The following is a 102,500-nucleotide window of genomic DNA, read 5'->3' on the forward strand; positions in this document are numbered from 1 at the left end:
CTTGGTCCTAGCTTGGGTGGAGAGGGGCTTGAGCGCTGATCATATGTATATATGGTCAGTCTTTATGGCATTGTCCCGCTTGATAGGATAATGTCACTGTCCCTTGTCTCTGTCATTCATGATTGGCCTTTAAACCATTTAACAATAGTATTAACATTATATAAATACATATTTTTCTTCGCGAATTTCTCATTTTGAACTAGGATCATCTACCCAGTCAAAACAAAAGCTTATACAATAGATCTATGATATAATACTCATGCAAGTAAGAAATTTTAATTATAATTTTCATAAATCTCTAATCATGAAACGCAGTGAAATAAGTAACAGGCAGTTGAAAACGTGACTCACATCAATAAAGTATATATTAAGGTTACAAAAAAAGTAAATTTTTTGCTCAAAAATAAATTAATGAACTTTTGATCAAAATTGAAATTAAAGGAATATAAAACAACCCCTTTTTTTCATTCAAGATTACAAATATATTTACAATTTCACGAGACGGACATGTGCATGTTGATATAACCCTATTAAGACACTGTCAACCTTGATTGTTTGATGGCTTATCACAGATAGGCTATGCATTGTTTTAAGGAAGCAGGAATGTATTTTTTAGAAAGAGGATATATTTCGAGTATTCGTTACATGGATATTTTTTTCCAACTTTACATTAAGATCCTCCAAACAAGCAATGCATAGGCCTACGCATGATATAAAATGTTACCTAGAATAGGTACTGTACATTCACGAACAATTACGGGGTGAAAGTCCTTTAGTAAAAACACGTACTATAGCCTTATCGCTAAACCTTTTTTTACGCACTGACTTCCTACCCTTAATATTGATCTGAATTCTCTTGTGCGGGAACACCCCGTCGCCAATTTGGCAGGCGCCAGAATGGGCTTGGCCGCCAACCACCAATGCCAAGTGCGCAGCGCCCAAACGGCTGCGCCGAAACTTTCCCCGCCCTCCGTCTGGATGTGCCAAGAGTTAACGTTAGTTAGAGTTCTGGTGACGGTGTGCGTACGAGACAAATTGTTTCGTTCTTTGGGTGTTTTTATATATGAGCACGATGGGTGATGAAATATTAACGGAACGCGGTAAAGAAAAATTTGCTCATAATGGATTCCTCTACATTTTCGACCGAATGAGCAAAGCTGACAGCGAGATGAAATTTTGGCGTTGCGAGAAGAAAAGCCGTTGCAAAGCCAGACTTCACACCAAAGCCGGGGAAGTGGTGGCGGAAATAAACACCCATTCACATGAGGCTTCTGCAGTACAACTTGAGATCGCAGTTTTCAAAACCAATATCAAGAAGAGAGCATCGACGGTTTTGGAGTCGCCAACCGCAGTCGTCAACGAATTCCTGACAAACATGTCACAAGCGAGTTTAGCTTCCATTCCCGATATGTCCGCTTTGAGAAAAACAATTGGTCGAAAGCGCAATTCGGTTAACAACGCCCCCACAACCACAACCGATTTACAACAAATGGTTTTCCCAGAAAACTACAAAATATACGTCCCTCAACCTGGAACAAACGAGAATTTCTTACTTTGCGATAGTGGACCTGGGCCCGATCGAATTCTAATCTTTGGAAGAGAAACTTGGTTACAACATTTAGTGGAATCCGATATGTGGTTTATCGATGGTACTCTCAGCATCGCCCCAAGCATATTTTCTCAGGCTTATGTAATTATGGCTAGAAAACATGAAGGAGTTCATCCCATTTTGTACGCTCTTCTTCCCGACAAGACTAGTATATCATGCGTGAAAATGTTCGAATTACTGAAAGATAAAGAACCCAATTTAAAACCCACTTATATTGTTTGTGATTATGAGCAAGTAGTGCACAGTGCTGTGAAGAAATCGTTTCCTGAGGCTGAAATAAAAGGATATTTTTTCCATTTAACAAAAAGTATGCATAAACATCTAGCTAGTACAGGTCTAACTCTCCAGTATAACACTGACCCGGATTTCGCTTTAAAAGCCAAGATGATTATATCCCTCGCCTTCGTACCCTGGACAAAAATTGACGAATACCTGGATTCTTTAGCAGGAGAAATACCACAGGAACTCCAAGGATTACTCAACTGGTTTGAAGATACGTACGTCGGTCGTCAAAACAGAAGAGAGGAGGGCAGGCGAGAGCCGTTGTACCTCCCCGAGATTTGGAATCTGTATCAACGAACTTTGAACGGGGAAAATCGCGCGAGTAATCACTACGAGGACACCCACGTTCGATTGCAATGCGAGCTTAGCATGCAATGTTCCAGCATTTGGAAATTGATTGATAGACTGCGTAGAATACAGAAAGGCAGTGATACATTCTATGAAAATTCACTGGCGGGACGCGAGTCACCGCAAAAATTAAAGAAACATCGAGATGCCGATAAACATATTCTTGAGACTGTTCGTAAATTTGATGATATGAAAGCTAATGACTACCTTAGAAGCCTCGCGCATTATCATCAGATGAAGAACTGATTAAAAATACTTTATTTGTAATTGTTTACAACCATTTTCTATTAGAGTGAACCTGGTGTTTCATAATCTAGAAATTAGATATCAACAAAAGTTTAGTTTTTTTTTATATCCTACCTTTCCATAGGCAAATAAATTGAAATTACATATACAATAGTGAGTTACTTTTACATATTAAGTATCCTCATATATTTTCATATATAATTAAAGTGCCTTTTCACATAAACTAAAAAAGCACTCTGAAAGGGTAGACCTCCGCCACGGAAGCTTATTTCACGAAACCAGCTTGCCTTTCCCAGAATCAATTTAGACCATATGCGTAATTGAAGTCTTTGTGACAATCATGTGCGAACTTGGGGTTAAGGTTAGGGGTAATTCGGTCGACCTTTTGTTTGACCTTGACCTTTGACCTAGGACTTTTAAAATTGAATCACTTCCACGTCTCAACATAACAATTAATCCCTGAAAGTTTCTCTATGAGTAAAATTGTGGCCAGGAGGTTGTTCACAAACTAACGGACAAACAAGAGCGAAAACATAACCCCCTCCCAATTTAGTTGGCAGCGATGAAAATAGTGATAGTGGTAGAATATTGTACTACACCTACTTAGTGTATGTTTCCTTGGTAATTGTTTACAACACCACGCTCTCCATTTACTCCAAAATAATGCAATCCTGCAGTTTTCATCTTCTTGCACAGTAATTAGGTGGTTATTTAAATTCTGGGAAAGCAATAATTAGCAAGATATGTTGAGGAAGGGGGAAGGGGTTGTAAAAAGAAAATAGCTCGGTTTCCTCACTAAACGACACGTCAACATAGTCAACCAAACAGAATTCGTGATGCCAGCGTACATTTGATATACTGTATATTCAAAATATACTTAATAAAAATGGAGTGATTACTCAAAAGTGTCACTATTTGTAAATTGCATATTTTATGGACACTTTTGAGTAATTAATCCATTTTTAATTAAGTATATTTTGAATATACAGTATATCAAATGTACGCTGGCATCACGAACTTCTGTTTATGTACGCTGGCATCACGCATTCTGTTTGGTTGACTATGTTGACGTGTCAGTTTAGTGAGGAAATCGAGCTATTTTCTTTTTATAACCCCTTCCCCTTCCTCAACATATCTTGCTAATTATTGCTTTCCCAGAATTTAAATAACCCCCTAATTACTGTGCAAGAAGATGAAAACTGCAGGATTGCATTATTTTGGATTAATGGAGAGCTGGTGTTGTAAACAATTACCGTTTCCTTTATCACTCCTTAGTGCCAAATGCCCGGTGCCCAAAAGTCTCGAGACAAAAATAATGTTTGGCGCCCAGACATTCTCATCCGAGGAGAACCGCACAGAATGAGCCGAGGACAGAAAAAAGGACACCTTTGTGTTTGTGCATGATATAGCTATGAGGCTGTGGAAGTTTCTTGCACAAAGGGTTCTTCCTTAATTGGCTATTTAGAGAATGAATCAACTGATTACTGTTTTCTCGTTTTCACCAAAAATATACTTTTCCGAAGTCAATAAAATAAATTATGTAGTGTCATCAAGAAACCTCACTCATTTACGTGAAAGGAAAACATGAAATAACGAGAAAAAGCAATATTGAAATTCTAAGCAAATGGATAAGCAATAAAGAGAGAGAGAGAGAGAGAGAGAGAGAGAGAGAGAGAGAGAGAGAGAGAGAGAGAGAGAGAGAGAGAGAGAGAGAGAGAGAAATTTGTTGAGTGCAGGTGTGATGTTTTGATAATTATTATTATTATTATTATTATTATTATTATTATTATTATTATTATTGTTGTTGTTGTTCTTATTATTATTACTAAATAAGCTATAACTCTGGTTGGAAAAGCAGGACGCTCTAACCCCAAAGGCTCCAACATGGAAATTAGTCCAGTTGGGGAAAGGAAATAAGGAAATAAAGTATATGAGAAGTAATGAACAGTTAAAATAAAATTTTTTAAGAACAGTAATAACTTTAAAACAGACCTTTCAAACATGAGCTAAAAAAAGACTCATGTCAGCCTGTTTAACATAAAAACATATGAATGATTTAATTATCTAACTGAACTTGAAAAGAGTAAATTGAAGTAAAAAGGTTGAAAGAACTGTGATGAACTAGAGGGGCACTCAGTTGAGTGCAAACCTCCACCGCGGCAGCTTATTTCTCGTCTTTTTGCTCAACCTTGACCTTGACCTTTGACCTTAACATGTATTGATTGGCGTGGATTTTCATACATTCAAATACGAACTTAGTCTGAAGTCTCTGTGACAACGATGTCTAAACTTATGGCTGATTACGGGAATTAAACATTTGGATTGACCATGACCTTGACCTTTGATCTTGACCTTTCCCATTTTAATCGTTTCCTGCTTTTTACATAAAAGTTAATCGCTGAAAGTTACGTTACTCTAATATTAAAATTGTGATCAGGAAGTTGTTCACAAGCAAACAAACCCACAAACAGGGGCGAAAACATAACCTCCTTCCAACTTCGTTACCGGGGGTAATGACTGGCTAATTTGGCTTCGTAAAGGCGATGCCCGTTTTCTATGTAACAGAGTTAAATACAATCAAATTGGACGAAGAACAAGTGCAATGCTGTGTCGTTTTCTGGAGCGAGGAATCAGACAAAACAATCTATGTGCTTGGCAAGTGTTTACTAAACAAAGCTGATAAACTGCAAGTCAAACATTACAATTTCTTTCTCTTCTTTAGCCTTAGAATATTTTATCTCAGAGTATATATCTTGCCGTTACCATAAAGCTAAAATAAAACGTAAATATATATAGGAAACAAAACAATTGAAAATAAACGTGATGTTACAAAATGCTTCAAAACACTAACAGAGCTTAACATGTGAAATATAAGAGGCTAAGCTTTCTTTAAAAAATATTTAGTGTTGGAGCGAAATAAAATGCCCAACTTAGATGCAACTAAGGTGTTTTATCTTGTAGGTAGTAGGTTGGCCATGGCACCAGCCACCCGTTGAGATACTACTGGTAGAGAATCTTTGGGTCCTTTGACTGGCCAGACAGTATTATTATTATTATTATTATTATTATTATTATTATTATTATTACTTGCTAAGCTACAACCCTAGTTGGAAAAGCAGGACTCTAGAAGCCCAGGGCCACCAACAGGGAAATTAGCCCAGTGAGGAAAGGAAACAAAGAAAAATTAAATACAGTGGATCCTTCTCTCTGGTTACTGTTCATTTTCCCTTTGCTTACACGTACTGTACACCGAATAGTCTGGCCTATTCTTTACATATTCTCTTATATTCTCCTCTGTCCTCATACACTTGACAACACTGAGATTACCAACCCATTCATCTTCTCTCAAGGGGTTAACTACTGCACTATAATTGTTCAGTGGCCACATTCCTCTTGGTAAGGGTAGAAGAGACTCTTTAGCTATGGTAAGCAGCTCTTCTAGGAGAAGGACACTCCAAAATCAAGCCATTGTTCTCTAGTCTTGGGTAGTGCCATAGCCTCTGTACATTGGCCTTCCGCTGTCTTGAGGTAGAGTTCTCTTGCTTGGGGATACACTCGGTCACACTATTCTATCTTATTTCTCGACCCCTTGTTATTTGGAAGTTTTTATAGTTTATATAGGAAAGATTCATTTCTAATGTTGTTATTGTTCTTAAACTACTCTTCTAGTTTATTTTTTTATTTCCTTTCCTCACTGGGCTATTTTCCCTAGTGGAGCCCTTGGCATAGAGCATCCTCCTTTTCCAACTGTAGATGAAGCTTTGAAAGTAATAATAATAATAATAATAATAATTTGAGAGAAAAGGACAAAGTTCCTGAAGACAAAATCGTAGTGAAACGCTTTAAGCAAAGTTGCAGATAAATAGATGAAGAATTTTGTCCAAAAAAAAAAAAAAAAAAAAAACTTAAACATTAATTATGAAATACTTGAGTTATGCGTTAATCGACCAAATGTTGGGGAGTGCATCTTCAACGTCAGCATTCTTCAACTTCTTCTGTATATAATTAGACCATGTCTTGGCAGTTGGGACCTCCAGCTGCTTCTCTCGTTCTTTGCGCTAGTTTTCCTTTGCTAGGCCTTACTATGCATCTATTTGTTGAGTATTTCAATTCCATCGGTTTTATACGTTTCTAGTTTGAATGTTTGTTTTAGAATAATGTTTTTTTTTATAGTTATATAGGAAATGTTTAATTTATTGCTGTTACTTTTCTTAAAATATTTAATCTTTCCTTGTTTCCTTTCCTCACAAGGCTATTTTCCCTATTGGATCCCCTGGGTTTATAGCATGTTGCTTTTCCAACTAGGGTTGTATCTAAGCAAGGAATAATAATAATAATAATAATAATAATAATAATAATAATATAACTTCTACATAAACAATGGAAATTGTTTGTGAATATTCTAATATTTTTTGCTAATAATGTTTCATGAAACTCTGTGCTGAAAGTAAAAGCATTATTAAACTAGAAGGGCACTCAATAGAGCGCAGACCTCCGCCGCTGCAGCGTATTTCTCGACCTTTTGCTCGACTTTATCTTGACCTTTGACCCTAACATGTATTAACTAGTGTGGATTTTCATACACTCAAATATGAACCAATTTTGAAGTCTCTGTGACAACGATGTCCAAACTTGTGGCTGATTACGTGAATTGAACATTTTCTTTGACCTTTAACCTTGAACTTCCAAATTTTAAGAATTTCCAGTTTTTTACATAACAGTTAATCCCTACAATTTTCATTAATCTACGATTAAAACTGTGACCAGGAAGCTGTTCACAAACAAACAAACTCACACACAAACAAAGGGTAAAACATAACCTCCTTCCAACTTCGTTGGCGGAGGTAACAAGTAACAATTTGAGAGGGTAGAAAGCAAGAGAAAAGAAGAGAAGTCAGAACCCGGGGCACAGCAACAAGATAAGTATTCCGTCAGCTTCCTATCAGTAAATTATAAAAGGAAATTCTTGTCTTTTCTAACTCAGATGACTCATTTATGATATTCCAAACTCATTCTTCTTCTTCTTCTTCCCAGCTGGTTCCCATTTTTATATGGGGTCGCCGTTGCGGATGAGCCGTTTCCATCTTTTTCTGTTCTGCGCTTCTGCCTCATCAATCCCCTTCTCCTGTAAGTCTCCTCTCACACAGTCCCTCCATCTCTTTCTTGGTCTCCCTCTTCTTCTTCTTCCTTGAACCTCCATCTCCATAGTATGTCTCCCAACGTGGTCCTCATCTCTCCTCATCAGGTGTCCATACCATCTCAGCCTCCCTTCCTGCACTTTCTTTGATATTTCCACCACCTCATTACTTCTGTTAAAATAATATTTGCGGTGTTTTCGAATTAATTGTTGACACATAGAGGACGTGGTTGATCTCAACTGCGTAATTATCGAGACATTTCAAACGTTGGTACAACAACTACATTTTCCACGACAGCAGAATACATTACTGCGTACATTTCATTTCTATGATGTTCATCGTGTATTAAATATCATAAATCTATAGTTTCTTCCGCCAACGAAGTTGGAAGGAAGTTATGTTTCACCACCTGTGTGTGTTTGTTTGTGTGTATTTGTTTGTGAACAGCTTCCTAGTCACAGTTTTAATCGTTGAGTGATGAAATTAGCAGGGATTAACTGTTATGTAAAAAGCTGGTAATGATTAAATTTTGGAAGGGCAAGGTCAAAGGTCAAGGTCACGGTCAAGCAAGATGTCTAATTCACGTAATCAACCATAAGTTTGGACATCGTTGTCACAGAGACTTCAAACTTAGTTAACATTTGAGTGTATAAAAATCCACGCCATTTAATACATGTTAAGGTCAAAGGTCAAGGTCGAGCAAAAGGTCGAGAAATAAGCTGCTGCGGCGGAGGTCTGTGCTCTACTGAGTGCCCCTCTAGTTTATTCTTTGCTTTTCCGTACTGGGATTTTTCCTGTTGGAACACTTACGCTTGTAACAATACGATTTTGCAGCAAGGATCGCAACTTGGATAATGATAATATTAACAGCACTTCATTATATATATATATATATATATATATATATATATATATATATATATATATATATATATATATATATATATTACCTCCTTATTGGATCAATTGTATATATCCAGTTAAAAAGTGGGTAGTTTTGCGCTACATTGGACAAAATTATCTTTCATTAAATTTATAGTTAATAGTTTATATAGGACATATCTCTTTTGACGTTGTTACTGTTTTTAGAATGATTTATTGCTAATTTATTCTCATCATTTATTTATTTAATTATTTCATTTCCTCACTGGGCTATTTTTCCCTGTTGGAGCCCTTGGGCTTATAGCATCTTGCTTTTCCAACTAGGGTTGTAGCTTGGCTAGTAATAATAATAATAATAATAATAATAATAATAATAATAATAATAATAATTCGTAAGCCCCTCCAATATGGATCATCTTCTTTGAACCTTATTAGTCCTACTGTATTGCAGGATCGGCCAGCTTGAATCAACTTTTTCCATCTACTTTTCGCAGCTTCTTTTCCCAGTTCCACCTCACCACTTCCATCCTCCCTATCTTGATTGGTTCCATCTCCTCTCTTTTCATTATATGGTCATAGTATCTCAAACAAGCTTACCTAACCTTCTCATTTACATTACACAAACCCTATTTTATTCTTATAACTTGACTCTCCTTCCTTTCCAATAGTGACATTCCAGCAATCCATATTACCATCCTCATCTCTGTTCTTACAAACAGTCCCTTCTCTTCCTCTTCAAGTGTCCAAGATTCTGTCCCATATACTAGTAGTGGCCTAAAAAGTCTTCGAAAACTTTATTTTCAGCCTTAATTGAATTTTCTTATCTAAAATAACTCCAGTTATCTCTCTCCATTTGTGACATGCTTCTTTCACTTTTTATCACTGTTTTCTCATTACCTCCCTCCTCTGTTATCATTGATCCCCAGTAGTTAAACTCGTTCTGATTTAGCACTGTTCCATCTTCCCCTTGAATATTAAATTCTTCGTGTCTTTCTCTACTATAAATTATTAGCTCTGTCTTAACAATGTTTACCTCATCATCATTAGTTCCCATAATTCATCGTTGTTCCTTAATTCTGATGACAAAGCGTCCATAACGACTAGGAACAGGAATGGACTTAGAGATCCCTGGAGTCTATCCTCCACAAGGAATACCTCTGTCCTCCTATATTTTACCCATATAGTGGCTCTTAGCCCCTCATACATCATCATCACCAACCTTACCAACTTCTCCAGTAAAGTACTCCTCTCTTTCTCAAATACAAAGAGACTAACCTTCGTTGAACATTACCATGTGCCTTTTCAAGATCTAAAACACATGTAGACTTTCCCGTTTCCTTCTAAATACTTCTCTTAGACTTGTCTTGCTTTAAAGATAGCATCCACTGTGCTATTTCCATTCATAAACTCAAGCCAATGCCCATGTGTATCTGCCAACTCTCCCAACCTTCCTTCAACTATTCTTTCTAGTCTCTTTAATACAGGCTCCGAAAACATTATTCCTCTGGAGATCCCAAAGTTTAACATGTCTCCTTTTTATTTATACAGCTTGATCATCCGACTATCTTTCCAGTCCCTTGGCATTTCCTCTACATCCCAGATCTTTTCCACCAGTGTGCGCACCACCTTTTACTTAGATTTCCAAGTGCCTTAAACATTTGCATATTCAGCCATTGATAACTACTCTTATGTGTTTATCATTTCCTTGTTGCCACATCTTCCACTTTGCAATCTAACTTTCTTTCATATAACAGAGGTAACTCAGTCATTCATACTCATAACATTTCTTGTGAAACCCCTAGTCAAAAGCAGGATTAATCCTGGTCAAAAGTAGATATACGTGGCTGATAATTAACATTCCATAAATATTTAGACAAATTTATCTACCTGTGCTCCAGTTTATCCTGGCATTGGAAACGCAATAGCCGTGTATATACAGTTATATATATATATATATATATATATATATATATATATATATATATATATATATATATATATATATATATATATATGAAAATTATTAGTTTTCTGTTTACTCTTTTCACATTCATTTTACGGTGTAGAGTCCAAAACTTTACAACTATTAATTTGTATCTTACCATTTTTGTTGACCACAAGGACCGACCTTTTTAATAACCTGAACAAAATATCCAAGAATCCCAAAACTTTCCCCCTTTCCATCGTCTTTACATACAGCAATGAAACTGACTTCATCATGCCTAACAATACGAATTATCAGGTTTTAGGACCACAATTCATAACTCTGACTCTCAACATTCATTACTATGGCTCTAGGCTGAATATAATTAATATAACAAAGGCCATTCTTTTTAACTGACTTTCTCTTCTGGAGAAGTGTTCAAACTATTATGCTATTCATTAAGCCCCGCCCCCTGATGACGTCATAGCCAATCATATTGTCTCCCGCGTTAAACTCCCTTAAAACACCCCCCTTAAAGTGCGTATTAGTTAGTATAGTTTGAAATTTGTAAGGGGGTGTATTGTGACCACTGCTAACGTAGAAGACAACGTGATTGGCTATGACGTCGTCAGGGGGTGTGGCTTATTTCTCCCGGAATCTCTACAACATAGAGCTTCAGATCGGAAAAGATTAGAAAGTTTTGAACTATGGTGTAACAGAAGAGTCCTTAAGATAAGCTGGATTGAGAAAAAGACTAACGTGGAAGTTCTACAAAAGATCAATATCGAAAAAAGATTACTTGACATTTTGGATGAAAGAAAACTAACTTTTATTGGACACCAGGTTCGGAATCACAATATTCTGGAAAGAACGCTACTAATTGGATCAGTCTATGGTACAAGAACGAGAGGAAGGCCTAAAACTAGATTGAGTGACAATATCAAGATGTGCGGGCTAACGATGGTGGAGTTCGAAAAGGAAGGCTCAAGACCGGAATGAATGGAGAAGCTTTGTGCAGAGGGCCACGGCCGTTCGACATCGAACACTCCGTACTTGATGATGACACAACTGCATTAACAATTTAACACACATTTTGTAGAGAAATCGACACTTCCAAAAACCTTAATCAAACACTTCAAATCTACCCTGTGAAAAAACTTAACCAGTTCAAATATATCAAATTTGCTATTGTGTACTTAATCATTGATGAAACTAATTTTATATCTAATAGTTATATTTTCATTAATTTTGTTACTGTTTGTTTCTGGAACTATTCGTAATAATTTCTATCGACATTTTACAATGCGATGGGTCTTAAATTTTAGTGCAATCGAAGAATGCACTGATTGCATGTTCTAAAACGCAAACTTGCAGTCAAGCATCACATCTGGAATTTTGGACGAGTTGTGTATACTTAAAGAAACATTTTCAATGCAAATGTCAATATGCCGAGGAGCCACTGGCTTTGACCTATTTAAAATCTAATATGATGGGTGGAAACACCGATGGTACCCCTCTTGCACCAGTTATATATATATATATATATATATATATATATATATATATATATATATATATATGTGTGTGTGTGTGTGTGTGTGTGTGTGTGTGTTTGTGTGTGTGTGTACTACCGTTTAAAAGCCTCTCCTAAATAGCAGAGGCAAGAGCAGTGACAATGCCCAAGAGACTCTCATTTATACATATAAGCAGCGCCCAAGTACCCTCTCCACCGTAACTAGGACCGGGGAGGGCCAGGCAATGGCTGCTGATGACTCAGCAGGTAGACCTACAGGCAAAGTCCCAATCCTTAGCTCACAAGGATGGTGAAACTGCAGACACTACAAAAACCTAGCGAGTTTGAGCGGGACTCGAACCCCAAGTCCGGCACATCACCAGGCAGGGACGTTTCCAATAGGCCAAATAATTCTCCCTCTCCTGAGAGTCGTTATGCCCCAATTTTGCTTTATATACACATATAACAAATAGTCTGGTCTATTATTTACACATTCTCCTCTTTCCTCATACACCTGTCAATACTGAGATAACAGAAAAATTCTTCTTCATTCAAATGGTTGTAGCTTAGCTATATATATATATATATATATATATATATATATATATATATATATATATATATATATATATGTGTGTGTGTGTGTGTGTGTGTGTGTATATATATATATATATATATATATATATATATATATATATATATATATATATGTGTGTGTGTGTGTGTGTGTGTGTGTTTTTATCATCACGTTATCTATATAGTAATATGGTAGTTAGTACTAAGAAAAAATAAACGAAAAAAAAATGATAATTCGTGCGTTGTGTAGGAAGGCTACTTGTTACCAACAAGATCTGCTATGGTACATGTGGGTCGTTACCTAATAAACCTTGCCCCTAGCCATTACGTAACGGAGCACCCAACTTGGACCGAGCAACAAGAAAGATATGTATTTTCATATCGGTTTATTTCGCGTTCAACAACAGCAACAAAAAACCGACCGTTATAAACGTGTATAGAAAACATTGCCGTGAAAGTCATACTCAATGGTTAAATGCTGTTGTTCAGCCATGTAAGACAGAATACTAATGCAGACTGTATTTATTATCATGCTGTCTGGTGTGAATGTGATGCTACGTGTTGCTAAGCGAGGACAAGAGCACTATTGTTTTCTTTCTCTTTTCCATATTTATGCGAAGACATGTTATTTCACACTATGGATAATTTTCATTTATATTAAATAGCATTAAAATCTCCAATCGTGCTTCTGTTAATTATTTGTATTATCCATTACATTTATGTACTGTGCAATAGGAAAACTCGCTGATTTGTAACTGGTGCAATCCGGTTACTGCTCGCTGTCTCGTCTCATGAGTTGGCCGCTGAAGAATATTTTAAGAAAGATATATTTGTATGAATGTATTTCTTAAACATCTCTCGTTTGTTCACATCGTACCTGAAAATGTTATTCAATATTAAATTCCAAATACAAAGTGTATTCTAAAGAACGTTACCTGTCACTGCACAGATTAATTTCAAGTTTAAAAGCGCAACACGTCACCTGATTTATTTCTTTTTACATTTCTTGCAATTATTATTCTTTTTTTACCAGAGAAGTTCATTTCTATATTCGGGATTGTTCTTCCTACATCTTTGTAAAAACTATCACACAACGATCAATTCCAATTCATTACATCCTTGAGATATCTATCTATCTATCTATCCTTGAGATATCTACGTTGCTGAACCACAACTTAAACAATGTGTGAAGTCTCTGAAGGCGTCAACACATTCGGTAAGATTTTTATCAGTTGCCAATAAACATTGAATTCATATCAATATCCTTAGATTTATTAGGATATACTGTAGTAGAGTAATGTGCTGTATAACGCAAAGATGTTGTAAAATTGTAAAATACTTCAGATGATAGATTGTAAAGTTTATCATGTAATAAGATGATGTATAAACATTTCAAATACTGCAAACAAAGAAAAGAAAAAGTTGAGCAAAGACTAACATCTGGTGTTTATGGCAAATGATAATTAATCTCTCTCTCTCTCTCTCTCTCTCTCTCTCTCTCTCTCTCTCTCTCTCTCTCTCTCTCTTCTTCTTCTTCTTCTTCTTCATCTTCTTCTTCTTAAGCCTAATCTATATTATCTGTGGTCTGTGAGTCAAACAGCTATTCACTTTTTTGTTATCAGAGTTGAAATTGTTGTGTGCGTTCAATTTAACGGAGTTCGTCTCGATTGCCTATGTACAGGTAATTGAATACTTGTAAAACATTATTTTGTTCTTAAACCTTTATTGATTTCATTGAATTCAGTCTGCCCGTTAGCTCTAGATTAATTTATTATAAATATATTCTCTATCACTATTTAATAGTTTTTATTTTTACAAATGGAATGATAATTTCAAAATGAAATATCTTAACGTGGTTTTTACTTTAGCATTTAATAGACATATTTCAATGCAACACAACTGTACGTCTCGGGAAAAAGTACATTATTATTATTATTATTATTATTATTATTATTATTATTATTATTATTATTATTATTATTATTATTATTATTATTATTATTATTCACAGCGAGGAAATAAATAAATGAATAAACTAATTTATATATGAGAAATGATGAAAATAAAATTTCCTAAGATCAGTAACAACATTAAAATAGATCGATCATATATATATATATATATATATATATATATATATATATATATATATATATATATATAAATATGTATGTGTGTGTATATATAAATAATATATGTGCATATATATATATATATATATATATATATATATATATATATAGAAATATATATATATATATATATATATATATATATATATATATATATATATATATATATATATATATAGACTATGAAGGGAGACTTATGTCAACCTGTTCAACATAAAAAAAAAGCATTCGCTGCAATTTTGAACTTCTGAAGTTCCACCGATTCAACTGCCTGATTAGGAAGATCATTCCATAATCTGATCACAACTGGAATTAAACTTTTTGAAAATTGTGTAGTGTTGAGCCTTATAATAGAGAAGGCATTACTGTTATAATTAATCAGATAAGAAAATAATACTCTATACAGTACAGAATAAATGCATTAGAACAATTCCTAAGGATAGACTGCTCAACGGAAATCTTCAGAACTTTTTTTTTTTTTTTTTTTTGCAATTGAAGAAGAAATAGACCAAATGTGTTTCTAAAAAGTAAATTTGCTATTAGGACTCGCACCCAAAATCGTAAAATTGTATATATAGTTATAGAAACATGATCAATGCAGATTATTATTATTATTATTATTATTGTTATTATTATTATTATTATTATTATTAGCTAAGCTACAGCTTCAGATGGAAAAGCAAGATGCTATAAGCCCAAGGGCTCCAACAGGGAAAAAATAGCCCAGTGAGGAAAGCAAATAAATAAACGATGAGAAAAAATTAACAATAAAGAGTTACAACGTCAAAACAGATATGTCATATATAAATATAAAAAGACTTATGTCAGTCTGTTCAACATAAAAACATTTGCTACAAGTTTGAACTTTTGAAGTTCTACTGATTCAACTACCCGATTAGGAAGATCATTCCACAACTTGGTCACAGCTGGAATAAAACTTCTAGAATACTGTGTAGTATTGAGTATCATGATGGAGAAGTCCTGGCTATTAGAATTAACTGCATGCCTAGTTAATGGATGCTGAAGAGCCACTGTCCTCGTCTTACTTACAATCATATTTGGAGTTTTGTTAGGGTTCAACTGAATGCCCTTCAATTTGCACCCATCTCCTAGTTTTAGTTAGATCTCTATTAAGGGATTCAGCAATCCCAGATACATCCGGGAGATGGAATTAGTGCAAAGAGAGTAGCACCATCTGTATATTCAAACCACACATGTATATATATAGTATGAAAAGTAATGGGCAAAGAACACTACCCTGAAGAACACCCAAATATCCCTATAATCACAATGGTGCCTATCATATATATATATATATATATATATATATATATATATATATATATATATATATGTGTGTGTGTGTGTGTGTGTGGATATATATATTTGTGTATATATATATATATATATATATATATATATATATATATTGGCATAAATTTTAAAATCTAAAAGTAAATAAAACACATTCTCTGTAAGACCAGAGAAGAATATGTCACTTTCATACATGAACTGAAATGCTTACATAGATTTTTGCATTCCATTTTCTTGTGAAGTGATTATCATCTATCGATTATTAAAGTTTTCACTTCAAGAAACTATCAGTGTAGGTGAACAAACTAATGTTATTGTCATTGCTAACTGTCGCAATTCTCGGACTAAAATGCAATTAAAGGGTAGAAAAGATTTTTTTTTAGCTACGGTAAGCAACTCTTCTAGAAGGACACTCCAAAATAAAACCATTGTTCTCTAGTCTTGGGTAGTGCCATAGCCTCTGTACCATGGTCTTCCATTGTCTTGGGTTAGAGTTCTCTTGCTTGAAGGTACACTCAGGCACACTATTCTATCTTATTTCTCTTCCACGTATTTTGTTAAACTTTTTATAGTTTAAATAAGAAATATTTATCTTTATGTTGTCACTATTTTTAAAATAGGTTACTTTTTCCTTGTTTCCTTTGCTCACTAGGCTATTTTCCCAATTGGGTCCCTGGGCTTATAGCATTCTGCTTTTCTAACTAAGGTTTTAGCTTAATAATAATAATAATAATAATAATAATAATAATAATAATAATACCTACCTGTGAACGTCTCAGATGAACAGGACTGTGGGATTTTACAGGTTTTATGAACACTCGTAAGTAGCAGAACGGGTTCTACAACTGGTTCTAAGTTTCTTCAACAATGGTACAAGTTCCACCCAATCTTGCAGATGGTCGATCAGTGGGAAAGTGATAACTATCAAAAATATCCTATTCCTAATGACGTAGCCTTTGTTGCTATTCAACTTTTTTTTCGCTTTCGGGATAGTGCCTTAGCCTCTGTACCATAACCATCGATTGTCATGGGTTAGAGTTCTCTTGTTTGAGGGTACACTCGGGAACACTATTCTATCTTATTTCTTTTCCTCTTGTTACTTTTTAAAGTTTGTATAATTTATATATGGTAGATTTATTTTAAATTTGTTGAAATAACTTCTCTTGTAGTTTCCTCATTTCCTTTCCTCGCTGGCTTATCGCATTCTGCTTTTTCAACTAGGGTTGTGATACGATATTCCTAACCGAGAGGCAACAGTAATTCAATTCAAATCTTACAGAATGCTTCACTGTTATTCTTACAGCTTATCTGAATACGTGTTCATAACACAAATATCCCACCTTCGTTGTATAAAAGAACTAACCGCCAACTTTCAATTAATACGTAGTTACGATGTTTGGAATGGGTCTAATCAACAAAGCAGTCAAACTGGTTATGGATAGATCCTTACGGGTTAAAGTAACACCCATCTTCTGGGAGCTTCATTCTATTCACATTTAAGCAAAACCTGAATATAGAATTTGTGTTTGACGTTCGTCACCACATACAGATAAACAATGAATGCCGTGAAAGCATAAATATATACTGTTTAAAAACCCGGTAATCATAATCGGAAATTCTCTGTAAAAATATACTGTTCTCAACCGTATTTCACTAACATACAGGTGAGCGTAATTTTACCTTACTTTGTTATTATCTTTTACGGGTTGGTGACCGTAATATCACTCTTTTACGGCAATATATCCGTTTTTAAAACGGTAAAAATCCTGGGATAAATGTTGCCAAATATTTACCGTTTTTTAATGCAAACTTTCAACAGTGTACGTTTGATTGTGGACTTATGAAGATTACAATGAGGCCAAATACACTAGATAAATTGAAAAAAAAAATATAGAAAAATCAAATACACGGGGCTCAGAATATTCAATTACTTGTCTCTAAACTAGAGAATAAAAATATGGAGCCTTAAGAATAAACTAAAGACATATTTTCAAGAAAAAAATATCATAATTTTGTACCCTAATATGGGGCTTCACAGTGTGGCAGTTAGACCGCCGCAATACGTCTAAACTTTGGTCTAGAGTTGGTTTCGGTAATAAGTTATTCTTTTCTAACACTCAACTTGTGACAAAAAGAACTGAATTAAATTTACAAGAAATTTCAAAGGATGCAGCAAAGCACACTGATACTAACGAATCAAATAGAAGAAAACACAAAATCATGTAATCAATAGTCACTCCCATATTTGCATGAGTAGTTTAATGTAACCGGGTACACACACACGCGCACACGCGCGCGCGCGCACACACACATACATATATATGTATATATATATATATATATATATATATATATATATATATATATATATATATATATATATATATATATATATATCATCATCATCATCGTGTCCTCCTACGCCTATTGACGAAAAGGGCCTCCATTAGATTTCGCCAGTCGTCTCTATCTTGAGCTTTTAATTAAATATTTCTCCATTCATCATCTACTTCGCGCTTCATATTCCTCAGCCATGTAGGCCTGGACCATCCAACTCTTCTAGTGCCTTCTGGAGCCCAGCTGAACGTATATATATATATATATATATATATATATATATATATATATATATATATATATATATATATATATATATATACACTTTAATGGATGCTCTCTTGGTCCTATCACTACCAGGATTAATAGAATACTCTATCAATCCTTCTCACTACCTGATCAACTTGTTATGTTTAAAGTGTCACACTGCGTTTATGTGTAGGCCCCTATTGTCCAATCCGCATTATCGAAACATTTGGGAAACAAGAAAGTCTTCAGTTTCTTCTTGAAATCCTTATTAGCTTCAGTCTTTCGTATCTCTAGTGGCCGCATAATTAAAACCTCAGTCTAGGTTTTAACCCATTAATGTAAATCTTGGCAATAATAGTTTGAAACCATTTGTGACTATTCTTGTGTTTACACGATTTGTTGGCTGTACGATATGTAACAATTCTCTTAGATTGTTTGGACGCCTTGTTCTGTTAACTCGATGGATTATTGTACATATCTTAACCTCTATTCTAGCTTTGACATGTAGCCTGGTTCCTGGTTCAAAATTTTCCACTCTGCAAAATAAGTTTGCGAGCACTCTATCGCCTTATATATGGATACAAAGCTTCTAAGCTTATTCTTAATATTGTAATTAAGCGTATTTTACCTGTATTATAAACAAATTAGTAATGAGAGTTTCAATCTATGCTTTTATCCCATTCTATCTTGAAATCAGTTGGGATAACACCTTGTTATTGTGGTCAGTTTTGACTTTTTAAATTCTTCTTTCATATGCATTGCCCTAATTATAAATGCAACCAGATCCCTGCTAGGATTTTGCGACATACCTACACTTATGTCTACTTTCATAAACTGTCCTAATTTTGGGAATGAAAATTAATGTTTTGTTGTATCTTCTTCATCTTTGCACAGGTCATACAAATTATCTGCATATTTTCCCCTGAAATTTGCTTTTAGATTGAGCATATTTAATCTTGTCTTCATTACAAAGGTTGCCTTATCCAGACCCATTTCTCAGATATATTTCTGTTGCCAGTGCAATTCAATTAGTATAGGAGTAATCCTTTCTCCGGGTGGGACTCCTTTTATCAGTTTAGTTCCTTTGTTTATTATGGTTTGTAATTTCCCAAGTTACATTTTGGAGTTGCAGTAGTTAATCCTACTAATAGCATAGTTTATTTCAAGATTCCTTACAAAATTTTCATCCAATTAGGCTACTTCTATAAAAACAATTTTTAAAATCTAGCGATTTTACTACATTATTTATTTGAGCAATGAGAGACAAGTCACTGTTCTTGTAATTGTTATTCTTGTAAATTATTGCAACTCGTAAATATATCTGAATATCTGGTGTAGCACTAATCTGATATTAAGTATCAGTAAATGAACCAATTATATTTTGTATGTTGATTTTAAAGAATTCTAGAAGTTAATTAGCCAGTTCTTGGTCGCTCTACCGCTTGGGTAATTTTTTTTCCTATTATACCATATAGGAGACGATATAACGTATTCATATCTGTTGTTGCTTCGCAGATTTTTCTCTCATGGTATTAATTTTATTTCCTTCCTTCATAGGTAATTATATTAGCACATGGCAGTTTTGTATTCTAGGCCTACCTATGTACTATAGTCTTTTCCATCATTGGACACATGGTATCATATTCAATTGTCCAACAAATATTCGAGGAATGTTGATAGCATCGTTTACTTTCTTTGGAACTTCATTAATAAATACACAAGGAGAGAAATTTTATTTATATCAAAAACTAATTTGCTTTGGCACTACGTGTTTCTATAAATTTATTCTAAAAGTAATAAGATTGTGCACTAGTTGGAGGTATATAGGCCTAGTGCATTTCTCCCACATTTATATATATATATATATATATATATATATATATATATATATATATATATATATATATATATATATATATATATATAGCCTATATATATATATATATATATATATATATATATATGTATATATATATATATATATATATATATATATATATATATATATATATATATATATATATATATATATATATATATATATACTGTGCGAGCTGTTTTTAGAGAGAGAGAGAGAGAGAGAGAGAGAGAGAGAGAGAGAGAGAGAGAGAGAGAGAGAGAGAGAGAGAGAGAGAGAGAGAGAGAGAGAGAATCAATAATTTCTCAAATAATTTACAAATAAATATGGAGTATAGTAAAGCACTCATGGATATTCTGTTATTATTAGATTTCAAGCAGAGATTGCATTCAGTGTCAGTCCTTGACATGAATACCTTTATGATTTATCACAAACTTCCAGTCTTATTTTCTTTAAATAATTTTAACGCAAAACTTTTATGAAAAAAATATTTAACGGTCATGGATTCACGAAATCTCACTTTCCCTTAATATTAGTTTATTATGCTTTAATTATCCTCAAGCAAGAAAGATAGTTATCTACGAATAACTTTTAATAATAACATCAAGTCAACAATTTAAGCCAAACGACCTTAAGGGTAGAGAGGCTAGAGTGGCTGGGTTTGTTCAGAACTATTCAAATAAGATCACATTATCTTAATGGAATGATTAAGTTTAAACTCGTTCGAGAAATATTACCTTTTATTATCATTATTTTTAGGAATCTATTTCTTTTGTTAAAGAAGAAAATGAAATTGGATAATATATAATCTAACGGACTCATGACATCAATTGATGTATTTGTAAGCCGTTTCTCTTTCGCATAGTTGAAACGTAGAGAACGAACTTGCGTTGTGCTTAGCCTTCTCTGCGCGTCAGTCTTAGTAGCGTTGCCATTCCAGTGCCTTTCGCGCTAGAAGTGGCCTGTTTCTGGAGAATTTAGCGAATTTTTCCTAGCTGGCACGGTTGCACTATTGCCTATTTGACGCCTTTCAGACAAATCCAGCACAACATACAGTGTTTTTAAATCTAAGCCTTTCTTCAAAACTTCAATATATTCAAACAATTTCTGCTTTGTTATTTTTATATCTTAAGAAAGGATTTAGCGTTTTTTTCTGGCGTGATTTTAGAAGCTCATGCAGCGCGTATACAAATGTAGAAATGGCAACGCTGTTTCTCAGTTTCTAGGTTGTACGCTGAGTTGTTAGAATTGCTTGTTGAAGCTCCTCACAACCTGCGTGTTTTTAGGTTGAAAATAGTGTTTTCGAAGATATTAACATCTCGGGTAACTATTCGAGGTTTCCTAAGTTTAATTTTAAAGGTAAATAATGACGTTTATAATAAAAAACAGAGTTATGTAATTGGTGTATACTCGTATTCGGTGTGGTGTTGTCTCAATGTTTACCGGGTTGCTAACCCTCCAATTTAAGGCGTGAATCATTAAACATAGCATTTAGATTCTTCCATATAACAAAATCACTCTCTTATAATTCCAGTCATATGTCTTGAGTTGCGTTAAAGCTAGTGATAGCCATATCTAGAGTCTGTGAGCCCCGGATCCTGCTGTGGGAGTCCTCATTTCGGTTTGATTTTACTATCGTATTTTCCATAAATTGTCACATAAACACAGGCGAAAGACATTTAACAGTTGAACCTCTTATACTGAATTAAACAATTTGTCAAATCCTTATTATCTTCATCAGAAAATGAAGTTTTTGATTGCATTAAGAATTGGTGTCCTAAAATATTCACAACATGTCTAGAAGACTTTTTTTAAAGTTTATATTGGGAAAATGGAATTAATATTAATGAGCAATATCCTAACAACTTAAGATTTGTAGATGACATAGTTGTGTTTAGTGAATCGTGGGAGGAACTATATATGATAGAAGTTTAATAGAAATACAGAATGTTGGACTGAAAAGGAATATGAGTAAAATTAAGATAATGTTCAATAAAAATGCAGATAGACAACAAATAAGAGTCAGGGACAAACTTCTAGACATTGTTAATGAATATACGTACTTGGGAGAGACAGTAAGTGTTTTCCCAGGACACGAGACCTAAATTAAAAGAAGGGTAAGTATGGGATGGAGAGCTTTTGGTAAACAAAATAAGATTATGGAAAGTAAAATGCCACATTCTCTAAAAAAGGAAAGTATTTAATCAGATGATCCTACAAGCATTTACGGTAAATGTATGATACTTTAATTTCTAACCAAATACTGGCTGTCTTGTGTTTTATGCATTTCTGACCATGGTTATTGGGGCAAACCACTCGTTCGTGAGTTTTTGGACCCCCTTATGATAAGATAATTATGGGGGACCCCAGTGGGAAACCAGGGTTTTTGGGTTGGGAAATATTAACGAATGATTTGCAGCAATGAAAATGGTCAGAAATGTAAAATAAACAAGATTACCAGTTGGAAAACTATATGGTTCATGTAAATGGCTGAAAATAGGACGAAATGGGATTTTTTAGCTCCTGAGATTTGTAAAAGGGCACAGAACCTAGCTAACCCACCTAACCTAATCTAGTAGTTCCCAGGTCACAATCCCTAGGCGGGGGCTAAACAAAAGTAAATTACAATCTTTACAGAAGCATTGTATTAGTAAAGTTTGTCCTGTGTATTTCTATAATAATACCAAATTTTGAAATAGATTGAACTTCCCTCTTGGAGATGTCTATGTGATGGTGGCGGAAACTGAAGGGGCGTGTCAGTCTCTCAGGAGGCATGGGTTTATTACATAATAATAGGATAAGAGGTGGTGAATTAGACGATTTTTACATCGAAAGAAGATTTATTGTCTAAGTTAATTTTCACAAAAATATGAACTTAAATCTTCTTCAAATCGAGTGAAATAGAACTTTAAATCTTGGAAATTCATAACAGAAGAAATCCAAGTTTCCCGCTTACTTTCAAATGATTTGATCAGTTCATTACAGTGGTAATTAATTCATAAATAATAGACATACACTGGGAGAGCGTACTCAGAGCCAGTTACTATTAATCTTCCATCTGTAGAAGAGCAATTTATATCTAAGTCTCAAATCTGACTTATTAACTAAACATTACAGTCTTAATTTCTATCCAAGTCAAGTAAGAGGGAGGGGCACACACACAATACTTGTCTCACATTGTATGTCTAAGGCAAAGGTTAATACTACGATCGCAACCTAGTGGAGTGTCTTTTGAGCGTAATGGTCGCCCAGCGGCGACAAGGGCACGCGACCGTCTCCCATGCCCGACTCCCCTCACTCTACTGTACTTTTAAGGGTGAATTTTTATGGCACCCGTCTCTATGAGGGCCAGGAGCTTCCGCTTGGGAGATAGGTGGTATCCTTTTGCTATGTGACAGCTGTGATCCAGGTTGCCCCCGTGCTTTTCCAATCTACCTCATGCTTTGACCTGGGAACTAAAAGAATGACAACAGTTTATATTCAACAAAAATGGTGCCACTCTTTCTTTAGGCCCTTTGGCTTGTGACATAATTTAAGTTGAACTGATTTACACAATACCCATTTAACTCTATGAATATTTTTTGTCTTGTGACAGGAGTGTGAAAAAAAGGCTGTTGTAGTACAACATCTGGGAACTTGTGTATAAATATTTGGAAGCTAGTCATTGGTTAAAAAAGCCAGGTAATAATCATGTCATACAAAAAACAGAACTGCTGGCAAACACGAAGGTAAGCATCGCATGCGCAATAACTCACCATCAGTCTCCAAAATGTAAATGATGGAGTTAAGAGTGAGAAATACGGTAGACTTCATATTTTGATTCATCAATACGCAAGTTATTATACCCCAGCCTTATCGTTGTTATTATTATTATTATTAGAAGCAAGATGTCCAATTCGCATAATCAGCCATAAGTTTGGACATCGTTGTCCCAGACTTCAAACTTGGTTCATATTTGAGTGTATGAAAATCTATGCCAATTCATACATGTTAAATTCATAGGTGAAGGTCAACAAAAGGTCAAATTCTGGTCATCAACCATACGGCCATAATTTTAATCATAAAGTAATGAAACTTGTAGGGATTTTAAACTTATTTAAAGAGCTGGAATTGACTACATTTTTTGATATCAAGATCACAGACGAGCAAAATGTCCATATCACGCAATCAGCCATAAGTTTGAACATTGTTGTCTCAGAGACTTCAAACTTTGTCCATATTTGAACAGCAATTAATACATGTAAGTTGTCGCGACAGAGGTCTGCGCTCTACTGAGTACCCCTCTAGTTTGGTTTGGTCTATTTTTACCTTAAGTTTTGGGTTTTATGTATTCCTGACCATTTTTATCTTGCCCAGCATCCTTTTATTAACACTTGAAATACTCCAGTAAGAAGAAAATATTTTTATGGTAAAGAAAAAAAAGAGTAAAATGGGAGAAATACAGGGTTTCTCTGTCCATGATCTGTACAATTTACAAAACCCACAATTCTACAAGAAAGAAAGATGTCCTGATGACAATGGTTTGTGAACGCACCTGCTGAGAGCTCACTCGCTTTGTTTCTTAAAGTAGGTAACGGCTACAGTACTTCCTAATGATATTAGTTATGATGTTCAATTAAACCTAACTGTAAAATTTAGAATCATCTATTAAATTTCAATATGGATATAGAAAATAGAGGCATTTACTGTATTAGTCTACTATGTCAATTTGTAAATGTAAAGACTAGATAGGATGATGTCATGGCAAATGGTATCTTGAAAAAGGCATCCATTATGACATTAGGGAAGAAGATTGACATGGCTTATTTTAAATATATAGCGTAATTAAAGTACAGTGAACAAAGAATGTAAAAAAAATAACTTTGTACGCTATTACTCACTGCTCGTAAATATGGTAAAATATAGTCTTCCAGATGTATTTTCCTAGGGTATTTTTAGTGAGGGCATTAATTTTTGGTAAGAAAAGTAAAAACATTATCAAAACATTCCGGAAAAGCATGTTTCACTAGGGAAACTAATAGCCGGGTAAGTCCTAACCTAAGGCCCCAACGTAACCTAACCAATTAGGGTGCCGTATTCTTACATATGAGCTGAGGGGTGTTTCTCTGTCCTGAAAGCCAAGTGTCTTGCCTCATTGTTTGGAGATGCTGAGTACGGACTCCGTGTAGGAACAACTTCATGTGTTTGTCTTTGGAATACAGTACTATAAGATTTATTGTGCCACCTACAAAAACGTGTTCTTCTGTAACATACAATAACTATCACATTTTGGGCATTTAAGACAATTGAAATGTTCACAGTTGAACTACAGAGGCATCCCAATGAAAAGAGCTTTGTAAGAACAGCTTGAAGATGCCAAAACATTATCTCATTCGAAATGAATGTAGGCGATTGGACTTTGGGAAGTTAATCGCTTAAAATTATTTCCATAAGGGAAAACTTCATTTCTAAAGAAATTTGCATACCTGTACTGTATATGATTGTGATTTGGCAAAAACATTTTTTCCTACGCGAATACAAACCCTGTCATTTAATAGGAGTATGATTTCAGCTTGGCTAGAATTCAGCTGTTAGCATTTTTAAATATTTAACTTAGCCGGTGAATATATAATAGCTGCAACTCTGCGGCTCGACAGACAACATACTTAAAAAACTCGCGAGCGATCGCTATGCAGGTTGCGGGTGTGCCCACCAGCGCCAACTGTCGGCCAGATACCACTCTCGAATGTAAACAAAACCTTCAATTCTTCTCTGTCGACGTTGACGACAAGACATACTTTTACTCGCTGTAGAACCTGGAGTTTTCCCATCATATTTGGTGAAGTACTTTAATTTGGTTTGAGCTTTCGCAGTACAGGTGTTTTTCTTCAACATAAACTCTTGAACTCTTTTTTGAATCGGATTATTTGTTGATGACTTAGATCGTTTTTGGAATTTTCTTTGACTAATTCAAAATGGCTGACCCTTCTCAAGTTCCTAAGTTTCAAAAGTGTAATGCTAGGGACTGTAATAGGCGTCTTCCAAAGGCTTCTCTCGACCCTCATACTGTTTGTTCCAATTGTCGGGGTAAAACCTGTCAATTGGGAGTTCGGTGTGAGGAATGCGTGGGCCTTTCGGAATTCGATTGGATCGAATTTGATAAATATACACGCAGACTAGAGAGAGATAGGGTAAGGAGAAGTTCATCTAGGTCCGTAGATTTTTCCTCTCCACATGCCCCTGAACCTAATCCTTCCCCTGTAGTGGTTGTTCCTAACCCCCCTCCTAGCACTCAGGAGCCGTCTATGCAAGACATGTTGCGTGCTATTCATGCCTTGGGGGAGAGAGTTGAGGCTTTAGCAAGTGACCGTAATCAACTCATGGCTGACGTGAAGGAACTCAAGTGCCAAAGTGCCACGGCGGAAAGTGGGAAAGTGCTTAGTGTTACGCAAAGTGTTGTGAACAGTGTTGCGACCGAGGGTTCGTCTGTTCGTGCCTGTCGTTCACCTAGTCCGGGACCTCTTGCAAGCTCCCAAGCCCAGGAGAGAAGCAATGTCGTACGACTTATGGGTTCGAGAGGCCTTGATCAGCGAACAGACGTTCCCTCTTTGGTATCAGGCGGATCTCGTCAAGATCGCCCCTACCATAAGACGAGAGAGCCCATTTTTACCTCGTCGTCCGAAGGCGTTTCACGTAAGAAACCATGGAGCAAGGTCTCTAGACCTTTGAAACGCAAGTCGGTCCCTTCAGGACAAGTCCAACGTCCCGGATGTAGTCACTGGGACAGTTCGGACCCGTTGCCGTCATCTGATGACTGCTCGCCGCCTAAGAAAGGCAAAGTTGTGCCGTCTCAGTCGCTAACCCCGTCTGTTACCGCACCCGTTTCCGTAGACCCTAAATGGGTTATACTGCAGGACATGCAGTCTAAGCTTGCGTCCTTTATGGAAGACTACAACGCAGAAAAGGTTTCCGTTGAACCTAGCCGTTTTTCTCATGGAGATACTGGCCGTCAGCCATCCAAGCGTTCTGTTGTGCGTCCTGTTGACGTTGATGTAGCTTTCTCGCGTCAACCAGTTGGGGTTGTACCTCCCCCGATGCGGTCCCGTGTGGATTTCCAGCCGCACGTTGACGTTAGGCAACTCACTGATGCGACTGGTGACGTTCAGGACGTTCACCAACCATCAAAGTTGACTTGTTTTGACGCGGTGCGTCAACCTCTGCAACCCAGTGTGGTGTTGACTGCACAACCCAGACGGTCTAAACAGTCTTGGGTGGACGCTGTGCGTCCTCGCGCACCTGTTGTTGTTGACAGTTCCCAGACTGTTCAGCAGTTTCAGGACGCTGCGTCCTGCTCCGTCACTTATGCACCAGTGCGGCCGGACGCTGCGGGTCAAACGTTGCCTACCCCTTTGCCGTTTTCTCATCAGTTATCAGATGAGGAACTTTCAGATGAGGACGTTGCTGAACCCCAGCCTGAGGATCAGCCTTCAGATTTAGATGAGCCTAGAGCAGTTCCACCATCTATGGACTTTAAAAAAGTCATGCTTGTTTTTATAGAGTTGTTCCCTGAACACTTTATCTCTGTGGCTCCTCGTTCGCCGCCGTCTGAGTTTGTTTTAGGCGTTCCTGCTGCCATGCCAGCCTTTACAAAACTCGTTCTCTCTCGCTCATCCAAGAGAGCTTTACGGCTGTTAGGCGATTGGTTGGAAACCAAGAGGAGTTTAGGGAAGACGGCCTTTGCCTTCCCCCCATCTAAACTCTCGTCTAGATCGAGCGTCTGGTATGCCACGGGAGAAGTTCTCGGCTTGGGAGTTCCTGCCTCTGCCCAGGGCGACTTCTCAAGTCTTGTAGACTCTCCCCGCCGCCTTGCCATGAGACGCTCGAAGATTAGTTGGTCATCCTCAGACCTGGACCATCTACTTAAAGGCATCTTTAGGGCTTTTGAAGTTTTTAACTTCCTGGACTGGTGTTTGGGAGCCCTGAGTAGGAAAATCTCATCAGCCGATAGGGATGTCTCCTTACTCATTATGTCCTGCATGGACAAGGCCGTCCGCGATGGATCCAACGAGCTTGCCGCCTCATTCACGTCAGGAGTCCTAAAGAAACGAGAGTCTCTGTGCTCTTTTCTATCAGCAGGAGTGACGCCCTGTCAAAGATCTGAGCTACTCTTTGCGCCTTTGTCTAAGTTCTTGTTTCCTGAACTCTTAGTTAAGGAAATAGCCTTGTCTTTAGTGCAGAAGGACACCCACGATTTGGTTGCGTCCTCGGCTCGCAAAGTTCCCCCTTTGCCTGCCTTGTCTGCTAGACCTAGGATAGACACTCCAGCATCCAGGTTTATTCCGCCCTTTCGTGGCAGAGCCCCCAGCAGGGGAGGTGCTCGTGCCGAAGGGAAGAGAGGAAAGAGGAAAGGATCCAAGTCCTCGCGGGGCAGAGTCTGACTGCCCGCAACTTCAGACAGCAGTAGGTGCCAGACTCAAGAACTTCTGGCAAGCCTGGGAGAAGAGAGGCGCAGATCAACAATCTGTGAGGTTGCTCAGAGAGGGGTACAAAATCCCTTTTGTACGCAGACCTCCTCTAGCGACGTCCCCCATCGATCTCTCTCCCAGGTACCGAGAGGAAGCAAAGAGACAAGCCCTGAAACTGGACGTGTCTCTTTTACTAGAGAAGGGAGCGGTGGTCAAAGTCTCGGACCTTCAATCACCGGGGTTTTACAACCGTCTCTTCCTAGTACCGAAGAAGACAGGAGGTTGGAGACCAGTGCTAGACGTAAGTGCTCTGAATGTCTTTGTCACAAAGACGAAGTTCACCATGGAGACCACAAAGTCAGTCTTAGCAGCGGTCAGAAAGGGAGACTGGATGGTCTCTCTCGACCTAAGGGACGCTTACTTCCACATCCCCATTCACTCAGATTCCCAACCTTTTCTGAGATTCGTCTTCGACGATGTGGTGTACCAGTTTCGGGCCCTGTGCTTAGGCCTAAGCACGGCTCCTCTCGTGTTTACGAGGCTTATGAGGAATGTGGCAAAATTCCTCCATTTATCGGACATCCGAGCCTCCCTTTATTTGGACGACTGGCTTCTCAGAGCCTCTTCCAGTCATCGCTGTCTGAAGGATCTCAATTGGACTCTAGATCTGACCAAGGAATTGGGACTCCTAGTCAACTTGGAAAAGTCCCAGCTGATCCCATCCCAAACTATTCTGTATTTAGAGATGGAGATTCACAGTCCAGTTTTTCGGGCTTTTCCGTCAGCCCCCAGAATAGATCAAGCCCTGCTCGTCATCCAAAAGATGTTGAAGAAAGAACGTTGCTCAGTCAGGAATTGGATGAGTCTGGTAGGAACGCTATCATCCCTGGAGCAATTTGTCTCGCTAGGAAGGCTACACCTCCGACCTCTACAATTCCATCTAGCTTTTCACTGGAAAAAGGACAAGATGCTAGAGGCGGTCTCTGACTTGGTGGAAAGACAATATCAGTCTACGAGAGGGTCTTCCCCTAGCAGTTCAGAAACCCAACCACGTTCTCTTCTCAGACGCATCGGACTTGGGCTGGGGCGTGACGCTGGACGGTCGGGAATGCTCAGGTCTGTGGAACTCGAGTCAGAGGAGCATGCATATCAACAGCAAGGAGCTTTTGGCAGTTCACCTGGCCTTGATAAGCTTCGAGAGTCTCCTTCGAGGCAAGGTGGTGGAGGTCAACTCGGACAACACCACAGCCTTGGTGTACATTTCCAAACAGGGAGGTACCCACTCACTGACTCTGTACGAGATCGCAAGGGACCTGCTCATCTGGTCAAGAGATCGAGGCATCTCCCTAGTAACGAGGTTCATCCAGGGCGACTTGAACGTTCTAGCAGATTGTCTCAGTCGGAAAGGTCAAGTAATTCCAACCGAATGGACCCTCCACAAGGATGTGTGCAAGAGACTTTGGGCGACTTGGGGTCAACCCACCATAGATCTCTTTGCAACCTCGTTGACCAAGAGGCTTCCAATCTATTGCTCTCCAGTCCCAGACCCAGCAGCAATACATATAGGCTAGATGCCTTTCTCCTAGATTGGTCACACATAGATCTTTACGCATTCCCACCATTCAAGATTGTCAACAAGGTACAGTACTGCAGAAATTCGCCTCTCACGAAGGGACAAGGTTGACGTTAGTTGCTCCCCTCTGGCCCGCGAGAGAATGGTTCACCGAGGTACTTCGATGGCTGGTAGACTTTCCCAGAAGTCTTCCTCTAAGAGTAGACCTTTTACATCAGCCGCATGTAAAGAAGGTACACCAAAGCCTCCATGCTCTTCGTCTGACTGCCTTCAGACTATCGAAAGACTCTCGAGAGCTAGAGGCTTTTCGAAGGAGGCAGCCAGTGTGATTGCAAGAGCGAGGAGAGCTTCTACCATTAGAGTTTACCAATCGAAGTGGGAAGTTTTCCGAGACTGGTGCAAGTCAGTGTCCGTATCCTCGTCCAGTACCTCTGTAGCCCAAATCGCTGATTTTCTCTTATACCTGAGAAAAGTTCGCTCCCTTTCAGCTCCCACGATCAAGGGCTACAGAAGCATGTTGGCCTCGGTCTTCCGGCATAGAGGCTTAGATCTTTCCAACAATAAAGATCTGCAAGACTTCCTTAAGTCTTTTGAGACCTCTAAGGAACGTCGTTTGGCTACGCCTGGGTGGAATTTAGACGTGGTCCTAAGATTCCTCATGTCAGACAGGTTTGAGCCTTTACATTCAGCCTCCCTGAAAGATCTCACTCTTAAGACACTTTTCCTGGTATGCTTGGCCTCGGCTAAAAGAGTCAGTGAGCTTCATGCCTTCAGCAAGAACATCGGTTTTTCGTCAGAAAAAGCCACTTGTTCTCTGCAGCTTGGTTTCCTAGCCAAGAATGAGCTGCCTTCTCGTCCTTGGCCTAAATCTTTCGATATTCCTAGCTTATCGGAGATCGTAGGCAATGAACTAGAGAGAGTATTATGCCCTGTTAGAGCTCTTAAGTTCTATTTAGCTCGTACTAAACCTTTACGAGGTAAATCTGAAGCATTATGGTGTTCGGTTAAGAAGCCATCCTTACCTATGTCAAAGAATGCTTTGTCATATTTTATCAGATTGTTAATACGAGAAGCTCATTCACACTTGAGTGAGGAAGACCGATCTTTGCTTAAGGTTAAGACGCACGAGGTTAGAGCTGTAGCAACTTCCGTGGCCTTTAAGCAAAATAGATCTCTGCAAAGTATCATGGACGCGACCTTTTGGAGAAGCAAGTCAGTGTTCGCGTCATTTTACTTGAAAGATGTCCAGACTCTTTACGAGAACTGCTACACACTGGGTCCATTCGTAGCAGCGAGTGCAGTAGTGGGTGAGGGCTCAACCACTACAATTCCCTAATTCCATATCCTTTTAATCTGTCTCTTGAAATGTTTTTTTAATGTTGTTTTTATGGGTTGTTCGGAAGGCTAAGAAGCCTTTCGCATCCTGGTTGATTTGGCGGGTGGTCAAAGTCATTTCTTGAGAGCGCCCAGATTAGGGGTTTGATGAGGTCCTGTTGTATGGGTTGCAGCCCTTGATACTTCAGCTCCTGGGAGTCTGTCAGCATCCTAAGAGGATCGCTGGGCTCCGTGAGGAAGACAGACTTACAAGGCAGAGTAATCGTCTAAGTCGACTTCCTTACCAGGTACCTATTTATTTTGGTTTTGTTATATTGATAACTGTCAAAATGAAAAAACTCTTAGCTTATACGCTGTAAACTTAATTAACTCTGGTCTCTACCCACCTCCTTGGGTGTGAATCAGCTATTATATATTCACCGGCTAAGTTAAATATTTAAAAATGATATTTTAATTATAAAATAAATTTTTGAATATACTTACCCGGTGAATATATAAATTAAACGACCCTCCCTTCCTCCCCAATAGAGACGCAGCGGGACGAGAAGTATTGAAGGTTTTGTTTACAATCGAGAGTGGTATCTGGCCGACAGTTGGCGCTGGTGGGCACACCCGCAACCTGCATAGCGATCGCTCGCGAGTTTTTTAAGCATGTTGTCTGTCGAGCCGCAGAGTTGCAGCTATTATATATTCACCGGGTAAGTATATTAAAAAATTTATTTTATAATTAAAATATCATTTTAACAAAGTGTGTCAGTGGTTACTGGAGGGTGGTGTGGGAAGGCCTGCCCCCTCGCCAGGACACTGAGACGCCACTTTGATATCAGCCGCTGAGGTGTACAGATGTTACTCTCGGTGCTCTTACTTTGGCTGTTTAATCTTTTTCTTTTGTTTAGCTGTGCAAGTGTGTGGTAACAGAGAAAAAAAAAACCACCCAATGGACACATGTTTCTGCCCTGGAGTGGCTTGATGAAAGTGCAGCATCTTTAATGATTACAGAATTTGGCTGTCAGAGCAGTAAAAGAAGCCAAAATGGGTCAATCTTAGTTGGGTTTTTTCTCCAAACAGAAAATCTGTCGGACCTCTTCCTCCTCCTGGTAATTTGAGTTTTGACCTTCCACAGTCTCCCTCCATTGGTGTGACGAAGATAGTGATAATGCCTTGGGAAAAAAACAGAAGTATTTATGATTGCTTCCCCGCAGTGTGTGTAGTAATCTCTCATTTCTCTTAATATTCAGCCTGAAATTCCTCAGGAGACTGAGAAAATCTCCTTGAGGAAACTGTGGCTTTCCTTAGGTGTAAAATGCATCCAGTAGACAAAAATTACTACTAGCCATCAGTAATAAGCAGGGATCTTCCCTACCCACTAAGCAGGTAAAAATACCTGATGTAGAATTACCCTCCATATCTGTGGTCTCAGGACCACAGACAACAGAAGTAAAAATGACGACAGTGTAGAAGGAAAAGTTATTCACATTCCTTCCTTTACAATTCATATATATTCAACTCGTCCTTCTGTGAAGAATTCACCTTAGTAAACTCTTTTGCCCTCGTTGTGCTCACCCTCAAGAAATAGCTTATCACTCTCACCCTATAAGTTTGTGCTCATCATGCTCTCCTCCAAAGTTGCTTGCATTTAGACAGCCACAGTAATTGCAATTACCTCTTGCATTTAGACATGCGTAATAATTGCACTTACCTCCACAATTGCAAGCATCTAGATAGACGCACTCATAGCGATCACCTATACAAGCGTGGTCATCACACATTGGCAAATGCGTTCAGTGCGTTCTCAAGAACACCAGCAGGTTCAGGGACCATGCTCAACCATTGTACTCATCAGCGAATGTGCTACATGTTCAATCATCGTGATTGCCTATTGCGACTACTTTTAACAAGCATTCCACTTACAGTATCACTTTTCAAGCACGTGCTTGCTTGGCAGCATACCATCACTGAGGTCATGAATAGGGTAGCCTGAAAAAATATAGGTAACGAAAGCAATCGCTTGACTATGAGATGGATTCGTCACACGAGCTCTGATCACTGCAATTTACTCTCTCAAAATGTTTGCGCGCTTGCGCCTAAAGTTGCCGATTCTATGCCCTCTTAAGATATTCACATCGATCGAGCTCACATGATCATGTAAGCTTACCAGCTCGTGGTTGCATAGGGTGTTCTCCTCACACTTGAGAAGTCACCTGTTCACCATCATAGATGGTTCTCCCCTGCTAGCATGCACAAACCAGTGGTTGCTATTTAAAGAGTGCGAACTCTAGTTATGGAGGAATCATCTGGTCACTCACGCTCCACAACACGCACACGCTCCCCTTCCATCTCCCGCGCAATATATGTGTGCTCTCCAGCATGTGAACGCTCTCCATGGGATGGGTGCCTTTCATATGATATGACGCACTTAAACGGGTGCGCACCTCTATAAAGAAGCCCAGTCTCCGGAGAAACTTGAGGGAGAGTGGGCATATATCGCATACAACCCACCCTTCAAGGCAAATGAACATCATTTCTTGCTCTCATTTCCCAATTGAAGAGGATATATATCAGTGGATATTGGGTCACCTAGTCCTCTTCATAATCATGATCAGCCAGTAGATAATTCATTGAGTAGGGAAGACTTGTCTGCAAGAATGCCAAGGTAATAGCACTTGCGTTCTTCCACTGGGAAACGTTCTTATGGGAATGAGAATTAAATCACTCAGGATCGTGAATCGGTAGTTCAAGCCTCGAATGAGGTACTACCTTCAGAAAAGAACTTGACCCAAGAGTGACCTGCACTGATCAGGTACTTGGTGCATATCACTTTTCCCCACTGATCACTTCTTCATGGAGTCACCCAATGCAAGAGTTGGAATTAGGAAAGGCTTTAGGGATAACAGTTTGAGGTGACAGACCACTATGAAATATAGTAGTTAATGGCCTCGTTAAGAGTGGCAAAATATACCACCACCTGGCAGGGGAATCTTATCGAGTCGGTGGACAAGGTTGGCAGTTCCATAAGGCAGAACCTTAGACAGGGGAGGTTTTGTGTGTCAAGTACTGCCTTCCCTTCACCAACTCACTCCAAAGTTGCTGAACCGCTCATTACATTCGAAAGGTTACGTCAAAGACCCATTCCTTTGGAAGAAGGTCAAATAGATACCAGACAAGAAATGGTTGAGGGGGTCAATAACTCTTCTCCAGAATTCTACATCAACTTGTTCCTGGTTCAAAAGCTGTTGGGAGGTTGGAGACCAGTCAGTGACCTGTCCCACTTGTTCTTCAAACTACAGTAAGTTCAAGAAGGTCACCCCCATTATGGTCCCACAAGCAACAAGACTGAAGGGATTTTTACTGCCCATAGACCTGAAAGACATACAGTACTTCCAAATTTGAGTTCACTGGAACTTGAGAAAGCTCCTTTGGGTTGCCCACCAAACAAGGAAGGTCCAGTTTTGAGTTCTCTGCTTTGGACTTCCCACAGCACCCCAAATGTTCATGAGTGTGTTCACACTGGTCTCAACCTGGGTTCAGAAGATGGGAATAAGACTTACCTGGAACCTTGATGATTGGCTGTTGTTGGCGGAGTCAGAGTGCTAGGTTCTACTCTACAGGGACCTTCTCAAATTTTGTCAGGATCTGGGAATCTGGATAAATCTTAAGAAGTCCATTCTCACCTCACGTCAGAACCTTGTCTATTTGGGAAGAGTATAGTGGTCCAAGGAAAAGTCTTCCCATCGCAAGGCAGACAACACCCTTCCTGACATGGGAATTCCTTATAGCAAAGAACTGGAAGAGACTACTTGGGCATTGGTCTTCCCTGGAATGTCGGATCCCACAAGGAAGGTTACACCTTTGTTCCATGCAGTGGCCTCTGAAGTCCAGTTGCCAGAGAGAGTAGGCAGTGCATATTTGTACTTGCTTAACGTCAGGTCTGTGGACTTAGGACTTAGAGGAGGTCTAATCGGAGATAAAAAAAAAACACTTGGTAGTGTTGATGAGTAATAACATTACAGTACCTGTAGTGCCTTATGTCAATAAGTGGGGCCAGAGGATGGGTCAGTTTCTTGATCTCCTTGCCAGTTAAGAGTGATTATGCACCCATAGTTGGAGGACAACATAGTAACCCTGTTGGCACATTTCTTCCTAGGGAAACTAACTTAATCGGCAAAAATCTAAGCTGTCGCAATCAAGCTGCGGATTCAGAAAAGTCTGAATCCTTTAGTTGCAAGGTAACTTCAGACTTGTGGGATATTCAAGTAGGCATGTTTGTCACATGCCTCAATGGCAAACTAACAGTGTATTGCCTCCTAGTGCTGGACCAAGCTGAGGTACTGGAGGATGCATTTCAACACCTGCTGGACAGCCTCAATATCTATGCTTCTCACTATTCTGTTTCATAAGGAAAGTGATCAGCAGAGGTTGTATGACACCCACTCAACTAACAATGGTGATGCTGAAATAGCCGCACGAAGAGTGATACCCAGACCTTAGTCTACTGACAGAAGTTCCAAGAGAACTCCCAACTTTGTACAACCTCTTATGCGAGTCACACATAAAGAAATACCATATTGTAGTGAACTGGCTGTCTTCACAGTTGAAAGTTATCCAGTATCTTCCGAGAGAAAAGATTTTTGCAACCTACTGCAAAGCAACTATCTGGATGCCTCCAAAAGTTATCACCAGTAGTCTACCAAGCAAAGTGGGCAATCCTCATTGATTGATGTCATAAGAAGATCACTTCTCTATTCTAAGCTTTGGTTTCAAAGGATGCAGATTTTCTTGTGTACCTGTGGGTTGAGGAACTCTTCTCGGTTTTGGAGGTTAAGCTTTATCACTCAGCCTTGATCCAAGTCTTCAGAATAAGAGGAGTAAATTTCTTCCTCTTGTCTCTCATGAAATAAAATCCCCCAGTTTGGAATGTGACTAAAGTCTTTTTACTCCTTTAGGCTCCTTACAAACCCTTGACGTAAGTCTCAGACAGTGATCTTACTCTTAAGACAGTATTTCTGTTAGCCTTAGCTTCGATCAAAAGAGGGGGAGAGCTGAATGGTCTGTTATACTTAGTGTCATATTCCCTAGGGTGGAGACAGGTCTCGTTCCCATCGGTCAGTGATTCTAGGTTTGAATCCTTTTCACTATCATTACAGGAGGAGGTGACCGTTAATCCTACCGACTTGCTTCTGTGTCTTGTAGGGCCAGTGAGGCTCTTACATAAAATGAACAAGATCATGCAGGCCAAAAAGGAAATACCATCCTATTCTGGTTTTGTGAAGTCATCAATAAAGCCTACAGAGAACTTAGGAGGAGAGCCATTGGCCTTAGCCCTGTCTAGAGCTCATGGGATGGGTACAACTATAGCCTCCAGATAGAGCCATTCAGTTGCTCTAGTGTTGAAGGAAGGTATCTGGAAGGGACACTATCTTTAGATTTTCTCCTACAAATCCCTGTTTACAATTTATTATCCATAGGACCTTTGGTAGTTGGCCAGTAAATGATGTAGCAAGCCTCGCTCCTTCCAGGACAGAAGCATCATTTCTAAGAAAGCATTTACATCATAACATTAAGTTTTCAACATTAAACTTAGCCGGTGATTATATAAGCTGCAGCTCTGCTGCTCGACAGAAAACTCTACGTACAAAATCCGCCAGCGATCGCTATGCAGGTAGGGGGTGTACATCAACAGCGCCATCTGTCGTGCAGGTACTCAGTACTCAATGTAAACACAGAACTCAATTTTCTCTCTGTCGTGCCACCGGCAAGACCTACTAATTCGCTGTTGCTAACTGGATTGGTTTTCACATCTTTTTGGTGAAGTACACGTTTCTAGTTTTGAGCTTTCGCTTTGCAGGCTTTATCTTCAATACATCCTTGCATTCTTTTGTTGATATCGGATTATTTGTTGATGACTTTGGATAGTTTTTGAATTCCCCTTTGACTAATTCAAAATGGCTGACCCTTCTCAAGTCCCTAAGTTCAGGAAGTGTAATGCTAGGGACTGTTCAAGGCGTCTTCCGAAGGCCTCTATCGATCCTCACACCGTTTGTTCCAATTGTCGGGATAAAACCTGTCAATTGGAAGATCGATGTGAGGAATGCGTTGGGCTTTCGGAATTCGATTTTATCGAATTCCAGAAATATACACGTAGGCTAGAGAGAGATAGAGTCAGGAGAAGTTCGTCTCGCTCCGTTGAATTTTCCTCTCCTCATGCCCCACAACCTATTCCTTCCCCTGTAGTGGTTGCTCCTGATCCCCCTTCTAGCACTCAAGAACCTTCGATGGCAGATATGATGCGTGCCATCCAAGCTCTGGGTGAGAGAGTCGAGTCCTTGGCTAGTGACCGTAACCAGCTCATGGCAGACGTCAAGGAGCTGAAGTGTAAGAGTGCAGTGGGTAGTGATAAAGTGAGTGATAGTGTTGTGGATAGTGTTGCGCTTGAGGGTTCGTCTGTTCGTGCCTGTCGTCCTCCCAGTCCGGGACCTCTTGCAAGCTCCCAAGTCCAGGGGAGAAGCAATGTCGTACGACCAAAGGGTTCGAGAGGCTTTAATCAGCGAACAGACGTTCCCTCCGTGGTTTCGGGCGTATCTACCCAAGATCGCCCCACCCACACAAAGACGAGAGAGCCCATTTATTCCTCGTCTGCGGAAGAGGTTTCTCGTAAGAAACCATGGACCAAGGTCTCGCGGCCTCTTAAGCGCAAGTCGGTCCCTTCCGCGCAAGTCCAACGGCCCAGTTGTAGCCACTGGGTCAGTTCGGACTCGCTGCAGTCTTCCGACGACTGCTCACCTCCTAAGAGAGGCAAAGCGGTACCGCATCAGGCAGTCACACCGTCTGTTGCCGCACCTGCTCCTGTAGACCCTAAGTGGTCTTTGCTGCAGACCATGCAGTCTCAGTTAACGTCATTGATGCAGGACTTTCGTGCGGAGAAGGTTGACGCTGCACCAACCTCTAGCCTACAACCACCCACGGTTGTGCGTCCTGTGGACGCTGAGGCGACCTTCTGCCGCACTCCAGCTGAGAGAGTCCCGCCACCCATGCGTTCCAGTGTACCCTGCCAGCCGCATGTTGACGTTCAGCGACGCACGGAACCTTCCGTTGACGTTCGCGAGGTACAACAACAGTCTAAGTTGTTTTGTTTTGACGCGGTGCGTCAACCTCCGCAACCCAGTGTGGTTACCTCTGCTCGCCCACATCAGACTAGACAGTCTGGAGTAGACGCTATGCGTCCCCGCGCTGCTATGGTTGTTGCCAGTTCACAGACTGGGCAACAGTTCCATGACGTTGCGTCCGGTTCAGTCACGCGTGCACCCGTGCTGCCGGACACAGCTGACCAGCCGATTCCTACTCCTTTGCCGCTTCCTCCTCAATTCTCAGATGATGGACTCTGATGATGACGACGCGGCACACATTGATGACCCACATACGGACCTTGACGAACCCAAGACCACGCAACCCTCTTTGGACTTTAGAAAAGTTCTTGCTCTGTTCAAAGAGATGTATCCGGACCAGTTTGTGTCTGCGGCTCCACGCTCTCCTCCGTCAGAGTTTGCTTTAGGTACGCAGTCATCCGCGCCTGCCTTTACGAAACTCGTCCTCGCCCGCTCGTCCAAGAGAGCTTTACGAGTTTTAGGAGATTGGATGCAGTCCAAAAAGAACCTAGGGAAGACAGCGTTTACGTTTCCCCCTGCGAAACTCTCTTCCAGATCGAGCGTCTGGTATGCCACGGGAGAAGTTCTCGGCTTGGGAGTTCCTGCCTCTGCCCAGGGCGACTTCTCAAGCCTGGTAGACTCTCCCCGCAGGCTAGCCATGAGACGCTCTAAGATATGCTGGTCTCCTACGGACCTAGACCATCTGTTGAAAGGAGTGTTTAGAGCCTTCGAGGTCTTTAACTTTTTGGACTGGTGTCTGGGAGCTTTGAGCAGGAAGATCTCCCCGTCTGACAAGGAATCTTCCTTGCTCATAATGTCCTGCATGGACAAGGCCATACGTGACGGATCTAGTGAGCTTGCGGCTTCGTTCGTATCCGGGGTCCTCAAGAAACGGGAGAACCTTTGCTCTTTCCTGTCAGCTGGAGTAACACCGTGTCAGAGATCAGAACTTCTTTTTGCTCCTCTCTCAAAGTGCCTTTTTCCAGAGGACTTGATTAAGGAGATTGCTGCCTCTTTGATTCAGAAGGACACCCATGACCTGGTTGCGTCCTCTGCCCGCAAAGCCACCCCTTTGCCTACCTTGTCAAGACCCAGGATGGACACTCCAGCGTCCAGATTCATTCCGCCCTTTCGTGGCAGAGCCTCCAGCAGAGGAGGTGCTCGTGCCGAAGGGAGACGTGGGAAGAAGAAAGGTACCAAGTCCTTTAAAGGCAGAGTCTGACTGCCTCCTTCTTCAGACAGCAGTGGGAGCCAGACTCAAGAACTTCTGGCAGACCTGGGAGAAAAGAGGCGCAGATGCACAATCTGTGAAGTTGCTCAGAGAAGGGTACAAGATCCCGTTTGTACGCAAACCCCCTCTAGCAACTTGTCCCATCGATCTCTCTCCCAGGTACAGAGAGGAAGACAAGAGACGAGCTTTGAAGCAGGAGGTGTCTCTCTTACTAGAAAAGGGAGCGGTAGTCAAAGTTCGGGACCATCAATCCCCGGGCTTCTACAACCGTCTCTTCTTAGTGGTAAAGAAGACAGGAGGGTGGAGGCCGGTGCTAGACGTCAGTGCGCTGAATGTCTTTGTCACAAAGCAGACGTTCGCCATGGAGACCACAAAGTCCGTTCTAGCAGCGGTCAGAAAGGAAGACTGGATGGTCTCTTTAGACCTAAGGGACGCATACTTTCACGTCCCCATCCACCCAGACTCCCAACCTTTTCTGAGATTCGTTTACGAAAAGGTTGTCTACCAATTTCAAGCCTTTGGCCTAAGCACAGCTCCTCTTGTGTTTACGAGGCTGATGAGGAATATAGCCAAATTCCTTCATTTAGCGGACATCAGAGCCTCCCTCTATTTGGACGACTGGCTTCTAAGAGCCTCTTCCAGTCGTCGCTGTCTGGAGAATCTAAAGTGGACTCTAGATCTGATCAAGGAATTGGGTCTCCTGGTCAATATGGAAAAGTCTCAACTGGTCCCATCCGAAACTATTGTGTATTTAGGGATGGAGATTCACAGTCAAGCTTTTCGGGCTTTTCCGTCGGCCCCCAGAACAAGTCAAGCCCAGGTATGCATCCAGAACATGCTGAAGAAGGAACGATGTTCAGTCAGACAGTGGATGAGTCTGATAGGGACGCTATCATCCCTGGAACAGTTCGTTTCGTTAGGGAGACTACACCTCCGTCCCCTTCAATTTCACCTAGCTGTTTACTGGAAAAAGGACAAGACGCTAGAAGCGGTCTCGATCCCCATTTCCGAGAAGATGAAGTCGTCCCTGACTTGGTGGAAGGACAGTATCAGCCTCAGAGAGGGTCTGCCCCTGGCTGTTCAGACCCCCAACCACGTTCTCTTCTCGGACGCATCGGACACGGGCTGGGGTGCGACATTAGACGGTCGGGAATGCTCGGGAACTTGGAACTCCCATCAAAGAACGTTACATATCAACTGCAAGGAGCTACTGGCAGTTCATCTGGCCTTGAAAAGCTTCAAGTCCCTCCTTCAAGGCAAAGTGGTGGAGGTGAATTCGGACAACACCACGGCTTTGGCATACATCTCCAAGCAAGGAGGGACCCATTCTATGACGTTGTACGATATCGCAAGGGACCTCCTCACCTGGTCAAAAGATCTAAACCTTTCTCTAGTAACGAGGTTCATCCAAGGCAACTTGAATGTCATGGCAGATTGCCTCAGTCGGAAGGGACAAATCATTCCAACAGAATGGACCCTACACAAGGATGTGTGCAAGAGACTGTGGGCCACATGGGGCCAGCCTACCATTGATCTCTTCGCAACCTCGATGACCAAGAGGCTCCCAATATATTGCTCACCAAGCCCGGACCCAGCAGCAGTTCATATAGATGCCTTTCTACTGGATTGGTCACATCTAGACCTATATGCATTCCCCCCGTTCAAGATTGTCAACAAGGTACTGCAGAAGTTCGCCTCTCACGAAGGGACAAGGTTGACGTTAGTTGCTCCCCTCTGGCCCGCGAGAGAATGGTTCACCGAGGTACTTCAATGGCTAGTGGACGTTCCCAGAACTCTTCCTCTAAGGGTGGACCTTCTACGTCAGCCACACGTAAAGAAGGTACACCAAGGCCTCCACGCTTTTCGTCTGACTGCCTTCAGACTATCGAAAGACTCTCTAGAGCTAGAGGCTTTTCGAAGGAGGCAGCCAGGGCGATTGCTAGAGCAAGGAGGACATCCACTCTTAGAGTCTACCAGTCGAAGTGGGAAGTCTTCCGAAACTGGTGCAAGTCAGTATCAGTATCCTCGACCAGTACCTCTGTAACCCAAATAGCTGACTTCCTATTATACCTGAGGAAAGAAAGATCTCTTTCAGCTCCCACTATCAAAGGTTACAGAAGCATGTTGGCATCAGTCTTCCGTCACAGAGGCTTAGATCTTTCCAACAACAAAGATCTACAGGACCTCCTTAAGTCTTTTGAGACCACGAAGGAGCGTCGTTTGGCTACACCTGGTTGGAATTTAGACGTGGTACTAAGATTCCTTATGTCAGAAAGGTTCGAGCCACTACAATCAGCCTCCTTTAAAGATCTCACTTTAAAGACTCTTTTCCTGGTTTGCTTGGCCACAGCTAAAAGAGTCAGTGAAATTCACGCCTTCAGCAGGAACATCGGATTTTCATCTGAAACGGCTACATGTTCTTTACAGCTTGGTTTTCTAGCCAAAAACGAGCTACCTTCTCGTCCTTGGCCGAAATCGTTCGATATTCCAAGCCTTTCAAATATGGTTGGAAATGAACTAGAAAGAGTCTTATGCCCTGTTAGAGCTCTTAAGTTCTATTTAAGACGAACTAAACCTTTACGAGAACAGTCAGAAGCTTTATGGTGTTCTATTAAGAAACCTTCTTTGCCTATGTCAAAGAATACTTTATCCTATTATATCAGACTGTTGATACGAGAAGCTCATTCCCATCTGAGTGAGGAAGACCAAGCTTTGCTGAAGGTAAGGACACATGAAGTTAGAGCTGTCGCAACTTCAGTGGCCTTTAAACAAAATAGATCTCTGCAGAGTATAATGGACGCAACCTATTGGAGAAGCAAGTCAGTGTTCGCGTCTTTTTATCTTAAAGATGTCCAGTCTCTTTACGAGAACTGCTACACCCTGGGACCATTCGTAGCAGCGAGTGCAGTAGTGGGTGAGGGCTCAACCACTACATTCCCCTAATTCCATAACCTTTTTAATCTTTCTCTTGAAATGTTTTTTATTGTTGTTTTTGGGTTGTCCGGAAGGCTAAGAAGCCTTTCGCATCCTGGTTGATTTGGCGGGTGGTCAAATTCTTTTCTTGAGAAGCGCCTAGATTAGAGGTTTTGATGAGGTTGCAACCCTTGATACTTCAGCTCCTAGGGGTCGCTCAGCATCCTAAGAGGATCGCGAGGCTCCGTAAGGAAGACGTACTTAAAAAGGCAGAGTAATTGTTCAAGTCGACTTCCTTACCAGGTACTTATTTATTTATGTTTGTTATTTTGAATAACTGCTAAAATGAAATAAAAAATCCTTAGCTCATAATAATGTACTGTAAACATTTATTGCTGGTCTCTACCCACCCCCCTGGGAGTGAATCAGCTTATATAATCACCGGCTAAGTTTAATGTTGAAAAATGTTATTTTTATAATAAAATAAATTTTTGAATATACTTACCCGGTGATTATATATTAAAGGACCCTCCCTTCCTCCCCAATAGAGACCCAGTGGACCGAGGAGAAAATTGAGTTCTGTGTTTACATTGAGTACTGAGTACCTGCACGACAGATGGCGCTGTTGAAGTACACCCCCTACCTGCATAGCGATCGCTGGCGGATTTTGTACGTAGAGTTTTCTGTCGAGCAGCAGAGCTGCAGCTTATATAATCACCGGGTAAGTATATTCAAAAATTTATTTTATTATAAAAATAACATGTTTAAGAGCGAGAATAACTGGCCTTTTTCCCTCTATTGGGACCAGTCGGTGAAATGTAAAGGAGCTCTGGAATGGACACTGATGCAGGTGAGTACAACGTTGATGGGTAATTATTTCACTTAACAGTAAAAGTGTACAATCCCCAGACTCCTTTCAAGGGAAGTGTGTCAGTTTAGGCAAACCCACTACTGTACAGTACTTATAATAGTCCTTAACAGGAACATTGTTCTCACTGAAGGTACTGTAGGTTCTTCTATGAAAATCTCCTTGGCTGTAATGCAGTAGTTCATTCATCCTTGGGTCACAGGATGCAAGGATTCTATGCTCTGCTCTTCTTACCAGACAGAGCATCACGATCCCGGGTTGCTAGCCAGCCAGCGACTTTATGCTCTCTTTGGATCTGAGCAATTCATACTTCATACACTAATGGGATATGTCTCCTACGATATCTAGAAGGTTAGCTAATTCTGTCTATGTCTTGGAAACAACTCCTAACATAGAGGTAAGCTTCTCTCTTTTTGTCATAATCTGGGATCAGATAAATCTGTTGAAGTCCAGTCTTGAGCCCAATTAGAGGATGGAGTACCTGAGTATGAGCTTCCAAAGAATTACTATAAATTTTAGCTTTTTTTCTTGAGAAAATCAAGATAACATTATTATGATAACCTTAGTTTGTGGTTTTATTGGTTATTCCTACATGAAGGCTCCTTAAACGAGGCATTTAAACCCTAAGTTTACTAATACACTTGGTGTAAGGATGTCATGAGTTGCCAGCAGCCTCTCATTGTTGCCAGAGTTTTAGTTAGAATGTTCCACCTTTGTACTCTTTTTTTTCATGTTTTCCTCTATTTTTGGTTCTTTTTTGTTGCTCTCTCTCTACTTATTGTTCTTTCTTTGACCTTAGGTAGCATTGGCCTTGCTCTAAAGTACACGAGGACGTTGTGAAAACACAATGTATATACGAAATGCAAGTAAACAAACACACTTGCAACGAAACTTCGATACGTCTTTGGAAACTCTGGCTGTTCTTGTTGTTCGTAGTTTGCGTTCGCCTACTCTCTACCAGTGCCTTCCATCTCTGCCAGACGTACTCGATTTTGAAATGTAAGTGAACAAAATAGCTATATGTATGAAAAAATAACCAAGCAAAGATGATTCTGTCAAACGCAGTCATGCACACGACACAGTAAAGATGACGTCATTATTTAAAGACGCTTCATCTTCATTATTTGTGAAAAGAATTGGCCGAGACTTCCGGAGAGCATGTACGATATGCTTCTGCATACATAGAAACAATAATACAATTTTCGATTCCTGAAAGTTATGTCAAAACACCATAGTGGACGGTCCCTTAAGCGCTCCTTATAAATGTTCGGAACATGAAAAAGTTCTTGTAATATGCTATCATTTTATAAAAACCAGATACATTATTAAGCTTCCATGTCAAGTACAATATTGTACATTACTGATGTAAGGTGAGATGTAACGACGTGAGCTGGATTTTATTTTTGTATTCAATATGTAAGGAAAGAGCCGTAAAGTCGAAACTGATGGATGTTGAACCAATATAAAGGAGGGTATTGCTGTACTGTTTCTCATAATATATGGAAAATGTCTCCTTTTCCTTCTTTCCTGAGTTCATAGCATAAACTCTTAACCTGGCCATACAAGTTATGTCCCCAGGTTAGAGACTTTCTCCAACTTACTCCGGGAAACAACCGACCATCTGGGCGATTTACTTCATTGTCCTTTAAGGGCACTAAGACACCACCTGAAGCAAACTCAATCTTTCAGGTCTCTGCTCCAGAACCTGTTCATTAGCAGAGTGAGGTGTAAGATAAAAATTCTCAGCAATACCATCTGGTTTTGAGAGTTAGTAAATAGAGCACAAGTAGAGACAGGGGGGGAACCAAAAGAGCCTGCTCACACACGCACATGCTCATGAATTCAGAGGTGTAGGAGCAACACTAGTTTTAAGAAGGACAAGTAACAGCAGAATCTCCAGCGTCACTGAAATCATACTTCTATTAAAGGACTCGTGTTTGCAAAGTTAGGAAAAATACAAAAGTTTTTTTTAGATATGTAATATTTAGTTTCCAAATCTATTTCCATTTTTCAATATTAATCTTACCCGATGATCATGTAGCTGTCAACTCTGTTGCCCGACAGAAATCTAAGGTCGGGATACGCCAGCGATCGCTATACAGGTGAGGGTGTACACTACAGCGCCATCTGTGAGCAGGTACTCAAGTACTTCTTGTCAACAAGAACTCAATTTTTCCTCTGTCGTGCCACAGGCAAGACCTACTAAATACGCCGTCCCTAACTGGATTTGTTTTCACAACGTTTTGGTGAAGTACACTATTCCAGTTTTTAGCTTTCGCTATGCAGGGGTTTTATCTTCATTTCAAAACTTGAACTCGTTTTGGATAGATTTAATTATGGTGACGAAGAGAGTATGGACTCTCTTTCACTTTTTAATGGCCGACCCTTCCCTTAGACGGAAGTGTTGGTGACGAAGAGAGTATGGACTCTCTTTCACTTTTAAATGACCGACCCTTCCCTTAGACGGAAGTGTGTTTAGGTTTTTGTATATCTCTCCGCCATTTATAGGCCTCTTCGATTAACTTTCCATTTATTATAAACTTATAAAAAATTTTTATGTTTGTTTATATGCGACCTTTCCTAATAGTAGGCGGTCCTTACTTGGAACCGAAGTTAATTAACATTGAGCCCGTCATATCGTATTTCCTTTTAAGAATTTATACTTTTTTTTAATTTTAATGTTTTTGAAAGAATTTCTTTGATAGTCTCGTACTGTTTTCAAAGATGAACTAACGTTTAGTTTAGTCTCCGCAGTTGTTGACGTTCAGAACGTTCAACATGCGCTCTATCGTTACGATAGAGAGAGAGTATTTCACGGTTTCACGTTGCAGTAAGAGTAAACCGATTCTAGCGTTTCGTTCATTCTTTCTTAGCTTAAATGGTTTTAATTCTAATAAAGGAACTTTTTATTTGGGAAACCTTTCAGTTTTTTTCCTTTAACAAATAATATGTTTTAACGATATATAATTGGGCTCATCTCTCAGGTTCTAAGTCAAGAGAGAGAGAGAGAGAGATAGAGACGGAGGGAGAGAGAGGAGAATAAACGTTTCGTTCAAGCGGGTAACGTTGTTCTCGTTTTTTACTCTTCTCCCTAGTCGCTATAGGGGAAGAAGGTAAAACGTTTCTAGAGTTTTATTCTTGTTCCCAGGCTTTATGCGGTGAGAGATTTTAAACGTAGTTTATTTGATCTAGTGTTTAGTCTCTTTTCCAGCCACTGAATTCTTTATCTTTCATTATGTTTTTCTGTTGCATTGTAAAACTGTTTTCGCAATTACTACCTTTTAATGAAGGATAGGATTGCGTGTTTCAGGTACAAATCACTTAAAGTTTCGAGTTCAGTGAAATAAGTGCAAACAGAAAATCAAAAGTGATAAAGTGATATGCGCAAAGTGTTACAGTGTTGCGTTCGAGGGTTCGTCTGTTAGTGCCAGTTGTTCACCTGGTCCGATACCTCTTACAAGCTCCCATGCCCAGGGGAGAAGTAATGTCGAAGGACTTATGGGTTCCACAGGCCTTGATCGACGAACAGACGTTTCCCTCCGTGGTTTCGGGTGTATCTACACACGTTGCCGACGTGATCACCCCACCCACGCAAAGACGAGAGAGCCCATTTATTCCTCGTCTGCGGAAGAGATTTCTCGCAGAAACCATGGACCAAATCTTGCAGCTTTTAAGTGCAGGTCGGTCCCTTCCGCGCAAGTCCAACGGCCTAGGTGTAGCCACTGGGTCAGTTCGGACTCGCTGCAGTCTTCGACGACTGCACACCTAGGGTTGCCAGATTTTCTATATGAGAAAAGTCCAACTTTCAAACAACGGAAGCTTTAAAAGGCCAACCTATATGTAGAAAAAGGCCAAATATATAGTACTTAATATCCGCATATTTTTCATGATATTACTGAAGGCCAATTAAATAGGTCAAATTCGAGGTTTTTTGGCCTGAAAAAAGGCCAACCTGGCAACCCTGTGCACACCTTCCGAGAGAGGCAAGGTGGTACCGCAACAGGCAGTAACTCCGTCTGTTGCCGCACCAGCTGTTTTAGACCCTCAGTCACAACGGACAGTAGCTCCGTTTGTTGCCGTCTTTTATAGACCCTAGTGGTCCATACTGCAGATATGCAGTCTCAGCTTGCTTCCTTCATGCAGGAGTATCGTGCTGAGAAGGTTGACACTGCACCTGTTAACCTACAACCTGCCACGGTTGTGCGTTCAGCAGATACTGCGGCTGCCTGCTCCCACACTCCACCTGTGAGAGCTCCACCACCGATGCGCAGTCGACCCTGCCAGACGCATGTTCATGCTGCACCCTCCGTTGACATGCGTGAGCTACCGCATCAGCAGTGGGAAGGTGCTGTCAAGCTGCCGTGTTTTGCCACAATGCGGCATGCTCCGCAACCCACGGCAGTCCCTCCCACGCACCAGCACTCCGCTTTTGTTGTTGCCAGCTCCCACACTCCGACTGCGGAGAAGGTTGACGATGCACCCGCTGGCCTACAGCCTGCCACGGTTGTGCGCCCGGCATGGCTGCCTGCTCCCACACTCTTGTTGTGAGAGCTCCTCCACCCATGCGCAGTCGACCCTGCCAGACGCATGCTGACTCCCACAGACACACGGAGCTCTCCGTTGCCGTGCGTGAGCTACCACAAGCTGCCGTGTTTTGACACGGTGTGTCAGCCTCAGCAACACACGGTGGTTACCGCCACTCGCCCGCAGCAAACTAGTCAGTCAGGAGTTGAGGCTTCCCCACACAGCTTTGGTTGTTGCCAACTCACAGACTGTCTAACAGTTACATGACATTGCCTTCTGGTGTGCTACTAATACACCAGTGCTGTATGTCCTCACGCACCTGTTGGGGTTGACAGTTCAGTTTTTGACAGTTCACAGACTGTCAAGCAGTTTCATAACGTTGCCTTCTGGTCTGCTGCTTATGCACCAGTGAAACCCTCACTGAGATAACCTAGCTTTTCTCGGACATGGTTCCTGTAGATGAGAAAGTGCTGTTCTCCCTCCTTCCGATATTCCCTTGAGGACTCTGTCATTTGGAGAGGAGCCTTAAGCTGCTTAGCCTCCTATGGACTTTAATTAAAGCATAACATGCTTCCAGGGAGGGTAAATGGTTCCGCTTCAGTCGCTAACCCCGTCTGTTGCCACACCTGCTCCCATAGACCTTGGGCTTTGTTGCAAGACATGCAGTCCAAGCTTAGTCCTTGATAGAGGATTTTTTACGGAGAAGAACCTTCTTGCCAACGACCTTCCTACCGGTTGGTTGTACGCCCTGTTGACGCTGAGGTATCCTACTCACGTCCGCCAGTTGAGATGGTTCCTCCACCGGTGCGACCCAGTGTGGGTTGCCAGTCGCACGTTGACGTTAAGCTACTCTCGGAGGTGGTTGTGGACGTTCAGTGTGTCACTGGGAAGACGTTCAACAACCAGCAGAGGTGACTTGTTGTGACGCAGTGCGGCAACCTCAGCAACCCGATAAGGGGTTGTCTGCACTACCCAGACAGTCTAGACAGTTTTGGGTTGTCGCTGTACTTCCTCGCATCCCCATGGTTGACAGTTCACTGACTGTGCAGCAGTACCATGATCTTGTGTCCGGCTCCGTCACGCATCCACCAGTGCGACCGGATTCAGCGAGTCAGACGTTGCCCACTCCGTTGCCGTTTCCTCATCAGTTTCGGATGAGGAACCCTCTGATGAGGACATGGCTGAACAAGACGATCAACCCCCAGCCCTGCTATCCATCCAGAAGATGCTGAAGAAGGAACACGGCCCTGTCAGGCTGTGGATGAGTCTGGTTAGGAAACTGTCATCCGTGGTTCAATTGGTGTCACTTGGAAGACTACACCTCCGTCCTCTTCGGTTTCATCTAGCTCTTCACTGGAAAAGGACAAGACGCTAGAAGCGGTCTCGATCCCGGTTTCCGGAAGATTAGTCTGGTCTGACTTGATGAAAGGACTTTATCAACCTTTTATAGGGTCTTTCCCTGACTGTTCAGACTCCCAATCACGTTCTCTTCTCAGACGCATCGGACGTAGGCTGGGGTGCGACCTTAGGCGGTAGGGAATGCTCGGGATTATGGAACTCGAGTCAAAGGACAATGCATTTTGACTGCAAGAAGCTTCTGGCAGTACGTCTGACCTGGAAAAGCTTCAGGTCTCCCCTTCAAGGCAAAGTAGTGGAGGTGAACACGGACAACTCCCTGCTTTGATGTTCATCTCCTAGCAAGGAGGGACCTACTCTCTGACATGGTGCGAGTTCGCAAGTGACCTCCTCTCCTGTTCAACAGGTCTAGACTTTTCACTAGTAACAAGTTTCTTCCAAGGCAACTTGAATGTCTTAGCAGATTGTCTCAGTAGGAAGGGACAATAATTCCGACATATTGGACCCTCCACAAAGATGTATGCAAGAGACTTTGGGTCACCTGGGGCCAGCCAACCATAGATCTCTTCGCAACCTCGATGTCCAAGAGGCTCTCAATACTTTGCTCACCTATCCCGGACCCAGCAGTGGTTCTTTTAGATGCCTTTCTACTAGATTAGTCTCATCTAGATCTATATGCATTCCCTCCGTTCAAGATTGTCAACAAGGTACTGCAGAAGTTCGCCTCTCACGATGGGACTAAGTTGACACTAGTTGCTTCCCTCTGGCCCGCGAGAGAATAACTTACCGAGGTACTTCGATGGCTAGTAGACGTTCCCAGAACTCTTCCCCTAAGGGTGGACCTGCTACGTCTGCCACGCGTAAGAAGGTACTCCAAGGCCTCCACGCTCTTCGTCTCACTGCCTTCAGAGTATCGAAAGACTCTCGAGAACTAGAGATTTTTCGAAGGAGGCAACCAGAGCGATTGTTAGAGCAAGGAGAACATCCACTCTTAGAGTCTACCAATCGAAGTGGGAAATCTTCCGAAACTGGTGCAAGTCAGTATCCGTATCCTCGACCAGTACCTCTGTAACTCAAATAGCTGACTTCCTCTTATATTATTATTATTATTATTATTATTACTTACTAAGCTACAACCCTAGTTGGAAAAGCAGTATGCTATAAGCCCAGGGGCTCCAACAGTAAAAATAGCTCAGTGCGGAAAGGAAAAAAGGAAAATAAAATATTCTAAGAAGAGTAACAACAATAAATATCTCCTATATAAACTATAAAAACTTTAACAAAACAAGAGGAAGAGAAATAAGATAGGAGAGTGTGCTCGAGTGTACCCTCAAGCAAGAGAACTCTAACCCAAGACAGTGAAAGGCCATGGTACAGAGGCTATGGCACTACCCAAGACTAGAGAACAGTGGTTTAATTTTGGAGTGTCCTTCTCCTAGAAGAGCTGCTTACCATAGCTAAAGAGTCTCTTCTACCCTTACCAAGAGGAAAGTGGCACTGAACAATTACAGTGCAGTAACCCCTTGGGTGATGAAGAATTGTTTGGTAATCTGTGTTGTCAGGTGTATGAGGATAGAGGAGAATATGTAAAGAATATGCCAGACTATTCAGTGTGTATGTAGGCAAAGGGAAAATGAACCGTAACCAGAGAGGAGAGTCCAATGTAGTACTGTCTGGCCAGTCAAAAGACCCCATAACTCTCTAGCGGTAGTATCTCAACGGGTGGCTGGTGCCCTGGCCAACCTACTACCTGAGGAAAGAGCGATCTCTTTCAGCTCCCACTTTCAAGGGTTACAGAAGCATGTTGGCATCAGTCTTCCGTCACAGAGGCTTAGATCTTTCCAACAATAAAGATCTACAGGACCTCCTTAAGTCTTTTGAGACCACGAAGGAGCGTCGTTTGGTTACACCTGGTTGGAATTTAGACGTGGTTCTAAGATTCCTTATGTTAGACAGGTTCGAACCACTTCAATCAGCCTCCCTGAAAGATCTCACCTTTAAGACTCTTTTCCTGATATGCTTAACCACAGCTAAAAGAGTCAGTGAGATTCATGCCTTCAGCAAGAACATCGGATTTTCATCCGAAACGGCTACATGTTCTACATCTTGGTTTTCTAGCCAAACACGAGCTGCCTTCTCGGCCTCGACCAATATCGTTCGATATTCCAAACTTATCGTATGGTTGGAAATGAACTAGAAAGAGTATTATGTCCTGTAAGAGCTCTTAAGTTCTATTTTTAAAAACCTTTACGAGGCCCGTCTGAAGCTTTATGGTGTTCGGTTAAGAATTCATCTTTGCCTATGTCAGAGAATTCTTTATCCTTTTATTTTCAGACTGTTAATACGAGAAGCTCATTCCCTTCTGAATGAGGAAGACCAAGCTTGGCTGAAGGTAAGGACACACGAAGTTAGAGCTGTCACAACTTCCGTGACCTTTAAACAAAATAGATCTCTGCAAAATATATTTGACGCAACCTTTTGGAAAAGCTAATCAGTGTTCGCGTCTTTTATCTTAAGAATGTCCAGTCTCTTTACGAGAACTGCTACACTCTGGGACCATTCGTAGCAACGAGTGCAGTAGTGGTGGGGACTCCACCACTACAATTCCCTAATTCCAGAACCTTTTTAATCTTTCTCTTGAAATATTTTTGGGTTGTCCGGAAGGCTAAGAAGCCTTCCGCATCCTGGTTGATTTGGCGGGTGGTCAAATTCTTTCTTGAGAAGCGCCTAGATTAGAGGTTGTGATGAGGTCCTTTAGTATGGGTTGCAGCCCTTCATACTTCAGCACCTAGGAGTCGCTCAGCATCCTAAGAAGATCGCTAGGCTCAGTAAGGAAGACGTACTTAAAAAGGCAGAGTAATGTTTCAAGTCGACTTCCTTACCAGGTACTTATTTATTTTATGTTTGTTATTTTGAATAACTGCTAAAATGAGATACGGGATACTTAGCTTCTAATGTTAACATGTATGCTGGTCTCCACCCACCACCCTGGGTGTGAATCAGCTACATGATCATCGGGTAAGATTAATATTGAAAAATGTTATTTTCCTTAGTAAAATAAATTTTTGAATATACTTACCCGATGATCATGAATTTAAGGACCCTCCCTTCCTCCCCATAGAGAACCAGTGGACCGAGGAGAAAATTGAGTTCTTGTTGACAAGAAGTACTTGAGTACCTGCTCACAGATGGCGCTGTAGTGTACACCCCCACCTGTATAGCGATCGCTGGCGTATCCCGACCTTAGATTTCTGTCGGGCAACAGAGTTGACAGCTACATGATCATCGGGTAAGTATATTCAAAAATTTATTTTACTAAGGAAAATAACATTTCTTTAGAAACTAGTCTTCCTATATCTGTCAAAAGAGAAATTGAATACTGCCTTAACATTCGTGGCTGGTGTCTCACCTAGCTAGATTCACTGTTTATTTCTTTGTTTTCCTTTTGCTTAGTTTGGAAAAGTACTAGGTTAAGGCTATAAAAATTCCAAACCACTAATTAGAAGAGAACTTCCAATTCTGTCATTCCCATAGCCGTGTTGAGCCGGGATAGCAGGATGTTTGATTGTGTTTAAGGAATCTTTAATTAAATTCCTAGATGGAGTAAATTCTCAATGCAGTATGCTGTATTTTAAGTACAAAGGCTTGTGAGTAGGTGTTATCTTTAAAACCAAATTCCTTTATTTTTCTAATTTTTTTTTGTGTAACACTTTTAGTATACATAGTATGTAATCATTCATATATTCTTTTTTTCTTTTCAGATTCCAGAATATTTTTTCTTCAGAAACAGATTGAATAGTCATATCTGATGCTTTATCCCCAACTATTATAGTAGTCTTGTTGATGAGTGGTTGAGTGTTGCAAGTTTTTTATTTTTATTTTTAATTGGAGGGTTTTATAGGTGTAGGGTTGTAATGCAAGGGCTTGGGTGTTGTGTATGAAACAGTGTATCAGTGCTTGGTAGTTATTTTTTTTTTTTCACTTGTGTTTGCGCTTACTGAATGTTTTGAGTGATTGTAGTTTGATATCCTAGGTGTTATAGGTTTCAGAGGGTTAGTTGCATATTTAGGTATTTTAAGTGTCGTTAGAATAGGTTAGTGTGCATGTTAGGTGCGATACGGTATATTTTGATTGAGAGGATGATGTGGTGTTGTATAGGGATGTAGGTTATTCATAAGGATATGTTCAAGCTTTTTCAAATTATTTAGATAAATTAGGTTGTTAGGTAGTTCAGAAACATTTTTATTTCTTTTGTTTTTATTTTTTAGCTAGTCAGGAAATTAACATTGTAGGTTTTAGTTTTGCTAGGCGGGAGATAAAGCTCAGATTGACATTCACCATGATTCACAAGTCAGGTGAGAGAAGAGTTTTTGAAGCTCTCTGTCTGGAGCCCGAGAGAAGGGGTTTTAGTTATGACCCTGTTCTACTGGTTGATGTAGACCGTGCCTTTGATTTTGATGAGGCAATCATCCGATTGACCACAAAATGCAACTCCATTGTAACACAGTTGCGTACCCTTGGCCATCATGTGGAAGAGTTTTCAGTCATGTCCTCAAAAGTCGGGCCATCTACTGTGACTTCTCCTGTTTCAAGTAAAATTAAAGAAGCAGAATATATAAGCTCCCCAGAAAGTAGAAACTTGAAGTTGATGGAAGACAAATGGCGCATAATGAAGCGCAAAAATTACTCTGGCATGGTAGCAGTTGCAAGAATATCTAGATCATCCATCCCTAGAAATGGATCTGGAGGAAAGTACTCTGTTCGAACTTTTGCACAGGCCCTCATGAGTCACATACAAGCATACTTCATGTTCCAAAGCTACAATCCAGATTTTGTTCCATGGATGTCAGGAGGGCCCTATGATGTGGAAGATGCCGAGGAGTACCTGGTGTATTTGGTTTACAGGATACACCATCCAGGACCTGTACGTAGCTCCAAGAAGAGACATCTTTCGGAAGTGGATAAATTGGAATTGCACTGGTAGGAATTTTCTCTTTTGGTTATTTCGTATATATTTATCTATTTTAGTACGAACCATTGTTTTACATGTGCCCTGTTGTTGACTTTATTTTGGTAATGAGACTGTCCTTCCCAAAATGAACTTTAAGGGTAGTAGAAATATTTATTGTAGCTGAGCTATGTCGTTTTAAAGGAAGGCCGAAGAAAAGTGTGTCTGTGTGTATCGGTCAATAACCTAACTACATACTTAGAACTGCATGTATAACTTTCTTTTTTGTGCTTTAGTATTTGCTTTATAATTTTAGGTATGATATTGTGCAAGTACTTCAGGTTAAAATGATTTGGTATGTATGATCTTCCATTATTGAGGGTTTGTACGGTATTGCTTTTGTGTTCCTACTAGCATGTAACCTTTCATCCTTCACAATTGAGAATGTCTTCAGTGGAGCTGGAACTGCCATTTATGTCTTTAATCACATGATTTCTGTCCGTATCGTCTCTTTTATCCTCGGCAGCCAATAAAAATTCCAAGGCTAATAAATCTTTTTTTTCATACATGGTAGTTGTTCCGTAACCGAAATACAAACCACGCTATTTACAAAGGGTTATTACTTTTAGCGTAGCTGAAATGGCGAGCCATTAGAATTTAACGAGGGTGTATTACCCCCGCGCTAGTTAGCGGGGGGGTAGGGGAGTGGTAGCTAGCTACCCCTCCTCCCCCTCACACACAGGTGAATACTCACTTTCACTTTTGGCTCGGACTGTGACAGACGTCTCTGTCTTGGTCCTCGCTTGGCAGCCATTGTCTGTTTTGTCTTTACTTAATCGCTTACTTTTCTTTTACTCAATATATATGTAAACATGTTTTCATGTTTGTATATATATTTGAGTATAGAATAAGTAAGTTTCCTTTTCAGATGTGTGTGTGTAGTGTACGATATCTACGTGGAGGCCTCGGCAGTTAGGCCACCACGGCCTAATTTTATGGGTTGCGATCGAGTTTGACTTCGGTCTTTCTCTCTCTCTCTCTCTTGAGGTCGTTCACCCTTTTACTATGTTTTACTACGCCCTTGTAGCTTCCTTCCCGTGTGGGTGGGGTTGCTACGCCGTACATTTTGTCTCAATTAGTTTATGAATCTAATTGTAGTTGTTGATTTTTCAGCTTGTAGAACGATTCCTTTCGGGGTTTTCGTTTTTTTCTTTAGTGTTCATTCATTTTTAAATTACATAATTACATAGTTACATAATTATAATTGTTATAATTCTGTTTTGGTTACAGCTCTCCTTCCGCGAGTGTAAGTGGTTGTGAGGGCACGTGCCTGTTGTGTAATTCTTGTTCCTTTTCCTCGGGATTCCTCTTCGGAGCCTTCCCGGGGGAATGAATGTGTACTAATATTATTTGTTTTATTTTTTTACAGTTACCGATCTAGTTCGTTTCTGTAATATAACAACGGTGCGAGCTGTCTGGTTGAGTCCTGGGGATTCGGCTGTTGCTGCCTCCCCCCCTTGTATTGTCGTCAGGGGCGTGTCTCCTTCTACTGGTAGTACTCCCGTGTCGACGGACAGCTCTCCAGTTCATTTTAGAACAGTCAGGAGGCTTGCCTCCTTGGGCGGATAACTTTCCTTCCGAGGGAAGTTTTTTCCTGTCCAGGCTTGAGCTTTTCCTCTTTTGGGGGGTTCTTCTCTTGCCTTTTTTTCGTGCGACTATGCTCTTGGTGCTGAGCGGTCGCACCTGCAGTTTCGCTCAAGGGGCTGGGCAACTGCAGGAGCTCCTCTTCGGAGGATTGCCCCTTTTAGGTCACTGGCTGACCAGTCTCTTCCACGAAGTGTTTCTCTTTCGTTCGCGAGAGAGTACACTCATAGAGACTCCTCTTCGGAGGTTTCTTCTGTTGCTGTTGGCCTCCCTCGCCGTAAGGCCCTCCGTCCGCCTCGTCGTAAGGGCCTCTCATCTCCCTATAAGGGTGCTTGAGGCGCCTTTTTGAATCTCCGTTTGCAGCCTACAACTTCTTTTTCTCGATCTTCCGTCTTGGTGCAGATGGACAGCAGTCTAATCTCGTCTTCCGACGGGCAACGGTCTTCCCGACGGACAACGGTCTTCCCGACGGACAGCGGTCTTCCGACGGACATCAGTCTCCCGGCGGACAACGATCCCTTCGGGGCAAAGGGTTGCCCCCACGGGGGTTCTTCCCTTGCGTGTCAGGGTTTCCCTGCGCGCCCTTCTGTTCGTCAGCGCTCTCCTGTTCGTCAGCGCTTTCAAGATGATCTTCCCTGCGGTTCCTGTTACGTGCCCTGTGCGCCCACGTTCGCCCTCGCGATCTAGAACTTCGGTTCAGGTCGGGGTCAAGGACTCTTCTTCTTTGCGAAGGCTTCCACGCGTAGCCTTCTGCTCGTCAGCGATCATCAGCTCGTCAACGATCATCAGCTCGTCAGCGATCATTAGCTCGCCAGCGATCGTCAGCTCGTCAGCGATCGTCAGCTCGCCAGCGATCTCCGGATCGCCCACGTGTGTTACAGCTGGCACGCCAACGTTCTCCAACACTTCTGAAGGAACATGGTTCGCCAGCTACTAGCTCAACTGCGGATGCTGATCGCCATCGCGTGACCCTCAACTGCGGATGCTGATCGCCATCGCGCGACCCTCAACTGCAGATGCTGATCGCCATCGCGCGACCCTCAACTGCGGATGCTGATCGCCATCGCGCGACCCTCAACTGCAGATGCTGATCGCCATCGCGCGACCCTCAACTGCGGATGCTGATCGCCATCGCGCGACCCTCAACTGCGGATGCTGATCGCCATCGCGCGACCCTCAACTGCGGATGCTGATCGCCATCGCGCGACCCTCAACTGCGGATGCTGATCGCCCGCCATCGCACAACCCTGAACGATTGCCCGCTTACGCATGCTGCTCGCCATCGCACAACCCTGAACGATTGCCCGCTTACGCATGCTGCTCCTCATCGCACAACCCTGAACGATCGCCCTCTTGCGGATGCTGATCACCATCGCACCCTTTCACGCGATCATTCACCTGCGCATGCTGCTCGCCATCGCACAACCCTGAACGATTGCCCGCTTACGCATGCTGCTCCTCATCGCACAACCCTGAACGATCGCCCTCTTGCGGATGCTGATCACCATCGCACCCTTTCACGCGATCATTCACCTGCGCATGCTGCTCGCCATCGCACAACCCTGCACGATTGCCCGCTTACGCATGCTGCTCCTCATCGCACAACCCTGAACGCTCGCCCTCTTGCGGATGCTGATCACCATCGCACCCTATCACGCGATCATTTACCTACACATGCTGCTCGCCATCGTTTACCGCCAGCGATCTTCTTCACCTACGCGGCAGCACGATCCCTCGCCGTCACGCCCATTCGCCTGCGCGCCCGCGCGATCGCTCGCCTGCGCGCCCGCGCGATCGCTCGCCCGCGCGATCGCTCGCCTGCGCGCCCGCGCGATCGCTCGCCTGCGCGCCCTCGTGACCGCTCGCCTGCGCGCCCGCGCGACCACTCGCCTGTGCGCCCGCGCGACCATTCGCCTTTGCGCGACCGTTCGCCCTCGCGCGACCATAGTTCGCGGCGAATTCCACAGCCGGTGGTAGCAGCAGGGACGCGTGCTCCTAGGCGGCACTCGGGATCACCTCCATCCAAGCACAGGTTGGTAGTGCAGGACGAAGACAGGTCAGTACAGCATTCTTCCCACCTTCTTTTCAGGCAGGAACCGTCGTGTCCTCTCCAAAGGATCGCCCGATCCCTTTCACCTTAGCGAGGATTTCGGACTCTGTGTCCTTGGAGCAGCAGACATGGTTTGATCCGCTGGCACGGGCGTTAATGAGGTTTATGAAACCAGCACTCACCGGCCAGGGTAACAAACCAGCGGCTGTCTCTCCTACGCTAAAGAGAAAGAGAGGAGTGGACTTCGTGGTGACTTCCCCCAGGGCGAAGTTGGTTCCCAAGAGGTCGGTCTCGAGGGTCCCCTCTCCTGCACGAGTACTCTCTCCTTCTCCCGCCCTGGAAGGTTTTTTGGCGGGGGGGGCTTTCCGTTGAAGATTTCTCCATCGGACAAGGGGTGACTGCTTACCTCTTCCTCTGGGAGCTTACCAGGTTCTTTCCCTCCTCGGTTACGGCCCGAGGTTTGGTTCAAGGAAGCTACAGGAAGATCAAGGGTACTTTCCTCCTCTCGAGCTCAGGCACCTTGGCCTTTCGTCGTTAAGTATCTACTTGCGGACAAGCTCGATGTTGTACCATCTGGACGCACTGACTGAAGGCTTCCTTCGGGTGTCTCATCTGTGGAGGTCAACGACCTCAGACACCCTTCCATCCTTGAGAAGAGTTTTGTCTTTGCCCAAGGACAGAGACTTAAACATCTGCTGTGCGGAGTAAATCGACTTCCGGTTTCACTCCTCCAAGGCGCTTTCTTCCAGACTCTGCAGGGCTCCAGCTCCCTTTTCTTTCAACCACGTCGGCCTAAGTTATCGGCTACGACAACTGGGACAAGGTGTCCAATTGTAGTTTCCTCCTGTCAGGAACAGATGGCACGGGAGACTCCCCCGGGGGGGCATAGTCCTAAAAGGAGTTCACGAACTCTAGGATTGCAGGTTTTTTCGCTGGGAGGATGCTTAAGGTTACTCATCCGAATGACAGCTTCCCGATGCCCATTCCCGCACAATCTCTGTGAGTAGCCAAGGATATCGCGCCTGCCGTCTCTGTCAGCGAATTCAGTGTCTCTGAACCTCTATGCCATAGCATCAGCAGAGTTGCCCGGTTGGGCAGAATGATCCATACCTTAGGCGAAGGTCTTCCTTAGGATCATCGACGGCTTCACCCCCGGCCCCCTCAGTCGATCCTTTCTTGTAAGGAAGGATCTGAGAGGGGATGTCCATAGTCGACCTCTCAGCCCTGATCAAGTTTGTCGAACAAACTTCGGCCAGCGTAGACCAGCAGAATCGATCAGACTGGTAACGAGGCGACAGGACTCCTTTAACCCTGGATCGGAAGGACGGGTACTTTCAGTTTCCATTCCATCCATCTTCCAGGGTGCTCGTCGAATTCAGCCTAAACTGCAAGTATTCCTGCTTATGATGCAGTGTGGCTATCCCGCCGTGGCATAGCAGGTTTGTTTCCCCAGAGAACTCTCCCTGCCTTCCTCTTGGCCGCTCAGGTGCAGACTTCCGCCTCCTCTGCTGTTTGGAGGGCTGGTCAACTCCGGTAGGCTCGGGTTTCGACCTTCTTCAGCGCCGGGAAAAGCTTCCGAATGCTGACCATGAGTGTGGGCTCATGGTATTTTGCTTGGAGCCTTCTCTTCCTCTGCCTCAACATCTGGAGTATCTGGCCATGATATTGAGTCAACCGCCTTACCACGTTGGAAACCCCGCTTCTCGTCCGTCCAGCGAGGTTAAGCAACGTCGGTACTTGGATGGGTGGCCACCTGGGGACGCCAGATTCTGTTACCACATCCTCCGAGCCTTCCTTTCGGTTCACCGTGGCAAGACTGAGGAGAGTCGCAGTACCTGTTCTCAGTCAAGCAGAGTTTTCAGCCCTACCTTGGAACGTTTCCTAGTTCTTCTTTCCTCATTGACCCGTTTATAGTCCGAACGGTCGCCTCAGGATAAGTTCCATTTGGGGCGATCCAAGTTCCGGTGGCTTCAGGCAATGTTTAACCGGACTCCCTGGCCCTATGGGACCAGCGGAACTATTAAACCTGCAATGGGTGTTGACCTATGGAGCCTCTTGATGGTAGTGGATATTCTCGTCCTTTCCCCACATTCTTGATGCGGTTCTCGGACTCGTCAAAGGAAAGGGGGGGGGGGCATGTTCCGGTCCAGGCCTATGGTCAAGACCTGAAGGATACCTCTCCATCATTCAGGCAGGCTTAAGGGCCTTAGTCTGGCCCCTCTTCAGATCCTACCGCTCCTGCCAAGTCGCCCCGTTGCGTGTCGACTTCATGCTAACCAGCAGGGGACGCATTTTCACACCTTCACATCTTGCAGTAGAGATATCGGGATGATTGAGATTCTCTCAATTCCACCATCGGCTCTCTCATTCCAGGCAGGGGAATGTTTCTCTCAGACTATCCGAGCAGAGCCTCATAGAGAGAGTGTACCTAGGGGTCTTTGACCTTGGGTAACCAGCAAGTGCTGGTCTGGGGGACCTGATCGCGACAGCTTGGAACCTCAAGCTTCCGCTAGTTTTCCCCCCAGTCTCAGACCCCGAGACTCTGGCAAGATGCATTCCGGTGATGGTGGGACAACTTCGACGCCTGCGTCTTCCCTCCTTTTTGTCTGCGGACAATGGGTCTCAACAAAACCAGGTTGTCTGTCAACCTTTCAATGGGAGAGCTCCACTGGGACTATGTGCAGAACGGTTTCTGGACCCTCTGCTTCCCCTGACGGAACTCCCGGGAGAGCTTCTCCCACGGCGCAGACTACTCAAGCAACCACACTGCGACATCTCTCCCGAACCGGGGCGTCGCTTCGGCTTCATGCCTGGAGACACTACGCTTCCTCCTCTAGAAGAGACAACCCGCTACAGTCGCGGTACGGAGGTCGCGTCATCTGCGATAGTCATCCACAGGGGTCTCCCAGGCAAAGTGAAGAGTCTAAGGTGGTTGGTGCCGTGGGAGATATACCTCTTCCCGTGAGGCCTCTTCTCCAGCAATAACGGTCTTATTGCCTTTCGGCGGGAGGAAACTCCTTTCCGCTCTTGGCAATGAAGCCTGTCGCTCAGCCTTTCCCTGACCTTCAGGCTTAAAGGAATAACTTTTTCCTGCCCGCTGGATCTATCCTCGCTCATGCGAAGCTACGATCGTCCCTGCCCTAGTCGGAGGAAGACCTCCAACTTGGAGCATGGCTCGGACTTTTAGTCCTTTAAGAGATCTTCTCAAGACCCTTTTACAACAGGCCTCGGATTGTATTCCGCCCTGGGTCTTCTGCTCACTCTGGCCACGGCCAGTGTGTAAGCAATCTTCTTGGTCTCTTACTACTCCCCCCCTTTCTAAGGAAGAGGGGAAGGCAACATTCAGGCTCGCTCCTGAGTTGTTGGCTAGACTCAGAATCTGAGGGTCCCGACCCTTCGGTCCGATTCATTCAAGATTTTGAGTCTCCATTCTGTGTCTGATGTCCCAAGACCTTCTCTTTCTTGCCAGTACAGGAATCGAGAGGTTAGCGCTGGGAACAGCTGCAGTTTGGCCTCAGTTGCAGCCGATTTGGGAACACAAGGAGGACATGGGGGGAGAGTCACCAGTATACCTCTTCAGCCCGGACTCAAGGACATTCATCTCGACCTGTCTTCAGACCCTCCCCCGTCACGTCGCCCTACAGCACGATGTTGGATACATCGCAACGTCCCTCGCCTTCGAGTAATACTACTCTGTGACGCAGGTGCTACAAGCTGGAGTCTGGAAGCGTCTGATGACCTTCGCAGCCCGCTTCCTGCAGGGCGTGACCCACAGGAGTCTCGATACGTTTTCTATCGCTCTGTGGTGGCTACACAACAGCTGGTCTAACCTCAGGCTCCTTTTTGGACAGGTAGCAGAAGGTTGAGGGCATTGTTATCAGGTTTTAGTCTGCATGAACGAAAGAAGTATGTCTGGCCCTTACTTCTTTCTTCATCATCCCCTCTACGGGGAAGCAGCATCCTGGTCTCTGCATAGCTGACCTCGAACCTCTGCAGGTAAACCATGCTTCCTTGTGTTCCGAGTATTGAATCAATACTGTCGCGTCCCCCATACCCTGACGAGGTGGTATTGGGAACGTCTTAACCCAGAGTTCCTTCTGGAACTCCAGGTCAACTGCCTAAGACGGGTCACACTTCTTCCTTCACACACAAGCTTACGTAGGCCACATGGTTCCTTGCGGTGCAAGGAACTTGTGAGGTGCAGGGACTCCTTTTCTCGAGTGCGACTCACTCGGATTCTGAGTCCCCGGGTAAAGCCAAAGCCAGTATGGCTGGGGACTTTCCACCCTTCCTAAGGGATAAGTCACCCTTTGTAAATAGCGTGGTTTGTATTTCGGTTACGGAACAAATGACAAATTCGAAGATAATTTGTATTTTTCCTAACCATACAAACCTTAGCTATTTACACATATTTGCCCGCCAGCCCTGTCCCCCAAGACAAGTCCTACCTCTAAGTGAAAGTGAGTATTCACCTGTGTGTGAGGGGGAGGAGGGGTAGCTAGCTACCACTCCCCTACCCCCCCGCTAACTAGCGCGGGGGTAATACACCCTCGTTAAATTCTAATGGCTCGCCATTTCAGCTACGCTAAAAGTAATAACCCTTTGTAAATAGCTAAGGTTTGTATGGTTAGGAAAAATACAAATTATCTTCGAATTTGTCATCTTAGGTGGTTTAAGTTCTTGTTAATGAGGAAATGAAATGGAAATTTGTATGGAGGTGAAATGGTGGATACTGCATTGATTTATGAGTAAACCGGTAGCAGAAGCACTTGCTTTTTAAGGGACAGGATTGTTCGCAGTTATTGACATGTTTGAGTATAGGTCGTGACCTTTTAAAGGGCGGGCACATTCGAAGAGCAAGGAAGGCTAAAAATTCTTCATTGTCATACTTTGTAACTCCCAAGACAATATCAAAGAGACTGTATAGCTGCCTGGTCTCTTCATAGAGTTTGCCTATCATTGAAGCTTCTGGGTATATACCCTCAGCTTGGTCCCAGGAGCAATGACAACTCGGACCTACGTTATTGAGTGTTTTCAGGGTTGGTGGAGTGTGAGATGGTTCTCTCTCAAGCAAGTTCGGGAAGCTCTTCTATGTTGACCTACGATGATGAGTTTGACGTAGGAAAGGCAACATATATCTTGGAGGTTGGCCCATTTTTGAGGGAACTAGTAACTAGACTACTTCACTGTCAGTGCCAGTAATTCCAGACTAGTTTTGATCTCAGTTTCAGCAACCCAAGTGGGGATTCCTGCAGTGCGTCCAAAGACGGAAAAGGCTCCTGCTTCAGTGGAAGTGCCAGTGTCAAAGCCAATGAAAGATGTGAGAAAGCTCCAGTGAGTGACGACTGTGAATGTCAACCTTGGTGCCTTTCACTCTGCATCTCTCATACCTGGGTGTGTGACTGCAAGTCCTGTGGCTCTCATTATCTCTCTGTCTGTGTTGCTAGTGATTGTGCCAAGCACCTCATCTGCTGTGGCTCGTGTCAGAGCAACATCTGTGGTTTCTTCCCTTGGGACCGTCTTCATCGATAGTGGTTCAGTCCTACGACTTCTCTGCTTCCAGAGCCTGAGGGTAAAGTTGTTAGGAGGAAGAAGCTACTGTAGTTTGCTCTTCTTCTTCGTCTTCCTGCTCTTTGATTCTGAACCCTCAAACAAATAGGTCAGTTGAACTTTTGATGACACTACTCTTTCGAAGGATGCGAACAGCTCCCGGATGATTACTAGGGGCCAGGACCATGGTTGAGCTGGGTACTGAGGGGCTGGCTTTACTACCCCGGTAGTCAGGCTGGCTGCACATGCATTGATTCATGTTGTGCCTTGTTGATTGTCTTTCAGTTAGCCAGGACCACAGACCTGTTGAGCTGAGGCTCGGTTATTCCTGTAGCCAGGTTGGTTGGGTCGGGCTGGTCTATGACCGCATCGGTCTGAAGCCCTTGGGTGGCAGGTTTGACTACCCCATTTGCTAGACTAATAGGAAATGCTCAGCCTTTTGTGGGACCATGTAATCTTTCTGTTAGCCAGGTGTTGTAGGAGCATGAATGTCCTTCATCAATTTTCTACTTTAAAGGGGGAGTAAAGCTCCCACCTGTGATAAGGATACGATGGTATCCTGATTTGAGACAGGTTGACGGCTGAGGTGACACCACCGATGACCCTGGGACCGTGGCTTATTCTCCACCACGATCAACAAAGGGAAGGGTACTTGGTCCCTCATCTCTCACCGATGACAGCCAAGGCTCCCAATATCATTGTAGGTTCTCTCTTTGAGATAAACTGCTCGTATTCATTAGTGGAGTATAGTAGATCTCAAGAGCAGCTTGTCAAGTCTTCATTCCTTGCGAGGTGTTCTCTTGATCCTAAGGTATCGGACCTTCTCCTTATACCAATAAAGTAGACAAGCCAGTCTGAGTATTCCTCATGGAGGTTCTTGCACTTATTCTTCAGTGCAAAGAACTGGATGACAGCTCAAGGTAGGACCTCGGTAATTGATCGGTATTAGGTTCCCTTCAAGGATAAAGACCTTCTTTGGAGCTGCCATAGTCTGATCTAGTTTGGCCCTGGATAGAGGAAGCAAAGGTTCTACTTGATCACCACTTGGTGTACACACTAGCGGGGAGTTTACCCCTGGAGGGACTTGGGGTCAGAAGCTATGTCCTTCTCGGGTTCCTAGCTGGTCATGAAGACCTGCCATGGTCACCCTTCAAGTCATCTTTGGGCTTGACCTGAGGTCAGACACCATGATATACTTTGCGAAGACGACAGGGTTATCTCGCTACCATGAATTATGTGAAATTTTTGCTGGCTGATTGAAAGACAGTAGGCAGCAAACCAGTGGGTCAACTTGATTTTTGAAGTGGGTCTCTTTATTGTCTCGATTTTCAAAAGTTGGTCCAGAGATGTCACTGGCTCTGCAGAATGCCTTAGTGAGGTGTCCAGGTCATTTTTATCAAGGAATTGCATAGAGGCTGTGGCAGAAAATCTTTGCATGACTCCTTAATCCACCACTCGATTTTCTTGAAGAGCTTTTGGTTTTTGAGGACATCTGTGGAGATATCTTCAGGTGCGACCATTCCTGGTGACATGATGGGGTCTTGTAGATGAAGACAGATGATTGCAGGGTTGAAAAAATAAAATCCTGAGTCGTAGATTGTTGTATTTTCCCACAGCAATGGGTTATTGTGCTCTGCAAGGCATGCAGCTTGTGCCAAGAGAAGCGAGGAGACTGATCATGAGCATGCGTTCGTAGCATACAAAACTTATGAAATGTAAAGGGTGCAAATATGTAAGATAATATATATGATAATCTTCACCCCTTCCCCTTTTGCATTCAAAGAGGTATCTTGAACTAACTAAGCAAATTACATGCAGTGAACTAATCAAATCATAGTGTGCAAAGCAAGTACCTTCAAGTAATGTATCAGACATCAGAGTATGCAGCAAGTAGTGTAAATGGCAAATGTAGGTTTTGTACACTATGTAGGACTGTTTAATTTTGGAGACCTATGGGGAGTTGTGGAAGGAGCTGATGACATTTCCCTGTCAGAGCTAGGGAAAGCAGGGAGATCAGAGTTGGGAACTTGATTGAGATCGGGCATTGGATACAAGAAGTGACGGTTCTGAAGTAGCACTCGATCGCTAGGCAGGTGAATTTCGTGCTCGCGTGATCTTGCGCCACCCATGACAATCCCGATCTTGTCCCATCTGTGTGATGTCAGGTTCTAGAGGTGGACTTGTTGGCCCACATTCAGTCTGGGCAGGGGATGTACTTTGGCATTGTAGTTGTGTTGCACCTGTGCAGCTCTGGCAGCAGCTTGGTGATCACAGTCATGGGCTTTTCTTGCCAACATTCCATGAATTAGTAAGGACGCGTGGGCACAAACGTGCGGAGAGGGTGACCATACGGTACCTGGACAGGATAGCAACCAAAGCTGTTAGGTGTGTTTTGTAACTCAAGGAGGCCATGATCAAGGGCCTTGCAGTCAAGGTTTCCTGAAGGGGCCACTTTGAGGCTTAAGTGTTGACAGCAGCCTCAGCGTGTCCATTAGACTGCTGGTAGAGTGGCTATGAATTTGTGTGGTATACAGTACACCCCAACGCTCTGTGAAGTCGGCAAACTCTTTGCTGGTAAGCAGGGGTCCTCCATTGGTGCATAGTTGCCACTAACACCCACCTCTCTGAAGTAGCGGCAAAAGTGCCATTTGGTTGAAGAGGCCTTGGTGTCGCCCTTGGAAGGGACGACTATAGGCCAGCCGGAGAATTGGTTGGTGACAAGGAGGAAGGACTTCCTTGCTACCTGAAAGAAGGCCGGCCAATACTGGCAATAATGACAGTGCTAGAAATTGATATCGAGATCAGACACCTCACACGTTTCGAACTGTCGACCTAACCATGCCATGACTCCCCGCTGCTGGGAGGAAGGGCGATGGTGGCGGGTACAACACAAACATACACTACCGGGGTCTATGCTATGACAGGCAGGGCAGCCAGTCGGGACTACAGTCCACGCCAAAAGCCAAAGCAAAGTCTTTTTAAAAGAAGGCAACTGTGTTACCCCATACGAATGAGAAAAAAGCACTCTAATAGATTTTGGAAATAAGAACTTTCGTAGACCGTAAGTTCTTGTCCAGCAAGGTGAGATTCAGCAGCTAAAGACCAGACAGGAGAACCATACTCGAAGCAAAGCAGAATTAAAGAATTCAAACATTTCTTCTGAATAGATTGATCACTGGAAATCTTGAAAGACACTCAATAAGCCAGTTTTTTGTGCAATTGAAGAAGAGACCTAATGTTTCTTAGAAGTAAATTTGCAATCAAGAATCACATAAAATTTAAAGGAGTCATATAAAGTTAAGGAAATGTTACTAATACAGCAATCTGGATGTTGAGGAGCCACTGTCCTCTACCTACTTACAATCATTCTTTGAGTTTTGTTAGGGTTCTACATCATTCTCCATAATTTACACCATGTACTATGTTAACTAGATCTCTATTAAGGGATTCACCAACCCCAGATCTACATTCAGGAGATGGAATTGGTGCAAAGAGAGAGGCATCATTTGCATATGCAACAATCTTGTTTTCCATGTCAAATTATATATCATATACTGTATGTATAATATGAAAGGTAATGTGCTAAAAAAATTATCTTGAGGAACAACAGATGTCACAATCCTATACTCGTTAAGGTGCCCATCAACAACTCATTGCAATCTATTACTGAAAAATTCAGTAATGATGCTAAGAAAAAAAAACACCTCTTCTCATCTGTCTTGAGTTTGAAAACAAGGGCCTAATGACTAACACATCAAAGGCATCAGTAAAATCAAGGGACCACAATCCAGGGATTTCTGTACAGCATTGGAGATTGTAAGAAGGGCATCACATGCTCTAAGGCCTTTGCAAAACCCAAATTGCAAACCAGGGAACAAATGCCTAAATAGTATTAGTCAAAAATTCATAAATTACAATAACTACTTTTTAAAAATATTACATAATGTATATTAGTCAAGGAATTAGAAGTACTGTACGGTATACTATTACTCGTGCAGTTCGTGCGAATAGAGTGGTGTGCTATTTCTTTCTCATCCTCATAATCTCCTCACTGGCAACTTGAAGGCCTGACTTTGGAGGCTATGAACCTTGCTGGTGAGTGGTGCATCATATAAACCTTGCTTTGTAGGTCTTTAATTGAGGATTGATTTTGATTGTAATTTCTTAACTCTGTGTGATCTCTAAATGGGGCTTCGTCTTGCTTCAAAAATGACTGTTTAGCCTATGTATATATGGTCAGTCTCTAGGGTAATATCACTGTTTTAAACCTTTAAAGTGCTCTCAATCCTTCTCTTAACATTGGATTATCTGGACATTAGTGGTATGAGTAAGTAAAGTGTCATTTGCATGTCTGGCATGTGCCTCTCAGTATTGAATAGTTTCAAAAGTTTGTGGGGACCTTAATTCTGTTGCATGGAATTAAGGCAATACATGATTAAAGGAATGTGTTGAAATATGGGGTTTTGTTATAAAACATTGTTATTACATCAGGTTTTAACTCTTTAAGATGCATCATGGGTTGTCTCCTCTCTCTACGTCTTGTGTACTTTCGAAGTGAATTTTTTTCCAATTGAAGTCTTCTATGACTATTCTCCATAATCTTTGCACTCTCGCTTTGTGTGTTGCTGCATCAGTAGTTGATTCTCTAATATATAAAAAATTCACAATTGACATCATTAAGGTATAACCTCTCAATTTTTGAGATGGTGCATTTTTGTCTCAGGCCAGGTGATTTTTCAGCCACTTCCTTATTTGTAATACAGTATGGGTTTAATCTTCACTGTATATTACCGTCTGAATCTGTATACGAGGTACAGGTATTTTTAGTTACTCCCATACAGAATTTTGTTTTAATTTGTGAGTGGCCATAACCCCATTGCCTTTAGAAAGGCAAGTCTTAACCAAGTAATTTGCTTCATAAAATTTATACACTTAAATCATGTTGAAAATTTTAACCAACTACCTCTCCCCAACATCCATGTTACTTGGCACTCATTACACTCTAAAGTGAGTCTGTTTCTGACACAGCATCCAGAATGTTTAGTCCCCTCCAATTGTTCCATTATTGTACTATGCATCATATATAAAACAGATGAATTTGTCAATTTTTTTTTATGAATAGAATTAAGTTGTTTCTTTGAATATTAAAGTATGTAACCATTTTGTTTACGCTTAGAAGAAGGGAGTGCATGTTTGCTTACCAGCCCTACAAAGTGATGGTGTTTTTTACCTTGTAGTTAGGTAGCCAGATGCCTAATAAGCTTTGATATGCAATTTTTTAAGTGGTTGCAATGAAATTGGTCACATGTAAAACTATGGTACGTATTATGAAGTAAAAAGAAAAATAACAATTTACTGTCAACAATTTAGAGTAACAATGATTCTAGTTAAATAGGCCACTCCCAAAACTGATTTTGTCCATCCAGGGGAATGTTTACTCCCGCGACTAGAAGACGAAGACGTTATACTTCAGGTGAGAGTAGCATGAGCAGCAGCAGTATTGGTAGTAGTGCCAGCAGTACGCCTAGTGGAGGCCCTACATTTGTTACTGCTCCTTTGACTCGATCAACATCTAGGGTCCCTGTTCCAGGTAAGGCTGAAATTGCACAGGGGAAAAGTTTGAAGAGAACTAACCAGATGTCATGTCCTTAAGGGGAAAACCTGATGTAAGAATATGAAAGATGACTGTTATAGCTCTTAATGAATATTTATTCCCTAACATTGAAAGGTATTTATTCATTCTTTTAGACCATGTATGGGATCACTTCTCACCACCATCTGCACCCAAGGCTCCATCTACTGGATCCACATCATCAAGACCTTCAACTCCATCTCAACCCAGAACACCCACAAGACAGTCACGCAGGTCAAAGACTCCAGATAGTGACAGTACCTTACTTAGAAAAAAACCTGTCTCATTGAGGAGAAGAGCTTCATTTTCTGAAGGGTGAGTAAATTTTTTGTGCTTATTTAACCCCACTGCATATGTATATATTTTAGTTAAATGTAACTTTAAAGTGTATGGCATGCTTTATTGAAAGGAGAATAAAAATAAATATTGAAGATTACTTTATGAACTGATAAAATTTTGTATCCTTTGTTACAGTAACATATTTTTTGTCTCAATGCAACTCTCCATCATGATCTCATCCACATATGGCACTCGAGTAATCTCTCACATAGGTTTGCATAGTAAGGAAAACTGCAAATTACTTCCAAATTTCTCATATTTCTATGAACCTTCCTTGATGTTCATATTGCCTCTTCTCTGGAAGCTCAGTTTGTCAATAATTACCTCTGAAATTTTAAAGTTTTCTTTGTTCCTACATGAATACAAACCCTTGTCCTTTGATTGGAGTATGTTTTCAGTTTAGCAGGAACTCTGCTTTCAAAAATCATAAGGCATCGATACTTAATTTCAGGCGGCAGGGAATCCTGCCCTCTAGCCAGTACAGAGTAGCCACTTAGTTTACAGCTGCCGGAGAGTACAGTACAGACGTACTCTGGAAGCCACCAACTGGCTGTTTTAATATTTTGTTTTTTTTACTTGATAATGAATTTGGATTTCTATTGCTCTTTATTTCCTCGCTAGTGTGGACTATATGTGACTATTGATGACTATGACCATGACTTTGGAAGTGGGATATAGTTGCCTACCTCCACCACACAGCTGTCTCTTCACACTACCAGTCGAAAGGAAAAGGCTCCGTCCTTTGGTGTCCCTTTATGGACAAACTAGTCCTTTAAGACCAATCGATAGGAATTAGGTAAGCATGACTACTATGGTTTTCTCCTCTTATGGAAGAGAATGAGTTCCTCAAGTCCCGAGAAGTGAAGAGATAAGCTCCCTACTATGAGTGCATGCGCTTCTTTGGAAGCAACACCTCAACTGTTACATGCACATGAACGCCCCCTCACCTGTTTCGATACTCGCTCGTTACCTGTCCTTCTACAGTAGCGCCACCTCACCTGTTTTGGTGTGCACCCCTAGAGGTATGCCCTCATTTGTCCCACCTGTTTTTCTGCAGTTTGCCAACTACTTGGAAATATGACGGTAATGTCATTCACTCTGCAGCTGACAAGAATAGTAGTTTTATATCCTCAGAAGACTATTCTTCTCTCCACAGAGAGCATTACAACGAGAAATTTTAATGACATCGTGCAAACTCAAACTTATAAGAAATCACCTGTTTACCTGCACTCTCCTATGACAGTGCTCATCTGTTTGTGCGCACTCACTTTTCGTACTTGGAATGTTTTTCTGTTTGTGCGCTCTTTTCAATTGGTGCACATGCTGCTGATGTAGAGCATTTAATTGCTTGCTAGCGCACTAGTCAAACCTCTAGCTACGAAAGAATCGGCTTACGATATTTTCACTTCACGAAAGATGCAAAGAATTTTATGACTCGGTTCACGAAAAATGTTTTGGATAACGAAAGGCAGTACGAGTGGGAGCATCCGAGACGGATTTTAAGATTTCCGCACCGCGATCTTGCTCTCCTATTGTTCAACATCTACTGTACTGTATCCCATCTTGCGTTTACGAACTGGCGTTCCTATGTCTTTTCGTTCCGGGAGCGGTATCGTACGCATTGACTTAGTGTTTGTGATTTCGCTTTCGTAACAATTTTACTGTACGTACTGTTATCGTGTGATCCTACGATACACCATTAGCCATGGGTCCCAACAAAGTCGCTGATGTTAAGGGAAAGAAGAGGATGATGCTTTCCATGGAGATGAAGATGGAAATAATCAAGAAATACGAGGTCGGCATGCGGTTAAGTGTGCTCCCCGAGGAATATGGCTGAAATCCATCTACGATAGGAATGATCCTTAAGCAGAAGGAAGCTATCAAAGCAGCAACACCTTCTAAGGGCGTGGCTGTTTTCTCCAGCAAGAGGAGCCACCTCCACGATGAGATGGAGAGACTGCTGCTTGTCTGGATAAAGGACAAAGAAATGGCAGGATACTATCACCGAAGCGATAATTTGCCAGAAAGCCAGCGCCATTTTCGGTGATCTCATGCGTGCTCAGGCTGAAGCCGATGCAGGAGAAGGAACATCGAAGCAGGAACCCCGAGTTCAAGACTTCTCATGGGTGGTTTGAAAAATTTTAAGAGACTCACTACACGAAAAAATCACTCAACGAAAACCCTTACGGAACCAATTAATTTCGTGTTGTGAGGCCCTTCTACAGCAGAGCGTTCTTACCTAGGCCTATAAAGCTAAACCTACCCGGTAACGAGACCTTACATTCACCTTCTAGTAATGCAAGGAATTTGATAGTTCTATGTTCGCCAGCCAATTATGAGAGGTAAGAGAATACATCCTGGCCACATTCCTTTTCTGAAGATACTTATTGGTATGCGATACAAGTGCTTACACAGTTTACCTGTGTCCTTTCTCACAAGAATAAGTGCATGCACTACCAGTAGAAGTAAGGCCCTCGCCCTTCTCTCCCTTTTATTGCATGAGTCCCCTCTAGCCTTTGAGTGAGAGGGGGAAAAACTTCATACCAAAGTTGTTCCTACGGGAACAGATATTAATACACCCTGTATGGCAATAGTGGTTGGTCTTGTACAGAATGCAGTTTAAAGGCTTTAAAGGCTGCTCATGAGTGGCAAAAGCCAAGGGACAGTGACATTGCCCAGTCTCTAAGCTACATGGAGATTTGATCTCTTGGCGATATCAGCCACACACTGCACTATGACCCAGGGTTTTATCAAAGCCCAAGTTGAGAGTAAGTATACAGATCCTATCCAATCAAACTCCTAGAACAAATTCTTATTCATGCACCTTTCAGATGTCCTTTGGCCTTTTGCAACCAAGAGAAAAGGAATAAGTCTCACACTTTGCCAGACAGGGGAGTTGAGAGAGTTCATGTCCCTTACTGAATGCATTGTTACAAGAGTTGCAGTTCAGTTTTTATAGAGGGAATGACTTTAGGGATAATGGTGGAAGAAAGTGCGAGCAGGTCTCCTATTTTCCACTGATCAATTACCGCTGTGGGCCCAGGCCCGTCAAGGATAGTAATTCGGAGATGACCATCACACCTTTAGTGAGCAGTTCCATTTATCTACTCCATGCTCTTTTTTTTCCCAGCAAAAGATCATACTGTGAAACATCTGTTCACCTGTGACAGGGCCTTCCAGGTAGAGGGATAAATGAAGGAAAGGCAGAAAGGATCATGGATCCTGCAGCTTATTTTAGTGGTTACCGTATATTCAGGTCAGTATGGGGAACAACACCGTTCCAGACGTGCTTGGTGATTTTGCTAGTGATATACTGAACCTCACCTCTTACTGGCAGGAATGGAGTCAGCATGAAGGTTGCTGAGAAGGTTTACAGACTCCTTCAATCAATTGTTATTAATAGAATAGTCGACAGGGTAATGGAAAGTATAGAAATAATTAATTCTATTAAAATTATCTTTTTTTGATAGTCTAGTGCATTATGATATAAAGCATGAGGTTCTTATAGAATGTTTAAAATAAGTTGAATAAGATATGAAGTCTTGCTAATCCTAAGTTTTATCAAAATTATAACCAACACTGCAAATTCATATGAGAGGCATATCCAAATTGGGTTTCTCCCAATCATTTTAGATTAGCAATATTTTCTGTACAAATACATATGTAGAGAGGTAATATTTTCTTTAATATTCTTCTCTTAATTATACAGGTCTGGTTTACCTTCTAAAAGAGTGATTAACTTACGGCCTCGTCGAAAGTTCTCCAACAAACGTATGTCATCAGATGACTGAGTTATGAGCAGCAGACAAGTCCTTGTTCGGGGTGTGCAGTTGACGGAAAGTTCAAGTAGTTAATGCCAGTATTTCTGTGAGGATAATCTGTTGAACTTGTAAAAATGTAGATGTTCTCACTTTTCATTACAAGATGGAGCTATCTAAAAGATTTATCACATAAAGATATTGTTCTCTGTGGGCTTTAGGAAAACTGACGGTCCAGAACCACCATGTGTTTCCACATCCCATATTTTGATGCAGAGAAATTTATATAAAGTTTTATCTTTTGATACACATTGTTTTCTAGTCTGTATGATATATGAGAAAAAAAACACAGTGCAAGCAGAAAATTTATATTGAAAATGCTTAAATGTGGTTTTACAGCATACAATGTGGTTTAAGTCCGTTTTTAATAAGCCCAGTTACATTTTAGGACTTCAGTAGTTGTAAGAGATCATATTCTATAGTTCTTTTAACTGCCTCCTCTCCTATGAATAGCCTTTGACTTTTAAAGATAAATTGTACTTTTACTCTGTTCAGTACAATCTTATATCAAGGTCATTTTGTTTTTTGTGTAATAAGACTTTGTGGTCTTGCTTTTGTTTGCAAAACGTTTTCTCTTTATTCCATATACTAATAAGTCAGGCAGGTTTGCCTCAATACAGAATAGTTTAATCACATTTATTTGACTCATGATTCAATTAAAGTTCCATAGATATAAATATATTACAGCAACTTTTAAAAGAAAAGTTATCTTTATGTATGAGCCAATCATCTAGTCCCATGGGGAAGCAGCTATCTCTAAGTCATACTTGTATCTCAGAATGGATACCTATCGTACCAACACCTACTAAAAGGCTGATCAGGTCAGCCTATAGCATGAATGTTGATAACAGGCTGGTTCATATGATCTTTTTATAACTTGTCATGTCTTCCATTTGCGATGTATTTTATTATTATTTAACTTTCAATATATTTCTCTTTGGCTGTAGGAGAGTGAACATATTTTACCGTTGATGGGAGCTTTTGTTTTTAGTCTGTTCATGGAATTTCCTTTTTTTCATGTTGGTTTGTTTATCTAAACAGTTTAGTTCTAACCTTTGCATTCCTTTTGCTCTTTTAAATCCCTAGGTTTTTATATATATTTTTTTTTTTTAATTTTCTTGGTCATTTTGGCTGGTATTAACACTTTTATATTTGAGTTTTAGCAGTCAGGGTTTTACAAGAAAGTTAATGTCATTGCTGTTGCTTTCAAGTTATAGTACTATTCCAGATTTTGTTTGTTTTGTGTACTTGCACCTTCATGAAATTAACCTACAATATCAGAAGTTATAACCCATTCATTATGAAATAGTTATTAGTGTATTACGAAGTTGCATTGAGACCACTGAGTCACTTTTAGAATCTAGGAGCTGGTCTCAAAATGGTTTGTTCGTAAAATGAGACGTGAAAATTAGAGCAAGGGAAAGTTTGTTGAGTTGGAGAGCTATGTGGGAATAAACCAAAAGTACAGTGATGGATTAAAACAAAAGTTAGGAGTCAGAGCAACTGGACCCAAAGGTTGCTGCCCTGTAGGTCGGTTATTGCTGTCGGTGGACATCATGCTGTACACTGTAGGTTTCAATATAAGATCTCAGGAGCATCCTTTTGACCCTATCTGCATCTGCATTCTAACCTACGACTGTAACTTCTTGTTTTATTTTTTATCTTTCTGTCCAGTCTCTAAATTTAATTTTACAGTGCAGTGGCTCCTTGGCCCCTGTTCTATCCATTATGACCCAAGCTCCATGAATCAAACCAAAGCTAAGGATGTAGCTAAGAACTGTGGGTACCATTTAAATTTTACATGGAAGGCACACAGAAAGTATCCTCTAGTGCAAGTGGTCATTTATACTGGGTGTCTTGTGTTGTAAAACAATATTTTGCATTCCTGTCAATTTATTTTCTTGAATATTTGAAGATTATTTTCAATAATTTCATTTTTGGTGGATGGAATTTTTTTTCTTAGTGATTGCACTGTTAAATTTTACATTACTGTTTTTTTTTTTAAATTTAGGGCTTCAGGTACTGAGCTGGCTCTTATTGCTGAGTAAAAGAAAATTTTTAAAGAAAACTCTCTTAACTGTGCATGTAGGATTTAGGAGTTAAGTAACAACTTGATGGCCTGTCAAGTATGATAAGTTTTTAATGTAATTGAATTGTCTTATCACTTATAAGTTTTTAAAAGTATTGTTAAAACTGGTAAAGTTGGTTTTCTATTTTTAGTAGGTTGCTTCGAAGTCTCCTATAGTTGAGGTTTTGATCTGTTCTCTCTATGATCAGCTTATTCAAGGTGCTGCTTTCAAGGAGTTTCTGGCCTCCATTTGCTTCCTTTCTGTCCCAGCCTGTGGATTTGGCCTTGGTCCGGCTTTTGGTTTACTGGCCTCTATAAAGTGTTCAGTGGAGGCTCTTGTTTCCATTCCAAACATTGTGGGTTTGGTGGGAGATGGCAGAAGCGGCAACTTCCACGTAGGCAGAGGAGTGGGGCTTGGCAAAACACTCTTTGGAAGGGTGAGCTTTAGGGGGATCCTAGTCTGCCACCTCTGCAGTAGTGAAAGTACTGCACAGTACCTCTGTAAAAATGGGGATTTCCTGTCAATACCTCTTTTTTTATATTATTTTTATTTAGGAGGTTGTTGACAAAGGTTTTTCTGCTTGTATAATTTGGTAATTGCTGGTTCAAGCTGAACTTTGGATGTGAAATGTATTCAGCTTGTCAATCCAAATTTAGAATATATTTCCCAGGGTTTTCAAACTGCACAAAGAAAGCCTGTTCTTTCATAATTTACTTCTATAAGAGCTTAGGTTGCATTATAATCTGTGACTAGAAGCTTCCCTAAAAAGTCTACTCATGATTTGGGATTAATGCAACTCGGTCCATTGTTGTTATTGGACTGACAACTTCAATCCATGCTTGGGACTTTTCAAATCATAGTGAAGTAAATTTGTCATTCAGATTCCAGAGGTGTTAGGTTTGTCTCAAAAGTTTAACAGATGGTTTTCAGTGCATGCTACTGGTTCTCTATTTTTGACAATATCCTCATTTATGCTGGAACTCTTGCAAATGAGGAGGCCGACTAGTTGTGAGAGGATGAATTCCATTTTGGAATATGAAGTGACAATTACAGTATTGTTCATTGCTAGAGAGAGAGGCAGTTGATCAACTGTAAGGGCTGTAAGTTAGAGATTGTTCCCTCTTTGGTCCTTTTAATGATAATTAAGATAGCCACTAGTTTGCTGAGACTTCATACTAGCCATATATACTTAACTCGCTAATTTTGTTATAATGATAGGAATTGATGCAATAAAACGTTTGGTTCTTCCCCTTAGTTATTTTGTTTGGTGTTAGATGTAGGTCCTTGGTGAAAATATAGTCAGTATTCTTGGGAAGAAGCCTCAATACTTGTTGGGTTAATCAATTTATTGTAAGGAATAATGGTTTTGTAAAGGTTTTGCTGCTTAACATGCATGTGTTGTACTTCCCCGGGTCTGACCAAGATGTTGCCTAACTTCACTACTTTGAAGACATGCTGTTTACTGAACATTTTGAAGGCAAAGTGCACACACTACACTCAAGGAACATTGCCATATGAGTAGTGGTTACATATGCTATAAACAGATTTTAATGCACTGTTTGATAAAAGAATCACGACATTTGGTTTTTACAAAGTAGTAGTTTTATAGACCAGAAGTATACTTTTACAAGTATTTTATATAATTGAAATGTTACCATACCCTGAGATCTCTCAGGTGTACAACTTTAACATCTAACTGTTTCTTTACTCTTGTGATTATCACACTACTGATACCTTAGAATATTGAGCTACCTCAGTGTCAAAATTTGATTTTACAAACTTTTAAATGTCGACTTATTTAGCTATACCTTTACTGATTGCAGGAAAGTAGTTTTTTTTTCAGTAGAGTATCCGATGTATATACTCGACAGACTGCTTTGCTTATTTGCCTAAATAAAATGATGGGGTTGGATGAGTTATAATGTTTAGACATTCATTTTGCTGGTAGATCTTGTACAGAGAGAATGATTAATAAAGTGTTGTGTAGGTTAGGTTTCAAAATTATATGGAACCCTGTTCTTACGGGATCCTTTTTTTTTTTACCTAAGTTTTATTGCTTAGAAGCCAGAATCCTGAAGCATCTGATAAGTGGTGGGTTTTTTTTTTTTTTTTACTCAAAGTCATAGAGAGTTAGTTTATTTTTTAGAATTTGAAAGAAATTTACTTTTTCAAAATCACTTATTACTGATTTTATGTTAGGGCACTTTCTGGAATGCAGTCACTTTGCTAGAATCACGACTTGTATTTGTCAAAATTGTGTTAGACTTATTTTAGCTTTATATTCATATGCTATCATGTTGGCCATGATAGTATGTGGTTGGGAATATAATGGTAATTTAACAGCTTATAGCATAATCATAATTCTTGTTTTGAAAATTTCTTGGATGTCTGGTGTCCTTTTCCTCTTAGTATATTCTTCTAAAATCGGTTTATACACAAAGAAACAGCTTGTCCCTGACAAGATTTTAGTCTTATGAGATCTTAAATTTCCTGTGGCTCTTAATGGGCCATTTAATAGGTTCATTCAGATATCAGTTAGAATTCAAAATATATTGATTACAAATATATTTCAAAATAAAACCCCATATCAGTTTATATAAAGTATGTCATATACAAAATAGAAATAAACAAAAAAAAATTTCCGTAGTGTGAGAATTAGATGGTTATCAACACATGCCTTGGAGCCAACATAAAGCTATGCATTACAAGTCTGATATAGTTGGACTATTGTCGTTACAGTAATTAGGTAAGAGAGAGATATTCTGTAATTATGTTAACACTGCATCAGAACCCTATAATAATAAAGAAAACAGGTTTATATGTACTGTATAAGCATAAAACCTGATTAAATATAATAAACAATACAGTGAAATGAAGTCGGTCAGTGGAGAGCTGCTTTTGCCAATTGTGTATTACGTTTCTACAATTTTGATCTATACCTCATATGCATTAGAAAATGAACTGTCCAAGGATACAAAAACTTGAATTAAACTTAAACCTCACAACAACTCAATCTATTTACAAGTTTGTTAAAGACTATGTAATTAAGACAATACTTTGGCACCATATATTTTATGCTATTTTAACTAATTAGAAGTATTTTTCATCCAGGAATTTCTACTTTCGCCTGTCGCCTGCTAGACCTTGTATGGGTCTAGATAGAGTCACCAAGGCACATGCTACCTTGTTCCTAACACAAAGCTACATGCGTCGTTATGTCTGTAGGTCTTGTTAAGTTCACAACCCGTTATAACTGAATTTTCATGTGATAGTTTAACTTTTCACAAATATTCTTTATGCGACTTCATTAATCGTTGTTCTTAAGAGATTTTCCACTTCATTAATCGTTGTTCTTAAGAGATTTTCCACTTCATTAATCGTTGTTCTTAAGAGATTTTCCACTTCATTAATCGTTGTTCTTAAGAGATTTTCCACTTCATTAATCGTTGTTCTTAAGAGATTTTCCACTTCATTAATCGTTGTTCTTAAAGAGATTTGCCGTGAAGAGACTAGCAACAATAAAAAATTACTGTATCGTTGACAGGGAAAAATGTATTGTTAAAGAGTATGAAGATGGCATGCTTGTCTGGAACTTGGTAGTTGCACACTGTGTTTGTTGAGAACAACAATTTTACATCTATGAAAAATGATGATGGCATTAAATCAGCTAATTTTGCAAATGAGGTTAAGTCTATAACGAATCAAAGACTGCTGTTGATTTGGACAACAGAAAAACAGTGTGCCGAGTGTAGAGTTTCTGAAGCAAGGATTTGCATAAAGGCCAGAATTGTATGCTGATCTTATAAAAATGGCTGGAACAAGTAAAGAAAGTGGAGTGCTTAAATTCAGTCATGGATGGTTTGATCATTTTAAGGAGAATATGAGGCAGCCATTGTCAACTAAGTTCTTCCAAGGACTTTGTTACAGAATTTAAGGAATTTGTACAGGCTGAGCATTATGTTTCCAAACAAGTTTTTATTTGTGATGAGACAGGCCTGTTTCATAAGAAAATGCCTAACAGGACCTATGTTACACAAGAGGAGAAGGCATTGCCAAGGCACAAGCTGATTAGAGACAGGCTAATTCTCTTACTCTGGTAATTAAAGTGGGGATTTCAAACTTGAGACTGCTACACTGAAAACTTGAGGGCTGATATAAAACATTGTGTGGAAAACAAGCTTAACCCTAATTTGCAGGTCTAATAGCAATGTTTTAATCACCAGAAAGTATTTTAGGGGTATGTTGCCCTGTTTCAAACCCTAGCCTAACTCCTAAAATGGTAGATGGTTTTTCTAATGCATCATTCAGTAAGAGATTCTGATAGCACTCGACACCTTTCAGGTTCAAGGTCCTATCGCAGAGCCTCAATTTCTTTCTTTAGTTTGACCCTTATGCTGCATAACCCTTGCTTCCACATTTTTAGCCACTCATTTAGACACCAAGAAGTTGCAAGGTAGAAGATTGAAATGTCAACTTAGATCCTAATCTCCCTCTTCTCGGTAAAGTAAGTGGCTTTAAACGACTGCTTAAACTTTATAAAATATCCAAAGGAAGATAATTTGAAACAGTAAAAACTAACCACAATGTGGAAGAGGTTTATGTCAAAGTGGTGTGACAGAGAAACTGCAATAACAAAGAACCCCTGGCACTTTGTTTTTAACCATTATCTCTACTAGTGTGTGTGTTAAGAAGAAAGAAAATGGAAATTTATTTTTAAATTTCAGGGGTAAAGATAAAGAAGCATTAAGGACATCAAGGGAGGTTCATAGAAATAGCAAGTTTTCAATATTAAACTTACCCGATAATCATGTAGCTGTCAACTCTGTTGCCCGACAGAATTCTATGGAGGGATACGCCAGCTATCACAATACTAGAAGGGGGTGTAATTACCAGCGCCACCTGTGGCCAGGTACTCAAGTACTTCTTGTTGACACCTCCTCAATTATTCCTCTGTCGTGCTTCCGGCAAGACGTTCTGGGATACGCTTATGTTCTTGGAGTATTTTCACGACTTTGGTGAAGTATTTCTCTTTGATTTCGGCTGTCGCTTTACTGGAAAACTTCTATATTAGCTTAGTTAGCTTTTGGAATTTATTTTGATTATTTTTGGTGACGAGAGAGTATGAACTCTCGTTCACCTTTCAATGGCCGACCCTTCCCTTAGACGGAAGTGTTGGTGTCTAAGAGAGTATAGACTCTCTTTCTTAATTTTGCTTAACAAAGTTATAGATTTATTTTATATCTCTCCGCCTCTTATAGGCCTCTTCGATTAACTTCCTTTTATTATAAACTCATTAAAATTAATTTTTATATTTGTTTATATTCGACCTTCCTAATAGTAGGCGGTCTTTTACCGAAGTTAATAAACTTTGAGCCCGTCATTTCGGTTTTACCTGTTAACATATTATGCTATTTCCGCCACAGAGTTTGAAAGATTTTCTTTGACAGTCTCGTACTGTTTTCAAAGTTGAACTAACGTTTTGTTTTGTCTCTGCAGTTGTTGACGTTCAGAACGTTCAACTTGCACTCTATCGTTACGATAGAGAAAGAATGTTCACGGTTTCACGTTGCAGTAAGAGTAACCGTGTCTAGCGTTTTGTTCATTTTTTCTTAACTTAATGGTTTTGATCCTAATAAAGGAACTTTTCAGTTTTTTCCTTTAACAATAATATGTTTTAACGATATATATGATTGGGCTCTTCTCTCAGGTTCTAAGTCAAGAGAGAGAGAGAGAGAGATAGAGACGGAGGGAGAAAGAGGATAAACGTTTCATTCAAGCCTGCCAGGCGTACGAGTAACGTCATTATCGATTTTTGCTCTTCTCCCTAGTCTCTTTAGGGGAAGAAACTAAACGTTTCTAGAGTGATCTAGTGTTTAGTCTCTTTCCAACCACTGATTTATCTTTCATTAGATTTTTTCTGTTACATTGTAATTCTGTTTTCGCAATTACTAACTTTGAGAAAGGATAGTATTGCATATTTCAGGTACAAACCACTTAAGTTTCGAGTTCAGTGAAATAAGTGCAAACAGAAATCAAAGTGATAAGTGATTAGTGCGTGAGGGTACTTTTGTGCGCGCCAGTCGTCCTCCCAGTCCGGGACCTCTTGCAAGCTCCCAAGCCCAGGGGAGAAGCAATGTCGAAGGGCATAAGGGTTCAGCAGGCCTTGATCGGCGCACAGAAGTATTCTCGGTGGTTGTGGGCGTGTCTTACCGAGACCGTCACTCCCACCCGCAGACGATTGAGCCCTTATTTTGCTCGTCTGCAGAAGAGATTAGGGGAGAAAATAAAGGCAGAGTAACGCTGGTCTCAGGTCTCAAGACTTCTTAAACGTTAAGTCCAGACCTATGCCAGACGTACGAAGTTAAAGTTCACAACCCGAATACAGTCACAACTTTCGGTCTTGATGCGTGAGTGTCGGGCTGAGAGTGTTGCACCGCCTGCACTCCCTCCACCTGTTCTCGCTGCACCTGTGCTCGCCCAGCCTGCACCTGCTCCGCCTGGTCGCAGCACCATCTGCCAGGCGTACGATGTTGTGAACTCTACTACAGTCCATGCTAGCACAGTTTTCGGACTTGATGAGTGAGTGTCGGGCTGAGAGTGTTGCTCCACCGCCTCCGCCTACACTCCCTCCTCCTACACTCGCTCCGCCTGATCACAGTACCATCTGCCAGGCGTATGATGTTGTGGACTCTACTACAGTCCATACAAGCACAGCTTTCGGACTTGATGCGTGGGTGTCGTGCTGAGAGTGTTGCACCTCCTGCACCTGTGGTGCACCAACCTCCTGCACCCGTTCAGCCTGTGCTGCACCCGCCTGCACCGGTGGTGCACCAACCTCCTGCACCCGTTCAGCCTGTGCTGCACCCGCCTGCACCGGTGGTGCACCAACCTCCTGCACCCGTTCAGCCTATGCTGCACCCGCCTGCACCGGTGGTGCACCAACCTCCTGCACCCGTTCAGCCTGTGCTGCACCCGCCTGCACTCGCTGCACCCAGTCGCAGCTCCATCTGCCAGGCGTACGATGTTGAACCACTTTCGGAGTTTGCTGTTCACAGTGTTGTTCAGCTTCAGCCTTCTTTAAGGCAACCCTTGCTTTGGGATCAGGAGAGTTACACTCTTCCTCCTCCTCCCCTTGCTGCTCCTCCAGTGGTGCAACTCTCGGTTGGGGTACAACAACCTCTCCCCTCCGTGAGTCTGTCTGCTCAACCAGCGCTGCACCGAGTTCAACCCTCATCTAGGCAAGCTCATCTACACCATGCACTTGCGCCTCAGGAGCCTCAGCTTGCTAGAACTTTACCTCTCAGCTGGTACAGTCCTTGGGTGCAACTCTTGCTAGGAGTCAACCTCCTTCACCCTTGCACCTGCCTTCTGCTCCGTCTGTTGTTCAGCCTATGCAGTCTGAACCTCAGGTTTTCCCTCAAGTTGAGGAAACCTCTGTTGTTGTTCCAGCTCGTTCTGACTCTGCTGTTCAGCATACCATGGTTTAAACCCCATGCAAGCAAGCATTAAGCTCTCTAGCACTGGTCATGGAATTTCTGAGAAATGTTAAACGCCATGCACACGCTCTGCTTTCCTTTCAGCAGGCTCTGCTTACAGCAGGCTCTACTTCCTACATGCTCAGCATTCAGCATGCTCTGCATTCAGCATGCTCTGCATACAACATGCTCTGCATACAGCATGCTCTGCATTCAGCATGCTCTGCATACAGCATACTCTGCATACATCATGCTCTGCATACCTTACCGCATGCTTCTCAACACATCTTGGGTTGTTGCCAACTCACTAGACTGTCAAGCAGTTTCATAACGTTGCCTTCTAGTCTGCTGCTTTGCACCAGTGAACCCTCACTCAGAGAACTTAGCTTTTCTAGGATAAGGTCCCTGTAGATGAGAAAGTTCTTTTCTCCCTCCTTCTGATATTCCCTTGAGGACTCTGTCATTTGGAGGGAGCCTTTAGCTGCATAACCTCTTATGGACTTTTATTTAAGCATAACATGCTTACAGGGAAGGTAATGGTTACACTTCAGCCGCTAATCCCGTCTGTTACCACACCTGCTCCCATAGACCTTGAGCTGTGTTGCATGACATGCAGTCCAAGCTTAGTCCTTGTTAGAGGATTTTTTGTTTACGGAGTCAATGTGTCACGGGGAAGACGTTCAACAACCAACAGAAGGGACTTGTTGTGACGCAGTGGGCAACCTCAGCAACCCGTTAAGGAGTTGTCTGTACGACCCAGACAGTCTAGACAGATTCGGGTTGTCACTGTACTTCCTCGCTTGCCCATGATTGACAGTTTACAGACTGTGCAGCAGTATCATGATCTTGTGTCCGGCTCCGTCAGACGACTGGCTTTTAAGAGCTCCCTCAAGTCGTCGCTGTCTGGAGATTTTCAAATGGACTATGGATCTGACCAAGGAACTGGGCCTCCTGGTCAATTTTGAGGAGTCTCAGCTCGTTCCATCCCAGACCATTGTCTCCTTGGGTATGGATCTTCAGAGTCGAGCTTTTCGGACTTGTCCGTCGGCCCCAAGGATCTTCCAAGCCCTAGAATGCATCCAGAGCATGCTGAGAAGGAACCGATGCTTAGTCAGGCAGTGGATGAGTCTATCAGGGACACTTTCATCGCTGGCCCTGTTCATCGAGTTAGGGAGACTCCACCTCCGCCCCCCTTCAGTATCATCTAGCTGCTCACTGGATAAAGGACATGACGCTAGAGACGGGCTCAGTTCCTGTTTCCGAAGAGATGAGGTCTACTCTAACGTGGTGGAAGAACAGCATTCTTCTCAAGGAAGGTCTACCATTGGCTGTTCAGTCCTCCGACCACCGTCTCTTCTCGGACGCATCGGACACGGGCTGGGGTGCGACACTGGACGGACAGGAATGCTCGGGAACATGGAATCAGGAGCAAAGGACACTTCACATCTATTGCAAGGAGTTGTTGGCAGTTCATTTGGCCTTGATAAACTTCAAGTCCCTCCAGCTTAACAAGGTGGTGGAGGTGAACTCCGACTACACCACAGCCTTGGCTTACATCTCCAAGCAGGGAGGGACTCATTCGAGGAAGTTGTTCGAGATCGCAAGGGACCTCCTCATTTGGTCAAAAGATCGAAAGCTCACGCTGGTAACGAGGCTCATTCAGGGCGATATGAATGTCATGGCAGATCGCCTCAGCCGGAAGGGTCAGGTCTTCCCCACAGAGTGGACCCTTCACAAGAATGTTTGCAGCAGACTTTGGGCCCTGTGGGATCAGCCAACCATAGATCTATTCGCTACCTCGATGACCAAGAGGCTCCTCTTGTATTGTTCTCCGATTCCAGACCCAGCAGCAGTTCGCGTGGATGCCTTTCTGCTGGATTGGTCCCATCTCAACCCTTATGCATTCCCGCCGTTCAAGATTGTCAACAGGGTACTTCAGAAGTTTGCCTCTCACTAAGGGACACGGCTGACGTTGGTTGCTCCCCTCTGGCCCGCGAGAGAATGTTTCACTGAGGTACTGCAATGGCTGGTCGACGTTCCCAGGACTCTTCCTCCTAGAGTGGACCTTCTGCGTCAACCTCACGTAAAGAAGTTACTCCCAACCTCCACGCTCTTCGTCTGACTGCCTTCAGACTATCGAAAGACTCTCAAGAGCTAGAGGCTTTTCGAAGGAGGCAGCCAGAGCGATTGCCAGAGCAAGGACGACATCCACTCTCAGAGTCTATCAGTCTTTATGGGAAGTCTTCCGAAGCTGGTGCAAGGCCAATGCAGTTTTCCTCAGCCAGTACCAATGTAACCCAGATTGCTGACTTCCTGTTACATCTAAGGAACGTAAGCTCCCTATCAGCTCCTACGATCAAGGGTTACAGAAGTTTGTTGGCAGCGGTTTTCTGCCACAGAGGCTTGGATCTTTCCTTCAACAAAGATCTACAGGACCTCCTTAGGTCTTTTGAGACCTCAAAGGAACGTCGGTTGTCCACTCCAGGCTGGAATCTAGACGTGGTCCTAAGGTTCCTAATGTCATCAGGATTTGAACCGCTCCAATCAGCCTCTTTTAAGGACCTCACATTAAAAAACTCTTTTCCTCGTGTGCTTAGCAACAGGTAAAAGAGTAAGTGAGATCCACGCCTTCAGCAGGAACATAGGTTTCACATCTGAAACGGCTACATGTTCCTTACAGCTCGGTTTTTTGGCTAAAAACGAGCTTCCTTCCCGTCCTTGGCCTAAGTCGTTCGAGATCCCAAGCCTGTCCAACATGGTGGGGAACGAACTGGAGAGAGTACTTTGCCCAGTTAGAGCTCTTAAGTACTATCTAAAGGTCAAACCATTACGAGGACAATCAGAAGCCTTATGGTGTGCTATCAAGAAGCCTTCTCTACCAATGTCTAAGAACTCAGTTTCTTACTACATCAGGCTTCTGATTAGAGAAGCAAATTCTCATCTGAAGGAAGAAGACCTTGCTTTGCTGAAGGTAAGGACACATGAAGTGAGAGCTGTGGCTACTTCAGGGGCCTTCAAACAGAACCGTTCTCTGCAGAGTGTTATGGATGCAACCTATTGGAGAAACAAGTCAGTGTTCGCATCATTCTATCTCAAAGATGTCCAGTCTCTTTACGAGTACTGCTACACCCTGGGTCTATTCGTAGCAACGAATGCAGTAGTAGGCGAGGGCTCAGCCACTACATTCCCATAATCCCATAACTTTTTAACCTTTCTCTTGAATACTTTTTATGGGTTGTACGGTCGGCTAAGAAGCCTTCCACATCCTTGTTGATTTGGCGGGTGGTCAATTCTTTCTTGAGAAGCGCCAAGGTTAAAGGTTGTGATGAGGTCCTTTAGTATGGGTTGCAGCCCTGTATACTTTAGCACCTTTGGGTTGATTCAGCCTCCAAGAGGAACGCTGCGCTCAGTAAGGAAGACGAACTTAAAAAAGAGACAGAGTAACGGTTCAATTCGACTTCCTTACCAGGTACTTATTATTTCATTGTTATTTGAGATAACTGTTATATGAAATATGGGATACTTAGCTATCCTTTAATCTTGTACACTGGTTTTCACCCACCCCCCTGGGTGTGAATCAGCTACATGATTATCGGGTAAGTTTAATATTGAAAAATGTTATTTTTATTAGTAAAATAAATTTTTGAATATACTTACCCGATAATCATGATTTAATTGACCCTCCCTTCCTCCCCATAGAGAACCAGTGGGACCGAGGAATAATTGAGGAGGTGTCAACAAGAAGTACTTGAGTACCTGGCCACAGGTGGCGCTGGTAATTACACCCCCTTCTAGTATTGTGATAGCTGGCGTATCCCTCCATAGAATTCTGTCGGGCAACAGAGTTGACAGCTACATGATTATCGGGTAAGTATATTCAAAAATTTATTTTACTAATAAAAATAACATTTTTATTAAAACTAATTTTGACCGAAGTTTCAAAAGATATTGAGAAAAAATGCTGGGAAGGCCCTCTTGCAATGGATGCTCTATCTCACCTAAACCAAACTTGCTAAAGTAAGTGCTTCCTAAGTTGAACTTTATTACTGTGAAGTTTTTGGCACTATTAGTACAACTTCTCTTATTCAACCCATGGCCCATCGGGGTATCTCTAACTTAAAGAAGTTTTATACAAGGCTTTTTTTTTCATAGGTGCTTAGGTGACCTCTTGGTATAGTTACTCCTAAGGGCGTTATGAAGAGAACATTTCAGTATCAACCATTGCATAATTGTCCTTAACAAAGCCTGTCAGGACTTAGAACTCTGTAAAAATCTTGGGACAGAAACTATAACTGAAAGGGACTTTTAGCGCTTTGGGACTGCCATAATGTTCTAGGCTGTCTTTTAGTGCCGGTCCATGGATTTAGATATTCATTAGAGTGAAGTTGGGGGATCATTCACTTGTGGTTAGAGAATGTATGGTAAAGGAAACCCTTACTTTACTGCTGTAATCAAATAAAACTTTGCTAAGTGAATCGGTCTAAATTTTGCAGAGAAATGCCACCACAACACAGTAAAGACCAAACAATTCTTAATAGTATGATCACCAGCTAGTTGCATATTAGAAATAGCCCAAGTATGTGGGACAAATTCTTAGTATCAAGTAGAATTTGGTGATCCGTAATCAGTTTCATGTCATGAAGAATTACAGAAAAGGGAAAAAAAACAGAAATTCAGTAATCATCTACTCCTCCCAGTAAGGTAAAGTTAGGCTAGATTTTCATTTGTTTCATATAATTACTTATTGTATTAATGTATTTTAGTATGAAGTACTTCTCAAGTTATCTTATTCAACTTGATGCTTATTATGCCATTTATCTATTTAGTGAAACCTTAATTCCATTTCCCTTCATGGAAATTTTTTGTGGTAGAATCCAAAGTTCTGGAACCAAATAAGGACATACCGAGGTGTATCTACAGATATGTGCAATAGATTTTTTGCCATGTTGTACATTTGGTTTTCAGCAATCACAACATTAATATATGGGCATTGCACTATGAAACCAGGTTATAGTTAGTCATATGATATTTTTCACTGCCAATGTAGGCTCACAGTTTACAAAAAAGAATACTTTTTTTGTGAGAACACTTGGGAAAACATTGTAAATTAAAAATAATGTAGTTAGGATCAGTTTTTATTTATGCAAAACTTTCGTCAGTTTTATAGTTAATGCACACAACACCTGAAAAAGCTTATGATAAATGCATGAACACCATATGTTGAAATTATTTAATTACAATAAATAACATTATCACAATTACACCAAGAAATTTATTTTTATTATCAAGCATCTGCTGTGTATTTAAAAGGTTATTGGAGTCAGATATACAGATTAGCGTAGGCTATTTTCAGACTTGGCTGTGAAGACAGGAATAGTACAGAATGAAAGACGGAATATGGACGAAACCCGTTAGATTTTCAAAAGTGAAAAACTACCTGTTGCAAATCTGAACTATTGCCATTCTATTACTGATCTTGAATTAATACCACATATCAAGAAATTATGCAAATATTCTTAAATATGAAATACCTGAAAGATCACAATTGACTTACAGAACTCAGGTGGTTCAATATCTTCCCCAGAGTGGGATTTATTGTAATAATTCCAGATTAAACCAATTGATGTCAGTGCTTTACATTGTTCCCAAGATAATGTGCTAAAAATGTGGTCTGGTTAAACTGCCTCATGCTACAGTAATACTTGCTGATTATTAATTTTCCTTGCAAAAGTCCAGGAAGTGCACTATGTTAAAAAATTAATTTGGTAGGTTTAAAAGTACAGGTATTAATAAAGTACTTATTAATATGTTTGTGACTCTTCGTACAGCAGATAGTGTGTGTTGTAGATAAACTATGCCAGGTCATTGTTCACAATAGGAATATGGTGGCAACAAAAAGAATGACAGTACAATACAGGTAGTATTAGTATCATGTAATATTGGATACACCCATTTAATAAGAGGTAAATGATACAATGGTTGCCTACATGGCCCATTCTTGGCCTATAGTGAACATATTTCAGTATAACTGTGTGACATCTTGCAACCTCAACCCAGTCCTTAGCTGTTTGGCCTAGATTTAGTGAATTTATTTAATCCACAGCCTCGCAAGAACTAGATGTAGGTCTGATAATTTGATTTTGATCAAGTATAGTGTTAAATTATTCCCATTCACCCTAATCATGAAGCTTTATTTGAAATCCTTCCATAGAATGATAGTGTAGATGGGATAGATTTATTTGCTGTGAAAGTGTTGTGAATGATAAAGGCCCTTCGAAGTTGGGGGTTTAACAAGAAATTTAACTTCTTGCTGTACCAGTTTTTGGAGTAGGTTAGATAATCATTATTATTGATAGGTTAACTAGACCAGTTGTCAAGATAAAATCTCATAAGGCTTGGTCTCTACCACAATGTTTAAACTATTGGACAACAAATTTATGATGGATAAGTAATTATAAAAGAATGAAGTTTCTGCTTCCAGCAATTGTCCCAAAGACAACTGCTTAACTCTTTTTCCGGTTTTGATTGTTCCCGATTCTTTTCTAATAGCTTTTTGACCTTACGCGACATTCAGCTTGCCATTGTTATGAATTGTTTCCCTTGGTCTGCTTTATACCTGCTGTTGGGTAAAAAGCATTGCTTGAGAAAATGTTTGTTTGGATTTCATGGGTATATCATGTGGAATGTAGCATCTGTTGCATATCCACTTAGCTTTTTAGACTTGTGCACACATGTGGTTTCCTTTGAGACTAAAATGCCATGATATAGTAGGTTGGTATTTCTGTAGTAACTACTATATTGGTGTGGTGTACAGAATATTTAGCTTTGTCACTCATTTAAGAACTGGCAGGGCATTTATTTCAAAGTGTTTGCCTTTGTTTTCTCTGTAATTTTTAAACTAGTTTATTCCTCATTGATTAAAATGTTGATACAGTATAGTACTGTGGCGTACTTAAGCTTTATTTAGCTCCTTGTGTTATCTGCTGTATCCTGGACCAGAATCGAGAATGTTTCAGCTGTTGCCTCTAGAAACTATTTTGGAAAGTTTTTTGTTGCTTCAGTATTAGGTTATGATTTGTCATTTTTTATATCATCAGATCACTCTCCTGCCATGGTCATTATTTATAATGCATTACTTAAAATTGACCTCTGGGTTACCTGCAAGATACCCAGGTATTTAACTAAATTGGATCTCTTTATAAATTCATATGCAAGCTCAGTATATTCCTCCTCATGTTCATTTTAAGGTAGATAATTTTTTACAGTTCCACAATGTCGTATAGTAATTTTAGATAAAGGAATGTGTTGAATAACTGAAATAGTTTCCCAGCTCCTGGTCTTATGGCCTAAATCTCTAAATTTAATCCAATTTAATGAATGGTCAAAGTGTGTTCTCATAACTCATGTAGGCTACATAGATACTGTAGTTGTTGTAAAGGGTACTTGAATAGTTGGCCTTTGTATGTACTCTACTCTATTTGAAGTGCACTCTAAAATATTAATGTATAATTTTGATATATATTTCCTTTAGTTCTTGGTTGGTTATAATTATTGATTGATAAGTACATTGCAATACTATATTGCATACAGTAGAGTACATTAAAATCTTCATTTTTCCAGATTTATTTTCTACATGGCTGTGGTACACATTTTGGTGGTATCTTTCTCTTGACATTGCTTTTATAAATAAAAATGACACATGATGGTTTGTCATAATTTATATATATGTATTTAGCAGTGAATTTACTTTGGGTGGGTTGTGCAAATTTAAGGATACGCATGGGCCAAACCAGATGAAATTAAAGACGCTAAACTTATTTCAACAGGGTAGACAAGGGGTGTGTACCCCGTTGAATTGAGTTTAGCTTTTTAAATTATATCTGATTTGGCCTATGTATATTTGATAAATACAGATACCCCTGTGACTATTTTTAATGTAAGTTGTCACCAAATATTAAAACTTATACACCAAGGGAAACTGCTACCAGGGACAAAAGATAAATTTCCTAAAAAAAAAAAAAAACTTAGGAAATTTTGACATTTTTGATAGTTTATATTTTATTTATTTTAGTATCAGAAGAAATTGGTGAATTTAATATGAATTAAGACTGGGATGCTTTTTTTTTAGAATTTGTTACTAAATTTAGTATCTTAAAGATGATGATTATTAATAAACCAGCTTTATTATAGTTGGAAATTTCTATATATATTGGTCTAGTTAAACTACTTTGTTGACAGTCTTTTTGTTAGGTTGTTTGGGAAATTATTTAATTTCACGGGAGTCGTGTGCATTGTCTGAATTAATTTTTAGTTTGGGTCTGTTTTGCTCTTTCCAAGATTCTGTAGACCTTCCAGCAGCATGAAACAGTTGCTGTATTTTTAGCCACTCCTCAATTTCCTTGGGAAAGGATGACCTGATAAACACAGGTTTTTTTTTTTTTTCTCCTATATATTAAGCTACCTTCGTTTAAAGATTTTGCAGGGTATAAAAATTGTAACATTGCCGCTGATTACAGTAAAGATTCAATACTGTAGCATAACTACTTATAATTATCATTGTTCAACTATTGTTCTTTCATTACTGGAATGCAGCCCTTCCCTTTTTCAATGTCTTGTTATGGGAAAGTTCAGATATTTTACTTTAGGACATAGTAAGTTAGATATTCGTAATACGTTAGTAAAAATCCTCCTTTCATTACAAACTAAAGTCTTCTCAGCCTTGGAGAGTATATTTTCCCCTATCTAGATGCTGCTATTTTCACAGCAACTTCATTATATCAAAACCATAAATCTGAGAATTCTAAATGTTACCTAAATTGATAACCGGTTTCTGGGTCATCATTGCTAAAAGCTTGCTTTATCAGCCTTAGTATTTCTGTTGGTATTTCAAGTGTGTCCATGCAGTACCATTATGACTAGAAATGTTCTGGATCTTGGCTCATACTATATAGAATTATGAATTTATTTAGGACTGTGTGGTTGGTTTATTTGCAAATCTTTGTACAGTAAATATATTGTACTACAATGTCATACTTGTGCATTATGTATGTTGGTTACAATATGTATTGTAAGTATATGCTTAAATTAATTCATTACTTAATTAAGAATGTTATTGTCAAGGAAAAAATTAAAACCATATTAAACTATATGTATCAGATAATTTTGTTAATGATTACAAAAGACGTGGCATATCATATTCTGTAAAGACAGCAACCCCTATGTAGATGTGCTTTGAATTTATATTTAATTCAAGTTTCTCTTTTGCTTGGTATATACTCTATACTAATGAAAAATTGTTTTGCTTGTGATTTATTCTGGTCTGAGAAAAGCTCAAAATTTTATATATTTGCATTTCTAGTTACACCAATTTTGTTTGCTTTCATTTTTTTTCTTTTGTATGGGTACCTCTTCATGTGTTGGCCTCTCCATTCCCAAGTATTTCTCAAGTCTTTAAAATCTTTATCAGAGTCAAGCGGTAGAGCTAGTTGTACCATCAATTTGGTATCTTATCATGTTAATGACCAAATCAACGCCAGGAAAGATCCCCAAGGCTTGATAGTCTATCATATGTAGTGGAAGTTTAGTCTTGCCTAGCTCCTTCGGGACAAGTATAAAATAAGAGTTGCCGATTTTTTTTATGAAATTTTAAGAATTTTCCAATATTCAGTGTTATTACTTGAAGAATCATAAATTTTATTGGAAGTAGTAACTTGTATGGCTTGCATTTTCTATAGTTTTCAATTGAAATATGTGTAACTTATTTATTTGGTCTTCCCATTTTTATTATGCTTGTTCTGATACTGGATTTTAATGGGAGCTTCAGGTTGTTCTGCATTAACATGCATAGGTACAGGATGACTTTTTTCTATTTACAATTGATAAATCCAATTATCTGATAATTGAAGACTTAGACTAAGTAGAATGCAGTTGTACAGTATCGCATAAATTGATACTGTAGATGTATAGTCTGGACACGAGTTACTGTGATAATAAAAGAGAAATAGAAAAAGGAGCTAGAATGGTTACAGTATTTACAGTATGAATGCGTAATATATCAGTATATAATTGACAAATGTAAGCATAGCTGTCAAAAAGTCAAGAATGCTGACAAACTTAGACTTGATGATAAAGTTGACAAAAATCATGAATGCATGCAAACCTAGACTTGCCCCATAGCATGGTTTTTAAATCCAGAATTGACTGGTTGCTGGGTTTACTTTTGTTAATGTCAATTACTTAGTCATACAGTGTTCTGTAAAATATGTAAATCATGCTCTGTATCTTTGTTAGTCTCATTTATTCTTCTGTCTTCTGATGCATTTGTCCACTGTATAAAAGTCCAGTTTGGTATTTTGTCGCTTAATAATCTTTCATTATCTTAAGTCAGGAAAAATAATACAAATATAGATGAATGAATCTGTACAGGCAGAAGTGCGTGTATTGAATGTTTATAAATAATTTCAGTTTAAAGGTTAAGGTAAGTTTAATTTTTTATCTTAATATCAGTATAAATGGGAACCATTTATACACCCAATGTATGCATGGTTTTTTTTCCCTCAAAGGTATCACAATTGGCTGTCTCTAAACTACATTGGCTTTAGCAACATAATTGAAGTTTCTTTGTTTATGCTTTTCCCAATAAATCATCAATTGTATAATTGTAATATTGTTCAGTATACAATGCTCTACTTTTTCATGTTAATTCTTAAATGTTGTGGTTTTTTGAATGGAGGTTTGCTAACCAGAATTTGAAATAATTTATAGGTTCCAAGTTCGAAAGTTATGTCATAAAATGCTTAGTTTTATTTTGAATGCATCAGTATTCCCGGTCTATTTAAATGTAACTGATACTCAGTTGTATCACTTTTATCTAAATTGGCATTAAAGTTTTAATTTTCCTCCTTTATCAAAGTCATTGTAACCGCATAGATCCATAATATTGAAAGAATTGTAAAATAATAAACAATAAGAGTTTCCTTGTACTATAGGTTTGGGGCACATTCCTATTCTAGAGTAGGAGGGAGGGATGGTTGGGGAAAACCGAGTAGGGGATCAGGTTTGTGTGAACGGTATCGCAAATCTATCACACCCTAAATTTAACTTTCACAAGGGAAAATATTATCTAAATCTCGGGAAATCCGACAAATGTAATTAAATTCTGACACAACAGCCAATGCTGGCAGAACAAAACTGAAAAACCTTTTTTTTTTCTTTAGAAATCACAAGGGTAATCGCATTAACAGACAGTCGTCCCAACAAGTGGTGGTTGATCTGTAATACCTTTTTAAAACTATCAAATAATGAACATGCAAGTTGGTTACCTACAACAAATTTTGCTTTCTCCTATATTCTTGGTATATTTGTCTTTGTTTAAAATCTATCTTCTTAAAATCAGTCTTTAATCAAAATTCTTTTACAGATATTTTCTAGAGTACAGCATCCAGATGGTCAGTTTATAAGCAAGTTATTTCATGTTTGTTGAAAACAAAATGGTTTTTTAGGACATGATCTCTATTCTCATTGTCAATTAACAAAGGAATTTAAAATCTCTTATAAAGATGGAATCAAAGGTAAGGAGAGGGATGTGGGAAGTTAATGGCTAGGATTTAGTTCAGGTGTGGATGGCACAAAAATGCACGAAACTTGAAGGCGTTGATTATCGTTTATTATTACAATGATTATTTTTTTCTGTTCCTTTTGATCATTTGACTTATATCAATAAGATTTATTTGTTGTCATAGGATGTTGAAAATCCTCAAAAGATGAAAGACCACTGAAATATGCCAAGGGGAAAATGGCTGGTTGGATATTTTCTTAAATTTAAACATTTGGCGTCTTCAATTGGCTTTTTGCGAAAAAACGAGAAATCAATATGGAGATTGCTTGATTATCAACATGCAATTCCTCCACTGCATCTTAAATATTGGGGACAAAGGCTTTGCACACATCTTTTAAGAATTGTACTGTTTATCACAGACAAGCTTTTCCATTTAAATAATGAACTGCATAGAATAGAATTCTCAGGTAAGTTCTGAGTTCATTTCATCATGATTTTTTATTTCAACTTGCATTGTCGCAATTTTTATAATGAACGAAATATCACTAACTTTTACACATTAGTTAGAAATTTCCTTGTAAGAATTGATAATTTTAATCTGTAAGGGTGCTGTTTAAGGTTCTTTGTAAATTTTTAATATTTATGTTTTCCAATCAGAAAGTCTCCTTTAAAATTCAAGTAAAAAAAATGTGTAAATAATCATTGCTATGTATTAACTCAGACCACATGTTTCACACTGAAATAATGAAAGAAATTGTTCTGATGTCTGTTACCACAAGAACAGTAACAGAGTAGGATAATACTTGAACAAGCATTTTAGATTCTAGATAGTTCATCACTTTATTTACTTTGCAAGATTTAAGAATCTGAAAGTATGGTTTGGGGCTAAATATCTTCATTGTAGCTAACTGGGATTCCTATTTAATTCATTGTAGCTAACTGGGATTCCTATTTAATTCATTGTAGCTATCAGGAATTCCTAGTTAATTGTATTCCAGTTTATTTAGCTAACAGGAATTCCTATTTAATTGTATTCCAGGTTATGCATGGTAATATTCATGGGGAGGCCAGTTAGGGATGTTACAATTACTGCTTGCATCTCTTTTCATCCTAACTTCATTACCTTGGCTTTTTATTTCTTGATTTGTTTTGCTTCCATTTGTCTACAAAGCAAAGGTAAGTTATTTTTTAGGAATTTAAATTTGATTTATAAATTACTTGGTAAAATTCATAGAATATGTGGCTGTATAAGAAAAATATGATTTGGCTTTATACTCTACCCAAGCTATTTTAGATGCTGTATCTCTTTAATTACTGAAGTGTTCGAAAATTAAATTTGAGCTCTGTGCAATATAAAAATTCCACACTGCCATATAACGGTAATATTTAAAGATAATTATCTTACAAAACCTCATCATTTATATTAATTTTATCTGTTGCTCAAAGCTTTTCTTTAAAGTGCCATGAAAAATTAAAAGGGTTTCCACAAATATTATAGGGGAATTAGTCAAAAACTAGTTTTAAATCCTGTTTTGAGAAAGTGTAAATTGAAGACCTGTATAAATTTTCCTATTTACTATAATGCCTGGTATATCAATCCATAAGGTAAGTAATGTTGACTGAGTGAATTACCCATAAAATTGAAGTGTTTAAAGTTGATGATAGCTGGCAAATCAAGGCTTATTTTGACTTTTAATTTTTTTTTTTTCCTAGAGGCTAATGGAAAGAAAGTTAGAGTTTGTCCATTATTTTTTCTTTATGCTTCACATCATTAAGAGGGGTTAATTGTTTTTAAGAGCTATCACCATTGTCTTTCCTTTTTCAGCATATTGTTGTTCCCGGTAAATATATAAGAGAAATTTTTGTATATCCAATTGGCTGAGATAAAAATCCAATAAACTATTTTACAAATTAATGCATCAACCATAAAGGAGTTTAGACGTGAAACGTAAAAATAATCCTATAGTTTGTGCCTCATTATTTTCTGTAACATTACGCAGAGATTTCATTGCATTGTTTAATCAGGCACTCCAGTCTTTGCTCTAAGCAAAAATCATGGGCAATGTCGACATCTTCCATTTTGAAAACTACACTCTAATGTGGGTGGGGAGTAAATGGGTTGAGGGTATGCTTAGCATGGCTTTGGTTCCGTTTGCATGAGTTTTGCTTTTGTGTTATTCTTATTTTGGCTCTTGGTCCCTGCATGCTGGTTAGAAACATTTATGCTCCTATGTTTATGTTCAAACATTGGTTTTTGAGTCTTTCATCACAATCATGAAGAGTATTGTGATATGCCGCGTCTTCAGTTACATTTAAAAATTTCTAGTCAAAGAATATTTTTCTTGATTTAAAAGTTGTGTTTTGGTTATTTTCCTAGTGTTGATATTCTCTAAATTTAAGCATTGGTGGTATGCATTGTAAAAATGTAGTTTTAATATACTGAACTGTATAGTAAACAAATGAAAATACATTTTTGAAATGATCAGGATTTTGGTTGTTAGTTTTTGTTTTTCAATAATCTGTTTGCAGTGTTTGAATCACATGTCTCAATAAGGTTTAGTATTTAACCACTTAAGATTTTCTTTTAAGAATTTAAATGTTAGTAATTTGGTTTTTTATTAAGATTTGTATCAGTCTGAGAATGTACAAGAGAAATACTATCTATACAAACTGTTTTGCCTTAGGAAACCTAAGAGTAATCTGGTGTTTCATAAATATAAAGTGTGGCATTGATAATTAAAATTGTTTCTAATGAAATTTCATTAGTACCACACATTTATGTTCTCTGGATTTATGCAGAAAAATCCCATGTTAATAAAAGTTGATGAAAGTATTTACTATTCTTCTTAACCTTTTGGTTTGTTTTGAAGAGCCTCATCACTTATTGAAGTAATCATACAGTGGTACCCAGCTGCTGATTCCCATCTTAATTTGTTGGACCAAAACTTACGGTCCATTAAATTTCTTATTCCTGATCTAGATATTAATCTTTGGCACCGTCGTTCAATTAGTTCATTATGCATGTTGCATAAGATTTTTCATAACTCTGACCATCCTTTACATTCAGATCTCCCTGGACAATTTTATCCTCTTCGTAATACTAGGCAGGCAGTTAATTCTAATAGCCAGGCCTTTTCCATCATGAGGCTCAATACTACACAGTGTTCTAGAAGTTTTATTCCAGCTGTTACCAAGTTGTGGAATGATCTTCCTAATCGGGTAGTTGAATCAGTAGAACTTCAAAAGTTCAAAGTAGGAGCAAATATTTTTATGTTGACCAGGCTGACATGAGTGTTTTTATTGTTTAAATATGACATATCTGTTTTTGACATTGTTAATAGTTTATATAGGACATATCTGTTTTAACGCTGTTACTGGTTTTAGAATGATATATTGTTAATTTATTCTCATCATTTATTTATTTCCTTATTTCCTTTCCTCACTGGGCTATTTTTCCCTGTTGGAGCCCTTGGGCTTATAGCATCTTGCTTTTCTAACTAGGGTTTTAGCTTGGCTAGTAATACAGTAATAATAATAAACATAATTGATAGGCGTATCCCTTCTCGTGTGCTAAGGTACCGAGTGAAGGACAAACCGTGGTTCAATGATGATTGTAGACGTGCTTATTTGGAGAAGCAGGAGGCCTATCATCTTTGGAAGGGTAACAGATCAGATTTGACCTGGAATAACTATACTCAGCTTCAAGCTTTTGCTCAGAGAGTTTATGCCTCGACTGAAAAGGAATACAATTTAACCATAAAAGAAACCCTTTCTGGTACAACTCAGGAACATAAATGGTGGTCTACCCTTAAATCTGCACTCTTTGGTGTAGATGCAACAGTTCCTCCTTTACTTAAACCAGATGGCTCAGTCACTCACTGTCCAAAGGAAAAGGCAACCCTTTTGGCTGATGTTTTTGACAGTAAACAGAGTAATGAAAAACTTGAACTTCTTCATTCCTGTTTTCCTGAGGCTAAACTAACTAGTTTAGCTTTTCAATCTTGTGAGATTAAAGCTCTGTTGATGAACCTTGATGCTTATAGAGGTGTAGACCCAAATGGTATTTTTCCTTTTGTTTTTTTATAAAGACAGCAGATTTCTTAGCTCCAAAGTTATCTGTTATTTTGCACAAGTTAGCAAGAAGAGGAGCTTCTAGCACTTGGAGAATTGGTAATGTTACTCCTCTATGTAAATGTGTTTGTGGTAGCTCAAGTCCCACTGATTACCGCCCAATTTCCATAACTCCCATATCTAAAGTTTTTGAACGTCTTAATAGGTTTGCTGAAGGTAATCATCTATTCCCTAGTTTGCAATTTGGTTTTCGTAAAAGCCTTGGAGCATATGATGCCCTTCTTACAATCTCCAATGCTTTACAGAAATCCCTTGATTGTGGTCTTGAAGTTCGTATGATTGGCCTTGATTTTAGTGCTGCCTTTGACTGTGTTAATCATGAGGCCCTTGTTTTCAAACTGAAACAGTTGAGAGTGGGTGGGTTGTTTCTTAGCATTATTATTGATTTTTTAAGTAATAGATCTCAAAGAGTTGTTGTTGATGGGCACCATAGTGAGTATAGGAATGTGATATCCAGTGTTCCACAGGGTAGTGTTCTTGGCCCATTACTTTTCATACTATATACACATGACATGTGGTTTGGCCTAGAAAACAAGCTTGATGCATATGCAGATGATGCTACTCTCTTTGCATCAATTCCATCCCCTGAATGTAGATCTAGGGTTGGTGAATCCCTTAATAGAGATTTAGCTAAAATTAGTGCATGGTGCAAATTATGGGGTATGAAGTTTAATCCTAACAGAACTCAAAGTATGATTGTAAGTAGGTCAAGGACGGTGGCTCCTTAACATCCGGATCTCAGTATTGATAATGTTTCTTTAAATTTGTATGACTTGAAATTTTAGGTGTGATTCTCGACAGCAAATTTACTTTTGAGAAACACATTAGGTCTGTGTCTTCTTCAATTGCACAAAAAATTGGCGTATTGAGAAAGTCTTCCAAGATTTTCGGTGATCAATCTATTCTGAAGAAGTGTTAATTCTTTCATTCTACCTTGTTTTGAGTATTGCTCTCCTGTCTGGTCTTCAGCTGCTGATTCTCATGTTAATTTGTTGGACAGAAACTTACGGTCTATTAAATTTCTTATTCCTGATCTAGGTATTAATCTTTTGCACCGTCGTTCAACTAGTTCATTGTGCATGTTGCATAAGATTTTTCATAACTGACCATCCTTTACGTTCAGATCTCCCTGGACAACACTATCCTGTTCGTAATACTAGGCAGGCAGTTAATTCTAATAGACAGGCCTTCTCCATCATGAGGCTCAATACTACACAGTATTCTAGAAGTTTTATTCCAGCTGTTACCAAGTTGTGGAATGATCTTCCTAATCGGGTAGTTGAATCATTAGAACTTCAAAAGTTCAAACTTGGAGCAAATGTTTTTATGTTGACCAGGCTGACATGAGTCTTTTTATTGTTTATATATGACATATCTGTTTTTGATGTTAATAATTTATATATGACATATCTATTTTGACTTTGTTACTGTTTTTAGAATGATTTATTGTTAGTTTGTTCCCCTTTATTTATTTCCTTATTTCCTTTCCTCACTTGGCTATTTTTCCCTATTGGAGCCCTTGGGCTTATAGCATCTTGCTTTTCCAACTAGGGTTGTAGCTTGGCTAGTAATAATAATAATAATTGGTTCCAAGAGACCCGATATAAGTCCATCTTTGACATGCATTAGGTTTTTGCCCCATAAAGGGACTATACCCTCCTTATACACAGTATTATTAATATTATAGCCAAGCTACAACCCTAGTTGGAAAAGCAGGATGCTACAAGTACAAAGGCTCCAACAAGGAAAACAACCCAGTGAGATAAGGAAGTAAACTACCCTGTACTGTATGTATGAGATCAGTAACAACATGAAGAAATTCACTGCAAGCTTGAACTTTTGAAGTTCCACCGATTCAACTGCCTGACTAGGAATGTTATTCCACAATTGGGTCACAACTGAAATAAAACTAATAGAATATTGTGTAGTGTTGAGCCTCATGATGGAGAAGGCCTGACTATTAGAAGTAACTGCATACCTAGTATTATGTGTAGGGGGGTACAGTCAGGGAAGATTGAACACCAAGGATGGTCAAAATTGTGAAAAATCTTATGCAGCATGCATAAAGAATTAAATGAGTGATGGTGCCAGAGATTAATATCTAGATCAGGAAGAAGAAATTTAAGACCGCAAGTTCTTGTCTAATTTAAGGTGAGAGACAGTAGCAGAAGACCAGATGGGAGAACAATACTCAAAACAAGGCAGAATGAAAAGATTAAAACCCTTCTTAAGAATACATTGATTGTTAAAAATCTTAAAAGAATTTTTCATTAAACCAATTCCTTTTTGTGTAACTGAAGAAGGAACGGAACGAATGTTTCTAAAAGGAAAATCTGCAATCAAGAATTGTCCCTGAAATTTTGAAGGAGGCATATAGAATTAAAGAAACCTGATCAATGCAGAGTTCTGGATGGATGGTTAGGAGGCACTGTCCTTGTCCTACTTACAATCACAACTTTCAATTTTGTTAGGGTCCAACTTCATGCCCCATAATTAGCACTGCACTAATTTTAACAAGATTTCTATTAAGGGATTTAGCAACCCTAGATCTACATTGAGGAAATGTAATAAAAGCAAAGAGAGTAGCATCCTCTGCTTTCAGCCCGCGCAGGAAATTATTAAAAACGCCCAATGAAGCACTGTCACAGCTTGGTGATGGCTTCTAAAAGATGGAGGAGTTCTCAAGGAACAACGACGTCAATTTCAGGAAAGGCCGTGCCCTCTCCCATGAAGGCAACCCTGGCGAATATATAAAACATTTTATGAAATGACTTACAAAGATTTTTTTGCCTTGTTACAAAAAAATACTGGGATACGAAATGAATTGATTACGGCGACCAAAAATTTTAGAAGTCGCTAGTCACACATTTGTTCAACTTCAAACTCTCCACCATCATCCTGCTCTCCCATTGGTTATCTCCCTACCCTGATGATAGTTACTGCGATAAGGTTCTGCTCTCCTATTGATCCGCATCTTTTCCATCATGCATTTGCCGGTGTCCGTCAATCATTTCGTTTCGGCATTCGCTATCATTGAAATTTAATTTGTGATGTTAATTTTGATTTTGTACTTACAGTTTTCGTGTTGCTTTATTCAACTCGTAATTCTATAGCCAAGGGTCCCAAGAATTTTGCTGATGCTCAAGTAAAGAAGAGGAGGATGCTTTCTATGAAGAAAAAGCTGGAGATAATCAAGAAGTACTGTATGAGGGTGGCATGCGGTTGTGTGATTGTTAAAGAGTATGGCCGAAACCCGTCAACAATAGGCACCATCCTTAACCAGAAGGAAGACATCAAAGCAACAACAACTTCTAAGGGCGTGACTCTCTTTTCTAATAAGAGGAGCCACCTCCATGATGAGATGGAGGCTACTTCTCCTCTGGATTAAGGACAAGGAGATCGCTGCAGACGCGATCACTGAGACGGTAATCTGCCACAAGGCCAGTGCCATTTTTGGTGATTTCATGCATGCTCAGGCTGAAGACGGTAGAAG

General features: G+C 40.5%; 1 protein-coding gene across 2 annotated transcripts; it reads left to right on the top strand.

Moving 5' to 3' along the window:
- Positions 1 to 21,630: 21,630 nt before the first annotated feature.
- On the top strand, positions 21,631 to 80,621 carry LOC137616277 (uncharacterized). 2 transcript variants are annotated; one of them, XM_068345905.1, is made up of 5 exons: positions 21,631 to 21,767; positions 53,556 to 54,774; positions 69,413 to 69,576; positions 69,735 to 69,933; positions 73,667 to 80,621. In XM_068345905.1, the coding sequence occupies exons 2-5, from the start codon at positions 54,134 to 54,136 to the stop codon at positions 73,746 to 73,748; spliced, it is 1,086 nt and encodes a 361-aa protein (XP_068202006.1). In that variant the 5' UTR covers positions 21,631 to 21,767; positions 53,556 to 54,133; the 3' UTR covers positions 73,749 to 80,621. The 2 variants fall into 2 exon arrangements, with proteins under 2 accessions (XP_068202006.1, XP_068202007.1); XM_068345906.1 differs by having other exon boundaries at positions 21,638 to 21,731.
- Positions 80,622 to 102,500: the final 21,879 nt, after the last annotated feature.

Source organism: Palaemon carinicauda, chromosome 22 (genome assembly GCF_036898095.1).
Source record: "Palaemon carinicauda isolate YSFRI2023 chromosome 22, ASM3689809v2, whole genome shotgun sequence".
In the NCBI taxonomy this organism is placed as follows: Eukaryota; Metazoa; Arthropoda; class Malacostraca; order Decapoda; family Palaemonidae; genus Palaemon; species Palaemon carinicauda.

What these genes read in the sequence shown, in the direction of transcription:
- LOC137616277 (XM_068345905.1), top strand. Translation starts at nt 54,134, where the DNA reads ATGATTCACAAGTCAGGTGAGAGAAGAGTTTTTGAAGCTCTCTGTCTG. An exon ending in GATAAATTGGAATTGCACTG is followed by an intron (nt 54,775 to 69,412) that starts GTAGGAATTTTC and finishes TTGTCCATCCAG; the next exon opens with GGGAATGTTTACTCCCGCGA. An exon ending in AGAGCTTCATTTTCTGAAGG is followed by an intron (nt 69,934 to 73,666) that starts GTGAGTAAATTT and finishes TTAATTATACAG; the next exon opens with GTCTGGTTTACCTTCTAAAA.